The 144,179-nt window shown below is 37.8% G+C and overlaps 3 protein-coding genes across 3 annotated transcripts; 2 read left to right on the top strand and 1 right to left on the bottom strand.

Annotated features, from left to right (window-relative positions):
* The first annotated feature begins 17,664 nt into the window (after positions 1 to 17,664).
* LOC125156760 (glyceraldehyde-3-phosphate dehydrogenase-like) lies at positions 17,665 to 18,684 on the top strand. Its single transcript, XM_047842987.1, is given in 3 exon segments — positions 17,665 to 17,715; positions 17,717 to 18,233; positions 18,236 to 18,684. Coding segments are annotated over 3 exon segments (999 nt in total). The 5' UTR covers positions 17,665 to 17,679; the 3' UTR covers positions 18,682 to 18,684.
* Positions 18,685 to 23,890: 5,206 nt separating this feature from the next.
* On the bottom strand, positions 23,891 to 29,930 carry UTP23 (UTP23 small subunit processome component). The gene is made up of 3 exons (XM_047842917.1): positions 29,659 to 29,930; positions 25,719 to 25,893; positions 23,891 to 24,809 (listed from the first exon to the last, which is right to left on the bottom strand). Exons 1-3 carry the CDS (start codon positions 29,844 to 29,846, stop codon positions 24,429 to 24,431), a joined length of 744 nt encoding a protein of 247 aa, XP_047698873.1. The 5' UTR covers positions 29,847 to 29,930; the 3' UTR covers positions 23,891 to 24,428.
* A 10,968-nt stretch (positions 29,931 to 40,898) lies between these two features.
* On the top strand, positions 40,899 to 133,867 carry EIF3H (eukaryotic translation initiation factor 3 subunit H). The gene is made up of 8 exons (XM_047842511.1): positions 40,899 to 41,061; positions 63,542 to 63,698; positions 118,854 to 119,021; positions 120,579 to 120,678; positions 121,901 to 122,050; positions 129,967 to 130,087; positions 132,105 to 132,237; positions 133,648 to 133,867. The coding sequence occupies exons 1-8, from the start codon at positions 40,930 to 40,932 to the stop codon at positions 133,743 to 133,745; spliced, it is 1,059 nt and encodes a 352-aa protein (XP_047698467.1). The 5' UTR covers positions 40,899 to 40,929; the 3' UTR covers positions 133,746 to 133,867.
* The last annotated feature ends 10,312 nt before the right edge of the window (positions 133,868 to 144,179 follow it).

The raw sequence follows: 144,179 nt of genomic DNA, 5'->3' as shown, positions 1-144,179 counted from the left end.
ACCTGATAACACCTCTCCTCTCTGTAAGAAATATATTCACACGCCCTCACTGTGACCCAGCCCCAGAAGTGGCACGTGACAAAGGACTGGCCGGCATTCTCAACTCCAGATCTTTTCCCCATAAGCCTAAAAACAGTGGGCCATTTTTCTGGCCTTGTCTAAAGATCCTGCCTGAGAATAAAGCCAATAAGCGTATGTGAGGCACGATGCAAAGGAGTGGAAGGAGTTACAGAAGTAAGCTGGAACCAGCTGATAATAGAGCTTTTAAGTCAGGTTTTCAAAAAACTGAACCTTATTTATGGTTCCACATCTTCTGAAGAACCTCACTCTGAAAGAGATACTACATAGTTCTCAAAACTGTCCCTCTCCAGGGGTACCTGGGTGGCTCAGTTCGTTAACCACCCAACTCTTGGTTTCAGCTCAAATCATGATCTCACAGTTTGGAAGTTTGAGCTCCATATCGGGCTCCACACTGACAGCACAGAGCCTGCTTGGGATTCATTCTGTCGCTCAAAATAAATAAACTTTAAAAAGAAAAAAATAACCTGTCCCCCTCCTAACCTATTTCCATGGCTACTGCCTCTCATTTCAGGCCACCATGATCTCTCACCCAGACAACCACAAATCTCCTAAATGGGTTACCCATCTCCATAATAGGCCAACTTATAAGATATCAGAAAGCTTATTGTATGTAAGTTCGGCTTAAACTCACCTATCATGAATAGTTGAGATAAAAGGCTTATGTAGTTCCCTATTAAAGTTATCAGTAATTAGTAACCACCCTATCTCACTTCTGTGACCTCCCCTGCTTACTAAATAGATAACTTAGGATGCAAAATGCTCCCCCACCCCCTCTACCAAGATCTGGCCTAGGCAAGGCCAACGTGTAAAAAGCCATGTACTCACTGCCCTACAGCATCTCAGGTGTCTAACTATGATTGGTCTTTTTAAACCCTCTTAGGACAAAGACCTTTAAAATTTATAGGTTCCTGCCAAAACTAATGTCTGTGTATCACAATATATTTGGCTACCATGAAATGCTGTAGATTGTAATTGGTTAACCAAATAATGATGTGTTCTGACTTGCTAAAATCCATACAAGCCCACTGCTGCCTTTGTTAGGGACCATGCTCTGCACTTTTCTCCTTAAGATCAGGAGATCAGGTTTGGCCCGGCCGTGAATAAAATCTTGCCTCGCTTCTATTCGGCGTCTGGTGGTTTTTTTCGATATCACCCTGTTTCAATCTCCAGGGTCCACCCCCTACCCTTACATGTCCTCCCACACTCCTCAGAGTTAGCAAAGCAATTGATTCAAAATTCAAATGTTATCGCATTACTTTCCACAGTGGTTCTGCATTGCCTACAGGGTCAAATGGAGGTCAAGACCTACAAAGACTCACAGAGCAGACTCCTGCCTACCTGCTCAAACATACCAGCCTCCTCCATAACCACCCTCCATTTGTTCTCTAAACCCCAGCTCTACACAACATTCTACTCTGAAGCCTTCTGTGCTTCAGTGCCCTGCACAACTACTCCAGCTGCATTTCCTGTCTCAGTGTTAGAACTACCTCTTCTATGAAGCCCTGCAACTTCCAAGACACCCTAAGATGGAACTTAGCATGTCTGTCCACCTGTCACACTTTATTGCCTTATTGGTCAAGGTGTCTTCCCGTAGCATTAGACCCAAGCCTTTTGAAGAGTTGCTGCTCCCTGAGACTACTTTTCCCTCTTGACCTTCAGCCCATTTCACTGCTAATCTTCCATCCTCCCCCCACCCCCCAGGAATTTCTCTTCACTCTGGTCTCCTCAGCCCTCCTTCAGGAAAATCTTTGGGTCTAATATTTAGCAAGCCTAGGTGGTAATGAGAGCAAAAGAATGCATCTTGAATCTGTGAGGGAGCGGTTGTTAATCTTTTCTTCTACCAGAACAGAACAATTACTGTGACAGAATTTCCCCATATCATTTCCGTGGCTCTAGGATATGTCATTTGCTTTACAAAAACACTTCCTTTCAGCCCTTCAATACCCAGCAGAATATAACTGAAGTAAGTGTCATCAAACGATGCTGAGAGGCATTTTCCCAAATAGATTTATCTGTTTCATGTTGGGCCGTTGCAGATGTTGAAATTAAGTGAAAGTGTAAAAGTAATTAATTCTTTGCAGCTAGGTTTAATTCCATGCTATAAATGAGTCTTTGATTGTAGTAACAACCAACCGCACTATTTTCTTAGTCAAAAAAGAGTTTCCAACATCGGTTTACATCAGAATCCCCTTTTCCTTCTGAGTTTTATCAGAATTATATTTTTTGTTGTGAAAGAAATGGTTTTTGGTCAGGGTTATGGAGATGTAATTTATACACAGTAAAATTCATCAAACTGAGGTGTATGAAAGTAAGCAATGAATACAATTCTGCAACAACCACATAAGATAATCTTTCCATCACCCCAAAAGGTTTTATTTTAAATTTATTTTTTGGGAGAGTGCAAGCAGGGGAGGGGCAGAGAGCATAAGACAGAGGATAAGATGGGAATGGAAACTGGTGCAGCCGCTCTGGAAAACAGTGTGGAGGTTCCTCAAAAACTTAAAAATAGACCTACCCTATGACCCAGCAATAGCACTGCTAGGAATTTACCCAAGGGATACAGGGGTGCTGATGCATAGGGGCACTTGTACCCCAATGTTTATAGCAGCACTTTCAACAATAGCCAAATTATGGAAAGAGCCTAAATGTCCATCAACTGATGAATGGATGAAGAAATTGTGGTTTATATACACAATGGAATACTACGTGGCAATGAGAAAGAATGAAATATGGCCTTATGTAGCAACGTGGATGGAACTGGAGAGTTATGCTAAGTGAAATAAGTCACACAAAGAAAGACAGATACCATATGTTTTCACTTTTATGTGGATCCTGAGAAACTTAACAGAAGACCACGGGGGAGGGGAAGGGGGAAAAAAAAAGTTAGGGAGGGAGACAAACCATAAGAGACTCTTAAAAACTGAGAACAAACTGAGGGTTTGTGGGGTTGGGAGGGAGGGGAGGGTGGGTGAGGGGTACTGAGGAGGGCACCTGTTGGGATGAGCACTGGGTGTTATATGGAAGCCAATATGGAAGACAATAAATTTCATATTAAAAAAAAAAAAAAAAGAGGATATGAAGTAGGCTCTGCGCTGACAGGCTGACAGCAGTGAACCCGATGCAGGTATGTTGGGCTCAAACTTCGAACTGAGAGATCATGACCTGAGCAGAAGTGAGATGTTCCACTGACTGAGGCACCCAGGTGCCTCCACCCCACAATGTTTCCTGTACCCCTTTGTCATTTATCTCCCCTCACTCCCAGCCCCAATGATCAGCCAGTGATTGGTTCCTGTCCCTATAATTTTGCTTATTCCAAAATGTCATGTAAATGAAATCATAAAGTTTGTAGCCTTTTTATTCTGGATTCTTTCACCTAGAACAATTATTATTTTGATATTTATTCCTGTCACTACCTGTTTCAGGAACTGATTTCTTTTTGTCGCTGAATAATATTCCATCCTGTGGATGTAACAGAAGGTTCATCCGTTCACCTGTAGATACTTTGTTTCCAGTTTTTAGTGCTAGGAATAAAGCTGCTATAAATATTTGCATATAAGATAGTGTGACAATATATATATATTTATATTCAGTAAATACTTAAGTGAATGTTTAACTTTACCAGCAACTGCCCAACTGTTTTCCAAACTAGCTGTACCATTTTGCTTTCCCACCAGCAAGGTATGAGAGCTCCTGTTACAGAGCTCCACATCCTTGCCAGTTTGGTTTTTTGGTTTAATGATTTTAATAGGTGTGTTGTGGTACCTCACTGTGGTTTTGAACTTTATTAGTTTTAATCCTTTGATTGGAATACTACTGAAGCCAGTAAGTCTAGAGATCTAGAGAGAAAATACTGCTATTAGTACAAGAAGTGGTTCCCAGTTGTAATTATGGGACCTGAAGAAAGCACTTGAAATGCTAAACAAATTTGAACCACTGATCATATTTCTTATTTTGTTACTGAGAAGGACTATGCTCTTCTCCCATAGGAAAATTACCAACCATTGTTTTATAGCATGTCAACATTTGTAAATAAAAGCAACAAATACTTATTGGAACCATATTTTATACAAAGCTATATGTGTAAGTCATTACTTGTTTGGTCCCCAATATCCATTCTTCTCTGTTTTCTTAGTTAGACCTGGGTATGGGGCTAACTGGAATCAAGATTACATTTTCACTTTCCCTTACAACCAACTGTGGGCACATGTTGTGAAAGGGTCACGTGGCAACTTCTAGGAACCTCCCTTAAATATAGTTGGCATGAAGCCATTGTTCTCTTCCTACTTTGTTCCTTCCTCCTGACAGCGAAAGCTAAAGAAACCACCTTGACAGTGAGGCCATGCACAGAGAAGCAAGAAGATGAAGCAGCCTGAGTTCCTGAGAATTTTGTAGATCACACCAGCCCTGGACCATCTACCTCGGGACTCTTATAGGAGATAAATAAATTTGTATCTTGTTGTGGTAGATTGAAAATGTGTCCCCAGTTCTTCACTTCATTATCCATATCCTTTTCATCATCGTGGGCTGAGTGTACTGTGCACCCTCTGACTTTGGGCTCAGCCAGTGTAACCACTTCATAGGTAGAATAGTGTGCTGGTTCTGAGCCTGACCCTATGAGTCTCAGCATTTCTGCTTGCCATTTTGTGCACCTTCCTTTACCAAAAGAATAGTCCTGGTTAGCCTGCCCCTCTCCCTCCAATCCCTGGAGGAAGGAGACCATCCTAGGCAACCCACAGACCTTCATTGAGAAGCAGAGTTGCCTCAACTACCACAACTGGAGAAGTATCCAGTCAAGCTCAGCCTAGACCCACAAAACCATAGCCACTAATTGTAAACGATTATTGACTTAAACTGGTGAGTTTTGGCATGGTTATTTAGGAATACCTAATTGATACACTTGTTCAAGCTGTTGTCATTTTGCCTTGTTATTTAGAAACTAACCAAATCCTAATTATCTTATATTCCTTTGTGCCTGACTTAAAGTCCAAGCCCTCCAAGAGTATAAAATCAACATGGGAAAATAGGAACCAATAAAAATAGAACTACCCTTACGACCCAGCAATTGCACTACTAAGTATTTATCCAAGGGATATAGGTATGCTGTTTCGAAGGGACATATGCACCCCAATATTTATAGCAGCACTATCAATAACAGCCAAAGTATGGAAAGAGCCCAAATGTCCACCGATGGATGAATGGATAAAGATGTGGTGTATATATATATATATATATATATATATATATATATATACATACACACACACACACATACACACACACACACACACACACACACACACACACACAATGGAGTATTACTCGGCAATCAAAAAGAATGAAATCTTGCCATTTTCAGCCATGTGGATGGAACTGGAGGGTATTATGCTAAGTGAAATTAATCAGAGAAAAACAAATATATGACTTCACTCATATGAGGACTTTAAGAGACAAAATATGAACACAAGGGAAGGGAAACAAAAACAATATAAAAACAGGGAGGGAACAAAACATAAGAGACTCTTAAATATGGAGAATAAACAGAGGGTTACTGGAGGGGTTGTGGGAGGGAGGATGAGCTAAATGGGTAAGGGGCACTTACGAATCTACTCCTGAAATCATTGTTGCACTATAAGCTAACTAATTTGGATGTAAATTAAAATAAGTAATAAATTAAAAAATAAATAAAAATAAAATGAAGTATCAAGAAGAAAATAGGAACCAAGTTAACTTAATGAGGAAAGTTGTAAAGGCTGCTGTAACAAATGGATATATCCATATAAAAAATTAAAAAAAGAAATTTGACCCTGTACTTCATACACAAAAATTAATTTGAGATGGATCATAGACCTAAACATAAAACCCAATGTTAAAATAAGTTTCTAGACCAAAGATGGAGCCACTCCTGCCCAGGGTGCCACACCCAGCAACATGAAGCTCAGATAACTTCCATGTCCCTATAAACCTTCTGCTTGACCCCATAACACCGTACATCCCGTCAACCAGTCACCAGACACCAAGCCAACTCTGGACTCTACTTCTTTCCTTGATCCTTCTCACCCCAAACACGGTTGACTGAGGCCCCAGCCAATCAGATATTTTTCTCTTCCTTGTTCTTTACTCTTTACCCTGTACAAGTCTTCTGTCTTCCGCCCCATTTTGCACTTCTCCAGAAGGAGACTGTCTGCTTCACGAAGTGTTGAAGTTTGTATCACCCAAACGGTTTTCTTTAATCATCTTTTAACACCAGAAACATGAAGGTCATATTTCCTACTCTAATTATACTGAGTGCTCACAACACGCTGCTTTGAAAAGAGGAATTTATAGAATTCACTAAATACTTACATGCCAGGTGCTGAGAAACATTTTGGCGTGCATGATTTTATTTAATTCTCAAACATACTGTGGCCCCCTATCCCTCCACATTTGTAGGGGATAGCTACTTTTCTTTACCTAACATCCTTTCCCCTTATTTTGCTAATGGCGCCTGAGTTTCCTCGGAGGACCAACTTCTCTCTTACACTTACTCTGTGGTTTCTCCAGTACTGGCCTCAGAATCTGGTTCTTCTAGCAAACATTTGAAATCCTGATGATGGTCCCAGTTCCTGGAACCACCATCTCTAGGACTACTCTATTATTCTGCTTTTATCTAGATGGGTGGTTCCTAAATTTTAACATGCATAAGAATCACCTGGGGAGCTTATTGAAACAGAAGTTTCTGGACCCCACACCCAGAGATTTTTGATTGGTAGTTCTGGGGCAGGGTTTAGGATTTGCATTTCTAACGAGCTCCCAGCTGATGCTAATGCAGCCGGTCAGAGGAGCTGAGAGCTTGCTAAAAATGCAAATTCTGGGCCCTACCCCAGACCCACTGAATCAGACTCTCTAAGGAAAGACCCAGAAATCTAAGTTTTAATAACATCTCCAAATGATTCTTGTGCAAACCAGTTTGAGATGCACTGTTCCATTAGTGCTCTTGAACCCTGGCTACATGGTAGAATCACTTGGGAAACTTTTAAAATATTCAGAAGCTCAGGCATCTCTCTTAGTCAGTCTCATTTGATTTTTGGAAACATCTCATTAGAGACAAGTTTGCAGCAAAGGGATGAGAAAAGCAGTTCTGAATCATAATGTTTTCCTTAGGAAGGAAAATAGGGCCCGTGTCTGTGCCTGCAGAAGTTGGGTGGGTGGAGAATGGGGGTAAGGGAACAAACACTTATTTTCTTAGATCATTAAGCAGCCTTCCAACATACAAGTTCTAATGGCTGCGTAGTATTCCATTATGACCTATGCACTTTCTATTGAACATACACTAAGTACCAGACACTGATTTATTTACAGTCTGTATCAACTCTGTTTTACCCACAAGAAATCTGAGGTGGAGAGAAGCTGCATTGATTGTTTGGACCTGGAACTGCCTGACTCCCATACCAGAGGTTCTCAATCTGGTTCCTCATGTGAGGCACACTGAAATTACACAAATGTGTAATTTCCCAGGTGGTGGACACGTGGAGGTTGGGGGAGGGTGTGATACTCAGAGCCTGGAAGCTCCTGCATGTTCCCCATACCTTGCCCTATGCACCTCTTCCATCTGACTGTTCCTGGGTACGCCCTTGTGTAATAAACCAGTAACCTGATATGTATGTATGTATGTATGTATGCATGTATGAATGAATGAATGAATGAATGAATAAATAAATAAATAAATAAATAAATATCTGGATTCTACACCACACTAAAGGTATCTAAATCTCTTGGGGGAGGGGGTTTGGGGGTTGAGCATCTATTTGGGTTTCTTTTTTTACCCCAAATGACTCTGATGCACAGTAAGGATGAAGCATTCTGCTTCTCGTGTTGATGGTATCTATACCTATTTCTGACCACCTTTTCCCTTTTTCGCTTTAGCAGTGTCATTCTCTCCTCCTCGTCTATCACTTCACCAAAGTCTTTAAGGAAAGATTCAGATGGTCTAGAGTGTGTTCAGCCAGAATGTGGTAGGGACCAGATACATGATGATGGTCTGTGACATTCAGAGAGGCTCAAGTCCTTTCTCATTGCAGTGAGAAGTAGTGGGGGTGGTAAGGGCCGTCCTCCCAGGGGGTCAGAAGAGCGTGGGTATCAGTGCAAAGCATAAAGACACCATTGAAAGGACACTGAATCAGACAGTAATTTTGAGTGTGGTCTGATGATGGCCCCCTTACAATCAGTTGGTTTTGGTCAACAGAGACAGAAAGGAAAGACAGTGTACCTCTGCCCCCTGTGCATTAGCAATGCTCTCTGGGAAACAGAACTGTAGGATTGATGAGGGACCCAGCCAGTAGCCTTGCACTGTAACCACACTTGTTCTAAAAAAAAAAACAAAAAAACGGGGCGCCTGGGTGGCGCAGTAGGTTAAGCGTCCGACTTCAGCCAGGTCACGATCTCGCAGTCCGGGAGTTCGAGCCCCGCGTCAGGCTCTGGGCTGATGGCTCGGAGCCTGGAGCCTGTTTCCGATTCTGTGTCTCCCTCTCTCTCTGCCCCTCCCCCGTTCATGCTCTCTCTCTCTCTCTGTCCCAAAAATAAATAAAAATGTTAAAAAAAAAATGTGTTTTATGTGCAAGAGAGTGTATACATGTGCACATGCAAGCAGTCTCAGTGCTCCCCATACACACACATTAGATTACCTCAATCAGAATTATTCATAAAGCAATGAAGAGAAAAGTAGTAAATAATGTTTAGAGGCAGATAAACTTAACAATATTTCAGTGTACATATTTTCCAACCAACATATTTCTAAACATTTCTTCCTTTTCTATTTCTTCCTTTTATTATTTATTATTTCTAAACATTTTCTTCCTTTTCACCAAAATGGACATTTGTTTTTCTTTTTTCCCTAACTGATGGCTATTTCCAAATTCCAAAGTGCTCAAGGAACAAAGTTCTGAGCAATGTGTGTCCTGTATTTGCAAGCTAAGTTAGATGGCCTTTATTTTGTCATACAGAAGCGAAATGGTGATACTGACAGTCATGTGTTAGGAAGCCTGGAGACCCTGGATACAGGTATAATAAACGAGTTCATTTCATCCAGTTCAATTTCATTCATTCATTTATTCACTCACCCATTCAACGTTTACTAAGTACCTAGGTGCCAGAAATTACGTCAAGCCCTACTAGAAAACAAGGGTAGAATAACAAAAAAGCTTTTGAGGGGTGCCTGGGTGGCTTAGTCAGTTAAGTGTCTGTCTCTTGATTTCAGCTCAGGTCATGATCTGAGGTCATGATCTCTGCTGGATGCAGAGCCTGCTTGAGATTCTCTCACCCTCTCTCTCGACCCCTCACCCACTTGCACACGTGCATTCTCTCTCTAAAAAATAAATAGATAGATAAATAAAAATTAATTAATTAGTTAGTTTTAAAAAAGGCTTTGGTGTTTAACCAAAGAAAGGCCTAGTAACAGATCTGAGTGTTTTAAGAAGTGGTGATGACACAGAAAAACCCAGAAGCTGTCAGCATCACGTCATGCTACCCACCTGACCCGCTCTCCGGGCTCACCACCATTTAAGAAACCACAAATGTGGACACTACATGCTAACAATAAACATGGGTCTTCTAAACTCCCCTGCCATTGCTTGACAGTTTCTTTTCATGCCTCTGCTCTTTCTGAATATGGAAAACTCTGTACATGCCACTATATCTGTCATAACATCACATTGCTAAATGACATCCTGCTCGTGTTGCTCACCATGTGAAAGTGTCACGTGTGGAAATCCAGTTTTGGAGATCAAAATATTTCATCACATAGGGATTTTCATTTTCACATCAAGTTGCACAAAACATCATTGTAAGATAGTTGTGCAAAGTAATGAGCATTTGGAAGACGTACCTTTTCAGCATTTGCTACCTGGAGAAAGGTTTAGATAATTTGTAACATTTTGGCAGCTGAAGGAACAGATGGCATCTTTCTGACCACATCAGGGAGAGGACAGTGAGCATTAGCCAGCTGGCAGAGAGCCAACTGAGATTAATTCATAGGAGAATCAGAAATGAAGCATTAGCACCCAAACAGCTTGTCAATAATTTTTTTCCTTGAAAGAAAATAGAAACATTCATACATTATCTTTTTTTCTTTAGCTGCCACTAAAAACATCTAAGGTGCAGGGGTATATTCTGTTCAATTCATTCAGGCACATGACTAATTCATGAATAACTAGGTAATATATACTTATGGTATATACTTTTTTCTTTTTTTGAGAAAGAGAGAGAGAACAGGCATGAGTAGGGGAGGGGCAGAAAGAGAGGGGAACAGAGGATCTGAAGCAGGCTCTGCACTGACAGCAGCGAGCCCAATGGGGGATTCAAACTCATGAACCAGCCTAAGTCAGGAGCTCAACCGACTAAGCCAGCCATGTGCCCCCCCCATGGTGTATAATTTATTTGCTTTTATTTTATTTTTATTTATTTTGAGAGAGACATAGAGAACAAGCAGGGGAGGGACAGAGAGATGGAGAGAGAAAATCCCAACTAGGCTCCATGCTGCCAGCACAGAGGCTGATCCAGGGCTCGAACCCAGGAACTGCTAGAACATGACCTGAGCATAAATCAAGAGTCAGATGCTTGACTGTGTGAGCCACCCAGGCACCCCTCTATGGTATATACTTTTAAAAACATCTTTCTTGAGATATAATTCACATAGCACAATTCACCCATTTAAAGTATACAGGGGCTCCTGGATGGCTCAGTCAGTCTCTAGTTTTTGGTATTATGAATAATGCCACTATGAGTTTTTCTATGTAAGTTTTTGCATGGACATAGGTCTTCATTTCTCTTGGGTAATGCTTAGGAGTGGAATTGCTAGATACATGGTAGTTCTGTGTTTAACTGCCAGATGGTTTTTCAAAGCAGATGCACTATTTTACATTCCCACCAGCAATGAATGCAGGTTCCAATTTCTCCACATCTTTTTTTTTTTTTTAATTTTTAATGTTTATTTATTTATTTTGAGAGGGAGAGAGCGTAAGCAGGGCAGGGGCAGAGACAGAGGGAGTGAGAATCCCAAGCAGGCTCTGTGCTGTCAGTGCAGAGCCTCAGGTGGGGCTCGATCCCATTAACTGTGAGATCATGACCTGAGCCAAAATCAAGAATCCGACACTTAAGCGACTGAGCCATCCAGGTGCCCCTCTCCACATCTTTGACAACACTTCTTATTTTTCTGTTTGCTTATAACCAGCGTGGTAGCTGTGAAATGGCATCTCACTTGCATTTGTCTTTTTACCTTTCTAATGATTTTATTAAGAAGGTTTTTTTGAAGGCAGAGAAAGGTTGTGAGACAGTATTTTATCACCTTTAAAGTCTATCTTAATATTTAGATATGATTATTTTTTGCCTGATCCTTCCTACCTCTCTTTGTAATAGTACCTATATTTTTCTTTGGGGAACCATCCTTTATCTAATCCCAGTCTATATAATTTGAATAGAGCTGACCTCTTCTCCCTACTTCCTGAATGGGCATGTGAATCAGGCTGGCTAATTAGATCAGGGTCTGTTAGATCAGGGTCCAGTCAGGAAAGAGGAAGCACACCAATTATGTGAATAGAGAAAATTTAATCTAAACAGGTATGAATAGGGGCACCTGGGTGGCTCAGTCGGTTGAGCGTCCGACTTCAGCTCAGGTCATGATCTCTCAGTCTGTGAGTTCGACCCCGCATCCGGCTTGGTGCTGACAGCTCAGAGCCTAGAGCCTGCTTCGGATTCTGTGTCTCCCTCTCTCTCTGCCCCTCCCCTGCTCATGCTCTGTCTGTCAAAAATAAATAAACATGAAAAAAAAACTGGGAAAAAAGTTTAAAAAATAAAATAAAAAGTATACAGGTATGAATAGGTATCAAGTAGTTAACCAGGTAGTTAACCAGGTAACTAGCTAAAAAGAGAACTCTAAGGATTCTGGGGGTAGCAACTGCATGAAGCAGCTTCTGTTTTTAGGGCAAGGGGAGAAAGGGAAGAGGTTAGACTTATTAAAACTTAGAAGCTTGGAGAAGGAGTCCTGTGAAGCTGAAACCTCTGAGGAGGTAGGCTTTAATCTATTGGCACTGACGTCTCTCAGCCCATAGGAGGGGCCCCACAGGGCTGCTTCCCAGACAGACCTCAGAAGAATGGGCTCCAGCCAGCTAGTGCTGATGTCTGGATCTCTGGCTGAGGGAGAGGGGTGGAGGTAATACAGCTCTTTCTGTAAGCGTTGCACATTGGATTTAGGGATCATTGGTAAGAAAGAAACAGCTGCTGCTAGAGCAGTGACACTTGTAAGAACCTCAAGGAATCTACGGTAAACTCACAGGAAGAAGCATGTTCTTTTTTCTTCCACATTCCTTTCAGGTCCTGCCTGTGGCACCCCGCATTGGCAGAATCTAAGAGAAAGCAGGTGCCCCCAGAGAACTGTGGTTTGCAGAGCTCTGGCTCCATCATCGGAGAGCGTAGAAAAGTGGGCTTGGAGCTGGATGATAAACCCCTTTGGCTATTCAGCATCCATATGCCCCCTTCTGTACACATTTCAACTTTCATGTAACAAACAGCTCCCTGTTTCACCTAATGTGATGCAATGATCCTTCATACAAATGAAGATGTTTGCACCTTCTTTACAAAATGAGAAGATACAAAGTCCTAATGGTCACTGTAGCTATCTCTGAGCTATACTGCTCACCCCTCCATTTCTGTCTCTGTCCCACCTGAAATCCTGTTACCTAAAGGTTAAACAGTAAAGTTAACATCAAATAAACAAACAAAGGGGTATCTGGGTGGCACAGTCGGTTAAACATCTGACTCTTGATCTCAGCTCAGGTCATGATCTCACAGTTCATGAGTTCAAGCCCCGCCCTGGGCTCTGTGCTGATGTTGCAGACCCTGCTTGGGATTCTGTCTCTCTTTCTCTCTGACCCTCCCCCGCTTGTGCTCTCTCTCTCACTCTCTCAAAATAAATAAAATAAACTTTAAAAAAAATTTAAAAGAGAAACAAAACCACTCATATAAACTAGGGAAAGGAAGAGAGAAAATAGTGTGCATGTTTAAGTATATGGTACTATCATATATAATGTATATGCATACATAATGTATAAGCACCTATATTTATATTACTTATATTACATTAATATATTACTAACATGCTTATGTGTAATACACACAGATATAGATGTGTACGCATATAACAAGCAAGGAAGAAACTAATCATTGCCATTAGAGACATAATTTATGTAACTGGTCACAAGGCCATCGTTGATATTTTAAACTTCCTTCTTCCACTTGTATTAGTTATCTTTTGCTGCATAACAAATTACTCCAAAACTTAGTGACTTACAACAACAACAAACGTTTATCTCACATAGGTTCAGTGGGCCAGGAATTCAGGAGTGGCTTAACTGAGTGGTTCTGCCCTCTGTGAAATCACAGTCAAGGTGTTAGCTAGACTGCTGTCATCAGAAGGCTTGAGGAGGGCTAGAGGACCTACTTCTAAGATGGCTCGCTCACACTGCTAATAAAATGATGCTGGCTGATTTCAGGAGACATCCTCTCCTCTCCACATGGAATTCTTGGTAGGGCTACTCAAAAAGCCTCGCAGCATGGGAACTGGCTTCCCCCCAGAGCAAATAATCCAAGAAAACAATATGGAAGCCATCATGTTTTTATGACGTAGCTTCAGAAGTCAAACACCATCACTTCCATAATAGTAATATCCTATGTTTACACATGTCAGCTCTGTCCAGTGTGGGAGAGGACATACAGCTTATGAATTCCAGGAAGTGAACATCTTTGGGCACTATCTTAGAGGCTGGCTACTGCAACCACCTGTTCCATATTTCCTTTGACCTCAGTCAGAATCTCAATTTGTTTCTTCATTGGTGAGGTAACAAAACCTTCATTCTTGAAGGTCTGTGAATACACAGATCTGCCTCCCTTTGCTTGTAGTAGTTTCTATTAACATTGACTACTGGACATAGAAACACTAAGAGGCATCTTAGAGACTTTCCTAGATTGCAGAAATAGTCCTTCCCACTCTCATTCTATAACAGCAATCCAGTTTGTTCTTGGAAACTAGGATCAATCATTCCATCAGTAGAGTAACTCCTTTCATTGCCTGTTGGTTCAGAAACATAAGAAAGAAATCCCCAGTTGACCTGGTGTCAGTATTATCTTCCAAAGCAATGGAATTATTGTTGTGTCCTTGGTAGAGGTATTCCTCCTTTGGACACAGGACCTCCTAGCCAGCAGAGCTTAAAGTTGTGGGGAGAAGGAAGCAAAAATTCTCTGAGTTGTTTATGAGACAGTGGAGGAGCTACTTCTACTGTTCCTTAATTCTTGTACCCATGTATTCTAGTTATGGGAGAGGCAACCATACATTGGTCTCTGATTCAAAGCTTATATTACATCTTATAAGAGAATATCTATTCTTTACAAGTGTTGTCTCCAAATTGGCACTGTAAATAATTATGTTTACTTTTTTTAACGTTTTTATTTATTTTTGAGAGACAGAGAGAGACAGATTGTGAGTAAAGGAGGAGCAGAGAGAGAGGGAGACACAGAATCCAAAGCAGGCTCCAGGCTTTGAGCTGTCAGCACAAAGCCCGACGCAAGGCTCAAACTCACCAACTATGAGATCATGACCTGAGCTGAAGTTGGATGGTTAACTGACTGAGCCACCCAAGTGCCCCTAAATAATTATGTTTATATAGCAAGATCATTTAATACCACAAATTCCTTGACCAGAAGCACTGTCAGTGGAATACCAAGATGGCAACTAAAGCATTTTGTTAGGCAGTGCTGGCAGAAGCATTATGGGAAAGAGAAGGAAATCCATATACAGAATAGGCTTGGCTTCACTAAGGATGCATTTCTATTCCTGTCATGATGGAAAGGACACAGTGTAATCAACCTACCACCAAGTAGCTCATTGGTTCCTTCCCTCTACTCCCCCAGGGATAGGGCCATACTAAGGACTCAGTATTGGTCTCTGGCATGTTAGGTACTCAACAGTAATGGTAGCTAGGTCAGCTATGTTGTTGAAGCCCATGTATAGTGTCCATTGCTGCCACCATCACTGCTTTGTTCATGAGTCCAACGAATAAGCACTCAATTGGCAGGGGAAGAGGCTGACATTTATAGAAAGTGCACCTTTGTCCACCTGATTACTGAGAGCGTCCTATACAGTAAATACCTATTGATGGACATTCAATTGACACACAAATATCTTTATACTCTGTGATCATTCTGAAAAGTCTATTCACAGACCTCTTCCCCAGACATCTTTCCCACAACTCTTCCAATCTGATTCTTGCCAAACCCTTAACTATCTAGCTAAGCCATTATTACCTACCTATAAATCAGTGCAGTTCTATGGTTCTGACCATTTCGGAATCCAAAGTGGACAACTAGATGTATTGTTCAAAGTTCTGCCAATAGGGGAATTTCCCTTCATTGCCATCTTTCTGGGCCGTCGGTGAATGGGGCTTTAATATTGCACTTATGCACTTTTGGTTTGGGGCAGCATATAGTGTGAAAACATCTATAAACCAGGCTCGGGTTTTTTTCCTTTTCAGTCAACTGATCATAACAAAATTCCTTGAGGCCATGAGTTGGGGGAAAGAATGCAATACAGCACAGTTTAGTTTCAGAGGAGTGTGAGAGACTCAGTCATGCGCCTTACTTGTACATGATGGACCTGCTTAAGTCTGATCTCTTATGCACCATTTCCACTTCACGGACATGCCCAACCTCATGGTTTAATGGGCAGATGACATCCAGTTAATTACAGGAAGTTCAGGTTGCCTGGTCATTTGATGTCCTATGGCTAGTTCTTTATCAGGACCCAGAAATAGGCTTATGGCTCTCTGTCAAAGGATAATCATTATCTGCAAAAGAGGATATGCATTTTCTTCAAAACCTCAGAAGTATGTGCCATGATTCTTCTATGGTACTTGCCAGAGATTCCACACGGCCACAGACACAAGTATCATTGGATCTGGTGGCCCAACCAGAAAAACAGCTTGCAGTGCAGCCTAGATTTGCTACAGAGCTTTATTTTGCTCTAGTTTCCATTCAAACTCTCAGTGCTATGGGTTACTTAGTAATTGGGTCAAAGTAACATATTAAAATGTGGCATGCTTTGCCTCCAATACTCAAAATAGCCTACCAAGCTTTTGTGCCCTGCACCACCCCCACCATATACTGTTTTGTTTGTTTGTTTGTTTGTTGAGTGATACATGGTTGTGGTGTGGCAATGTGTCGCTAAGAGGTTATTTTGACATGCTAAAGATCACTGGACTCTCAGAAACTTTACTGAGGTGGCAGATCCCTGAATTTTCATAGGGTCTATCTTCCCACCCCCTGGTTCATAAAGCTTCACAAAGATATTTGTAATACTTGCTACATCCTGTTCATCAAATTCAATTTGCATAATTCCATCAATGTCATGGGTCAGTGTGATATTTTACGCAATGTCAAGATGATCAAGATCTCTGCAGACTATATTATGGCTAAGAGCAGGTAAGCTGACGTAGCATGAAGCAAGATGGTGAAGTCGTGCTGTGGACCCTGTCAGGGAAAAACAAACTGCTTTTGGTGGTCCTAGAAAATCACTAAAAATGGTGTGTGGGGGGGTGCATTTTCCATATTACGTTTAAGGAGCTGTGTGGATTTGTTCCAGCAAAGGAAATACATCTGGAAGGGCTGCTTCAAATGAGTCACCTTCTGATCAACATTAAAATAATGTAGTCATGCTTTAAAGTCCATCTGCCTTCTGCACAGACCAAATAGATGAGTTAAATTGAGATGTAATAGGAACCAACACTTCTGCATCAATCAAATGTTTAATGATGATTGTAGTCTCTGTAATCCAACACGTCCTATTCTTTTGGTTTACCATCCTGGTAGAGAGGAGGAATTCCAATAGCTTCCCCTTGACTCTTCATAACCTAATGACCCTTAGTCCACAAGTAGGGAGCTAATATGGTTGCCTAATATGTTTTTAACAATAATACATTCTGGAACTGGGGGAAAAACATAGGGAGGCACATGGGCCTACTGAGCCCACTGTGATTCAAACTGAGCCTATAACTCAACTTATCACCTGACCACCATAAATCTCCACTTTGAATGTCAGACCAGCAACATATGGGTCCTTAGCAGTTAGCATCAGTTGAGAACCAGTATCTAATAATCCCCCAAAAGTCTGGGTGTTTCTATTTCCCAATGCACATTCACTGTAGAAAATGGCCACAGGGAAACTTACAGCAATGCTTTGGGGACCTTCCCCAAGAGAACCCAGCCTCCCCTTAAATTGAAGGGCTCTGGGCCTCTGAACTGGTTTAGGTCTGGAAACTGGATGAGAGCCTATGGCTATCCTTTCTGATAGACTTGACTTCATTTTCACATATGTGACAAATATGTATTAACACAGCCTACTCTTAGTATACTCTTTTTTCCCCCTATACATTGTCATAAATATTATAAAGGAAAACCAATGATCTAGTAAGTTCTCACAAAAAATGCAATCGTAAAAAGTACTTCACGGCTCTCTGCTCCTCCCCATTCGACAGACAGCCGCATCTTCTGGTGCAGTGCCAGCCGCGTCCCCAAGACACGATGGTGAAGTTTGGAGTCAACGGATTTGGCCATATTGGGGCACCTGGTCACCAGGGCTGCTTTTAACTCTGGCAAAGTGGGCATTGTCACCATCAATGACCCCTTCATTGACCTCAACTACATGGTCTACATGTTCCAGTATGATTCCACCCAAAGCAAATTCCATGGCACAGTCAAGGCTGAGAATGGGAAACGTGTCATCCATGGAAAGCCCATCACCATCTTCCAGGAGCGAGATCCCGCCAACATCAAATGGGGTGATGCTGGTGCTGAGTATGTTGTGGAGTCCACTGGGGTCTTGGCCTCCATGGAGAAGGCTGGGGCTCACTTGAGGGGTGGGGCCAAGAGGGTCATCATCTCTGCCCCTTCTGCTGATGCCCCCATGTTTGTGATGGGCGTGAACCATGAGCAGTATGACAACTCCCTCAAGATTGTCAGCAATGCCTCCTGCGCCACCACCTGCCTGGCCCTTCTGGCCAAGGTCATCCATGAACACTTTGGCATAGTGGAGGGACTCATGACCACAGTCCAGGTCATCACCGCCACCCAGAAGACATGGATGGCCCCTCTGGGAAGCTGTGGCGTGATGGCCGAGGGGCTGCCCAGAACATCATTCCTGTTTCTACTGGTGCTGCCAAGGCTGTGGGCAAGGTCATCCCTGAGCTGAATGGGAAGCTCATTGGCATGGCCTTCTGTGTCCCCACCCCCAATGTGTCCATCGTGGATCTGACCTGCTTCCTGGAGAAAGCTGCCAAATACGAAGACATCAAGAAGGTGGTGAAGCAGGCATCAGAGGGCCCCCTCAAGGGCATCCTGGGCTATGCTGAGGACCAGGTCATCTCCTGCGACTTTAACAGTGACACCCACTCTTCCACCTTTGACGCTGGGGCTGACATTGTGCTCAGTGACCACTTTGTCAAGCTCATTTCCTGGTATGACAATGAATTTGGCTACAGCAACCAGGTGGTGGATCTTATGGTCCACATGGCCTCCAAGGAGTAAAAGCCCCCAGCAAGAGGAAGAAGAAGAGAGAGGCCCTCAGCTGCTGGGGATTCCTTGCCCCAGTTCAGTACCCAACACACTTGAGAATCTCCTGACCTCCAGTTTCCATCCCAGACCCCCTGAAGAGGGGAGGGCCTTGAGGAGCCCTACCTTATCATGTACCATCAATAAAGTATACTGTATCCAAAAAAAAAAAAAAAAAGTACTTCACAACTTCTTACTCAACACGTCTCTGGAGGCAAGGGAAACAAAAGCAAAAATGAACTACTGGGACCTCATCAAAATAAAAATCTTCTGTACAGAGAAGGAAACAATCAGCAAAACTAAAAGGCAACTGACGAATGGGAGAAAATATTTGCAAATGACATATCAGATAAAGGGTTAGTATCCAAAATCTATAAAGAACTTATCAAAGTCAACACCCAAAAAACAAATAATCCAGTGAAGACATGGGCAAAAGACATGAATAGACACTTCTCCAAAGAAGACATCCAGATGGCCAACTGACACATGATAAAATACCCAACATCATTCATCATCAGGGAAATACAGATCAAAACCACAATGAGATACCACCTCACACCTGTCAGAATGGCTAACATTAATAACTCAGGCAACAACAGATGTTGGCGAGGATGCAGAGAAAGAGGATCTCTTTGGCATTGTTGGTGGGAATGCAAGCTGGTGCAGCCACTCTGGAAAACAGTATGGAGGTTCCTCAAAAAAATTAAAAATAGAACTACCCTACGATCCAGCAATTGCACTACTAGGCATTTATCCACGGGATACAGGTGTGTTGTTTCAAAGGGACACATGCACCCCAATGTTTATAGCAGCACTATCAACAATAGCCAAAGTATGGAAAGAGCCCAAATGTCCATCAATGGATGAATGGATAAAAAAGATGTGGTGTATATATATACAATGGAGTATTACTCAGCAATCAAAAAGAATGAAATCTTGCCATTTGCAACTATGTGGATGGAACTGGAGGGTATTATGCTAAGTGAAATTAGTCAGAGAAAGACAAAAATCATATGACTTCCCTCATATGAGGACTTTAAGAGACAAAAAATATGAACACAAGGGAAGGGAAACAAAAATAATATAAAAACAGGGAGTAGGACAAAACAGAAGAGACTCACAAATATGGAGAACAAACTGAGGGTTACTGGAGGGGTTGTGGGAGGGGGGATGGGCTAAATGGGTAAGGGGCTCTAAGGAATCTACTCCTGAAATCATTGTTGCACTATATGCTAATTTGGATGTAAATTTAAAAAAAAGTAAAATTAAAAAAAAAGTACTTCAAATGGATTCATATTCAATATTATTGATAAACCTTATGTCTTGAAATATTAGCTAATGAAGCCCTTTAATGGCAAAGATTTTACAATACTTTATCTTCACCATCCTTTACATTTTGGGTTTTTTTCCTGTGTATATTTTATAATGTACAGTAATAAATATACATGGTTTATAAACATACATTTATAGGTAGACACAAAATTCTTTTACTGACAAGGATATATGATTAAATGTTCAGAGGCCACCAATCTAGGTCCATATGAGAAATCAGTTCCTAAGCTCATTCCAGACACCCAATCCTTTGCCTTTATTCCTACTTAGTTCTGGATCTGAAATTATATAGAGTTACACCAAATTACTGTACTTTCTCATTTACATCTAAACTAAGAATTCTTAAGAAAAGTTACAGCACAATGACATATTTTTATAACATTTTAAACAATACAAACTATTCATTCTCTCCATTCATGAAAATCTATTAATTAAACCTGTCAAATCACAGCCAACTTGCCTTACTAAAGGCAAAGACATAAAATACAATATCTTAACTCTATGCATAAATAGAAAACAGGAAATCTTTTTACTTTTGAAACTTGGCTGTTCTTTAATGACTTCTAGCTTCAATTTACATACTTGTGGGGAATGAGAAATGGCTGTGGGGCTTCGAAAATGTAGGTAATACAGAATCCTGCCCAAACTCACCTACAAATACTTCTTTTTGAAGTGTTCATAAAAAACAGCAATTTTCTGAAACACTGTTGTTGAGTCTGGCAAACTTCAGAGTTCAAAAGCACATATACTCTACCCTTATCCCCAACAAAGCTAGCAGCTACCCTCTAAAGCAGGGGTTCTCAACATTTTCTTTTCCCCAAACTGCAAAACGGATTACAATCACATGTGTATACATGGTGCCATGCCCTCTTCCCTAAGTTATTATGGAAAAAATAAAGCAAGTAGTGTTAAGGATATCTGGGGTGGTGTTATGAGGGCACTGCTCACAAAAGAATTGTAGTAAAAAATAGGAGATCCTTTCGTTAAGATATTTCTTAAGGTAATATGACTAATATGAAAGTTTTAAAATACTGAATACTATTTTGTAGTACATTGTATTTTTAATATGTTAATTGAAAAAATTACTATTTTATAAAAATAAGTTGACTTTTCTAGCTCTCCAGTTCAGACATCTTATCAGGTGACTAGATAGCACTGGTAAGTAAGTATTTTGGGTTCCTGGACCCAATTTCAATGTGTATTGGCAGAGGTAGTTTTTACACATAGAATAAGCAGTGCTCTGACACCAACAATTCAACTCAACTCTGACATTATTTACCTGGAGATAGATAGCATCAGATCCCACGGGTTAAGGGGTCAGTCCTTCAAGACTGTCACCTCCTCTCCCCTCACAACACACTTCAGACCCATACAGGCTGTTACCTGCTCTTCTGACGTCTGGCTATAAATCTTAAATTCCCATGACACTCTTCTCCATTCAATTAATTTGCTAGAGTGACTCACGGAACCCAGAGAAACATTTTACTTACTGCAAGTTCATTATAAAAGGCTATGAACTCAGAAGCAGCCAGATGGAAGAGATGTATAGGGAAAAGTATGGGGAAAGGGCAGGATCTTGCAAGCCCTCTCCAGGTGGGTCACTCTCCCCAATCTCCACCTGTTTATTAACCCGGAAGCTCTCCAAACCCTGTCCTTGTGGGGTTTTATAGAGGCTTTATTACATGGGCACGATTGATTGAATCAGTGGGCATTCTCCTCTCTCTCCCTTCCCCAAAGGTTGGGGGTGGGGTGGAGACTTAAAGTTCCAACCCTCCCATCACAGGATTGGCTCCAAAGGTAACCAGATGCCATCCTTAGATGTTTTCCAAAACCATCTCATTAACATAAAAGACACCTTTAAGCTCTCATTACTTAGGAAGTTCCAACGGTTTTGGGGAGCTGTGAGTCCAGAACCATGAATAAAAAAACAAATATATATGTACTTACTAATAACAATATCACATTAAGCTTTGTTAAAAAGAGAAATACCTAATAGTTATGCATTTTAGCATATTGAAAATATCATTTCACCTGCTTTATCACTTTGTCTACATTTGACCCAGTAATCCTATCATTGTTGACGAATTTTTTTCTTCTTCACAGGAACTATACAGCTATATTCACTTTTTCCCAGTATCTTTGCCTTCTTTTTAAAAAATGTTCCTGTTAAGAAAAAACAGAAACATGAAAGGACAACCCAAGCACTAAGCTGGCTTGCCTACCCCCGTGTGTTGTTCCTACTGTAGTTAAGGCTAGAACTTCACTGTTGAACCAGAAAAGCATCTCTGAATTCAACTGAGAATAGTACTTCTGTAGAAAAATTTAAATGGTCTCAAATTTAAGAGCAGTTATTTTAGTCATTAACAAGAATTTATTCATGATGTACTTCATACCTGATCATGACACTCTAATGATACAGATTAAGAACTGCTACTCAGAGGTGTCACAGGCAGCACAAAGTCAGGGGCTAATGGGCAGATCCCACCTTTTCCATATTATACTTCAAGATCTCAGCACAGAAACACTGTAATTTTGGTCTGATGGATGATTAAAACACTTGAGAAAAGGGCTGAAAAAGATGACTTGGTTATTCAATTCCTAATAGAATCGGCCCTTAAAACATTTTATAAACAAAATATAAAATGTATTTACTACATAATCTGTTATTTTAAATTCTGGTGACCCTTTAGACACCTTTTAAAAAAATTTTTTTAATGTTTACTTTTGAGAGAGAGACAGAGTGTGAGTGGGGGAGGAACAGAGGGAGAGGGAGACACAGAATCTGAAGCAGCCTCCAGGCTCTGAGCTGTCAGCACAGAGCCCGATGCGGGGCTCGAACTCACAAAATGTAAGATCATGACCTGAGCTAAAGTCGGATGCTTAGCGACTGAGCCACCCAGGTGCCCCTAGACACATTTTAAAGAAGATATTCATAGTCCATCTTAAAGAGAGTGTTATTTTGGACTTTTTACTCTTGAATTTAATATTTGCTTTAAAAGAAAATCACCCTCCCTGCTGGACAAATGAAACTCAAATCTGTTTGCTTCCCCTAGGGCCTTATAAACAATTAAGAGACTCCAGGGGAATTAAGTGAAATGATCTTCAATCAAGAATTATCTTACTAGGGTGCCTGGCCGGCTCAGTTGGAAGAGCACACAACTCTTAATCTTGGGGTCATCAGTTTGAGCCCCCACGTTAGCTTAAAAAAATTTAAAGAGAGAATTATATTGCTAGATTAATGCAACAAATATGAGGGTAAACACCTGTGGAGCCTCACAAAATGTACTTCCTACACACTCCATGCTTCACTACAGCAAAAAAGAAAACTGAGAGGAAAACAAAGAATCTAAGAAACAAATAACAAAGTAAATTTCTGGATAAAGGCAAGAAATGTCTGGATGACAGCTGAGAAACATACTTTGAAAACTTTTCCACATTGGAGGACAGAGGGCTGTAGAATTATCTACAGGGGTGAGGAATTACCTGGTATTATATAGAAAATTGTAAGTTCTGGGGCACCTGGGTTAAACATCCAACCTTGGCTCAGGTCATGATGTCACAGTTCATGGGTTCGAGCAACGTGTCATGCTCTGTGCTGACAGCTCAGAGCCTGGAATCTGCTTCAGATTCTGTGTCTCCCTCTCTCTCTGCCCCTCTCCCACTCATGCGCACATGCTCTCTCTCTCTCAAAAATAAATAAACATTAAAAAAAGAAGAAAATTCTAAGTTCCTTTAACACAGTTATTAGAGAATGTGGCAAGACCCAGTCAGATGCTAAAAGAAAATGAGGACATTATAAACTTTGGAATAACATCGTGTAAGAAATAAATTCAATCATAGCATGCTACTTGGGTAAGTGGTGAACAAAGTTTATAGTCATAATAAAAAATACTTTGAGATGTATAAAGATTGAAATATTAATATGTTAGAAAAATGAAGGAGTAATACAAGTAAGCAAAATTTCCACTTTCTAGTAGAAAGTCAAATAATGGATGGACCAAAAGACAGCACCATATTCATACTATTTGAGAATATAAATTCTACAACCACTACATGAATGAGGAATGTTCCACTGTAAATGTGAAAAAGGACGCCCACTTTGTCACAAGCCTTTTGTACGATTTGACTTTTTTACATGATTTGCATATCCTGGGGGTACGGGGCCAATGGTGAGATAGAAAAAAGACAACATTTTTACATTGAAGAACAATCTCCAAAATGCCTAAACCCATCCACTCTGAGTTGTTGTTTTTCCGAATAATTTTAGGCAAAGGCCTATGAGTCAATATTTATTTACAAAAATAATAGTCTTTTATTGTAAGTACTTCCACAGTTTTAAAAAGAAATTTATTTTTCACATTTAAATGTCTTTAAAAGTATTCAAAGGATTATCATTCTGCATTCTGCTTTTCAGAAAGTACTTTTGAGGCAGATCTATTCCGGATTCTTTTTCTTTTTCTCTTCTTTTCAGAGGCAGATGATTTTGTATCCTGTGCTCTTTTCTTTTTCTTCAAACAGCTAAGAGGATTGGGGCCACTTACTTTCTTGTGTTTTTTCTTTCTCCTCTGTTCAGGGTTTTTCACTAAACCCTTTTCTTCTTTGAGTTGCTTGATACTTTGTTTCTCGTGCACTGAGACAAGCTGACCTGACTCTACTGCTTTAACAAAAGCAATTGTTTTGGGAGAAGGTTTGTCCAAGACAATAGTGTTCTGAATAATAAACATGAGAGGGACTCCCGGCTTTTTCTTCACTTTCATAGACAAATTCTGATCCTATTAAAAAGAAAAATAGCACTATTCAGTTCAAATATGTCAATTAAATAAGATGCCTTAAGTGGAAAAAATAGAAGAGATCACAAGTTTTACTTTTCAAATTGGTATGTCTCACTAATAGAGTAAATTTTATGATTAAAAAAAAGGAAGATAAACAAGAAATCTGAGCACAAAGAGATAAGTGGCAACAATGTGACACTGGATCTATCAAGATTCTACCACCAGGAATTACAAACTGTCACAAAGGTAAGAATGTTAGGCAATGACCCACTTTCTACTCTAAGACATGCTTCAAAAAGGGTGAAGAATGTTCAGAGGTTGAAGGGATAGAAATAAAATAAGAATTCATGGACTCAGATTCTAGATTCAGCTCTGCATCTAATTTAATGATTTTATAATTCTAAAAGAATACGTAACCAAATCTGTATGTATGTGAACTTCTTCGTTAGTATCAACCCTGAAAGTCTCTCCTTCCCCTCCTGGTCTTTAAAAGCCAGAAACAGTTCTATACTGGTCGTACAATTTCAAATAATATAAGACACAACTTTTTGAGAACTAGTATAAAATACAGGAACATGCAAAAACACTGATGAACACAGAATGTAAAATATTTGTTCCACTTCTCTTCAAGAATGCTGACACATATCATCACATCTTTTTGTCAATAACTATTAAAAAAATACTTCAGTAATTAAGAAAAATCAATATGCTTAAGGTTCTCTCCTCAAATTCTCTAATGGCATGACAACTGCTTTTATTGACTGCAAATCAACTTAAAAGCCTGTATTTTAAAAAGTTGAAACATTCTATCAAACCACTTCCATCTAATTTTTTCTGATTATAAGCAGCTCCATATGAAATAGAAACAGAAATGATTAAAATTGAGTCTAATTTTAAAAGCAGTATCACCTGTGTTGCCACAAAATAATGATGAGGATTTCCCTCTTCAACCATGGAGAGCAGACATTCTGATCCACTCACTGGATTCTTGAAATGGGGACAATTTCGGACTTGGCATTTTTGTGCAATCAGTTTTGCCCCATATAAGTCTTTTCCCAATGTTTCTAACTCTTTTAACACACACCTGAAAAAAAAATGTTATTAGCAGCTCACAATTACAACATACATTTCAGTGTTCACATAAGTATAGAAAAAGTCAAGTTTTTACGAAATTTAAACTATACCATCACGATCTGAATGTGTTATGTGTTGGCCCCAAACATATGGTAGCCGTATCACTCTTTAAAAACCTGGAAAATATTTGGGGCACTTGGGTGGCTCAGTTGGTTAAGTGTCTGACTCTTGATTTTGGCTCAGGTCATGATCTCACAGTATATCCGGGGTGTGGGCGTAGGGGTGGGGTGACAGCGCGCGGGGCCTGCTTGGGATTCTCTCTCTCTCTATATACCTCTCTCCCCACTCTTTCTCAAAATAAATCAACATTTAAAAAATAAATAAAAACCTGGAAAACACAAACACCAAGTTGAAGGAAAAACAGTTAAATCTACTGAGCACTTATTATGTGTCAGGCAGCATGCTAATTGCTCTTTACATAAATTCTTGCTTCAATCTCAAAACAGCCCTATCAGTCACCTAATTTGAAAGTTATCCTTATTTTGGAGTACCTCACTCTGAGAGATTCCAAGTAACATGCTCAAACACAGCTCATAAGTGGTAGAGTCGAAATGTGAATCCAAGTAGTTGACAACACATACCTTGCCCCAACCTTAGTGCTAGATGCTTCTACTTCAAGTACAAATTGGTACACCTTTAAACGATTCTCAGTACAGAGAAGTAAAAATTTAAGTCATCGGTTTAATAACAATCACAACTTCCTTTTTCTCTCTGCGTTTTCATATTAATATAAGCCAATGTTTTTTAAAATGTCAGCTATAAACTACCCATATCAAAATGACACAGTGATAACAAATTCTATTAATTTCTACTCCTTTTCACATCCCCAAATCTGCACCTCTTGAGGAGTCAAATGTCAGCATTTTAATAAGCTCTCCAGGCACTTCTTCTATCACACTAAAGAAAAAATAAAATAGAAAATTATGAGAACTACTTAGTCAAAGATTTCTGAAACTCCAGGCAGCCCTTGCCAGACTCTACCTTGCCTCACTCCCTTTATCATCCATTTAGTTTTGTTTAAGACAAGAGATTTTGCTTTCTATTCATCAGTTTTGAACTTTTTGGAGTTTCAGGCCCAAACTCCCATGTATTTACTGGATATTTCCTACGGATGTACACCATCTCTTCAAATTCATGTCTAAAATCATGAAGATTTAGATCACGAAGCTCCTGGGTGTAAGTCAGAAATCCTAACTGACCTTTTCTTCCTCACCCATAACCCTACCCCATCGGCTGTTGGTATCTGTCTCAGGAATGCCTCTTTGTAGAGCCCTTGGGCTCCAGCCTTTTTCTCTGAAGTTTAGGCTCCCATTATTTCTTGATTGGACAACCACAAAACAAGTCCGCCGGTCTTCACCCTCTTGCTTCTCCAACTCAGCCCTCACACTGTTACAATCAGCTTCTCTAAAAGACAGTTATTAGGTCTGATAGCATTTATCTCTTCATGATGCACACCAAGAACCGACACAATACTATGCTTTAAAATAAGCATAGTAGGGGCGCCTGGGTGGCTCAGTCGGTTAAGCGGCCGACTTCGGCTCAGGTCATGATCTCGCGGTCCGTGAGTTCGGGCCCCGCGTCAGGCTCTATGCTGACCGCTCAGAGCCTGGAGCCTGTTTCGGATTCTGTGCCTCCCTCTCTCTCTGACGCTCCCCCGTTCATGCTCTCCGTCTCAAAAATAAATAAACGTTAAAAAAAAATTAAAAAAAATAAAATAAGCATAGTATATATGTATATATATATTATATATAATATATATCATATATTATATATAGTATATTTTATATAGTATATAATATATACTATCATCTATAGTATATACTATATAATATATACTATCATACTATATATATATGATATACATATATATAAAATAAGGTGGGAAGGTGGATAAGGGCACAAGATTGGCCATTTCAAGAATTCCCAGAGCTGGGTGACACAATTATACTAGTCTACTGTTGTGTATGAATAAAATATTCTGGAAGTTAAAATAAATTCTTTAGGGAAAAAATGCTACAGAACATAATTCCATGTAGTACTTGCCAGACTTTTTTGTTACAGCACCATGTTAAAAATGTTGGTATTTCTATGGCACAGGGATTAAGAGAGGTGGTATGTAGCCAGGAGGGATGAACTCAGGGGCACAAGCTAAGGACTTGTGTGGCAGTGCTGAAGGCTAGGGGTAACAAATTGTGGGGTACCTACAACCATTGTGAGGCACTACTTGACTATGGAAAGCAGTTCATGGAGCGGTATTATGTGCGAAAAGCAAGCCAGTAATATTGTATTCCCAGTAGAGCCCATTCCTTTGTGTGCATGTGCAGGTCTAAAGAACTGGATGGATGGTACAGCACGTTAACAGTGGTCACGGGGTGGTATTACGGGTCATTTACATTTTCTTTTTTTACTTTGTTTTAAAATATAATTTATTGCCAAGTTGGTTCCCACACAACACCCAGTGCTCATCCCAACCAGTACCCTCCCCCATGCCCATCTCCCACTCTTTTTTTTACTTTTTTAAAGTAAATAATCTACAAGGGGAACAACAAAACCCCTAAGTGTTTTTTTTTTTAATTTTTTTAACATTTTATTTATTTTTGAGACAGAGAGAGACAGAGCATGAACGGGGGAGGGGCAGAGAGAGAGGGAGACACAGAATCGGAAGCAGGCTCCAGGCTCTGAGCCATCAGCCCAGAGCCTGACGCGGGGCTCGAACTCCCGGACCGCGAGATCGTGACCTGGCGGAAGTCGGACGCTTAACCGACTGAGCCACCCAGGCGCCCCAAAACCCTTAAGTTTCTTAATAGTTCCTGTCGTAGGTTTGATTTCCCTTCTTCCCAGCGTCATTTCCAATTACACCCTGTGCTCTCATCTCTTTTTCGGGCATTTACAACTCCATTTCTTCATTTAGGTGGTCTTTATCTCTTGTCCGTCACCCAAACTAGTCCTTCCCCTCAGAACTGAAAGGTGTCTGGGCTCAAAAGTGACCTCCTCTATGAAACCTTCCATGATTCCATCTCCCCACCCCCACCCCCGGGAGGTTCCCAGGCTGAGGAAGTCACAACACACACGAGTCAAAACGCGCCCGGAAGGTTGGCCGTTTGTCCTGTTCACGAAGTTATCCTCAGTGGCTACAGCCGGGCCTGGCATGGGGCTGGTACTTAATAAAGACAGTTCAATAAATAAATGACCATGGGCAAGGCTCTTAGCCTCGAGCTGTGAATTATCTTTCTGGGATTCGGAGATGTTAGCTCGCAGGGCAGCTGTGACGCTTGAAAATTTTTCATTTCCACTAGAAACAGCTATGCGAATAAGAGCAACCACTTGAAGCGGGTAGATTGTGGATACCAGCAAGTGCTCTCCACACGTCTGATCCTTAAAGCAACCTTATTAGTTCACGGTCTTTTCCTTACAGATGAGAAATCCCAGGCTCACAGAGATTAACTTGCCGGAAGCCACAAAGCTGGCAGGACTGGGACCAAGACTCGAAGCCAGATCGCACTACATAAAGCACGGGTCTCATTCGCCGGGCCAACCACACCAAGATTCGCAGTGCACTGTAGTTTCTACCTACGTGGTAGACACTCGCCTGACTTCCTCAGTGCCTCCACTTCACTGTCAACTCCTCGTGGGTGGAGTGTTTTGCACGTCGTGGCCTCGTCTCTACCACACCCGCAGGATCCCCAGGCCTCCTCCCCGGACCCGCCGGGCCCACCTGGTGGTGCACAGCTGCGTCTCCCCCATGAGGTAGCGGGGCAACTGCTCCCGCAGCTGGATCCGGCCGCGCAGCGCCGCCTGACAGAAGGTACCGTCCAGCAGGATCTGGTACGGCTCGCGGACTCCGAAGTTATTGCGGAAGAAGCCGAGATGCTTCTTGGCGTGTTTCTGCCTCGTGATCTTCATGCCTGGCTTACCGGGACCGAGACCAGGGCACCAGAAGCCGGTAGAAAACGCTTACCCTACTGCCCGCGCCTCCCGGAAACAATGCACCCTTTGCCCCCGGAAGTAAACGCCCCCACTTCCTGGGCACGCCCACTGGTTGCGCCACGCTCAGACGAGCGCGCGCTTCGCTCCTGGTGCCCGCGCTTTAAGATGCGCGCCCTCCTGGCAATGCGTAAGCTTACTGCGTTATCGTGCGTGCAGTCAGCCTTTCAGAGATAGGCAGTGTGATGATAATCAACGATAATGTTGAAGCTTACTATGCTGCAGGCAGTATTCTAAGTAATTTACCATATATTATGCCCTTTAATGTTGATAATTTTCAAGTGGGGAAAGGAAAGGGATTGGAGTATACTGGACAACTATGGCAGGTTTGTACTAGTTGCCCTCCCTCAAAGAAGTTAGGCACGTTTGCTAAGGGCACGTGGTTCTATAGTGTTAGAACTGTCACTGGAAGCCAGGACTGAAGTTAAAAGCCGCCTGTAGTTCAAATGATCTTGCTACCCACCAGTACCCATCTCCGCCCCCCCCCCCAACAAGGAACTACTGTCACTGAGAGCCAACTTATGAAAGAAGATAGCCTAACCCTTCGTTAATCAAGAGTTAATCAGAAAATTTTGTTCCCTAGCAGCTAATCGCCAAGCATCCACTTCAATTCAGAACAAGCTAATCAGAGAATGGGGAGAATAGAATTTTGCATTTTTGTCCCAGGTCCTCGAATCTGTCCCAGATCTAGTTCTGGCTAACTACTGAGAGAAAGAAACAACACAGAAAATTGATGTACAAAGTGATGGAGATGTATTATTTGCAATGGGGTTTTTATTTGAAGATATAGGTTTATGGAATTGGAACTAAGAATTTCTATAATGTGTGCCCTGTCCTGATTCCCAGCACATCACTTAGATGGCTGCTTTTATTTCACTGAAAATTAATTTAGGAATTGGAAGCTATAAAATGTTATTATGGGATTGGATGCATGGTTCTTAAGTATAATTGCTCACTGCTTTCCAGGTTGATTCCTCTTTATCTCTGTATGCCAACTCCTTACCCCAGCTATACTCCCACCACAGAAATTATACCACCCCAGCCTTGCAAAAACAATTAAAATATTTTTTAAAAATAGATTGACAGATTTATCTACCACCACCATTCCATTGGATCATATTTCACTTATGATAATTAATAAAGGGAAACCTCACTATAATGGAGATGGGAGCTGGGTAGAGGGAGCTCTCACACCCCACTACTCTTATTCAATAACAGACCCCACAAAGAAGAGACAGACCTTGTAGATGGATACCACTTTACTACCCCAGCAGTAGGAAAGAAGACTTTTCTTTTTTTTTTAATATTTTTTTTTCAAGTTTATTTATTTTTGGGGGGACAGAGAGAGACAGAGCATGAACGGGGGAGGGGCAGAGAGAGAGGGAGACACAGAATCAGAAACAGGCTCCAGGCTCTGAGCCATCAGCCCAGAGCCCGACGCGGGGCTCGAACTCACGGACCGCGAGATTGTGACCTGGCTGAAGTCGGACGCTTAACCGACTGCGCCACCCAGGCGCCCCAAGAAAGAAGACTTTTCTTATCCAATCCCACCAACAGCCCAGCCAATGAGATACAGTCACAACTTAGCCAATGAGAAGCCACTATACTTCAGGTTTTCAGTTTACTCCAGTGGACGTTTTGTTTATATAAGCCTTCCCAACCTCTAGATTACATCTATAAAAGAGCAGTACCTCTTCTTTGTTCCCCAGACTTGCCTATGGTTTTGGTGTATCTCACTTGTCTGGTACTGTAATTGTTTGCTATTGCTGAATAAAACCATGCTTTTTTCTTGGTGAAATAATGGGCTTAAAGTAACTGGTTTGATTTTTAAGGTTCACTAATGAGAAAAATGTGGTGCAGGACTAGGGCTTTGAGTCCGAGTTGTTTTTTGTGTTTTTTTTATTTTTTCAATTTTTTTTAACTTACTAAACTATAGCATAATTATTTTTCAAACTCTATGTGTATGACAGTGCCTTTTGCATATTGGATCCTTATTTCACAAACATGAAGACGGTTTACAATGGTGATTGGCAAGTTTAAAACAGAGTTTTCTACTATAGCAGTGTTTCTCAAAACATAATCCTGGGATATGCAGAAAAAGCTCTTAGGATGCTTGTTTAAAATGCCCATTTCTGATTCTGAACAAGTATTGAAGGATAGGGATACTATTCAAAAAGGAATTGCCTTTAATTACAATCTTCCCAAGTCATTATTATGCATATTGATGTTCCTGAAGGTTGGTTTGCAGTAGAGCATCACTGTTCATCCAATAGGACATTTTCAGTAGGTAGTTCACCGAACACTTTCTGGTCTGAGGGTCAATGACCTAATATTAGAACATCAATATTTGGGCACAACCTAGGCACAAGACAAATATTGCCGTTATTTGTTGAACTAGTAAAGATTCTTAAATTATCTTATATCATCTTAAATTATTCTTATAATATCTTTGCTAAAAATTTTAATAGCCATTGAAAATAATTTTGACCTTATGGTGCTGGAACAATAACGTCTCAGCATTGCTGGCTGCTAGCTCTTTTCTTAGGTCACTTTACTGGACATTTTCCATGCCAAATAGCCATTCAGCTCAGGTAGGGAATTAATTTATTTTTCTTTATTTATTTCATGCTCTTCATATTCTTTATTATGTCTGGATCAAATATAATTTATAGTGCGATTTGTTGTACATGATTTTGAAGATTTTTCTTCATGAAATTTTGATGAAGCCAAGTTGACAGAATGATTTATTTTTGCAAGGTGTGACTAATTCCCAAACAAGACTTTTTCATGAAAGATTCATGGCCTAAATGGAATTAAATAGGTAAACATTAAATACAATTCATAAAGGTTATTTTGTTTAATTTCATAAATGTTAGTATTCCAGATAATTCACAGAGATTTCTATTGTGAAATTATTCTGCCTTACAATCATATTTAAATATTTATAAACATTTGTTAACACCCACTAGTTCAAAAAGAATACAATATTCTAACATTATGTAGCTAACATATGCTCTAAATAGGTAATTTCCCTAAATAAATCATTTAAAACAACTTAGGTAAACTGGTTTGTATTGAGGGCCTACTAAGTCCTTCAGTAGGATCCCCTGTGATAGACTCCATCCTGGACTTGCTTACTGTGAATTTTCATACATGGCAGGCAGGCAGTGTTTTGAAGGTTGGATCCAGAGGCCTCTCCTCCTTTTAAAACATTTTTTATGTTTTTCAAAGTACAAAAATGCCTTTTATAACAAGTGCAACAATGGAACAACACAAAGATATTCATCCCTTCTCTCCTTGCTCAGATAACGCACTAACAACCTGCTGTCCTTCAGCCATTTCCCATATTCATATACTTTATACATCATTTGCATACATACATGGAGAGATTTTTGCTACTTATGTTATTCAAAAATGGCATCATATTTTGTCACTTCTATACATTTTGCTTTTCTCACCCAACAATCCTTGTGGAAATTCTTCCTGCCTCTACACCCCAAGTCAATTGGCATAGTTCTCATTCATTATTTTTAATGGCTGACTGACATTCCCCACAAAATCATCACATATAACATGATGTGGCACAGACTGTGAATCGTCACTCAATATCTCTTCTCTCTCTCTCTCTCTTTTTTTTTAGTAATAGAAATTTGATTTTATTCTGGACATTAATGTGCCCATGGAAAAGAATCTATTTCCTAGCCTTCTGTGTAGCTAAGTATAGCCATATGGTTAAGTTCTAGCCAAGGCTACATAAGTATAAATGTTACAAAGATCTTCTGGGAAGGCTGTTTAAAAGACACCAACTTGGCTCAGCAATTGGCACTTTTGTTTTTTTCCACTTTCTTCCTTCCTACTCTCTGGAATTTGGATGTGATGAATGGAACACTAGACACCTATTTTAGTCCATGAGGTAACCTGGAGGATGGAGGCTATGTGCTAAGCTGGAAAGCAGATAAAGGAAGGAATCTGTGTCATTTCCAAATCTAGACTTTCTATGTCTGGACTTGTTTTACATGAGAAGAAAAACAAACTTTTACCTTGGTTTAAAAAATATTATTTTAAGTTTTTTCCCCACTTTTGAGACTTTATTTATTTTAAAGCAGCAGTAGGATTACAACAAAATTAAAAAGAAGATACAGAGATTCCCCATATACCTCCAGCCTCTACACATACACAGCCTCCCTCATTACCAACACCACTCACCAGAATGTTTTTGTTGTTGTTGTTGTTTGGTTGGTTGGTTGGTTTTTTTACCTGAGGGTGAACCTACAATGGCACATTCAGTTTATTTTATATGCAGCCGAACCCACTCCTAACTGATAAAGTTAAAACTACTTGCCAGAATTTTCTTTTGACAGATGTCTTTGATGAAACTTTGATGTTGCTTAGTGTTTGCCAATACAATTACCCTTTCTTTGAACAGGTTCAAAATCTCAGTTTCATATTTTCTGTAAAAGGTAGACTTTTTCCAAAGTAAAATAAATTAAATCCTTTTTACTTGCTATAAAAGCTATCTTGACATTTGTTTCTTTTGAAAGTATAAACAATTTGATTTGAACTGGATATGTCAGTGGGATGAATCTCCTGTTGAATAAAGTTAGTTAAATATGAAGAACCCCAACTGCTTGGGCAAGAAATACCAAGGAAATGTTAATGTCAACGTACTTGTCAATGAAAGCAAGCAAGCAGGATTTCTGTCTGTTGGCCCAGCTAGTACCAGTGAGCTCTCCCTCCAGGGTAAATGACAATAAAGAAACTGTCTCTTAGGAAAAAGTTTCAAGGGATTTCTGTTTGTCAAGGATATTTTTAAACCAGACAGTAATCAGGAAGTATCCACCATTTGTTATCAGATGGCCATAAAATTAGACTAGCAAATTTGCTTGCTATAATAAATAGTCTCTTTGAATGAAATCATACAGAGAACACATATTGCCATGTGAATTAAAGTGAAAGGAATTTTCAACTTTTTACCGTTAACAGATCTGAATAGTGCTCTACATTGGGATGTTACTATAAAATGTTTAATGATTGTAATGAAAGTGGTAAAACCAAAAACTGGTAGAGAGGAGGAAAAGTTAAAAAGTGGCAGCAGTGTGCAAACTATTTTACTTTGATGCATAACAAACTGCCATTTGAAATTTAATTAAATCATAACTGAAAGTGGTAGAGAAGTTTGTACCGTACAGGGTCTTTCATTTTAACTTATCAAAGCATTTTAGATTAATGAATCCTTGTAAAATTACTCTAGGTAAACAAATATTATTACTGTTACTTAAAGGAGTTTAAAGATCAAAAATTACGTCAGATTATGGCATTAAAAGGATTTTCTAAAAACACGATTTATTTACATTAAACCAAATGCTGAAGACAACCATTTTGCTCATGCTTTGGTATATATTTTTATGCAGCAGGAGGACTTCACAGCAGAAACTGAACTACTGGTGGCAAGAAATTAAACAAACTTTCAATAATGCAGTAGAATATTATTTCAAAGTCTCATATTTATAATTAAATCACATCAATACAAGGTATTAATTACATGATGTTATACAAAGTAAAAGTCACTGTTAGAATCCGTGCAAATGTTTTCAATACTAGATCACTTTGTTTTAATATTAGTTGGTAATTCATAAATCAAAATACTGAGATGAGAAAGTCAAATGTTGTTTCTAAAATTATTATTCTAGCAAACATACAGAAAATGCCCACATGCTGGGTCTTATGTATAAATGAATATTATTTTCTTTTTAGTGGCTCCCTCTTTACCCTTTCTATTGTTCCTTTCATAGTACTGAACAAATCACTTAGCTCTTCAAACAATAGGCTCACAGTTTCATTCCACATGTACACAGAAGGAAGCATATGATTTAAATTGATTCCAATAAGACTAAAGAGAAAGACCTTTTTTGGGGGGCGCCTGGTTGCCTCAGTCAGTCGAGTGTCCAACTTTGGCTCAGGTCATGATCTCAGGGTTGGTGAGTTTGAGCCCCGCGTCAGGCTCTGTGCTAATAGCTCAGAGCGTAGAGCCTGTTTTGGATTCTGTGTCTCCCTCTCTCTCTGCTCCTCCCCTGCTCGTGCTCTGTCTCTCTCTCCCAAAAATATAAACATTAAAAAGAGAGAGAGAGAGAGAGAGAGAGAGAGAGAGAGAGAGAGAGAATTTTCTACCCCCTTGGTTGGGGAGAGGTTTTCTTTTTCTGGCAATAAACATTAAAAAAAATGAAGTGCATTGTGTCCATTGCTACTGGCAGCAGTTTTGAGTTTATAGGTAGCCAGTCTGTGGACAGAACTAAAACATGTCAGAAGCCAGAGTCAAGAGAATCATAATGACATGGAACTGGAGACTCTATGCTACTTTATTTGGAATATGTACTCCCAACCTAGACATTTAGTTACATGATAGAGTACATTTCCTTCTTGTTTAAAATAATTAAATTGTTTTTTGGTGTGTACTTGTTTTTTGTTACTTGCAGCCCCAAGTGACCTAACTGATGTTTATTTGTTAAATCCAGGCCCCCCAAAAATGTATTTTAAAAGAAAAATGACACGGGCACCTGACTGGCTCAGTTGGTAGAGCATGTGACTCTTGGTCTCAGAGTTGTGAATTTGAGCCCCATGTTGGGTGTAGAGCTTACTTTAAAAAATAAATAAATAAAAGGAAAAATGATAGCATTACCTGTATAATACCTTGCTTTAAAGAAACTTAAGATGTTCTGCATATGTTCTTATTTTATCCTGGACAACATCATGAAGAGGCTGGGATGTGGAAGTAACTGTTGCTATTAGCTGCTTTCAACATCTCCCAAAGGCATCTTTTCCACTCTAGTTAAATATTAAGCAAAGTGTTTTGTGTTTTAAGCCCGATGATTTTCTCTGGCCTAATGAATATTTGTGGACTTCTAAACAGTATACTAGCTTAATCCAGAACTTTAGTTTTTCCCTATTTATTTATAATATTTATATGTTGTTTTTTATATAATATATAATATAAATATATTTTTATATTATATTATATACTTTATATAATATATAATACAAATATATTATAATATTTATATTATAATATAAATATTGTAATATTTATATGTTGTTTTTTCTGGCTTTGCTTACATCTAATTTTTGTATTGTAGACCTGGCTTGTTAATTATAATGGCACCATATAGTCTCTTGTGGAGGGGTAGAAACTTCCCTTTCCTCCCATTTCTGTAGAATAGGGAGTTTCTGATCCCTTCCTCATGAGTGTCGTTGGAGGGTAGGCCCCTCTGTTTCTCTCCATTCTGTTACTTGTGACTCCTGAAAGAAGGAAGGGCTAATGTGATATTTTTGGAGATCTCATAACCATCACATAACCACATCTTCTTCCCAAGGGAAAAAAAGATCTCTGTGCTTCTTTCCTAGAAAATAATGTATACAGAAGAGGTAAGAACATACATTCTTTACAGAATTCTTGGCTGAAAGCTTTGCCTGAAATTTTCCTTGCTTCTTTGTTTCTAATGGACACTAGAAGAGGACAACCCCTGAGCTGTGCATCATGAATATACAGTTACTTCTGAGAGGGGCAGTAAATAGAAAGATCAGATTACTTTCTACCCTCTTCCTTCACACCAAAGCTAGAACAAAAGCTAGGTTGGTCCTATAGAGGTTATCTGTGAGCCCCGAGCAGGCGCAGACACAGAGCCCGCTCTCTGCCTATCTACTCCGTGACCAAGGGCACTGCTCAGCTCAGAACCCAAGACTTGTCAGATGATCAAAGGAAGCTTCTTTCCATAGAGGTCTGGAAGCAGGCACCAACTGAATAGGAATATATTTACATTTTAAAAAATGTTTTGGCTCCTCTGTATACCAAATAGGAATAAAGTGTCATTTAAAAAAATCCTTTGACTCATCTTTGGTGTCTTGACTGTCATTTCACACATTGAAAGGGATTTAAGAAAGCCTTTGCCAAGTGAGGGAAAGCAGCTCCAACACTGGCTGGTTCTGAGGCACGGACTGGTCACAGTCTGACATTCACTGGGCTGTGTTTTCCTAGTGGGTAGAGTTACTATGCCACAAAGGCAGAACCAGTCAGACTGTTTATTTTTTCATTTTTTCATTCAGGTATGACAGGCTATTCTTTGCTTCCTGTCCCTAGGTGGTAGTCACCCATGGGCACAGTCCACAGCTTGCTTTGGAAGGCCCTCACCATCCTCTCTCTTTTTGCTTCTGACTAAATTTGAAATATTTCCAGCAAATATAGAAGTATGCTAAAAACTTTAGTTCCTTTGACAGAAAGAATGAAGAAAGTATTGCTAGGGATACAGGGTAAATTTATTTTCTCTGGTAAATGAATAGCCACAATAACTTAATACTCACAATATCAAACTGCTTTTGGCAGGGTGTGGGCAGAAACACAACTTAATGATTGCGACCAACCTTCTTTGGGTGATCAGTACAGAATATCCTGTGTTCTGCTGCAATCTGTTATTTAATATTTTCTGCAGGCTTTAGGTTTATTTTGCTCTTATTTTTCTAGTATCTTGAGGAGGGAGCTTTCGTTATCGATTTGAGATATTTCCTCTTTCAGAATGTATGCATTTAGCTATAAACTTTTCTCTGAGCACTGAGGTAGCTGTGTCTCACAGATTTTGACATTCAGTTCAATGTGTGTGTGTTTTTAAAGTTCCCTCAAGACTTCCTCTTTGATCCATGGGCTATTAGAAGCGTGTTGTTTAGTTTCCAAGTACTGTATTTGGAAAATTTTCTGTTACCTTTTTGTTTTGACTTCTAGTTTGAATCCATTGTGGTTGGAAAACATACTCTGTGTGATTTCAATTCTTTTAAATTTTTCAAGTTTTGTTCATGGTTCAGGATATGGTTTATATGTTCCATGGGCATTTGGAAAGAACAAAATGAATGTGTATTCTGTTGCTGGGTGGAATGTTTTATAAATGTTGATTAGATCCTGTTGATGGTATTGCTGAGTTCCTTTATATTCTAGCTAGTTTTCTCTCTAGTTTTTCCATCAGATGTCTCCAAGTATGAGTGTGTATTTGTCTATTTGTCCTTTGAATTCTAGGAATTTTTTTCTTTATGTAACCTCAGCTTTGTTGCTAGGGAATACACAATTAGAATTGCTATGTGTTATTGGTGATTGGCCATTTTATCATTATATGTCTCCTTCTGTCTCTGGTTATTTTCTTTGCTCCAAATTCTCCTTTATTTGATTTTAATATAGTCACTCCTGTTTTCTTTTGCTTAATGTTTGAGTGATATATTTTTTCCATCATTTTACTTTCAATATGCCTGTATCATTATATTTGAAATAAGTTTCTTTTAGACAGTCTATAGTTGGGTAGACTGTGGTGGGTTTGTACTATATCAACTTAGCTAAGCTGGAATCATTGTTTTTAGAATTCCCTTTTCTGTATAGTTCTGAGCTAGGGTTGGCTGCAGGGGTGTGAGGGAAACAGAGAAGTCAGAGATGACTCCAAGGCTTTTGGTCTAATCAACTGGAAAAATCGAGCTGTCGTCAAATCAGATGGGGAAGACCAAGGAGGGGAGGCAGTGTTTGGAGCTGTGGGAAGGTTAAGTTGCAGGTGTATGTTGAACATATAGTGGAGGTGTTGCATAGGCAGATGTGCATGCTGGTGTTGACTTCAGTCGAGAGATCTAGGGGAAAAAAAATTTGGGAATCATCAGTTCTGCATAGACATCTATGGAATGAGTAAACATTTGAAAAATAAGCAATGGGCAAAGTTTGAAGCATAGAAAGAATGTCTTAAATTCCTTATATAAAATGATTTTTGACAGCTGTCAAGTATTGTTTTAAAGACTTGAGTTCTATATTTCAGAGAACTATGTTATAGGTCAACATGATTAAAAAAAATTTTTTTTAATGTTTTTATTTATTTTTGAGACAGGGAGAGACAGAGCATTAACAGGGGAGGGTCAGAGAGAGGGAGACACAGAATCTGAAACAGGCTCCAGGCTCTGAGCTGTCAGCACAGAGCCCGATGCGGGGCTGGAACTCACAGACCGGGAGATCATTACCTGAACTGAAGTCGGCTGCATAACTGACTAAGTCACCCAGGCGCCCCTAGGTCAACATGATTTTTAAGGAGTATGTTCTACATACATCATCCTGGAACACTGTACATAAAAATAACTTATTTGTACATTACTCATGTAAATCCTGTATGATTTACATAGCAGCAAAGGGCTATCAGTTCTGATAATTCTGATCAAAGTTCCCATGTTTTAATTAATTTCTGCATAATCTAAGTGGTTAGAAACTATTATCTAAAATTACATAAGACAAATAGCAATACCAGCTTGCCACTAATTAACAGAATGACGTTGGACAAATCATGTCACAGCTTCCAAGCACGTGTGATGGGACTTAGTACAGCTCTTCATAGTTTACAAGATCGGCAGTGGGGATTAATAAAAATGAAAAGTGAGGGGCGCCTGGGTGGCTCAGTCAGTTAGGCGTCCGACTTCAGCTCAGGTAATGATCTCGCGGTCTGTGAGTTCCAGCCCCGCATCGGGCTCTGTGCTGACAGCTCAGAGCCTGGAGCCTGCTTCAGATTCTGTGTCTCCCTCGCTCTCTGCCCCTCACCTGCTCATGCTCTCTCTCTGTCTCAAAAATAAATAAAAACATTAAAAAAAAAAAGAAAAATTATTAGGCGAGATGCTACATAAAATGTGAAATAAAATGCTGTTATGATCAACTTACTTGACTAATGGACACTGACTAAACATAAGGTGTAAAATATTCTAAAAAGTCTACTGTCTTACAGCATTCAAAGAGAAAAAAAAAGCCTCAAACACATAGCGCACATGCGCAGAGGATTACTTCGGCGAAGGAGGTGAGGCTGGAAAAGGAAAAGGGAGGCGGAGCCCCACTCCAGTTTTTCCTCTCAGCTCCGCCCCTCGAGCCCCGGACTGTGCATGACGTCAGGTAAAGCTCGTACTTCCGCTTCCGGTCACTCACGTTTCTCTTTTTTCCTGTCTGTCTGGAAAGATGGCGTCCCGCAAGGAAGGCACCGGCTCCGCCGCCGCTTCTTCCAGCTCCACCACCGGCCCGGCGGGGAAAGGCAAAAGCAAAGGCGGGTCCGGAGATTCGGCCGTGAAACAAGTGCAGATAGATGGCTTGGTGAGTGGGGTTCCGTTTCCCCAGGCCCACGTGGGCAGCTCAGTTCTTAGTCGAGTCCTGCCCGACGTGCTGCTTGGCAGCCTCGCCACTGGGCCTGGTGAGACTGGGACAAGGTTTTCCCCTTGGACCTTTCTCTTTCGTCTTTACTTTTTGTTGGGAGGCGCGACAGCTTTCTCTGCCATCCATCGGGGGAGTTGAGGTCTGAGATAGGGAATAGAAACTAGGGGTGAGTGTGACAGATCTTTGAGGTCTTGTTTTGAGATGCTTGGATTTGGAGAAGGACTCTTCGGGGAGACAGATAGGTGAAGGAGGTGTCCAGAAGGATCTAGGAATCTAGGGCTTTTGGAAGATAAAGGAAACTCCATTGCTTCCCTGCTGGGACCTGACATCTGTAACTTGCTAAGCGGAGATTTACTTTGTAGACACTTCTGAGTTTGTGGCTCAGCGTTTACCTGAAACCATGCAGTGGGAATGAACGTCTTTTGTGTTGGTGTCTCCTTTCTTCATCTGTGAATGTTGGAGTTCCTCAGGATTTGGGTTTAGGCATCATTCTATCAGGTCTATGCCTGAGATAGTGTAACAAAGTAGGTAATAGCACACTGCTGGAGCCAGACTGCTTGGGTTTGAGTCTTACCTCCAAAATTAGCTGAATAATATTGGCCAAGTTAACCTCTTTATACTTATTTTCCTCATTTTAGTTGTTTTGAGGATTAAAATTGGCCGGAAAATGTGTCAATAACTAGAACAGTCTCTGGGACATTGTAAGTTACCATTTCATCGTAGTTGCTTAATTATTATTACCTGTGTTACAAAAAGTTACAGTAGTAGACACTCCTTAAGTTCCTTTCTTGTGGCTTTAAATATTACTTGTATTCTGATTTATAATTTTTGCCAGACTTGGTTTTTGAATGCCACGCTTGAATACCTTACTGCCTGCTTGACATCGCTATTTGGCTATTTTATAGGCATCTCAAATTTAACTTGTCCAAAATAAGATTATTGCTATCTCCCGTTCCTTACCCTCTCCCCCTCCTTGGTCTTACCTCAGTCTCTCCCATATTAGTAAATGGGATTACCATCTACCCATTTGAACAAATCTGAAAACTTCGGCATTAACCTATATTTGTTCTCCCCCCAACCGCCAGCATTCAGTCTCAGCACATCCTGTTGGTTCCATCTCCAAAATATATCAAATTCATTTGCTTCTCATCTATATGCCATCAACCACATTCACCTGCAATAAAATACAGACTTCTTACCACATCCTTCAAGGTCCTGCTATTCTTGTGTCTTTCTCCAAGCTCCCCTCATTCTTTTTTCTAGGCTGCATTCACAGTGACATTTTAGTTCATTGTTTTCTCTTCCTGAAATACTTCAAGTATTTCTTCCTACTTGGTGGCTTCTTTTGTTCCTTTAGGTTGTTGACTTAAATGCCTCATTTTAAGAAAGGTCTTGCCTACCAACCCTGTCAAATGTAGTTCCCTCCGCATCATCCTCCATCACACCACTCTGTTTCATAGCATTTTCCACTGCCTGTAACTGTCTTGTTTGCTTTCTTGTCTCCCCCACAGAAATGTAAGCTACTGAGGGCAGGCTAGGGACTGTGTTTATGTGATATATTCTCAATACAGAACCTTTTAACCAACATAGACAGGATGAATGAATGAATACAATATTTCATTTTATTCTTATACTATTCCTAGTTCATGTTGTGATACCTTTTACAGATGATTTTAGCGGTATCTTGAGTTGTTCTCCTAGTCCTCTTCAGTCCATCTTTCGTACTTTCATTAAAACATTCACTTAATGTGAAAGTTTAGATCTTGTTAGCTTCCTTCCTGAAATGTTTTCAGTGATGTTGCCCTTGCTTTGTGTTCAGGTTAATTTTCCAAGCCTCTTAGTAAGTGTACATTCCAGCCACACAGGACTATGATTGACCTCATGTTTAATCACATTTGTTCTTGGCATTTTGTTAATGGACAAGACCAATTTTTCTTCTTGTATTGAACCCTTCCTTCCCTTCCTTTGCTCCTGTTTCATCAAATCTTCTGTATCTTTAATATTACCTTCCCCTTAACATGTAAATGTTGTCAGGACTCTCCTGTATTAAAATGCTCAGTTCTCTTTTTCATTTAACAGTCTGCGCTCCATTCTTAGTCCCCACTTTTTTCCCTCTTGAAGTCAATGGTTAAAGAATTGTCTATAGTTGTATTTTTCCATTTTTGCTTCAACTCACTGTTGTTAGAATCTCTACTACTACTAATTCCCTGATTCAGTTTTCAGAAAAATCATTGATAGCATTAGCAGAGAACTATAAAAAATATCAAAATATATCATACGTGAAAAATAGTGCTTATAATACACAATTTAAATAATCACAAAATAAACATCCAGTTACCTGCCATTCAATGTGAGAAATAGGACATTACGAAAATCCTTGAAGCCTATTCCCTTATTTCATCCTTTCCTCCCATCCCTTCTTTGCATCCTGTAATCACTATTGTGAACTTTGTTTCAGTGATTGTGTTTTCTTTACAGCTTCACCATAGAGTATTCCTGAATAATCTGTTTAGTTTTGCCTGTGTATATTAATAAAATTAATAAAATATGAATTAAATCATAGTACATGTTCTCCCATGTCCTGAGTCATGTATATGTATATCTCACATTGTTTTTGAGATTAGTCCATTCTAGACTAAGTGACAGTAATTCATTTCCATTACTATAGAACATCTCATTGTATGAATGTGATGTAATTGTCCTCATCTGACTGATAATGGACAGTTATAGATGGCTTATTTTCCTTGTGTGAAATGATATCTCTCAAGAATCTTTTAATCATCCGTTCCATTAGACTTGTCAATTTGACTTTTACTGTACCCTGCACAGAGTTGGTGCTAAGTGAATCCTCCGGGAGTGGAAGAGTGGATTTTTATTGCAGTCAGGTGATCTCATTGTTCCTAGAAAAGATCAAACTAATTGTTCCTGTTGAACTTTTCCTGTAAAAGCTACCTTGTTCCCCCAGACCAGTTTGAATCTTTCCATGGGCCAGCAAGACCAGTGGAATTGGGCTTACCTGGTACCTTGTTAGAAATGCAGAAATACAGTATTTCAGAATCTCAGGGCCCCTTCTTGATCTACTGTATGGGATCTTAATGTTTGAAAAGTAGTGTTCTGGTTCACATTGATCTCTTCCTTTATCTGAACTTTTTATGACAGTTTGTATCTCTCATCCTGGTACGTGAGCATAGACTGTTAATTGATAGTTTATTGTTTATTTTTCCTTTCTCACTGAGATGATCATTTGAAGGTAAAATTGTAAAATACTTGTACTTTTCATAGTTCTGGTGCTTAAAAGTGATTACCACTGAAATTTACTTCCTTTCAAATTTTGTTTTTCTGTTTTATGCAAAAAGTTACCTTATTTAAAGTTGTTGGCTACCTCATTTCTCTTTTATTGGAAGTAAGGTAGAGGATGTTACTAGTAAATGAAAAAGTAAGAGTTCTGTATCCTTTGTCATTCAGGTGTCAGCTCAGATATTTCCTCACAGGTACTTTCTGACTACTCTAAAGAGGCTACATCAGTTCATTGACCCTTTTATCTGACTTTTAGGCCCTTGTTACTGTTGAAAGTCTCTTATTTATTTGTTGCTTGTTTGTCTTCTCACACTAAAAAAATACACTAAAATAATACACTAAAATACCAGCTTCTGGAGAGCAGGACCAATGTCAGGCTTATTCACTGCAATATTTACAAGTGTCTAGAACAGTGACCGACCCATAGAAAGCACTCAGATATTGTGAGTGGATTAATACAGTTCTGTGGTACAAGAAATTTTCTTGAAAATGAATCATGAGGAAACTGGGTCAGTAAATACTTTGTAGAGATTAATGGTGTGTTGGTGAGAAACACGGGAGTGAGACCAGTGAACTTTATAAACTTGCCCATATTTCTTCCTCTTTTTAAGCATCAGTGTCTTGCCTGTAAGAAAAATCTCTAATGTTTTTTGAGCACCTGCTATTTACAAGACCCTGTGAAGGAAGGTTTGGTGAGACTATGTCTGATTCTCACAACAGCTTTAAGGGTTGATGTTATCTGCCTTACTTACCTGGTGGTGATTCAGATCTAATGAGAAAATGTTGGAAGTGGTATGTGAACTGAAATGAATAATTCAAATTTGTAAAGGGCTTGTACTGTGCTATGACATGTATGTCTGTACGTTGTGTGTGTGTGTGTGTGGGAGACTACATGAAGTTATAAAGACTAGATAACAGTTTGTTAAACTATGAAATGGAAGCTCTTGTCTAAAGTCCATGGCTCAGGTAAAACACAGTTTGGCCCCCCAAAAATTGTGTGGCTCTTGGCTTCTTCTTTCAGTTTTCTGACTTCAGTAAAGAATAAATAAGTTGCTTTTTATGTATATTTCAGCCAGATAACTTGAAAGTCTTTCAAGCACCAAAACGTTTACATTTTAGACATTTTAATTATAAATCTTTTTGCAGTGTATTACGTAAATTTCTGCCTCTTTAGTCAGAATAGTGAATGTGGCTTGTATCACTTAGCCATGTTTTGATGACTTAGTAGTATCATTAAAAACATAATTTATTGCCCCATACTGGACAGTAGTCCTCCAGAATCCCTATGGGTATTCACATGTGTTTATTTCTGTGATGTCCTCTGTTTTTGAATTTTAGGTGCCTTGAGTAATTTATCTTTCTAATTGGCAGCATTTTTTTTTTTTTTTTTGGTTTTGTTTTTGTTGTTAAACTTGTATGGCTTTTACCCTTTTTATTTCCAGCTTCTCATTTGCTACGATGGAAAACCAGATAAGCAGTCTTGTTAGCATTATTTAAAAAAAATTTTTTTTTTTAACGTTTATTCATTTTTGAGAGACAGAGAGAGACAGAGCATGAGCGCGAAAGAGGCAGAGAAAGGGAGACACAGAATCTGAAGCAGGCTCCAGGCTCTGAGCTGTCAGCACAGAGCCCGATGCGGGGCTCGAACTCACAAACTGTGAGATCCTGACTTGAGCTGAAGTTAGACGCTCAACCGACTGAGCCACCCAGGCGCCCCAGCATTATTTTTAAAGTGAGACCAAACACACACTCTGAATGAGATTAAATTAAGTCTGACATTAAATGCAGTCTGACATTTTGACCACTTAGTTGTATTTTTACTTTGGCAAGTAAGGTGTTCCTAATCGAAAGCAATAGCTTTTTATAGTAGATAAAAAATTTGACATACATTATTATATTTTAGGAACTCCAGGAGCTGATAGAACCAGGATTAGCTGGATTATACATATGATTTAGTCACTCATAGAAACTGAGTGGCTTTTCAAGAGCATACAGTGAATTTATTCTAGATCTTGGACCCATATCACAATTGGCATCTTTGATGCATTTTGCTTTCCATTATTACAACTACTTCATACGTTGTAAGGACTCAGTAGATGTTTGCTCTTATGTGCCAGGTACTATTTAAAGTACTTTATATTACAGCATTAAAGCCCTGTAACAACTCTGATTTGGGAACCATTATTATCCCTGTTTTACAAATGAGGAAGCTCATATATATATAGATTATGTGACTTGATGAATGTCAGGATAAGGGGAAATAGAAATACAGTGTTCACAATATAATGAATTTAGTGTTCCTGCTCAAGCATCAGGAAGTGTATTTTCTAAAACTTGGGTCTCTTACAGACTTAAAACTTTAAAATGCACAAGAAAGCTAATATATTGGAATCTTTAGATTTAATAATCTGTCTTATATATATATATATATACATTTTTAATGTTTACTTTTGAGAGAAAGAGAGACAGAGCATGAGCAGGGGAGGGGCAGAGAGAGAGGGAGACACACGATCTAAAGCAGGCTCCAGGCTCTGAGCTGTCAGCACAGAGCCCGACATGGGGCTCGAACCGACAAACCATGAGATCATGACCTGAGCCGAAGTCCAAACGCTTAACCGGCTGAGCCACCCAGGCACCCCAATAATCTGTCATATTTGAGGAGATAATTTGTAGCTAAAAGAAGTCAACTTAGTAAATATTCTTGTTTGGAAAAAGGCAGTCTTTAGCCAACCAGTCACACAGACTTAAGATATTGGGGGATCAACACTGAAGAAAACAGGAGGAATGTTAAAGAGAATTGAGAGGAGTGTTGGTAGGTATTCCTAAGTAAGGTAGTTTACTTTCCTTAGGGTAGGCAGATCTAAGTCTGACTTCTCAGGACGCTTTTAAGATTTAGATAATCTTGCAGACATCCTGGACTTTTGTTCCTTTCCCTTCAGGTCCCAGGGCTTATTGAAATCCATTGTCTTTTTGAAAAAACTTTCTGACCATGATTTCTTAGCTTATGGCGTATACATTAGTGATAACAAGCTGTATTAATGTTGTTTCTTGTAGCTGCCTTGGGATAGTTTAAGGAGCCCAGCTTACATGGTATTTCTCATGGAGGCGATCCATGAGATCGCCTGATTTAATAAATGAGCATCTCTGGGCCTTAATTTCTTTAATATGAGGATAACACATGGCCTTCTTACTGTAATAAATAGCAGCTTAATATATATAATTTCCTATTGATGTTTAATTATTGCTAGTGACAGTTTTTGTAGTTGGTATTGATTTAAATAGTTGGTATTAGTTACAGTGGGATTCCAAACTCCATGTGTTACCAAGTAATGGAAGATAACAAAAGATTTTAACTTCAGTTGTAGCATATCTGGCCCAGATGAGATGGCATATGTTAACTCTTCAAATGCCTGTTTTGACATTAAAAGGCTGTGGGTGCACAATATTTACTGGTTTCTCATCTTTTGTTTTCTTGTCACCTTTGGCTCCAGCTAGCCCCTATATAATTATAAATTCTGATCTTCAGCTTAATATCCGAGATTTCAAGAGCTTTGCTGAGCAACACCAGGTATTTTAAGTCTCGGCAACATTTTTCTGGGCTTTTAGCTCAGTCCTAGTCTTCATACTGGGGAGACAAGCCTCTACAAAGCATTAGGCTTTGGTGAGGGTCTTTGCCACTCTTATTTTGTGGTCAGGTATTCTCACCTGTACTTTACCAAGTCTACCTTAGTTTCTTAAGATGAAAGCTTCTGACTTCAGCACTTAACATGAAAACTTGGTGGTATTTGCTTTTCTCTTGGACATTAGTTCATAAATGTTTTTTGTAAAATATCATTTAAATTATGGTACTTGGATATTATTTCCTTGGGCAAGATATAAGAAAATATACTTAAAGAGAAAATAGCCCTAATTGTTCCCATAAAGGACTGTTATACTGTAAAATGGTTATATCCCGTAAAGCTTAGATTTAATAGGAAAAGTACAGTGTAATGTACATCTCCATCTATATGGTGACAAACTGTATTTGTTTCAATAAAACTGAAAGGGCTGAAATGGAGACTGGCTTATGCCAGAGTAGTACCCTGTGTTTTTGTTAACATTGGTACCAAGCCCAAAAATAGAAGAGAAAAAATTGATTCAGTAAAATAGTGGTAATTCAGTATTAACTTAGTCAAAATATAAAACTTTTACTGTTTGAGTCTGAATAGCCACTGTATTTTGGCATAAAATTTTATTTTTTACCCCAAATAGTACCTAAACATCACAGGTGTTCATTGTGTCCTGATGATAAATAAGAAATTTTTTTTCTCAGTACCTTCTATACTTCTATCCTTGTCCCCAACTAGCTTCATTTGATGTAAGTAGAAAATGTTTGTTTATCTATGGGACAGTAGTAATGTGCTAAACTATGATTATTTTAACCAAAAACTGTATATATTCATTGTAAGGGAAGTTTGGAGAAATTACACACAAAGAAAACCCAGAAAGAAAATTACTCAGTTTATAAGCTCATAATATGAGTATAGGTAGCACTGTTAGGATTTTGGGGTTTACTTTTCTAGTGTTTTTCCTGTGCTTTAATAAATACCTGGAGCTGAAGTTAATGGCTTGAAGGTTATGCATGATTTTAAAGCATGTTGCCAAATTATTCCAGAATAGTTGTATAGTACAGTTTCTTTTCCCATGTACAGAGTATTGGAGTGCTGCTTCTTGGCACTATTACTAATGGAAAGTTAAGAGTTTTACAGATCTTAGTCTTTATTTTTAAAATTAAGTGTGCAAATTAAGTGTGCATGTTAGTATGCTAACATACTTGTTACTATGATTCAAGTCAATAAAATACTTCCTCTTGTCTGTTAGTGCCATCACCATCTGCCCAAGTCACCCAGGCTTCTGGTATCATCTTTGATTGCTCTGTAGGCTTTCCCTTGGATTCTCTTAAGATCACTCACTTACATAGTGAGTCTGTAACTGTGTTGTCTGCACTATTCATTTCTCACTTTCCTTTCTGAATCACTGCAAAACTCTCATGTGACAGGTCTTACAGAATCTATTTTGTACTTGGCCATCACACACAATGGTGCTGAGTAGGTAAAGGATAGTAATGCAAAAACCCTTTGGAAAATCCCCATTACAAAATAAAATCCAGGTTGATAGCCTGACTTGACTATTAAAAATTTTTTTTTTTTCAACGTTTATTTATTTTTGGGACAGAGAGAGACAGAGCATGAACGGGGGAGGGGCAGAGAGAGAGGGAGACACAGAATCAGAAACAGGCTCCAGGCTCTGAGCCATCAGCCCAGAGCCTGACGCGGGGCTCGAACTCACGGACCGCGAGATTGTGACCTGGCTGAAGTCGGACGCTTAACCGACTGCGCCACCCAGGCGCCCCATGACTTGACTATTAAGATCTTCTTTACCTTTTGTTGTTAGCCTCCAAATGAGGGCTTGTAGTACTGTTTTCAAATTTGGTTTAAGAGTAGCCTTTAAAACAGTTAAAACCAAAATCTTTTCTTTTTGGATAGAAGAAAACCCCTGTTTTATATTTTGTGTAGAAATGCATAATCTTCAGTTCAGTTCTGAGAGACCTCTTGAGAAAGAAGGTGAATAATCACCTTCTCCTGGTATCACTGTGGTGTATTTTTTATACTGGGAAACTGAAGTCCTTTTAATATATTAAGCCTATTTAATTAAACAGCCATTTGGGTGCATATGGTATACAACTTAAAAGACAAAAAGAGTATGTAGTAAAAGAAGCTCTCACTTTTCATTCCTGTCTTCAACCACCCTCTTCGCAGAGGCAGTCACAGTTAATCTTTTTAGTGTTTCCTTCTCAACTTATTTTAGCCAGCACTGCCTCCTGTTAAGGAAGCAGAAATAAATAGTAACCCAGGTGCCCCTAGATCACTTAAAGCCCTTCTAATTAAACTGTGGTTCCTGCTCCCCAGGATAACAAACGTAAATGTGTTAGGAAGTAGAGAACAGTTTTGAAATTTTTTGGTTTGTTTTGTGTGTGAGAGGACATAAATTTATTCCAGCTTAGCTTTTTTATCACTCATTTTACTTTGGAAAAACTCCTTTCCAGCTACACGTGGGAAAATTTGCAGATTGGTTATGTATATTGAGTTGGTAAAGTATAAACTTAATGTTAAAAATAAAACCTCATCATTTAACATTTAATTGCGATTATACTTTTGTATGTTTGATTACATCATTGTCCTCTTCTCATGAGTAATTTTTGTGAGGAGAGCAGTGTTACTCTGCTAAAATTCTTGAGACTGCTTTGCCCTTCTCCCCCTTTTCCCAAGTTATTAGATGATTTAACTTCAAAACTGTGGACCATCGATGAACATTAGATCCAAGAGAATAATAATGAAGTATGCTCTTTCAACTGAAATATTATAGAGGTGATATTGATTAAGTGTTTTGGAGCATTGCAACTAATCCCATATGTATCAGGAGCAAAAAAAAATTTTTTTTTTTTGCTATTGAAGTTACTTACATTTCTTTCACATCAAAACTGAACAGCAGTGATTTAAATCCTATTTATTATTTGACTCAGCCAGTTATGAAATGGAACCCCTATCCCACTTGAGCCATAAAATGTGTTAAATTTAAGACTAATGCTGCTTTCTGCTTTTTGAATTTACATTTTGGCAGTAACTACCTTCTTTATTCAGTGTTAGAAAAAAATGATCTAGGCTTAACCAAATAAGAAAACTGCCAAGTTCACAGGTCAGTCAGTGAAAGAAGCCAGAATTAAATGAAAGTCTAGTTATTGACTTTACAGAATATGCTAAGGGGAGATTCTGTGGCATTACAGTTTCTTTGAGACTAAAATTCTTCTATGGTACTGGCTGTTCTTTGACAGTGATTGATGTGAGAAATTCAGGCTGTGGACCTTACCTCCCAGAATCTACAAAACTGGAATAAAGCCAGCCTAGGAACCCCTGACCTCTTCTCCAAATGGCCAGCAACTGGTGCAGTTGGGCCTTGCCTTTTTATTTCAGACCTAAGAAACTCTTATGGAGGGGATCTAGTCCTTACTTTTTTAGCAGGATAGTGATTTTTTTTTAATTGAAAAAAAATTTTTTTTTAATGTTTATTATTTATTTTTTGAGAGTGAGAGAGAAAGTGTGCATGGGGGGAGGGGCAGAGAGGGTGAGACACTGAATCCAAAGCAAGTTCCAGGCTCTGAGCTGTCAGCACAGAGCCCATGCGGTGCTCGAACCCACAAGCGGTAAGGTCATGGCCGGAGCCCAAGTTTGTTGCTTAACTGACTGAGCCACCCAGGCGCCCCATGGATAATGATGTTTTTAAGGGAACCTCTGTATATACATAAACACATGCATGCACCACTGTTTCTTTTTTTAAATTTTTTTTAAGTGTTTTTATTTATTTTTGAGACAGAGAGAGACAGAGCTTGAGCAGAGAAGGGGCAGAGAGAGAGGGGGACACAGAATCTGAAGCAGGCTCCAGGCTCTGAGCTGTCAGCACAGAGCCCGACTCGGGGCTCGAACTCACACACTGCGAGAACAAGACCTGAGCCGAAGTCGGACGCTCAACCAGCTGAGCCACCCAGGCGCCCCAACATTCACCGCTGTTTCAAAGAAGTCAATTTACTCTTACCTTCGCCTTTTTAAAGCAGATTTCAAAAAATCGTTTGAAACCTTGTGGTATATACAGATAGCTCTAGATCAAGATGACTGATAAGTCAACAAAATTGGAACTTTGTTGTCAGGTAGTTGATTTTTAATGAGCTATATTTACATCTTACTAGACTGAAAGAAGATCTCAGGAATAAACTGAACAGTCTGGGGAAACCAGTGTCAGTGCCATGAAGATACCTTGCATGTTCTAGTCACTAAATATTTGTTGGATAGGTGGATGGATGAGTGAATGGGTTAGGTGAAATGTTTATTATAGTAGTTGAAGCAGTAGCTAACGATTGAAAGTGGGCTCCTGCTGCTGAAATAGATTTGTTTTTACCCCTGTTAGAAATATATTGTTCAGAGTGGAATCAGAACTGAGAGAATAGTGGTTTGACGCCATCTAAGGGGTATGCCTGTTCTCTCCTATAGAAGCAGCATGGAGTGGTAGAGAAACTATGGGTTTGATAGCCACACAGTTTGGAGTTCCCATCTGTTGGAATACTTTCATATTTTGAGAGACTTCATATCAGTGACATAAATTAAGAAGCGTTTGGTTATAAAGTCTGAATTTCCAGCTTCTGGAGTTAGGAGGAAATGGTCTATCTGCCTAATGTTACCTCCTCTGTAAACCCAGTGCTACCTAAAGTAAGGGTATGGTTTGTGAACTGTTTGTGGTTTGTGTGAGATAAGCACAGGATTGGGATTGTTTCGAAACTTGTATCGCAGCATGATGTTGCTGTGATAGCCAGAGTATGATCCTTGGGCTTGTATTTTCTGTGTCTTTCTTTAAAATGTCACTTTCCTTACAAGTTTTATTTTTTTACTACAGTATTGGTCTGTGAGGGACTGGAGGAAAATGAGTTCTTCACCACCGATTGCCTGAGAAGCCCTGTTACAAATGATTGCATACCTGTTATATTTAGCTAATAGCATCTTCCTATAACCAGAGTCTAATGTATTTAATAGTACTGTAGCTAAAATACTACTGTGATTATTAAATACCACTAGCTGTTTAAAAAGATGAACTAGTGGATTTAGTGTTTTCTTATTCTAGGTACACATAATAGAGTTTGCAGCCTGTGAACATTCCTTATGAACTTAACTTTATAAAGGAAGGTTAAACATGATGGTATAGTTCTAACAATTTAAAACTCCTTATGTCCCTAATTCTAACTGAACTTTAAACAGATCCTTTTGATGTCTACTCCAGGGACAGTGGGAAACATGCTGCTTTTCTTGGTGAAGCTTTATTGCTGTTTGCTCAAAGTTTGAATTGATAGTTTGTTGATTTGTAATTGGTTTACATTAGGCTTCTCTTAAACAGATCTGCTTGTTGAAAACCAGTCTGTATATCCAGAAGTTACTTCTTTCACCTTGATGGTGTGTGTATATGCATATTGTCCAGTCATTTGTGTATGTGAGTACAATGGCATCTGTGAATAGAGTTGAAGTGTAACCATATCAGTAAGAGATTAGAATTTATTTATTTTTTATTTTTTTTTTAAATTTTTATTTATTTATTTTTCAACGTTTATTTATTTTTGGGACAGAGAGAGACAGAGCATGAACGGGGGAGGGGCAGAGAGAGAGAGGGAGACACAGAATCGGAAACAGGCTCCAGGCTCTGAGCCATCAGCCCAGAGCCTGACGCGGGGCTCGAACTCACGGACCGCGAGATCGTGACCTGGCTGAAATCGGACGCTTAACCGACTGCACCACCCAGGCGCCCCAAGAGATTAGAATTTAAAGTCAGCAGGTGCTCAGGCTTTATAGTGTGTATTTTTTCATCTTCTCCTTTCAAAGCCACTTATTCAGCCCAACCCCTCTCCCTTTTTTAACCTACCTAAAAAAAATACTTAAATCAAGATGTGTCCATATTGTGTCAACTCAGTAGCACTGTCAAAAAGAAATTAGGTTTCTTTGGTGAGACTTCATGTAGTAAATTGCAGTGATTGCTGGATTTTAAAGTCTTTTCTGTTAACTTTTTCTTTATTTGATGTTTTTTGAATTGAAAACAAATGCATGCTTATTATAAGTAAGTAAGCAGTAACAAATTCATAAGAAAAGATACGTCCTTCCACACCATTCTTGTTGATGCAAACATAAAAGCATAACTGCATGTATATAATACCTTTTTAATTAATTTTGAAAACTCTAACTCTTTGTGTGTCATGGGCATCTTTGGGAGTATGATGAATGCCACAGACCTTCCTTCCAGGAAAATGCCTTAAATATGTAGAAAATATCTCTTAAATACCTAATTAATCTCATTAAATTTCAAAATATTTTAAAATAGTGGGAAAATTTTAAATATTATACTTTTTTGGCTTCTAAAACAGTACAGTTTAATTCTTAAACTTTTTTTTTTTTTTTTAAACTTTTTTTTTTTTTTTTTTTCAACGTTTATTTTTGGGACAGAGAGAGACAGAGCATGAACAGGGGAGGGGCAGAGAGAGAGGGAGACACAGAATCGGAAACAGGCTCCAGGCTCTGAGCCATCAGCCCAGAGCCCGACGCGGGGCTCGAACTCACGGACCGCGAGATCGTGACCTGGCTGAAGTCGGACGCTTAACCGACTGCGCCACCCAGGCGCCCCAAGTACAGTTTAATTCTTGATTGCCTGGGCTTATTGTAAACATGAGTTATTATAAACTTGAGTTTATATATAGTTATATAAAACTTATCTTATACATAATGCAGGGATATAGCAGTGGTTTTTAACCTAGCTCCTTATAAGCATTTCAGGGGATCTTTGAACTCTAAATTGAGAAAAAATTAGTAGTGGCTCATGTGAATTGTTTCTTCATCAGACTTTTACAAATGTGTACAGGTTTCTAAAGTTAAGGTATTATTTATGCAGAATAAAATCCACTTATTTTAGGTGTATAGTGTGATGAACTTTTGTAGCTGTAAACAACTACATAGTCCCCGCCACATCAAGGTGTGAAATAGTTGCTTCACCCTAAAGAGTGTGCCCTTCGGCAGTCAGTATCCTTCCCTTCACCTTGGCCTCAGGCGATTAACTATCTAGGGGTTTTGTTTTGCCTTTTCCAGAATTCCATAAAAATGAATCTTACAGTACATAGCATTTTGTTTGACTTCTTTCATTTCATATAATGTTTTTGAGATTCCTCTCTATTGTACTGATCTTTTGCTCTTTTGTTTTGCTGAGTAGTAGTACATAGAATGGATATATTGGAATTTGTTTATCTAAGTTTGGTGGGCTTTTGGGTTGCTTTCAGTTTTTAGCGTTTATGAGTAATGCTGTTATGAACAGTTGTGGACATATCTTTGTGTGGATGTGTTTTCATTTCTCTTGAATTCCTAGGAATAGGAATTTGGGTCATGTAGCAAGTAGTAAGTTTATATTTAACTATAAGATAACTGCAGTTACTGTTTTCTACCTTCCCACCAGTACTTTTTCATGGAGCTGTAACTGTTTGGAAAGGTCTTGGTTTCCACTTTCCTGACTTGGAAGTTCAGGACACCATCTTACGATCCAGGACAGAGATTGGATTGCAATTCAGCTCCTAGCTCTTGGGTATTAGACCTAGGTCTGATGCACCTTTGGGCACTCCTGTGTTAACTCACAGGTTAATGCTCTGGTTGTTGATTTCTTTGTCTCACTTGGTTGGTTATTTAAACTTTTTTTAGAAATATAGCATATTTAACATTTCTCCATATCTTTCATGTACTCAAATTGGCATATTCAGGTTCTTCAAATTGGCATATTGCAAGGCCTAACAGTTCCAGATATAGTTCTTAAGTAGTTTACTTTTTGACCCTGAACTTTCTTAGAGTTGCTACCTTTGACAGAGGAATTTTGTGTGGTAGCTTCATAGACATAATTTTACCAGGTAAAGATCACCTCTGACACTGGTATTAGAAATATTGCTGATTAAAGTCTTGGTAATATTTCTTGAAAGGATTTTGTTAATATATTGTTTTGTAATTAACAAAAATTAATTGAAATTGCTCATCTTGAATTATGTAATGGTATCTTAAGACATAGCTGTTTGGGTTTATTATTTATATGCCAGTGCTTTTGGTAAAAACACGCAAGCGTACTACTACAGTGCTAGTGTTCATCCATCTCTAGGCCTTTTTGTTCTGCTGAAGTATGACTTGTGTGCTTCATGAAAAGTAAATATTAGCATTTCTGTTTAAACTATTATTTAAAATCCATAGCTCGCAAATATTGGCTTCACCCAAGCTCACTTGCTTGTTCTTCAGTTTTCTCTGCTCAGGTGTCATCTCAGAGAGGCCTGTCCTGGACCATGCTCTTTAAGGTTACCTACCTTTTACTCTCCTTTTTATTTTCTTCAGAGTGCAATTCACAATCTGTAATCACATTCACCTTAATGGTTGTTCTGGTTCTTAAAGTGGGGGAAGCCCCTACACTTTTATATAGAGGGCCTCTGAAGTCTAAACTATTTTCATAGTAATATTTAAACATTATTTGTCATTTTTACTCTCACTCTTGAATGAGTGTTTAATGGAAGTTTCTGGATGCTACATGATGTGTGATATTAAAAGATTGAATGCGGAAGCAGATATGAGAATCTTGTTGTCTTTTATTAAACTAGACATTAATAGGATTCACAAGAAATGTGAAACAATGTTGTTCTCCTATCCTGATTAAAATTTCTTTTTGAAAATGTGAATGTTACACAGAAATGTGAAACTGTCATTTTTTATATCCCGATTGCTTTTATTTTGGAAAAGTTATTTTTCTAACAAATGTATTTTGTGATAGCATGTAATACATTTGTTATTGTTGTTTTTATTTATTATTATTTTCTAAAAATTTTTTAATGTTTATTTATTTCTGAGACAGAGACAGAGCATGAGTGGGGAAGGGGCAGAGAGAGGGAGACACAGAATCCGGAGCAGGCTACAGGCTCTGAGCTGTCAGCACAGCCTGATGTGGGGCTCGGAACTCATGAGCTGTGAGATCATGACTTGAGCCGAAGTTGGTCGCTCAACTGACTGAGCCACCCAGGCGCCCCTGTTATTGTTTTTAAGTGAATAAATCATTTTGAACATTTTTCATTTTGAATTTCTAATATGTAAATATCAATGTAAAAATTCTTTCAGGTCCTCAGTAATTTCTAAGAGTGTTAAAAGGAACTTTAGGATTAAAAACTTTTGAGATTTGCTATTCCAAAATATAAACCCTATCAAAGTAAATACTTTTTTATGTGTTTGATTTTAGTTTCATTTTCCCAGTTGGCCTGTCAGAGGTAACTGGCCTGTAGAAGTCATTCAGCACATACCTAGGTGAATGGATAAATGAGTGAATGAAAGAAGCCCAAAATAACAATTCTGGTGATTCTGTGCACAGCTTCCAAATCTGTCTGCAGTAACTGGTCTTTGCAGATATCATATTTGATAGAAAATTACTCTAATTCATCAGACAGCATAATCTTTATTTTGGTCAGATTTAAATTGTTCCCTGGTATGGAATTGAGTTTGGTAAGATTTTGATGGGTCTTAGAGATTGTGCTAAATGTTTCTTTTCAGGGAGGATGGAAGATTTTATCCATCATACTTATTACTCAGATTTTAGGTTTGTGGACTTCTGGTATAATTAATTTATTTGCATATTTTAGATTGTTCATATTTTATCCTATAATATTGAGAATACTTTGTTGTGTATAACATTTTGGGCAGAGTTAGGTTTTTATTTTTTTAGAAAGCTAGACACTTTAAAAATTAGTATTGTGTTCATTAGAGATGATGAAGTAGTTTACTTTGCTCTTTCAAATTATCTTCACTGAATAATAAACAATAGTAGAAAAAATGTTTCCTCTAGGGTAATTTCAGCAGACGAGACATCTGTTTACTATCTTGCAAGTTGAGATTCCTTTCTAAGATCCACCCAGCTTGAGAATGTGCAAACCTCAGAAAGCTGGGAGACCCATTCTAGGGAGAGTTGTCATATTCAGAGACCAGTACTTACTTCGCAGGGCAAATCAAGTAGGTTATTAAACACTTAGACCCAGAGTATGGCAAAGTTTGGGGGTGTAGAAGAATTTGGTAATTCTACTGGCCAATATGTTTCCATCCTTTAGGCTTAATTTGTAGGAAAATTTTTATTTACCCATGAATTTATAGGATAAACAAACCTGGTCAACAATAGCCCATAAACAGGGTTTTTGTTTTTCGTTTTTTTTTTTTTTTTAAGTTCGTTTATTTATTTTGAGAGAGATGGAGACGGTATGAGTGAGGGAGGGGCAGAGAGAGAGGGAGAGAGAATCCCAAGCAGGCTCCGCTGCAGGCGACAGAGCCCTGTGTGGGGCCCGAACCCACAAACCTCCAGATCATGACCTGAGCTGAAACCTAGAGTCAGACTCTTAACCAACTGAGCCACCCAGGCGTCCCAGTTCATATGCAGTTTTAAGTATGGGGCATAGGTCTTAGAGAACACTTGATACTTCTCGCATGGATTGTTGGCATTACCTTCCTTCCTTCTCATCTCTGTGCTGTAGAGATTCTTCCAAGTAGGGCTTGAGTTCCTCTTATTGGGAGGATATTTCTCCTTTTTATATTTGTATTTGTAATTTATATATTTATATAATTTATGATTTATATGTATAAATATATATGTATTTATAAAATATATTTATATTTTATATTTATATTTCTGCTTTTATAAATAAAATGTTCACTTTTGGGTCTGTGTTTCTCAGTATTCTCACTGTTTATCAACACAGGGAGTCTTAAAACAGGAAAGGAAACTTTGTTTTAATCAGTTGTGTGCATTTCAGTCATCTGAGGAACTAAAAAGAGGAAGCCTGGCCCATACTTCCACATTAAGAGTTAGAATGAAGTAGGATGTTAGAATCACCTGGAGAATCTAAAACAAAACCATAAAGAAACAAAATCCCCACAAATCAATATATGAATCTCAGCCCAGATCAATTAACTCAGAGGTTGGATTCAGGCATCAGCTTTTTGTGTCTGTGGTGGTGTTTTGTTTTGTTTTGTTTTGTTTTGTTTTGTTTTGTGTTTAATACTGACGGCTCTAACATGTAGCCAGGGTGAAGACTTCTCTTCATTTATTTAAAAAAAAAACCTCACGGGCCATTTTGGTAAGCTAAGAACAAGTGATAATAGAGCTCTTGAGTATGTGGGGTCATTTGTGAACACTTACTAAACAAAATATAGGAGTATGTTTTTGTTTTGGAGAATATTAAGCTTTCATGTATCTGTTTTTAAAAGTAAGAGGAAGCATGACAAACAGGGTTAATTAAAAATATACCAGCACTGTTTTAGGGACAGAGGCATATGGTTTGGTTGGAGTGCAAGGAAGTGAAAGGGGGATGAGCTTGACTGAAACAGGACTTTTGTGGTAGAACATTCCCATCTTGTGGCTTGTGAGAATAGTGCTGCTAAAGATTAGAAGCTGTATTGCATTCTAGCAACTAATGGCGGTTTCCTGTTGATGCTACTTCTAGTGATCAGGGCACAAAACATTTGACCTCTAACACCATTCTCTTAGAGTCTTTTTGCTGCCTGACCCTGTAACCTTACACTGAACTTTTCTACTTCTTGCACAAAACTCTGCTTCTGCAACCTAGTTACAGGGGCTTCCTCAAGAGCTGCTGCCCCTGCATTCTGTCTGTTTCAGCCTCGTTACTACAAAGTTACTCACTTATTATGAAGTAATTAAAAGTACCTTGAAATTCGAAATCCTATCTCCCGTCCCTGATTTAATAATTTTGTGTCAGAATATCTGTTTCCTCATCTGTCAAATAAATGAAGAAATATTACTGACTTCATAGAGTACTTTTAGGGATTGAGTCATTGCATGTAAGACACTGACTGGAGTGTTTGATAGAAGTGATTGATAAATGTTCAGCATTCAGTCCTTCAGCAGATCTTTTTGAGTTATCTTTTATGTGCCAGTACCTGTTTGGATGTTGAAGATGGGCGAATAAAACGTCTCTTCATTTTTATGAGAATATTTAAGAGGGGAGACCATGAGCAGAACATGGATTTTTGTGTTGTAAATACCAAAAATCTTTGCAACATTTTTATTTAAACAGTAAATTCTTGTTATTTCTGTAGAATATCAAAAACTTGTATGTTAATTTGTTACTTCTGATCAGGAATTTCCTTTTGACATCTCCTCTCAAGTTTGAATTGCAAGTCCATTACATTATTCTTTGAACTAAAGAATTGAGATTTTAGCATGTTATATAGGAAATAAGAGCATAAAATGTCAAAGTGAAAAATGAGTTAGCTTAGTTTTGATAAAAATGTTTTTTTTTTAAATTTTTGAATGCTCTCTTTTATGAGATTATATTACAATGGCAAGATGACAGATACTAGAGTTGGAAATTACTTTAGTGATCACCAAGCCTTTCCTTAAGTCTTTTTATTTTGGATAACCTTAAATGTTAGAGAGAGTTCACCCTTAAAATTTAAGTCTTGTTTCCTGATACTGTCATCTGTGGCCCTTATTTTGCCTTTCAAAATTAAGACACATCCTCTAGTGCCTCACTGTTTAGAAAGTGCTCTTTGTGATTGTCCCTGCTGTGGAGAGAGATTTGAATTTATTGAAGTAGTTCTCATCACAGGGTTTTAAGCTTTCTCTCTTACAATACCCCTTCCTGTGTACACTTACTTATGTTGATCATCTTTAGCAGGTAGTTAAACCATGTGCTTCTCCTTTCTCTCAGTTGGAAACTATTACTGTAAATTTTCTCTCTGATCATATAGAGAAGTGAATAGAATAGGTCAGTGATGCTGAAAAGAGATGGTAGTTTCTCTTAGTTGGAGCACTGTGCTTCTGTTGATGCTGTATGAAATTGCATTGACTCTTTGGCCAGGCATATCAAGCTGCTGTGCTGTTTGGTTACATTGCCCTCCTACCCCCCATCCCTTTATAGTTCATTATTATTAGCGTTAAGTCAGTGTTACAGTATAAGTTATTTTTGAACTGTGATAACTCATTTTCAATTATAATAATAATTTTTTCACATCCCAGTTTTATTTGTAAAAGGAAATAAAGTTGTTTTGGCTTGGCTTCTTTGTGAAACTGCTGGGTACTTGTCAGCAACACTCCTTTTTGCACACACGAGCACCAGCTGTTTAGGAATCAGCTCTGGAGTTTGTCCAAACATCTACATTAAGCTTCGCAGTCTTGTAGCATCTCTCATTTACTTTGATTTCAACAGTGATTCAGCGATCTCATTAATAGGATTAAGTATCTACAACCTAGGCAACCTAGACAAGTTGGTAGGTGTGTTTATAATAACTTTTTATTAGTTCTCTTTATCCCTTCTTGGTCATCTGTGTTTCTTTTTTAAGTGTGACAATAATTGTAGCCAAGAGGTAAGTTGAATAGGAGTTAAATAGTTCTCCTTTTTTTTTTTTTGATTTTTAATGTTTATTTTTGAGAGAGAGAGAGCACGCACATGAGCAGGGGAGGGGCAGAGAGAGACACACACACACATAGAATCAGCTTCAGGCTCTGAGCTGTCAGTACAGCTGGGGCTCGACCCTAGGAACCATGAGATCATGACCTGAGCCGAAGTCAGATGCTTAACCAGCTGAGCCACCCAGGAGCCCCATAGTTCTGCTTTTTTTTTTTTTTTTGACAAAAATCAATAATATTGATCATTTATTACATGTCAGACCCTGTGTGAAGTATTTACTATACATTATCTCATTCCTAATGGTGTCAGTATTGCTTTGGACAGCTCCATGTTGCAAATTAGAAATCAAAGACTTAGGAAGAATAAATAGCTTTTGCAACGTGACAGCCAGTAAGTGTTGGAGCTGGAACTCCTACCCATACCTGCATGACTCTCAAAGCTCATTTTGTGCCTTTTAAGTAGAGAGGTCTTTTCTAAAGGAATGTGTAAAATTGTGCACTTTCTTCATTTCATACTCTTGAAGGTCTTAATCAGTTGAGGTTCTTCCACATTAAATTCTTTTCCCTCCTAGGGCGCCTGGGTGTCTCATTCGGTTGAGCATCTGACTTCGGCTCAGGTCATGATCTCACGGTTTGTGAGTTCGAGCCACACGTTGGGCTCTGTGCTGACAGCTCAGAGCCTGGAGCCTGCTTCGGATTCTGTGTCTCCCTCTCTCTGTGCCCCTCCTCCACTTGTGCTCTGTCTCTATCTCTCAAAAATGAATAAATGTAAAAAAAAAAAAATAATAATAATAAAAAAAAACCTCTTCTCCCTCCTGCTTGCGATCCTTAAGAGGTCTGGATCTTGTTGATATAGTACCTTTATGGGGTCTGTTCATCACAAAGTCTATGACTAACCCATTGTTTTAATTACTGAATTATTGCTATGAACATAAGTCTCCTTGTGATTAAAGTTAAAATACACAGCTTTGGAGTTTGACTTGGTTTAAATCTTGGCTCTTCCACTTCCTGGATGTGTGACCTTTAGCTATTTCTATTTTTGTATTCTTATTGGTAAAGTGATTATAGTCCTTTCTCCTAACATAATTGTGGGAATTACTTTCTAGGAGTTATTATTAATGATTACTGATACTGTGAACCTTTAAATTAATTGCCTGTCTAACCTTGCATTGTTACCTCTTTATCTTTATGGAAATGTTAAAGGAGAGAGTAATGCAGGAGCCAGTATTCTATTAGAGGTTATTTGGTATATCCTTCTGGTTGAGGAAAATTAGGTAGTGCTGGAGTCTGGGTTCTCTTTGATTTTTCTGTTACCAAACAGATCCTTCTTGGATACATGTTCCCATTGTTGCTTCCCTTGACTTAATGAGATGTTTTGTTCAGGAACCATCTTGAGAATTTAAGAAATTGTCAAGGGAATGGCCTGCTTTCAGGTTTTCAGGTAATTGAGGACTTTATCTCTATGTTATTGATGGTTTTATCATCTGTGTCAGGAAATTATCCTCCTGTTAACAAAAGTTAATAGGATCACTTCCTCTATAATGACCTTGAATTGAGGTGATACTGTTTGAAGCTGCTCCTGGATCCCAGACCTTTCGGAGCCATGACCTGAAGTCAAAAATGGACATTTTGGACATGTCTTCAGACTCCAGGAGTTTCAGGTGTATGTATGTTTAGATTATGTGAACTTATTATTTGTGTCAGAGTAAGAATTGATTTGTAAGAAAATTGGTTCTATTATATAATTCTGTGTTTTTTGCAAACCTACTTGTATGGTTCATTTTTTTCCCCTTGAAATAAAGGAAATAAAAACTGTAAGGATGATTTTTGAAAAAAGTTTTTTAATGTTTTTTAATTTTTGAGACAGAGAGAGACAGAGCATGAACAGGGGAGGGGCAGAGAGAGGGAGACACAGAGTCTGAAGCAGGCTCCAGGCTCTGAGCTAGCAGCACCGAGCCCAATGCGGGGTTAGAACTCACGGACCGTGAGATCATGACCTGAGCCGAAGTCGGATGCTTAACCGACTAAGCCACCCAGGCACTCCTGTAAGGATGATTTTTCAGCTCACTTCTGTATTTTCTTTTAGGTGGTATTAAAAATAATCAAACATTATCAAGAAGAAGGACAAGGAACTGAAGTGGTTCAGGGAGTGCTTTTGGGCTTGGTTGTAGAAGATCGTCTTGAAATTACCAACTGCTTTCCTTTCCCTCAACACACAGAAGATGATGCTGACTTTGATGAAGGTAAGAGTACTCATTTCAAAAATCTTTGCAGTGCACACAAATGATTTTTAACACATTTCTCACCATAACCTTTCATTATCTCTTACTGGGAGTCTATCAGGCCAGTCTAGTTCACTTGATTTCAGAGTTTCTTGAAAAAATTAGGCAAATTTGGGGCACCTGGGTGGCTCAGTAGGTTAAGCATTCAACTTCTGCTCAGGTCATGATCTCATGGTTCGAGCCCCAAATTGGTCTCTGTGCTGACAGCTCGGAGCCTGGAGCCTGCTTCGGATTCTGTGTCTCCCTCTCCCCGTCCCCCACTCATGCTTTTTCTCACTCAAAAATAAATAAACATTAACAGATTATGCAAATTCTTTGAAATGAGGATTTATATCAAAAGATTCATTAGTTTGGCCTTATTTGTAATTTGAGATTCCGATTTTAGTAATTTGGGTAGAAACTGTGTTGTTGTTAAACTTTCCCATTATGAAATCAGCTTGCAAATAACTTACATCGTGAAGGGCAAGGATCATCATTATGTGTCCAGTATCCATTTTCTTCTGTAGTATTTTGATTTAATGTTTGAGAAGATGAACTTAGCTATCTATTTCAGAAAGAAGCATTTCAGGAGGTTTTTGGGTTTTTTTTGGTGCTACAGGTATAATAGCTTTGTTAGCAAAAGCCAGTAGTAGATAAAACTTACACCAAAGGCCAAGGTCAATAACCTGAAAGATTAAAAAAAAATCCAGTTGAAAGTAATTTCTCACTTGTCTCAACACTCAGGGATCATTTTCTACATAATTTTTTTTATTATGATAAGAACAAGTAGTAAAATTTACCATTTTGAGTATATAGAGTGTTAACTATGCGCAGGTGTCATGGAACAGATCTGTAGAACTTTTTCATCTTGGAAAAACTAAAACTCTATATTCGTGGACCAATTGCTCTTTCCCCCTTTGCCAGCCTCTGGCAACCATCCTTCTGCTTTCTGTTTCTGAGAGTTTGACTTCTTTATATCTCATATAAGTGAAATTAGCAGTATTTGGCTTTTGGCTTTTTTGAGACTGATTTATCTCACATAACTTAATGTTCTCCAGGTTCGTGCATGTTATAGCATATGACAGGATATCATTTTTTAAGGCTGAGTAATATTCTATTGTATGTAATACCACTTTTTCTTTATCCATTCAACTGTTGATAAATAGATTGTTTCTGCGTCTTGACTTTTTTGAATAATGCTCAGCTATCTCTTCAGGGTCTTGTTTTCAGTTCTCTTGGATATATTCCCAGAAGTGGGATTTGGTGGATCATATATTAATTCTATATTTAATTTTTTGAGGAACTTCCATACTGCCTTTTAAGTGGTGACACCAGTTTACATTCTCCACCAATAGTTTGCAGGGGTTGCAACGTCTTCACATTCTCACCAACATTTGTTATTTTCTGGTTATTTATTTTTTTGATGGTGATAGCAACTGTACTAACAGATGTGAGGTGATATTGTGGTTTTGATTTTCATTTCCCTTATAGCGATGTTGAGTATCTTTTATATGCTTATTGTCTGTATGTATTCTTTGAAGAAATGTCTATTAAGATATGTTGTCCATTTTTAAGGATTGTTGTTCAGTTGAAGAAGTTCTTTGTATATTCTGGATATTAACCCCTTATCATATGTATGATTTGCAGACATTTTCTTCCATTCCATAGGTTACTTTTTACTTTTTCACTCTATTGATTTGTTTCCTTTGCTGAAGCTTTTTAGTTTGATGTAATCCATATTGTCTGTTTTTGCTTTTGTTGCTGGTACTTTTGGTATAACATCCAAGAGATTATTGTCAAGACCAGTGTTAGGAAGCTCCTTCCTTATAATGTCTTCTAGGAATTTTATGCTAGTACCATTCTGCTTTGATTACTGTTGCTTTGTAATATGTTTTGAAATCAAGATGTGTGAGGCATCCAGCTTTGTTTTTCTTTCTCAAGATTTTGGCTATTTAAGGTCCTTTGAAATTTCATATGAATTTAGTATTTTTTTTTTCCTATTTCCATAAAAATACCATTGGGATTTTGGTAGGGATTACATTGAATCTGTAGGTCAGTTTGAGTAGTACATTTTAACAATATTAAATCTTCCTAGCTATGAATAAATGCCTTTCCATTTATTTGTATTGTCTTAACTTTCTTCCAACTGTTTTATAGTTATCAGTGTACAAGTTATTCCCAATTGTTTTTATTCATTTTGATGCTGTTGTGAAATTTTTAAACAATTTCCTTTTTGTCATTTTTTTCTATGTAACTTTAAACTGATGACTTTTCACTTGGATAAAATGTTATGTAACATTTCACATATTCATGGTACCTTGAAGATATTAATAGACACCAAATATAACCTTGCTAAGGTTAGTACCTTGATATTGCAATTTGGTCAACAAAAATCCTTTTTTTCATTAAAGTAATACCTTTAGAAACCAACCAAGGCTATTTTATTCTAGGCACTTGAGTATTTGTGCAGTATGTGTCTTTTTTTTTTTTTTTAAAGCTGACTGAGCTTTCCGTGCTTCGTCTGAACTACTAAAAAATACTGGATTACGGCTGGAGATTCTCTGCAGTAGTAGATATCTCAGTTCCTCTCTTTACCAGCATATCTGGAGGGTGCTTAATTACATTGCAGTCATAACTTTTTATTTTTTTATTTTTAATTATGTTTATTTATTTAGAGAGAGAGAGAGAGAGAGAGAGAGAGAGAATGCACGTGCATGCAAGCTCCAGGGAGGGGCAGAGAGAGAGGAGGGAGAGAATCCCAAGCAGACTCTGAGTTGTCATTATGGAGCCCGATTTGGGGCTTGAACCCATGAACCATGAGATCATGGCCTGAATTAAGATCAAGAGTTGGATGTTTAACTGAGTCACCCAGGCTCTCCTACAGTAATAACTCTTTTAGAGCTGGAAGACCAGGGGAGAAGACAAAAGGATTGTTAACATAGTTTTTTTTGGTTTGCAAGTGAGGAGTCCGAGAGGTTCACTTGAAGTGACATACTCAAGTTACTGTGTTAGTGGCACAATTGGGAATAGAATCCATTCCTGCAGAGTTTATATTGTCACATAGTTTTCTCAGGTAATTTATTTTGTCTTATAAAATTCTCAGTTTTATGTGCAAGGAATAATTAGTGCAATTATGGTAGATGGAACAAAGCAAAATATATTATTAATTTTAGATCTTGATCATTGGATGCTGACTTCTCTTATGGGCTTTCAGGTAATTGACCAATATGCTATTTCATTAACATGTACTTTAAGAAGCTCATTAAAAGTTATGTTAACAACCTGGAGATAAGAAATTTCAATTTAGCGTCAAATAATAAAAAATTTGTTGGGAATTGTGTGCTGTGTACTGTATGTACATTGCCTGTAATTAGTTGTTACTCTGCACGTTTGAAGGTTTTATCAGTCTCATTTTCTAAATTAGGAAACTGATGCTCAGTAAGACAAAGAACTTGTCCAAAATCATTTAACTGGGAATTTATAGAATAGGGATTGAAATCTTTGGCTGTCTGGTTCCAAGTCTCATGATTTTCCTGCTATATGTTGTTGCTTTTGGACACTTAGTGAAGTGGAAGCCAGTGATTAAAAGGGTGTAGAGTGGGGAGCATCATTACTTTATGTCTGAAATCTGCTTTTTGGATAAAACAATTAAATTTGTTTTTCTTGATTTATCTTTAGAAGCTGGTAGGATTTGCCATTTTTCTTATATGTATGAAAAATCTTAAGATAATACTTTATATTTCTGCCTAGCCTTGTATAGGCAGTCTTGAATTTTAGGTTCTCTCACATAATTCATTTAATTATCTGAATAGGCATTAGTATGTAGTCACCATTAGATTTTTATCATACCTAGATACAAGCTAAGTGTTTTCATTATATGGATGTGTCTTGGAATAGAATTGTCCTGAGTATTGATTATTTTAAATCTTTAAATCTTTCTAAACATCCATTGTTTTCCTTCTGTTGTTGTTATTTTTTGCCTACTGAAACTAATATCTAGGGAAAGATCTTTTCTTCTGCGCTTCACCCTTTGGAAGTAAAGTACTCACAAAATATTTCATAATTTTAATGGTTGCATATTTTGAGTTGCTTAGGTGTTTGTTTGTTTCTGTGTTTTTATTTGGTGCCTTATGTAAAGTGGAGAGTTTTAATCTGTGGTCTAATGTGAAATGTTTTAAATTAGGGGCTGGCAAGCTACAATCTGTGGGCCTGCTTTTGCATGTAAAGTTTTATTGGAACACTGCCATGCCCATTCATTTATGTATTTTCTTCTGTGGCTGTGTTCCTGCTACAGTGGCATAGTTGGGTAGTTGTGACAGAGACCATATGGGCACCAAACCTGAATTTTTTTTTAAACTGTTTGGCCCCTTAAGAAAGTCTGACCACTTCCTTCATACACACACACACACACACACACACACACACACACACACACGAATATATATTCATTCATATACGTGTGTATATATGTACATATACACACACATGTGCATCATATATGAATATATAGTCGCATATATTCATACATATGTATATGTATACATAAAAAACACATACATATACACACATACTTTGTTATTTTTTTCTGTCATAAGGTTAAAGAATAAGGTAGTAAATAGTACTCTCTTTCCATCATAAATAGATGACTTTTTTTTGTTGCTTATTCCTTCTAGATACTGCTCTTAACATTGACTCTTAAGTCTAGAATGTATTATGAGCACTGTAATAAAAATGTTGATGGGGTGCCTGGGTGGCTCAGTTGGTTAGGTGGCTGACTTCAGCTCAGGTCATGATCTCATGGTTCATGGGTTCAAGCCCCGTGTCGGGCTCTGTGCTGACAGCTCGGAGCCTGGAGCCTGCTTTGGAATCTGTGACTCCCCACCTCTCTCTGTCCCCTTCCCAGCTCATGCTCTGTCTCTCAAAAAATAAATAAACGTTAAAAGAATTAAACAAACAAACAAACGTTGATATTACTAGGTATTTGTTTGTGCATCTGGAAAGTATCAGAAAATGTAGTGTTTCCTTTATTTTAACGCAGAGTACTCCCCCCACCATACCGAGCTCTTGGTGTTTAGGGGAACTGTGTATAGATACTGGGAAGAAAGACATTCAGTTCACGGTTGTAGACTTGTGAATCAGGTACAGGTTTCCGCGAACGTGGAGTGTTTCTGTGAAACCTTTGTCACAAAACGAAGAAGCGGTTACCATTAATTTATATGGAAAAAATTTTGAGCATTCCCAGACCCCAAAAATAACCTCTCTTAGGCTTTTCTGATACCTGTATCAGAAAAGGCTTTTCTGATCTGTATCCTTGCTAATGGATACACAGAATAAATGAAGATGAAGCACAGATGCTCACACAGTTCTAAGCCATGGCGACTTGGTGCTTGGGGAGGATTGGCGGGGCTACTCTCACTGCTTGCCTTGTATGCTGCCTCTAACAGTTCACTGCGAAACAAATACTGAAAGTTGTTTTCACTTTTCGCCATTTTTTGTAAAAGCGGAAATTCTCTTTGGATTTCTTTCATTCAGTCTTTTGTAAAGGTGAAGTGGTGTACTGTCTGGAACTGTGAACTTCCAAAAGCAGGGTATGCCGGTGTTACGGAAAGGTAATGAATGGTATGAGGCCAGAAAACTTGGGTGGGAACCTCAGTTCTGTAGAGATCTGTGTGACGCTGAGTGACTTTAGTTCTGAACTAGTTTTTTCCTGACTGTGTACTATCTTTTAGCACATATTAATTGCTCACTTATTGAGTACTAGAAACATAGCTGAAGGATAATTTCTTTATGAGATTATGAGATTAATGCCACCTTGGATTATGTTACAGTAGCATGATTCAAAACCAAGAAAACTTGTGGCATGAAGTTTTTCTTTTTTGTTTCTTTCCATGAATTCACCTTTTTTTTTCACATGTGATAACTTTTCCTTTAAGTGGCTTAAATCTTGATATACTTCTATATTACAGGATTAACTTTCTAGTTAAAAGTGAGGTAACTCACTCTCACCAGAGAACATAAGCTTTTTAAAAATTGAGTGGAAAGGCTCATATTAAAATTCCCATTAGGGGGCACTATTATCAAGCTTAGGAGAACTGGAGACTAATTTGTTTTCTTAGACATGCAACCCGAGGCTTGCTAAAAGGGAAAAATATTTTCATCTGATAAGATTCAGATACTGTTTTATACAACCGAATTCCTTAAATATGTTATAAAGTGCACTGAATTAAACACAGATCCAATAACTCACTGTCTTGTTTTTCAGCCGACTAAATCAGTTTAATATTGCAGGTGATATAAGAAGCTTACTTTTTTTCTGCTTCAGAGCCAAATCCATAATTTTCATATTTGGAGTGGACAACTTTTTTATTTTGCTCTCTTTAAGTCCAAAGGATGATCCTTGGACTTCAAATAAGTTTCTTTCAAAAGCGAAGCATGAAGACTGTTGTACTACTAAAATGCAGTTCGGGGAATGAAATGATGCCTAATTTACTCAGATAGTATGAACATGTGCAGCCTGCATAATTTCTGAAGTAATTCCACACATTGACGTGATATTATATACACACAGATAGCTTATGGCTTTTTTGTTCATTTTCAGGTACTTGAAAATTATTTTTTATTACTCATGTTTGGTGTTAGAGCAAGAAATATTGCTTTAGACTGTTACACATAATTATTTTGTTATCATTAGCCTCCAAAAGAAAAGCAGTGGTGTAGAGTTTTAAACAGACTTTTCAAAGGCTAAATAGGAATTGGCAAAAATGTAATTACAGTAAAATGCATTGGGAATAATTTTTCACTGCATAGGTAATATTTTTGTACCACTGGGTTCAGAGAGAGTAGGTTTTGTCTAACTACATTATTTGCAACACTTTCCACATAACTAAACCATAGTTTGCATTGGAGAAAATCTCTGTTTAATCACTTGCTTCCTGAACTCTCACCTTCCTTCTCTTTCTTCTTAGTTTGCCTGCAGCCCACACCCAGGGCAAAACTGCTTGAAACGTCCTCCATAATTACTATTTTGGCTTTGTATTGCTTTTGAGTTCAGGGAAGAGTTGAGTCAGGGTAGAAAAAAACTTTCATCTTTTTTTTTTTTTTTTAAATAAGATGGGACATTGTGTGACAAGACTGATATTTATTATTTTGTATTATCTTCTGTCTGTGTGAATAATCAGTGATCATTGTGATCTGTTCGACAGATTCATTTTTTAAGAAACCCTATTTCTTTTACTGCATTTTTCCTAAGGAGCTTTCCTTGGTGCAGATCTGGGAAATATATACAGACAGTTTTGGAGGGTGTTTTGAAACTTATTGGAGAAGTAGGAGCATGTTTACTTCGTGACCTCAAATCATTAAGAGGTATCATAAAATGTTTCAAATATCTCAGGAAAAAAATTAGTTCTTAGTAATTCATTTCAGCATTTATTGAGCAAATTACATTGAATGGTTGGTGGAAAAGATCCAAAGATAGGAAATCCTGGTTACTGCTTTGAAAGATTTTAAGTGGGAGAGAAATATGTAAAGAATTGTGAAACAGAATTGATGAGTCTAGAGTGAGGAACGACAAAAAGTGATGGGAACACTCAGATATGAGTTACTAATTCCTTTTGGGGGATGACTTAACAGGAGAGGTGAAGCTTGATTTTGTAGATGGGTGTTGCTTGTATTTTAAGTAATTTTTAAGGAAGTTAATGTCTTGTGAATTTGTTCTAATTATTGACATTTCTGGGCCCTCATAAATAACACAAGCATCTCTAGAAATAAAGAACAAATTATTTAGTAGGTATTCAGCTTGGCATCTTTATTGTTCAGTGACAGTTATGTTGCTTGACAATATTTTTCAAATTTTGTTGCTGATTCTATATCCAGGTATAGAAGCTGTTTTTGACATCTAGACTCTTCTGATACATAAAGGATGCCTGATGATAATTTCGTGCCATGTTTATAGAAATCTGGGACCCATGCTGCACTTAGCTCTATTTAAAATAGTAAATGTTTAAATGTGCTATTTAATGAATTTTAAATATTTAATAAAAACATTTCATGTATGTTTCATTTTAAATGAAACTAGGTATAGGTAGGTAACTAGAGAGAATCTATACACTGAATTATGATATAATTCTCCTGGGTACTCATCTCTTTGTTGTTATTCATGGTAGTATTTTGAAAATGTTAAACCATTCACATTTAATGGCTTATCACTGAATCTTCAGGGCAATGAACTTTAGGTTATTGCTTGCTTAAATTATTTTGATTGCTCAGAAAGCCTATGGTTTGTGATTTGAAACTAACTTGAGAATCTTACTTTATAGGTTTAGTCTTTGGTTTACTGAAGTGATTAGAATATGAGCCATACAATCCAGATATGAAGCCTCAATTCCAGTGTTTTTATGCCCTTTTTGTTCTTTTCGTTTGGATATTTCAAGATATTAAATATAAGAGGATAAAGTCTAGCTTCATTTTAAAAGTTTGACGAAATTTTGTTCATTTGTTTAATGTTTCAAAATTTAGGTTTTTTTCCCTTTTAAATGAGTTGAGGAACTCTTACGTATGGAAGGATATATACTATTGAAAATGTGGTCAAGGTAAAAGATTTTTCTGCTTAAAGAAATTAAAGTGCTTTACACTATACCCTCCCTTGGTCCCTAAAGTGTAAGTGCTATGGTTTGGAAAGGAGCCAAGTAAAACGTGTTCAAATTTTGTGCAGACTTAAAGTAATACTTTAAGATTTGAAAATTACAGGTGGATACAGTACTTAAATAGTATTTAAAATTCCTAAGTTTCCCAAGTCTAAAAGTGTAATCCTTAAATTACTATTCCCAGTGGTTTACATTTTAATTAAATAAGAATTGTCTTACTTTTGAACCCAGCAACTTTAGGTATAGATATTTGAATTTATTACTGAACTTTAAGGTAGTAACCATTAAAAATGAACTGTTTGGGCACTAATTAAAATGTCAAAAATCTACAGTTACAGTGTGTAACCAAAGATCCTTGCTCTTTCTATTTTTCCAAAAATTATCCTAAGCAACACAGTTCAGGCTTGCTTCCTATCTTGCCCAGAAGTGCTAACTAGCTTCCGGCCCCAATTAAATATATTATGCCTGATTTGCAAGTTTTATAGAATGATAGATTAATTATAATTAGATTTGATGTTTTGGTGCTAATGCTGAGTTTTCCAAACTGCCCTTTATATTAGAAGAGTGGTATCGTCATCATGCCGTGCTCTGTTTTACGTTTATCTGTGTAGGTGAAATTTTCATAATTTTCATACACCTTGAAACTTTTACTCTTCATGACTTATGTTATTACCACTTTCAGAGTGGTGTTTTCCTACCTTTATTCCCACCTTGAGGGTTATTTGCTGCTGCTTTTTTTTTTTTTAAAGTAGTAATTTTCACTGAATGCATTTTAGATGCTTTCTGATATATTTGAAAACAAAGATAATCTTTATTTTGGCGTAAGTAACCATAATAGTATAAGTTTATAATGCAACCCTACATTTCCCCACTACCCTCACTCCCAGACACATTCACCCTTTGTTTTCTCTAATGTCGAACCTACAGACATTTTATTATACCGTATAGACAACCTTTCTTCCCTGCTTGATTGGTGAGAAGATCACAAAATTATTCCAGTGGTCTTTGCAGAAATATATCTGTCAAATGCCTGTTTTGTAGAATTGGACAGTGCTGACCTCAAAGAGGAAGTTTTTGATGGCAGGACCCCTCCACTAGCAGCAGTGGCTGTGGGAGTCCGGCAGCACAGAGGCGTAGGTGGGGCTCTTTGGGCTTGCAGCAGCCTGCCTAGGAGAACCCAGCAGGCAGCAGCAGCCGTGTCCGCAAGCCCCTGGGGCTTCCAGGCTCCTCTGCTCTCACTTTACCTTCTCCTTTATATGTCTTTATCCCTTTGTTATTCATTCATCAAATCAGTATTGCGTTGGGAACTATGTGCCAGGCATGTCCGCTGGCTGTTGTGTACTTCTGCTAAGCATGTTTTCTGAAGTGATCATTGTTTAAAGAATTTAACTGTTCTAAGCGGTATGTTTGACTTGAAGCATGGGAAGATTTGTTAGCACGTTGTTTTAGGGAATTGGATTATTCGTATAAAGTCTAGATTATGTTACTATTCGGGTGAAAGTGTCCAGAAGATATTTTTGTGTAGTTGGAGAATGACTTGGGTTTACAAGTATGTATCTGCAAATCTGTACATCTCCAAGTTTGCAACTCAGAGATTCTGTTGCTTTGTTACAGTAATTTTGTTCCTAAAAGTGTATAAGTCATCATGTATTTTTTACTTTCATAGTGGAAATATATATATATATATTTTAAATCTCAGTAGTGACTCCCAAGATTTTAGATGAAAGTTTTTCTGTCAATAATTTTAATCTATAAATAAATGTATGTGGTTTTAAAAGTCTGTTACCGAGACTCTTTTGGTAATGTGAGTTACTTCTCCTTAGTTTTAAAATTTCTTCTTCTCCCATCACTCCCATCACCACTCCTGTCCTGAAAATATAGTAAGTTAAGACAAAACACTAAAAAAATTTAGTACTAGAAGAGAGTGAAAGGTTTTATGAAGAGAATTAACCATTTTCTGTGATGATCACAGGAGGAATGGGATGGTGTGGACATAATGTGAAATATTAAGATCGCTGTAAGCCGTATCTGGGTTGTTTCTGTGCTCCTTTAGGAGATATTTGACATAACTAACAGTGAGACTATGTTGTTTTGTCAGAATCCAGGCTTGAATTTCTTTCACATTGTCTGTTTGTCCTGTTGGGAGCCTGGTAAAAAATAAGTAGCCAGTTTCACATATGTGGAAATGATGTGTGCACACATAAATACCATTATAGTCTTAGTTGAGAGAATTCCTAAAATCATTTATAGACAGATCTTGCAAACTTTTCCGAAGGAGATAAAAGGAAGGACATTCAGACTGAGTTCTGGCTAAAGTTTTGGTAAAGTTGTGGCTTACTACTAATTGCAGTCATGGGTCTCTCTAGCCTCAGTTTTCCCATTTGCAGACTGGATCACAACAGGAACTTTTGTAATTCTTTTAACAGATGAGAAACTGAGACTCAGACCCAACTCTAAAATTAGTGGCAAATTCAGAACTAGAAACCCCAAAATGAAATGTGTAATCCGCTGCAATTTGGGAGTGTTGTCAGTAATCTGAGTATTTTGTCAAAATCACTATGAATGAATGATATAGGTGCCTGCAATTGTGACTTGTAAGCATGATGTATTTACTTAAAAGTTTACTTCTTGGTGTTATCAGTTAATGTTAACACTACTGGAATCAAGTGATTGTTGAATTTAACACTAAATATCAGAGTTTCCCAAGTTTGTGTTCGTATACTCAGTATTAAATAAAAATAAAGGGCAATTCTAATCTTCAGGTCAACAGAAAGTTAATGGTGGTTTGATATATCCACTCAGCTCGGACACTGGAAACCCATTTAAATACTGAAAGTACAACTTCTAATATTTTGTTACATGGAATGAAGAAAGTAAGTATAGATTAATCTGGGTAGATTAAGGGACGCAAATGTGTTCTTATGAAATGCCACTGAATGCACTTACAAACAATAGGTTGAATAGATAGTTTAATTTGACTTAGGAAATCAGTGTTGACTGACACAGGAAAACTTTCTAGAATACATTGCTTCTTTGCAGATGACTTAAACAGACAGGAGTGATAAAGACTGTCATGTGAATTTCCTTCTTTACTGAGTACACAGCATTGTTAAGTGGTATATTGTGCGATGTTTCCAATCTGCTGTAACTGCCATCTGCACAAGTGGAATGAAAGACAAGAGAACATGGAAAGGAAATGGATCAGTTAGTTGTAAGGAATCTGTGTGGACGCTGGGTGCCACTCATGAAACACTGAGCAGTTAGTGGTTTTCCTTTGTAACCAGTGCAACTAGCTGTCTGTAAACTGGAGTTGTGCACCACGTGCAGCTCTCACAGTTCACCTTTTGGATGTCCTGGTGTGCACCTGTGGTTGAGAGCAACTAGGAAATCCAGGGACTGTAACTGTGCTCATGCTACCCTTTTCTTATTCTTTATCTTTGGATGTAATCTTTTTGCTGCTTTGGTGTTTGGTACCACTGTTGAGGTAGATGTAATAATCCTAGAATGTTTACTGTACCTAAATGGAATTTTTTTAGAAACAAATTATGCTATAAGACATGTTTCCTGAGAAACATTTAAGTACTTTTGAAAAAAGTAAGACCTATAGATAAGAAAACAGCTTCAAAATCTTACAAGTTATAAGCAACAGAGAACCATGTGAATGATGGAGAGGTTTTGTATGGGTGAGAGGAACTGACTGGTAGAATCTAACCTGTGTGCCTATGTAAGTGGATAAATCTCTTATTTGAATCTGAGGTTTATAACTTGTAAACAGTTCTTTTTATGTCTGTATGGTTACCTTTTTGATGTAAACATGTGAGCTCTTATAGTTAGTTATGAGTCATCTGGTACCTACTTAGGAATTAACATATACTTATATAGATGACTAATAATACAAAGCCACCGTGGTTTCTGTGGTTCTGTGGAACCAACCATGGTTCCAGTTCTAAAACATTTAAAATGAGACTGCTGTCTCTTTTTAAATTTTTTTGGACAAAGAGTTGTCTTATCAGAAAACGGCAGTAACTTAAGCAGATCCATAACTGGGGGGGATTAATAACAGAAAGTTTTTGTTGACACCAGGAAGTAGATTAAATAGTGCAATTGTGGTAATGAGTACCATATATGATAAGCCTGAGCCACCTGGGTTTTATTAGGCTGCTTGATACTTTGATCACAATATTATTTCAAGGCTTGTCTATTTAAATTGCTAAGGTTTCTTGTCATCTTTGTGATTTAGACCATAATTTCTTTCACTGTGAAGAGATTTTTTTTTTTTTTTTTTTTAAAGAAAGACTACTCAAGCCAAAATTGTAGGGAAGTGCAAGTTCACCAGCTAAGCAAGCTATAGAATGAGAAAACCTGTTAAACATAAGATTAAAAGCTTAAAAGTATAGCAGTTGAATATCAGGTTCATCTGACCTTGCTTTTCTTTAGCTTTTTGCTTGGATCATAATTACACTTTTGTTTGTCATATATGGTAGTGGAGTATTATAAGGACATTTGGCATAATTCAATTAATTATTGTTTGGTATAAATATGTGCATTTAAAATACATGTTTCATGCTTTGAGAATGTGGTACTGCTATCGGTTTTCCTTAGATGATAGTAAGTGGTTTTGATGAACATCTTTGAGAATTTATGGAAAGATTTTAACTACTTCACCCAAATGAATGAATTATATAATAATCACAGAATTTAATTTGTTTGATAAATTATCTTGTTTTGTCTTTGAACTTGAAATTTTAAACTTTATAGTCTGATACAGATGAAAGAAATTTTTCGTCATCACAATCAACAGACTTTCCATCTACTAATTTTCTTTACCATAGAAATAGTCTTTTATAGGTATTTAGTGGTATCTTTCTTTTGTATTTAAGCAAATATTTTGGCTTGGGAAAATAAATACTCATTTTGACTAGTAAAGGGAAAGGACAGGGATGATACAGTAATTTAAGATATTGTTGTTCTTAGCTTCATATAGAATAATAATTAATAAGTACCATTTTGGAAATTTACATTTAAAATGCTTTATATGTGTATTCATTAATTTTCACTGTTTGCTTTTTGAATACTGTTAACTGTTGTAATTTGGCTTGAAGTTTCCATGTCCCAGTGTAACTTTTAAGCCTGGCTAAGGGCACTTAAGAATATAATGGTCTTCTTTTAATATATCTGATTTGCCTTTGGCAGTGAAAGGAGTATATGGAAGTGGCAATTAACAGCCTTTTTCTTTTCCTTGATAAGACAAAGGAGCAAAGTATTAAAAATAGGAAAAAGATGTGAACGTAGGAAGAGTTGCTTACCAGGAGTTTGTAACATTCTTATTTTTGGAAAATAAGGGAGGTACTTGTAAGTTTTAAGGATATGTGACTCATTGATTTGGGAAAGGTGAACTCATCTAAGAAGCAGAGAGGCAGGAAGAGGCATGTGATAACAGGCTTAGAAAAATGAGAAGGTCTGTCAATTAGAGCAAAAACTTATTTCAGGGCAATAGTATGAAATAATAGATAGGGTCAGATTATGAAAGACTGAATGCTTGAAAAAGAAGCATAGACATGAAGCAGCTGTTACTCATTCTTGGTTCCCCAGCAGAGGTATGATAGTATAAAATCAATATTTTATGGCTTGAGGCAGGAAAAACAGATGGATAATGAGGGTTTGAATGAAATATGGGCAGTAGCAGTAAGAATGGAAAAGTGAATACTAAAGAGATGGAAGAAATGGCAAATGATTGAGATCAAGAGTATACACACATTTTGAGGATTTGACTTCAGGTACCAAATAACTTTAATATCTGACATATTCTAGAACTAAATTTCTTATCGTCATCCCTTTCCTTCTTGCATAGTTTGTAAAAAGCACTAGTTCTGTGATAATGGTACGTTTGACAGAGCAGATGGGTATAGTAAATGTAAGCCGTTGTTAGCCAGCAGGGGGATTTCTGCTCTTATTATAATTATTATTGCTATATTTAACATTACTAAAATATTAAATAAGATTTTTCAATTGAGAGAGTTGTTTGGTCCATTTTGAAAGTACATACATTGTTTGGAGTAGTCAGTGTGAGATAAATGTGAAATGATATTTTTAGTTCTGTCTTAATGTAACCTTAACCAACATGAGTTTGCTCTTTAGTGAGTCACAGGTAAAAACTGCACCAGGTGGAGTTGTCGCACAAAGGAAACTTTATTTGCGTCAAATAAGGAGATCACGGGGAGTAACTTTCAAAGTCATGACTCCCTGAGCAAGGGTGAATGGGTTCGTTTTATTTAGGATTAGGATGAATATTTAGATAGAGAATCCTTGCCATCATATGTAGAGATGGGCATGAGGCTGCGCCTGCGCCATAAGGAAACGTGCCTATACGTATATTGTGTGTTATGTAGGAAAGGCTTATGCTCCTCCTCAGGCAGAGATTTTAGTAGTAGATGAGGTAAAGGTAGTTGTCTGTCATTCTAGAAGTCACTTCATGGTCCATCTCTGCAGGTGTGAATTAGGGTTTTACCCTCAAACTGGTCTGGGTGGTCTGGGCCAACTGGTGGGAGGTCGTTTTAGGGCGGTCACTATCACTTGAGGTGTGGGTTTGGTTTCCATTTGTCTGAATTAAGAAATTAGCTGGAAAGAAAAGCTTAAGGAAAAATGTGGGACAAAGGTCACTTTGTTAAAGCAGGTGGGCCGTAAAGGTCAGGTCTAGGAGTCTAGCTGGTGACATTGAGAGGATTGATCTTTTTTATTATAAAGATCCAGTGGACAACTAAGATCTACTAAGATCAACTAAAAATAGAAATAAAGTAAATCTACTTCACTCTTTAAACAGAACAGTTCATTCATGGGATGGGATTCCTTAGACAGTTGCGCTCTGACTTAATGATAGCTTTGTAACTTGTTGGGTTCATTCATTTAATAGATATTTACTGGGTGCTAGCTATCTCAGGAGCTTTGCCAGATATTGAGGAATAAAAAAAATGAACTAGTGGAGGAGAAAGACATTAGACAGTCTAATTACAAATAATTACAAGTTGTGCTAAGTACCATGGAAGGAATAAACAGATGCTTTAATGGGTGGTGTCCCACCTTAAACGGGCCTCTGCAAAGAGTCTCTGATATGGAGGTAAATTCAACTGAAGGATAAAGTATATTCAGTTGAGGTGAAGGATAAGAAGGAGCTAGCCGGGTGAAGAGCCTGGAGTAGAGGAAAGCCAAGTGCAAAGGCCACACCTGAGGTGGGAGTGAGCTTAGCATTGTCCAGCAACTCTCCAAAAGCTAGTGTGCCTGAATAAATCCTGCTAAATGAGAAGCAAGGGGCTATGTCATTGAGAGCCTTTTAGGAGTTTGGGTTTTATTAATTAAGCAGCAAGAGGCTATTGAATTGAAGATTCTTAAGTATATGCAGTAATCTAGTTGAATTGATGATTATCATATTCTTTGTAATTCTGTGACCTAATCAAGACTTTCAGTACTGCGTTTGAAATATTTGTGGAAACATAGCTTTGTGACTGGATTCATTAGTGATAGTGTTTATTCCAAGAAAGTTTATCCATGGCTACTAGATAACCTTCACAAACATAAAATACAAAGTTAGTCTGCAGTCTTTATGTTTTATTAAAATTTGCATTTTGGAATAGTTTTCGATATACTAGAAAGTTTCAAAGATAGTGCAAAGAGCTCCTCTGTAGCCCTCAACCAGGCTTCCCTAAGGTTATCATCTTACATTACTGTGGCACATTAATCTAATTAAGAAACCAAGATACGTAAGATACATTACTGTTAACTAAACTCCAGATTTTATCCAGATTTCGCCAGTTTTTTCCCTTTAGTCATGTCCTGTTAGTACCCTCTGGTCTGTGACCATTTCTCAATCTTTCTTTGTTTTTCATGATCTGGGTAGCTTTGAGGCATACCCTGCAAGTGTTCTGTAGAACGTCCCTCAGTTTGAGTTTGTTGTGTATGTTTTTATGGCTAGACCAGAGTTACAGGTTTTGAGGGAAAACCCCACAGCGATTAAGTGCCCTTCTCATTACATTCTGTTAGAGGGGAGAAGGATACCCACCCGACACCACTGGTGATGCTAACTTTGATCTCGTGGTAAGGTGGTATTTGACATCTTTTTTGAATTATACTGTCTTGGAAATCTGTATAACTTAAGGAATAATCAAAACACAAATGTTTTGGTTGAAAAATCAGAGTTTCAAAAAAAAAAAAAAGAAAAATCAGAGTTTCTCTCTTGGAAGAAATAGCTTGAATAATTTTCCTCCTTATAGTATATTGCTAATAGTTTAATATTTAAACAACATGGGTGAATGTTATGTGTTATGTGCCTTACTATGTAATTTTTCACAGGGACCAGATGAAAATTTTGCTTGTATACTATACCATCTTGGACATACCGTTGGGTATCTAACTTCGTACAGGTGGGTTAGGATCTTTCTCTGACTGAATCTGAATTAGATGTTGGAGAACATTCCTTGTATCTTATCAGTACTTCCATATCAGGAATAGTTGATAGCAGCAATTAACAGTTCCCATTTCTCATGCTACAGAGTGTTATTGGCGTAGTTTGTTTCCACTGTACGCTGCCTTTTATATAAACGAACTCTCCGGAGGTTTGCATTGGGGTAAATATACCTAGACGCTGTCCTAGAGTATACTACCAATGTGAGAGGTACACACTGGCATACAATATGAGAAAGTAAGAGATGAAGAAAAAAATGCTTGAAATAGTTTGCTTAAAAATAGCCTTAAATAGCTTCATGTTTCTTTCTTGGATATTTAAAACATTTCAACTTTTTAAATTCTTAAAAGTTAAAAAAATAGGAAAGGATATATTGAAGTTTTAGGGACATCCTTTGGTTTCCTTTTATGCAGTTCTTAAACTTTTATTTGGTCTCTCTTCATATTTGTTGATTAACCTTACTCGTCAATGTATGGAATAAGACAGCAACTGTACATCCAAATTTTATTTGTTAGTAAAGCAGAAATTTTTTATTAGCTATCAGTAAGAACATAACAGTAAGGAACTTTCTTTTCCCTCTTTTTAACCGGGAAAGTAACAGGCTTGAAAGGTGGTGGTGGGGAGGCGGTAATCTTTGAATGTTGTCATCGTCGTCATCATTACCGTTATTGTACATGTCAGCCACATTGTAATTCCTCACATTTATCTTTTTTTTTTTTAATTTTTTTTTTTTAACGTTTTATTTATTTTTGAGACAGGGAGAGACAGAGCATGAACAGGGGAGGGTCAGAGAGAGGGAGACACAGAATCCGAAACAGGCTCCAGGCTCTGAGCGGTCAGCACAGAGCCCGACGCGGGGCTCAAACTCACGGACCACGAGATCATGACCTGAGCCGAAGTCGGCCGCTTAACCGACTGAGCCACCCAGGCGCCCCTGTCACACTATATCTTAATTATCTTTTCAGTTACTATTATTTTTACCGATCTGGCTGCTCATCGATGTATTGTTTCCCTTGAAGGTAGAACAATGGCATGTGGTAAATAGTAAAATCTTTGTTGGATGGCTAGAACTGAAACAGGGAGTTTGTGAATTGCTTACAAAGCTGAAGTAGTTAAGCTTGATCATGTAAGTAGTGAGCGGAGCAGTTTAACAGTATTTGAATGATGTGATAAAAAAAATTCGTTCTCATTTCCTTTATTTTAATTTTGTTTGTGATTAGGGAATGTATTCTTCCCTAATTTTAACGTATTTAGAAAAAGGTATTTTTTCTTCTTAGCTTTGAAGGAATACTGATTAGAGTAAAGCAATTTAACAAAATAAATTTAGACCAGAAGTCTTATTTTATGATTAAAGGTACCAGTTGAATGTTTTCACCATACCCTATGTTTAGAAGGGTGGACTTAACTTGGGAAAGCATATAATTCTAAGTAAATTAGCAGTGATAGAAAAATCCCTTCCCATTTCTCAAAAAAGGTGTTTAGAAGTACCAATGTTATGTTTAACCTAGCTTTTGCATTCAAAATGGACTCTGAACCCTAAACATGATAAATTTAACTTCCATATTGGATGGCAGTTTTACTTATGGATGCCTTTCTAGGTTCCTTTCACACTGTCTAAATCTTTGTGTGTTTTTTTTTCCTTCTGGTTTTAAAAAGAATGTTGGTCGATCCACTAGAAACCAGAACAGTAAGCCATGCTTGCATTTGACCATTGGCGTTTTTGCTAAATGGTAGCTAAAGAATGAAGAGGATTCTTTAAGAGTAACTTGAAAGCGTTAGGAGATTGACAGTTGGCTTTAATCTTTTGTTTCTGCTGCTGTTGCCACTACCCCACCGGGATGAGTGTTCTCTTTTCTCTAGGAAGTTAAGCAGTTCTTGCTCCAGGGCCAGATTATCAATGGCTGTTTAAGATTGTTAAAATCTGAGCCTTCTTGGCTCAGTTGGATGAGCATTAAGTGAGGACTCTTGATTTGGGCTCAGGTCAAGATTCCAGGGTCTGGGATGGAGCCCCACCTCGGACTCCACGCTGAGCATATGGAGCCTGTTTAAGATCCTCTTCCCTGCTTGGCACATGTGTGCAGTCTCTTTTTCTAAAATTAAAAAAAAAAATTCTTCTACTTCATTATTGCCATTAGAAAAAAAATCTACATGTCATTTGCAATTGACTCAAGGTCCTTACCTTTAAAAGAGAATGAATAATCAGCACCTGTGTGTTCATTTAAATTAGCAATTTTTGTGAAAAATAAGGAAAAAGTTTGTGGAATTTAGAGGCATCAAATATCCAGTGTTACTGATGACAAAAGTTGGGAAATAGAACTGTGAAGTGGGTGGAAATGTAAATCGGTGTCATCAAATCATTATGATTTTTGTAATCCATAAAATGATACAGTTGGATGATTTAAGAATGGGGGACCTATAACTCATTTATATAACATATAAATGTGTGTATGTAAAATTTATATCTAAATTCTTAATAGCCACATACCTCTGTTACTGATAACAAAAATGTCTTCTATCACTCAGTGCAAAAAATCTTAAAACAATGAAATTTAGGGGAAAACAGCATTACAGAGGTAGGAATTAACATGAGAGATTAGGATTTCTCAAAATTGGGGAGGGGGAAGAGGTAGGTGGTGGGGAGCCTTTTGGAAATAGAGGCTGTTGCATGACCAAAGGCACTAAGTGATTCAGGATAGGTACAAGTTAGTGCTTCAGTTTCTTCATTCGTAAAACGAAGACAGTCGATACCTATTAGTTGTGATCATTTTGCTCAACACTTTGGCCTTTATAACATTGAGAGTGGGCAACTATGAAGGCTTTTGAGTATTATGACAATGTTCATATCTGTTTTAAGAAAAAATATTAGAGTACAGGAAGATCAGTCAGAGTATTGGTAATGAGAATGAAGAGAAGGGATAGATATGAGAAATTTGATGTCTTCTGAGTTAAAAGGGGTAGTTTGTATTAGTGACTAATAGCTAACTTGATTTACAGGCTAGGCTTATGAGGATCTGGAATATTGTGGCTTAAACTTATTTTGAATGAAATGTGTATAGTTTAGTTCTTTGAATAATCAGCCTTGTCAAGTTTATTTTATATCAGAGTGATCAGTTTATTAAAGCTGTGGTAAAAATAGCTGCTATTATAGTTATTTGGTGTGTGAAATCATAGCTGCCTAGGTAGACATGATAGTGGCCCTCTGGTGGAGAGGTCAAGAAATAGGCTCTCCTGTTAAACAGACTGCATTTGAATCTGATCAGATCGAGTGTGATACCGTTTGCCATTCATGGTTGTTCTGGGGATTAAGTGAGAATGTGTGAGGGGCACCTGGCTGGCTCAGTCAGAAGAACATATGACTCTTGATCTCAGGGTTCGTGAGTTGGAGCCCGACATGGGATGTGGAGATTACTTAAATAACAAAATTAAAAAAAAAAAAAAAAAGGATGCATGTAAAACATTAAGGTGCGGTACTTGGTTCCTGGTAAACAGTCAATGAGCAGTAGATATTGCTGTTACTTTTCACAATTGTGGGTACATTCGGGGCATGATTTTGGGTTCACTGTATGAAATACGTAGTATTTGTCTTCCACCATAATTTAATTTAATCAGTTGAGATTCTGCTTATCAAATTTCAAGATCAAACCTTATTGAGTAGACTAATTTGCATTGTATAACATATAATACAAAGTAACCAGGGCAAGTTGAAATTTAGATTTTTAAACAGTATGATATTTAATAGGAACAAATAAAGGCTTAGACCCTAAGGGAAGAAACATAACTATTACTAATTCAGTGGGAGGAGGACAGGCTTCCCTAGAGGTTTCTGGTAAAGGGGGGTAAAAAAGTTTGTAACATAATGCAATGTGTACCTTTGTAGTGGCTTTACACCTTTTGTAGTGGCTTTTTAATAGGGACAATGGCTTGAGTACAGATGGGGAAGGTTGTGCCAGTTTAATTCACAGGCTCACTGGTGGAGTGAACTCCACTTTGTTCCCAGTGTGTGGGAAGATATTTATTGGTAGTAGAACAAAAGAGAACGGGGAGCAAATCTGTCAGCATTGGGGATGGCTGGTGAAGGCAACAAGTCTTCAGTATCGTGTATATTTGCAAAGAGGCCTGCATTTTAAAAAAATAAACTTTTCTAAAAATCTCTCCTTTCTTTTAAAAAAGTTTAATCTAGGCCACCCTGAGCCACCCTGAGACATATTTTTAAAGGAATAGTTTGGAAGGCTCTTTTTGGTGGTATGCCACCATTTGTATTGAAAATATATGAATTTAGTATCCTTATGAGTAATAGGCTTGTATAAACATAGACTGCCCCTTTAAGGATATATACACTGGAAAGAAGGTGAAGTTCGAATGAGGGGCATAGGAGCATGAGGAGGACCTAACTTTTCACTTTGTACGTACTGAATTTTGAAAGATAGGCATGTGTTATTTAGGGGAAAACTACAGAATTAATATAGTGGGCAAATAATTTTACGTTGACTTATTCTGATGTTGATGCTTGCATGCTGTTTCCTTGGTAAGTTATTGCCTAGTGTCTATCTTAAGTGTAGATGACTTTGCATTTGCTGGTTGAACCTGTTTATTTTTTGAATCTGTGTCTTGGGAGGAGGTTTAATAGATAAAACAAATTTATGTAAAAAATAAATAATTCTTCCATCATGAGTTCAAGGTGATTTAGTGAATTCTCATAGCAGGCTGCCAAGTTTAGTATTCAGCATCCACTTATCAATGCTGCAATGTGATTCTCTGCTCATTATCATGTTGTGGATGATACCATTTTAAAAGCATTACAACTTTGTTTCTTTCTAGAAAAATGGCTCTAAAATAGTCACCCCTTACTCTTTAGGGAGCCTGTTCTATTAAGCCATCACTTATAATTATGAACAGTTACTGAAGTTTGCTGATATAAATGATGTTAATGTATTTACATTTAGTTTTCCACAAACTAAACATTCACTATATTTTTAGATATACTTTACCTCTATTTGGTTATGTACCATAACCAAATTTGTTATTTTGACTTCCCAATAAATTCTTGCATCATTATTACTGATGCCAAAAACTTACCTAGCTTTCAGGATACATAACATTTTGGTTTAATTGCATGCTTTTCTGGGCATGAACTTTGAATATTTAATGATTTGGGCCTTAAGGAATCTTCTTTACAAAGTTGGTTACATTGGCATATACATTAATTTCACTTTTTTCCCAAGTAGAAAGAGGGAAGAAGGAATTACGGTGTTGATGTAAGGATAACGTTAATTTAAGCTTTATACCAGATAGAAGAATTTGGTATTTATTAAGAAGAGATGGTAGAAACCAGTGGAAGACTTGCTACTCTCTCAGTGTCTCTTAAATTTGATATTGAACTATTTTATTTTAATACTTTACCTCAATAAATTTATTAAATACATTATTATAAACAGTATTTCTAAGTAAATGTCCATCACAATATAAAATGAAAATGCAGTGAGAGTGTCAGGAAAAAGGTTTCTTTTCTGAAGAACAGATTGTATTTTTTCCTGAGTGCTCCTTAATTGTGTTTAATTCTTACTGTTGTACTGAAACATTCTGTAAATGTTTTGCCTAAGTTGGAGTTAGGCTAAATGTTAAAACAATATTTTTTTTGGTCAAAGGTAATAAGCTAGGTGGTCTTTTGTATGAATCATTAAATTGGTCTTTACTGATGGTTTAAAAAATATATATATGTGTGTGTGTGTGTGTGTGTGTGTGTGTGTGTGTGTGTGTATGTGGTCTTAAAATATATATTTGTACTTTTGTAAATTTCATGGTATTTTAAAATGTACTGAGAATTTGCTGATAAGGAATCTCGGGTAAGTCTTTATGAAGTGAATGATTCGTTTCCCTCAGTTTCTTAGTTTATTTCATGTTATTGAAATCAGTTGAACTTTCATTAGATTTTTTTTAACTTTTATTAGATTTAAGGAGCCTTTCAGAGTGCTTGCAAAATTGTGTGTAAATGTTTCTATTCTTCTCATTGTAGTCTGTTAGATATAGTTTACTCCAGTAGGTAAAACACATGGTGCTAGAGTGGGATCCCAGGGAGGATTCATAGGAGGTTGTTAGTCTAGAAAGCAAGATCTTATCCACCAGTGTAAAACAGTGAGCACTGGGAAGAGGAAATTCATATTCGTGATTTCACTAGTTATGAATAAACTTCTCATCCAAGAGGAATATTATAGAAATTATTGTTTGTTCTTATATCAGATGAAATAGACTTTAATACTGTAATAAAAGAAGGACACTAAATAATCACAAAGGGAACATTCCAACCAGAAGATAACAGTTGTAACAAAGGAATAAATCCAAATCAGCCAGGAGGAAGTCATACTTCAACTCTTTGCAGATGGCATGATACTCTATATGGAAAACCCAAAAGATTCCACCAAAAAACTGCTAGACTGGTCCATGAATTCAGCAAAGTCACAGGGTGTAAAATCAATGCAAAGAAATCGGTTGCGTTCCTATTCACTAGTAATGAAGCAACAGAAAGAGAAATCAAGGAATCGATCCCATTTACAATTACACCAAAACCCATAAAATACTTAGGAATAAACATAACGAAAGAGGTGAAAAATGTATACACTGAAAACTATAGAAAGCTTATGAAAGAAACTGAAGAAGACACAAAGAAATGGAAAAATATTCCGTGCTCCTGGATTGGAAGAACAAACACTGTTAAAATGTCAATATTACCCAAAGCAATCTACATATTCAGTGCAACATCTATCAAAATAAAACCAGCATTCTTCACAGAGCTATAACAATCCCAAAATTTGCATGGAACCAGAAAAGACCCCGAACAGCCAAAGCAATCTTGAAAAAGAAAACCAAAGCTGGAGGCATCACACTCCCGGACTTGAAGACATATTACAAAGTTGTAATCATCAAGACAGTTATGGTATGGGCACAAAAACAGACACTCAGATCAATGGAACAGAATAGAGAACCCAGAAATGGACCCACAAATGTATGGTCAACTAATCTTTGACAAAGCAGGAAAGAATATCCAATGGAATAGAGTCCTTCAGCAAATGGTGCTGGGGAAACTGGACAGCGACATACGGAAAAATGAACCGGGGCCACTTTCTTACATCAAGCACAAAAATAAACTCAAAATGGATGAAAGACTTAAACAGAAGACAGGACGCTATCAAAATCCTCGAGGAGAAAGCAGGCAAAAATCTCTTTGATCTTGGCCGCAGCAACTTCTTACTCAACATGTCTCCAGAGGCAAGGGAAACAAAAGCAAAAATGAACTATTGGGTCATCATCAAAATAAAAAGGTTCTGCACAGTGAAGGAAACAATCAGCAAAACTAAAAGGCAACCAACGAAATGGGAGAAGATATTCGCAAATGATATATAGGATAAAGGGTTAGTATCCAAAATCTATAAAGAACTTATCAAACTCAACACCCAAAAAACAAATAATTCAGTGAAGAAATGGGCAAAAGACATGAATAGACACTTCTCCAAAGAAGACATCCAGATGGTGAACAGACACACGAAAAAATGCTTAACATCACTCATCATCAGGGAAATACAAATCAAAACCACAATGAGATACCACTTCACACCTGTCAGAATGGCTAACATGAATAACTCAGGCAACAACAGATGTGGGCGAGGATGGGGAGAAAGAGGATCTCTTTTGCATTGTTGGTGGGAATGCAAGCTGGTGCAGCCACTCTGGAAAACAGTATGGAGGTTCCTCCAAAAATTAAAAATAGAACTACTCTACGACCCAGCAATTGCACTACTGGGTATTTATCCAAGGGATATAGGTGTGCTGTTTCGAAGGGGCACATGCACCCCAATGTTTATAGCAACACTGTCAACAAAGCCAAAGTCTGGAAAGAGCCCAGTTTTCTGTTGATGGATGAATGGATAAAGAAGATGTGATATATATGTATATATACACACACAGTGTGTATATACATACATACACACACTATACATACATACACACACAGTGGAGTATTATTTGGCAATCAAAAAGAATGAAATCTTGCCATTTGCAACTATGTGGATGGAACTGTGCTAAGCGAAATTAGTCAGCGAAAGACAAATATCATATGACTTCACTCATATGAGGAATTTAAGATGCAAAACAGATGAACAAAAGGGAAAGGAAGCAAAAAATAATATAAAACAGGGAAGAGGACAAAACATAAAAGACTCTTAAATATAGAGAACAAACAGGGTTATTGGAGAGGTTTGGGAGGGGGGATAGTCTAAATGGGTAAGGGGCATTAAGGAATCTACTCCTGAAATCATTGTTGCACCATATGCTAACTTGGATGTAAATTAAACAATAAATAATAACAATAAAAAGAATATAATAGTTATAAATAATTATGCACCCAACATGGGAGCACACAGGTACAAAAAAGCAGTTAGTAACAAACATGAAATAACTGACAGTAATACAATGCTGGTAGGGGGCTTTAAGACCTCACTTACATCCATGGGTAGAACATCCAATCAGAAAATCAGGAAACAGTGGCTTTGAATGACACATGGAGCAGATGATCTAGCAGAGCATTCCCTCCTAAAACAGTAGAATACTCCCTCTTTTCAAGTGCACATGGAACATTCTCCAGAATAGACCACTTATTAGGCCACAGAATTAGTCTCAACATTTGACTGGAACACTATGAAACTAGAAATCAACCACAAGAAAAAATCTGGAAGATCACAAATATATGGAGTTAAATAACATGCTATTAAACATTGAATGGGTCAACCAAGAAATCAGAGTGGCTATCAAATATATGGAGACAAACGAAAATGAAAAACAATGGTCCAAAATCTGTGGGATGCAGCAAAAGTGGTTCTAAGAGGGAAGTTCATACAATACAGGCCTACCTCGAAAAGCAAGAAAAATCTCAAATAAAGAATCTAACCTTACACCTAAAGGAGCTAGAAAGAGAAGAACAAACAAAACCCCAAACCGGGAGAAGGAAGGAAATGATAAAGATTCAAGCAGAAATAAATTAAATAGAAACTTTAAAAATATAGATCCATGAAACCAGGAGATGTTACTTGGGAAAGATCAACAAAATTGATAAACTTTTAGCCAGACTCAAAAAAAAAAAAAAAAAAAAAGAAGAAAGAAAAAAGAAAAAAAAAATCAGGGTGCCTGGGTGGCTCAGTCAGTTAAGCATCTTTCTTTGGCTCATGTCATGATCTCTCGTTTTGTGAGTTCGAGCCCCGTGTTGGGCTCTGTGCTGACAGTTTAGAGCCTGGAGCCTGCTTCGAATTCTGTGTTTCTTCCTCTCTCTGCCCCTCCCATGCTCATGCTCTGTCTCTCTGTTTTTTAATAATAAACATAAAAAAAAAAAGAAAAAAAAAGAGACTCAAACCAAACTAGAAAGAATAGAAATAACAACACCAAAGAAATACAAAGGTTTATAGAAAATATTATGAAAATTTTACATGGCAGCAAATTGGATAACCAAGAAGAAATGGATAAATTCCTGGAAACCTATAACCTCCCAAAACTGAAGGAGGAAGAAATAGAAAATTTGAATGGATCAGTTGCCATCAATGAACTTGAATCAATAATCAAAAAACCCCAACAGAAGTCCAGGACCAGACAGCTTCTTAGGTAAATTCTAAAGATTTGAAGAAGAGTTAATACCTATTATTCTCAAACAATTCCAGAAAATAGAAGAGGAAAGAAACCTTCCAAATTTATTCTGTGAGGCCAGTATTACCTTGATACCAGAATCTGATAATCTGACACTACACAAATAATAATACACAAATGATACTACACAAATGATAATCTGACAGAATCTGACACTACACAAAAAGGAGAACTACAGGTTCATCTCTCTGATGAACATATATGCAAAAATCCTCAATAAAATGTTAGCAATCTGAATCCAACAATACATTAAAAACATTATTCACCATGATCAAGTGGGATTTCTTCCTGGGATGCAAGGTGGTTCAATATTTGCAAATCAGTGAATGTTACACATCACATCAACAGGAGAAAGGATAAAAAAGACCATATGATCATTTTAAGAGATGCAGAAAAAGCATTTGACAGAAGTACAACATCCACTCGTGATAAAAACCCTCAACAAAGTAGGTTTAGAGGGAACATCCTTCAATATAAAAAGGCCAACATAGGAAAAACGCATAGCTGACATCATACTCAATGGGGAAAAGCTCAGGAACAAGACAAAGATCACTCTTCTTCAGTAAGTTTGCAGGCTACAAAATCAATACACAGAAATCCATTGCCTTTCTATACACTAATAATGAAACATCAGAAAGAAATTAGGAAAACCATCCCATTAACAATTGCACCAAAAATAATAAAATACGGAGGAGTAAACTGCACCAAGGAGGTGAAAAGACCTGTATTCTGAAAAGTATAAAACATTGATGAAGGAAATTGAAGATACAAATAAATGGAAAGATGCTCATGGATTGGAAGAATTAATGTTGTTAAAATGTCTATACTGCCCCTATCAAAGCAGTCTACAGATTTAATGCAATCCCTATCAAAATACCAGTAGCGTTTTTCACAGAACTAGAACAATCTTAATTAAACTTTGTGTCGACCCACGAAAGACCCCAAATAGCCAAAGCAGTCTTGTAAAAAAAGAACAAAAGTGGATGTGTTATAATCACAGATTTGAAGTTATACTACAAAACTGCAGAAGTCAAAACAGTATGATACTGGTACAAAAATAGACACATAGATCTATGGAATGGAATAGAGAGCCCAGAAATAAACCCACAGATATATGGCCAATTAATCTTCAACAAAGCAGAAAACAATATGCAATCTGGAAAAAACAGTTTCTTCAACAAAAGGTGTTGGGAAAACTGGACTACATGCAAAAGAATGAAACTGGACCACTTTATTACACCATACACAAAAATACACTCAAAATGGATTAGGGACCTAAATATGAGACTTGGAATCGTCAAAATCCTGGAAGAGAGCACAGGCAGTAGTAATTTCTCTGACATTGGCCATAGCGGCATTTTTTCTAGATATGTCTCTTAAGGCAAGGGAAACAAGCAAAAATCAACTATTGACTACATCAAAATAAAAAACTTTAATACAGTGAAGGAAACTTTCAGTAAAACTAAAAGCCTACAGAATGGGAGAAGATATTTGCAAATGACATATCTGATAAAGGGTTAGCATCCCAAATATATAAAGAACTTAAACAACTTGACACCCAAAAAAGCAAATAATTCAATTGAAAAATGGGCAGAAGACATGAGCAGACATTTCTCCAAAGAAAACATCCAGATGCTCAACAGACACATGAAAAGATGCTCAGCATCAGTAATCATCAGATAAATGCAAATCAAAACCACACTGAGCTATTACCTAACACCTTTCAGAATGGCTAAAATTAAAAAACAAAAGAAACAAGGGTTGATGAGGACATGGAGGAAAAGGAACCCTTCCTTGAGCACTGTTGGTGGGAATGCAAGCTGGTACAGCCACTGTGGGAAACAGTATGGAGATTCCTCAAAAAGTTAAAAATAGTACTACCCTGTAATCCAGTAATTGCACTACTGGGTATGTACCCACAAAATACAAAAATTAATTCAAAGAGATACATCCCTATATTTATCGCAGCATTATTTACAATAGACAAATTCTGAAAGCCCAGTGTCCATCAATAATAGATGAATAAATAAAGAAGGGGTGTTTTATATACATACATATGTGTGTGTGTGTGTGTGTGTGTGTGTGTGTGTGTGTGTGTATGTATGTGTATGTATACGTTACTGAGCCATATAGATGAATGAACTCTTGCCATTTGCAACAACATGGATGGATCTAGAGAGTATAATGTTAAATAAAATAGGGCAGTCAGAGTAAGACAAATACCACAAGCTTTTACTCATGGAATTTAAGAAAAACAACTGAAGAAAAAAGATTAAAAAAAAAAAGATAGAAACCAAAAAACAGACTCTTAATTATAGAGAAAAGACTGTTGGTTACCAGAGAGAGGGGAGGTGGATGAGGGATGGGTGAAATAGGTGGAGATTAAGAGTATACTTGCTTAATGAGCAGAGTAATGTATAAAATTATTGAATCACTGTATTGTGCACCTGAAGCTAATATAACACTGTATGTTAACTGTACTGGATTTAAAATAAAAGAAAAAAATGTACTGTGCCTAATCTATTGAACTGTAAATTTCAAAATAGAAACTGTATACACCTCCCCAGTTTTAAGATGGGTATTTCTTTTGTAATCTTTTGATTTACTACGTTTTATGTTTCGGAGAGCCTGGGTGGCTCAGTTGGTTGAGCATCTGACTTTGCCACAGGTTGTGATCTCATGTTTTGTGAGGTTTGTGAGTTGAGCCCCACATCAGGCTTGCTGCTGTCAGCCCAGAGCCTGCTTCAGATCCTCTGTCCCCCTCTGTCCCCCTCTGTCTCTCCCTCTTCCCTGCTTGCACTCTCTAAAAAAAAATCAACGTTAAAAAATTAAAAAAAAAAAAAAGTTTTAGGTAGGGCTTCCTAGTAGTAGTGTTTTGAGGGAAAATTTAAACAGTTGAAGAATATAATGTGGTAGTCAGGAAATGAAAGTTTAGTACAAGTAGAGCAACCAAAAGAAAGTAATGTAAGGGAGAACATACACTTGGAGTATCCTCAGGTGTTTTAAACACACCTTCCCCCTACTGAAAACTAGGTTGGCAGAGAATGGGGAGTGAGTCAGAACTGAAAGGTGACATTTGGTCTTGAACTGGAGTCCATATTAGTGGCATTTCATTAAATGTATAGTATATATGTATAGCATGGATAAAAATGTGCAGATGGGTTGTTATTTAAAAATGGAAAATGAAAGTTCTTATATTTCCTGAATTAGTTTAACCAAACGTTTGAACTCATCAGGAGTGTCCCATCAAACTTCTTAATGTAGTAAACTGTGTTTGCATCAGGGCTATTTTTCTTTGATCTAACAATGCTGGGAAATGGGCTGCCTGGATGGCTCAGTCAGTTAAGCATTGATTCTTTATTTTGGCTCAGGTCATGATCTCTTGGTTCGTGAGATTGAGCCCTGCATCAGGGTCTGTACTTGACAGCACGGAGCCTGCTTGGGATTCTCTCTTTCTTCCTCCCTCTCTGACCCTTCCCCACTTGTGCTCTTGCTCACAGGCTTTCCTTCTTTCTCTCTCTCAAAATAAATAAGTAAACTTAAAAAAAAAAAAAAGAATGCTGGGAAACAAAAAGTTTACCTGAATAATATGCATTGGGGTTGAATATATTCTCAGAGACACAACACTAATTTTGATGAAACCCGCTATGGACTTAGCCGTGATACATATTCATATTGTTCTCACATTTATTTGCTTCTCAGAGCCTTTAATGTGTTGAGAATAATGGATTTTGCATTCACTTGCTTCATGTAACAAATATACTTAAAACATTTTCTACCTGTGTTTTCACATTCTTTAAGATGAATGCAGAGAGCAGAACTAATCTTTGAGTATTTGCTTATCTAATTATATTAGACAGTTTTCTTCTATACATTGAAAATTTGAAGAAAAGTAGGTAATGATTAAATCCCAATGTAAATCAGTCTAGATAATGGTAGTTAGGATGAGAGTAATGTTTCAGCAGTCTGGAAGAGTTAATAAATCTAGTACTTCCTTTCCTCGGCTTATTAAATGTCTGCTACACAACCTTCAATAAGTTACTTCAGCTTAGAACTTCTTTTCAAAATTCTTGTGCGCACCCCCCCCCCCCATATTTCCAACAAGTGCTATTATTGGTGAGGTTGAGGGATGAAGGAAGAGAGGAGCTGTTTTCTTTTTGATTGTTTAATTCAGAAATTTATAGTAATTTAAAAATATAATTAGGGTTATTCCATCATCTGCATTATTACCTCTAAACAGATGAGGCTAGAAAAATTGTTTTTGGCTATATTAATGGATTTTACTCATTTTTGAAAACAACTTTTTTGGAGTATGATTCCTGTACCATACCATTCACCTATTTAAAGTGTACAATTCATTGTTTTTTTAGTATATCCACAGATGTGTGCAGCCATCACAACAGTTTTAGAACATTTTCATCACCTCACAAAGAAACCTTGTACCATTAGCTGTCACCTCCCTATCCCCAACCTTTCATCTCTAGCCTTAAGCAAACATTCATTTACTTTCTGTTTCTATATATGTCCCTGTTTTGTACATTTCATATGAATGGAATCATATTTTGTGTGGTCTTTTGTGATTGACTTCTTTCACTTAGCATGTTTTCAGGGTTCATCCCCATTGTATCATGTATTAGTACTTCAGTCTTTTTTTTTTTTTTTTTTTGTATACATATTTTTAAATTGTAAAATGTACCTATGACAGAACTTGTCATTTAAACCATTTTTAAATTTTTTAATGTTTCTTTTTGAGAGAGAGACACACACACAGTGCGAGTGAGGGAGGAGCAGAGAGAGAGGGAGACACAGAATCTGAAGCAGCCTCCAGGCTCTCAGCTGTCAGCACAGAGCCTGATGCTGCGCTCAAACCCACGAGCTGTGAGATAGTGACCTGAGCTGGAGTCTGATGCTTAACCCACTGAACCATCCAGGTGCCCCTGGGTGGCCTGTACACTTAAACAATTTTTAAATGTACAATTAAGTGACATTAATTATAGTCATTATATTGTATGGCCATTACCACTATTTATAAAACTTTGTCATCACTCCAGACAGAAACTCTACCTACTAAACAATAACTTCTCATTCCTTTTCCCTGCAGCCCCTGATAACCTTTAATCTACTTTCTGTCTATATGAATTTGACTTTTCTGGCCACCTTCTATAAGTAGAATCATACAGTATTTGTCCATTTGTGCCTGGCTTTCAGCATCTTCAGCATTTTTTCATGTTCATATTGTAGCCTGTATCAGAACTTCATTCTTTGTTATGGCTGAGTAATATTCCACATTTGTTTAATTATTAGTGGATGCACATTGGGCTGTTATGCTGCTATAAAAATTTGTATACAAGTTTCTGTGTGGACATTATGTAGTAATTTCTGTTGGGTATATACTTAGGAGGGAACTGCTGGGTTGTATGGTAACCATGTATAATCAATTGAGGAAGTATCAGACTTTTCTAAAGTGACTGGACCATTTACACATTATTATTTTTAAATCAAGGTATTCATTAATTTTGAGCTATTTGCCTCATTAAAATAATATTACTTCCCATATCCTATTTAACAGCATGTTTATTGGATAATATATTTACAGAAGGACATAAAACAAATGTGGTTTGATGAATGATTATAAAGCCATCATTCACATAACCACGACTTTGGTCAAGAAATAGAACATGGATTGCACACCAGATCTCCTTTAGTGTTATGGCCTGATTACATCTTCCTTGTGTTTTCCCCTAAGTAACTAGTATTCTGACTAATAGTTTTGCCAACTATGTTTATATGCATTATGCATTCAGTTTTGTTTGATTTTGAACTTTATAAATGTAATGACAGTGTGCATTTTCTTTGTCTTCTTATACTCAGCATTATGTTTGTGAGGTTCATCCTCTGCAGTTTATTCATTTTCCACTGCTGTCTTTTATTGTATGTTGTCGGAGCTAGTACTTGAGCATATTCAGAAGTATCTCACTACTATGTCTAATATGTTTGTGGTGAGTTTGACAGTAGTTGCTTGTTATAAAGTTTTTGGAACTTCCCCCCATTATTCAAATGTTTCTTTAGTTTTTCCCAGTGATATGAATATCATAGAGATAAAAGTGAGGGAAATAGGGAGTTACATTGGACTGGCTAAATATGGTATTTATCTTTATTTTTTATTGCTCTGCACGGACAGTAACATTTTGTTGTGTTGCATTTAAGCTGTGGTCAGGATGTGTCTCTTGGCCTTTTGAAGTACTTTATTTTTAACTATCCTTAACTTGTAAGAATATGTGGGTAGTAGTTAGACCTGATTCACTGTAGATTAGCGTCTTGGGCAGTGTAGGTTTTGTATTTGAATGAATGATTGCTTTTGTGACCAAATTTCTATTATAACTTTAAAAGGAATCATGAAATACATAAATAACTTAGTGACCCTCATTGTTAGAAGTTTTTATAAATTTAGGTGGTTTTCAATAGATTTGAAAGTTATTCCAGAAATGAAAGCAGCCATGGGAAAAACAGTTTGGAAATGATGTAGTTTTAAAACCCTATAAAAGTACTCTAGATTAAACAAATGTCTCCTGGCCCTCCTAACGTGAAAAAAAATAAATAAATAAGAGCCAAGTAGAAAACACTTCATAAAGCCTGTTAAATGGCTGTATTAATTTTTCTTGAATTCCTCTATTTGTCTTTAGATGATATAATAACAAAATAATGTAATTATAAATTGTAGCAGTTGTGTATTTGAAAACTTGCTGATTGCACTGTTGATTTGTGGATTTTATGATACCAGTTAGTGATTTGTGTCTCTTGCTAGAGCGCCAAGGTTAGGGCAGGCAGGATGTAGATTTGTAGTTCTTTTATTGTATGTAAACGTTGTTGATTCTTACTAATTAAAATTGTTTTGGGATAATTCTTTAATACAGTATACAACCTAAAATGCTTTTTGGAATTGATATTTTGTCAATGGCACACTTACTTTTTGCATGAGCCCCCCTTAAAGGTAACATGTGAAGTTGTTGAATGTATTCCATTTTTCATGTTAACTGCTCAGTCTGTCCACATACCTAACTTCAGGCCTTCCTTATCATGTCTGGCCTGAATTATTGCAGTAGCCTCATAATAGATTTCTTTGTCCAAGGCTTTTCTTTTCCTTTTTAGTCCATCTTCCACTCCAAAATGATGTTTTAAAACAGAAGTCCGAGAGTGTGTCACTATCCCCTGCCGCCTGCCCCCGCCCTTTAAAACCCTTCTCTGGCACCTTCTTGCCTGCACGGCAATAAAGTCCCAAGTCTCTCCCTGGCCTGTGGCCCTTTGAGATTCGTCTCAGGCCTATGTTTCTGCCTTATTTTCTGTTCTTCTCTGCACATTAGATGCTATGAGATTGTTTATAGAGTTCCCCCCAAATTCTGTATTTTTCACACTTCTCTCCCTTTGCATAGTGGTTTTTTCAGGCCAGAATACTGCTTTCACTTTTTCTGCCTGTGAAGCTCTTGCCCATCCTTCAGAAACCAGCACAGGTTTTGAACCTCTGTAAAGCCTATTCTCATGCCCATCTTCCCATAGTCTCTTGTGCATTAATTCTGCACCCTGTGTTTCTATTGAATTTGTCACGGGGTGTCATTGATGTGGCTTTCTTACCTACTGTGAACTGCTTGAAGGCAAGGCCTGTGTCTCAGCTCAAGGCTGGCTGTCAGCTTTTACCATAATGCCTAGAAATAGAGATGGGTGCTCAGAAAATACTGGTGGAAATCATCTGGAATTGGAGTTGGAACTCACTCTAATGATTTTGATTATCTTTTTCACATTCTCCTGTTTTTAATGTAGCACGGGTGATTTGAGCCCATTTGGTCACTCATCTTTTATTTTCTAGGATATGTAGATTATTCTTTCTGATTAGTAGGTAGCCAAGATGTGCACAGAACCACCACACCATAAACAAAATTCACTCCACAGGGCTTATCATTGACTTTGAACTTGGTGTAAAATCACTTCCTGATGTCGTGATAAATGTTTTATATTTTAAGTAATGTGGTATTAATCCAGAATATGGAACCCAAAATAAGTTTCATAAGTCACACTTGTAAACTATCCCCTAAGGCTTTTGTGATTAGTTCTTTAGTCCAGTAGTTAAGCGTCAGAAATGGATGTTAAGTATTCATTCCCTTCATTGATGACTTCCTGTGTTTAATAGTAGGATTAGTCTGTAATTGTATTCTCTTTTCTATTGTCGGTAAAGTTTATTATATTAAAATGCTGGGTAAAATGCAGTGTCTCTTTCATGGGTACTAATGGAAGTAGCTGATAGTGTGAGGTGATGGAAACATTTTATTTCTAAACACTTTTCAGTTTGCAGTTGATTTCTATTACTCTAGGGGACTGATCCTTCACAGCTGTTAGAAAATGTAAGTGGGTTCCTCTCCTGCTGTGCAGATCTTTCCTTGTTTGGGAACCTTTGATGGCACAGTAGGGGCTTTTAAAAGCGTCACAAATGTAAGACAATTTATACTGTAGTAAGCATAGAATTTTGTTGTTGCTTTTTATGGCAGAAAATTGAATGTTAAAAGTAAATGGAGGAGAAAGCTGCTGAGCATGGTGTGCTTGTGAAAGCAGCCTTTTTTGAGTTAATAATGTCATCTCTTCTGATTATCTGGACTTTTTAGTTTTCCTTTCCTGTTTCTTCTACTCCAGATTCTCTTATTGGTGAATTGAAAATAAACGCAGGATAGATTGATGAATCACAGACAAGAATTAGCACACATCTGTCTTGATTAATGCCTAGGTTAATGTACTGGGGGAGGATGTAATCAGCATTCACACAGTAGAAGGAGTGTATTGAATAGGTATGTGTTTTGAACTGAAGTGTGTACTTATTACAGAAATATTTCTCCACGTACTCTGCAAGGTCTGGTTGTTAGCACATTGCTGAGAAAAAGAAAGCACTGTGGCTAAAGAAGGTGCTTCTTTATTTAGTACCTTTTTATTCTCATTTATGCCTTTACTACTTAACATGGAGATTAGAGCTATCACATCGGAATACTAACCTTAGCAACAGATGTGATCCTGAAGCACGTTATACATTTTACCAGATGTTCCATTTCTCTTTAGGGCAAACTTCTGGTTAGTTTCTTGTATCAAAAACACTGTAAGGAATCAGAATTTAAAGTTTATTTTAGACATACTCCGGTTGTTTATAAATAAGAGAAACAAAAGGCACAGTCTTTTATAACCTGAAAGACTGGGTGATTTGCATAACATCAAGTAAGTTGTGCTGGAGCTACATTTTGTAACTATTTTTCTAGTTGATATTGCGTCTGCTTTCTTTATGGAAAAGTTTGGGAAATATGTATATTTCAAGAAGTACCTCTTGTGAAACAAATAGTAAATTAGTATTCTTTGTTGATTGTGCTGCATGTATTTATGATTTGCATATTCCTTCAAAAGAACATTTGAAGCAGATAGGAGTTCTTGCTAATTTGACAATTTAAACAATTTATAATTGAACAAATTGTGGATATTCTTAATCATAACATCTGCAGGATGTTGATTTATAAACACTGTAAAATGCTGTGTTGTTTTCATGCTATGCATACTTCCTGTAGTGTATGCTTACAGTTCAAAAGAATTATTTTCTTATCTATTTCCTTCAATCTTTGAATTTTAGCACTAGTCATAATTTTGAGTCTAGAAAAGATTTTGTGATATTCCACATTTCTGTGTTTTTCCTTCCCATCAATAATGGTCTAGCAGTTTTATGTAACATTAAGGAGTGCTGTTTTATAAAAATAGCAGTAGCATCTAAGGAGAAACGTATCATCTTGTTTGGAAAGATAGGAATAAAATAGCCGCAGAGTAATTTTAAAATGCGTATTAATTGAGAAAAGGGAAGAACCATACTGTCTTTTCTTTTGGAAATTTTGCTTTATTTGTGTTCATTGTACATCTTCACTTTAGGGGGAAATTCAGCAAGAATAGTTTTAAAGTAGATGTATTATTTCAGAAGATACACACTCTGTTCTTTCACTTGGAATCAAATATTTTGGAAAAAGCCCTCATGGCTGCAAGACTTCCATCTGGTGAGAACTTGATCCTTTCCTCCCAGTTTTATCTTGGCTCTCTCCAGTGGTTGTAGCATAAGAGCTTCTCTTTGAGATTAAAGCAGAACAAAGGTAGGCTTTTGTTAATAATCAAATGAAAGTTTATAGATTTGTGATTAGTTCTTTGTCCAGATAGGAAGTTATTAGAGACCAGTCATACTTTACATGTTTAAACTCTATTTTACAGTTGTACTTACACTAGTGGACAATTGCTTATACTTTCCTTGTCTATAAAATGGGAATAATAACAGTATCCGCATCATAGAACTGTTGGGAGGATTATCACAAATATATGTGAAGTATGTAAGCTACCAAAAAATACGGGCTATTACTAGTCATCTTGTGGCTTAAAAAAAATAAATACAGATAGCTAAAATTAGAAACAGTCCAGCATATGTAACCTGCATGGTTATATAAATCACTCAGTGCAGGTATGATCTTACCATTTATAAAACAGCAACTTCACTATAGCCAGAGATTATGTTTCTGCTTTTGTCCAATTTTTGGTATTGTTTTCTTATAGCCTTTTCTGTGAATATTGATGTCAGTCATTTTCTAATTAAAAAATTGTATGATTTAAATAAACATTTTTAGATTATGTCTTCCATTCCTGTCCATACACACCATTGCCAAATTGAGAAAATTAAGTAGAAATTGTTATGGGCTAACAAATTTTATATGTTGTTTGTGTCCTCTAAATTTTATTTGTTGAAGCCCTAACCCCCAATCTGATGGTATTTGGAGATACGAGCTTTGGGAGGTAACTAGAGTCAAATGAAATCCTGAGGCTAGGATCACAGTCTGATATGATTCAAGCCCTTACAAGAAGAGATACTGGAGAACTTGTGCACTCATTCTCTCCACCATGTGAGGACACAGGGAGAAGTAGGGCAAGCCAGGAAGAAGGCTCTTACCGGGAACTGAAAGAGCCGACACTTTGATCCTTGGACTTCTCAGCCTCCAGATCTGTGAGAAAATAAATTTCTATTGTTTAAGCCGTCTGGTGTGTGGTATTTTGTTATGGCTGCCCAAGCAAAATAATATATAAAGAAGTGAAGCTCAAAATTGGAGTAAACAGGTATGAAGTAGGGTAATCTCTCATACTAAGGAGATAGAAAGGGCATTGGGACAATGAAAGGGCATTCTGTTTACTGTTTGGGGTATGGCTCTATCTGCTTTTATTTCTGATAGAGCAGATGTCTACTGATGTTTTTGTTTTATGATGCCATCTGTAAAAGTTATTGTTTGGTAGATGGTAGGTACTGTGAGATCTTTTGACCTTAAATATTCATGCAAGTTTAATTTCTCTGGACAAGCATTTAATGTACTAGTCATAATTCAGTGTCATATGATTATCGTCTGAACAGGTCTCTTTGGAAAAGTTCATGCATCACACCTATAGCAAACAACATATCATATCATTTCATTTTTGTAGATCCTTGATCAGGTTGTTGAATAGAAGTAATAGGCAATTGGAAGGTTAAGATTTTCTTCCCAAGAAATCAAATATCTCCTGCTCAAGTGGCTTCATACCGCTCTGCAAATCATTAGTAGATTCCATTTTAATTTTGTAGGAAGGTCAATTTATTAGGTACAAACACTTAGAATATTTTTTACCTTTTACATATTGTGAGTAATTTAAGCAGAGTATGCACCTTCTACTTTCTTGAAATGTGACCTGCGATATGTTTTGTGAGGGCATTTGATGTGTGCTGCCTCTGGAGACAAGAATTTTTTTTTTTTTTTAATTTTTTTTAATGTTTATTTTTGAGAGAGAGAGAGACAGAGACAGAGCATGAGTAGGGGAGGAACAGAGAGAGAGGGAGACACAGAATCTCAAGCAGGCTCCAGGCTCTGAGCTGTTAGCACGGAGCTTGATGTGGGGCTTGAACCCACAAACTGTGAGATCATGACCTGAGCTGAAGTCCGATGCTTAACTGACTGAACCACCCAGGTGTCCCAACAGGAATTCATCTTTTTAAGGAGTTTTTGTTGTCTGGTTTTGAGAAGTCCTCGGAGAAAGTGTCTCAAACATTGCCTAATCTATATAAAAGTAAAGCAGGAGAGAGATGCTTGGAAAGAAAGACATGGTGGTATTGAAATCAAATAAAGTGGCTATTTGCTAATTACCGTTAACTAACTTTTTACAGCTTCAAATGAGACACTGTTCACTTAAATTATGCTTTTGACCTCTGTGTTTCAACCTGATTGCTAAACTTCCTTTTCCCAGTGAAATATGCTTGAGAAACACTCTTCTCATCTTTCCAGTACTTTCTTACTCAACAACCTTTGACTGATTTTAATTTTGCATTTTGCTGAGAGCTTAGTGTAGCTTGATCCCTTCAGTGTAATGGACAATTCTGTAGTAAATGGACCTTACTTTATGCTCTTTGATCTGAATATAGCCTTTGACGTTATGAATTTCTGTTTTCTGGATCCTCTGCTGCAGTTCCATAGGAACATCTGGTTTACCTCTTGAAATGCTTCTGTTACTGAACTCCTCAAATTCTTGTATCTCTTTTGCTTTTTCTCTCCCTATCTTATCTGTATCTTTAAACTTAACTATCACTTTTGTGAGCATGTGAATTTTGTTATGAATTGAAGAACAGAATGTACTCTGTTTGAACTTTTAGCTCTTGCTAATGTCTTTCTTTTTTAAATTTTTTTTGAATTATAAAATTTATGGAATAATTTTTTAGAGAATTTGGAAAACAGGAAAAGGTATTCTTCTTGTATCTCTAATAGTGATTGTTAATGATTTGGTATATTTCCTTCAACTTAGAATGTTTTTTAAAATTTAAAGAGCTTAAAAATTTTAATTTTAGCGTTTTTACCTTTTGTGTCTGTTTTATATTATAGCACATATAGTGATCTTGAATGATCTTCATTGTTGTTAAAGCTGTACTGTGAAAACTCTTAAAGGCATGAAGGTATCACAGTTAAATCTTCCTTTCACCAGAAATATTAAGTAGTTTCTAATTTTTGATGGCCACTTAATAGCGTAACTTTTTGTTTTTCAAAATTTGAATTATCTTACCACTGATTTCTAGCAGAGGAATCAGTTACAGGGCGTAAATATTTTTATGGCATATTGAAAAGAATGTGAGTTTGTTACCTGGGAAAGGCAGCTTTGAGTCCTGGTGGTTACCTTTTTTTATGAACAAGTTACTCCTGGGACAAATGGAAACACTAATACCTACCTTAATATGAAATATGGGGGGTATCTGATTTAATGATTGAAATTTAATAGGTGCTCAGTAAGTAATTAGGAATTACTGCGCGACAACTATTATTACTGTGACTGCCTGAAAGTAGGTTTTATTGACTTCTTTTTTTTTTTTTAAACATTTATTTATTTTTGAGACAGAGACAGAGCATGAACGGGGGAGGGGCAGAGAGAGAGGGAGACACAGAATCGGAAGCAGGCTCCAGGCTCTGAGCCATCAGCCCAGAGCCCGACGCGGGGCTCGAACTCACGGACCGCAAGATCGTGACCTGGTTGAAGTCGGACGCTTAACCGACTGCGCCACCCAGGCGCCCCACTTTCTTACTCTTTTTAAAGCACAACCAAGCAGATGCCACACTATTAAGGGAACCTTGTAAGACAGCTGCAAAGGTAATGGTAAACACTGTGTTTGGGGAGAATGCAGGGTAGCTATGTTGTTTCTTTTACAAAATGACTGTTAAATAATACTGCCTAATATCGATTAGGCATTTACTGTTAAATGTGCATGCTACTATATATTCAGCTTCACAGTTGATTGCAGTTGATGTGCAAAGAAGCATTCCTTCGTAGCCTGTATACTGTTCTTATATAAAAGAGAAGTGGTAGGTAATTTTCTTCTTCATTATGGAAAACCCATGGTTAAACAGGAGAGAGTTTTTATTTAACAGTTATTTTGTGAACTGTAATATAGACAGGAAAAAGTGTGTTAGGATCAGTACTAGTAGAGTATAGTTGTGTTTTCAGCAGGAAAAGGGTGTTGCTACCACAGTGCCCACCCACACACTTCTTTATTTACAGGAAGATGCTTCATTGGTTTTAGAATTTTTCTTCCATGCCCTCCTTTTTGGTACCTGAACATCTGAAAGTGGGTTGCAGTTTTTGACTCCATGGTGTCTTATTATTACAATTGCCAGCCCTCTTTCCTTCTTTTTTTATACTCAGAATTTTAGACTTCATGAAATAATGTTACTTCCTTTCTAATTTTAATTTGGTACAGAGGAAAATAGTAAAAATGATAAAATTAAAATTTCAATCTGAGTGTTTACCTTCAGAATATGCTGAATGAAAAAATCTCACCATGCTTTTCTAGTACTGCCTATGAGGAGAAAGATGTCTGCATGAATCTTTGACATTAGAGAAGAGATTACATTTTTATGCCTTCTTTATGACACAGTCAATGCCGATGAAAGCTATTGCCATTCCTTCAAATAATTTGCTAAAGTGGCATGTTTTAGCTAAACATATAGTGTTCCAAGTAGCTTTACAGTGTTAGTTGTGAGTAAAATCACAATTTTTAACATTGAGCTTGTGATAGTGGGATGAGTAAAGTGTTCCCACTTTACTAAGCCTTGATAATTGTAATTTGTTTGAGGAAGAAGTTGATGAGATTGCTGTGCATATTTTAAAAACTGAGTCTAAATATGGCAGTAGGTTATAAATAGCTGCAGAGCTTAGTAACATCAAGGGTTAGAATCTAGTTCCCAGAATTTCCCTAGTTGAAGTAGTAATTTTTAGGTGTAATGTGTTCCTCGGACAGAGGTTTATATATGTATGAATAAGTGCAGGCCTAGATGCAGGATCATCTGACAGTAACAAAATGCTTGTTGCTTTACCTTCCTGCATAGGGTCTGCATAGGGAGCTTCTAATTTAGTAGAACTAGAACGGGAAAAGCAGCCCCTTAGAACACAGCCTATGACCCACGTCACCCTCCATCTGTATATTGTGTGTTAAAGCCCTGGAGATCATGTACATCATCTGTGTCATAGATACGTAGCAGTTTTATTATGGTTTTAATTTTAATTTTATTAAACTTTTATTTGTATAATTAAAAGTAGGGTAACAGCTTTTTTAAAACTTGAAATGGGTGGTGTCCGTGAGTGCCAGATGTCTGTTAAATGATCTGCAGATGATACAGATTTGAGAGACACACTTCATTGTCTGAAGTAAAATAAGGTTTGGGGGAGAAAGTCTCATGACTTTTCAAACCTCCTCCTTTTTCGGGGTTAGTCTGAGGCCTTTTTTTCTGTGTGGGGAACCCACATAGACTCATTAGTCTAGAACTCTTGTCCCTTCTTGAGCTGTGATCCTTGTTACTGCCCTTACTCTCTGACCACACTTGTTGTTAGGTTTCTAGTCCATAATTTTTAGTGAAACTGACGTTTTCATTTATCTCTGTAGAATATTCATACCTACAAGCACAATAGAGATTAATGATTCCAATTTCAAAACTTAGCAAAGAAACATGTAAAATTTTATTCGTGGAAGATTTTTATCTGGTCCTCACTAAAACTCTTTATTATAATTACCATGTTATAAGCATTAAACCAAATCATTTTTTCATTTGAGATAAAGTCTAGATGATTTTAAAACTCTATTTTTAAGGGCAGTTTGGTTGTTTGGATGCTTTCCTCTGCTTTATATTATTATATTTAATGGCAGAGCCAAAATAGCAATTCAGGTCTCCTGTTTTCTCAGCCAGTGACTATTCTTTTGCACTGCATTCTTTGGCAAGGTAGGAAGCCAGGTCTTTGACTCCCAAACTTGATTTCCTGGTTGTTATTAACAGAGATAGTTTGTTCATTTAAAAAATGCAGAGAACTGTATAGGATTGTCCAGATTCTTCCTTTAGGGATCATTTCAGCATTTGTGTATGCCCAGGAACGCTGACTGTCATCCTGTGTGTCTTACCCGCTCTTCTCCACTAGAATGTCAGCTGCAAGAACCTCTTTCTGTCTTCCTCTCCCAGTGCTGGACAGCACCTAAAAGTCTGGCATATTATAGATTGGAATAAATTGTGTGACTATGTGAAACAATGAATGCATGAAATCACGGTTTAAGATTTTTCTCCCCCAAAATATGAGGAGGAAGCATCTGTAAGCCATTTGTAATGCCTTTATCTAACGGAGTATTGTAGTCTTCTCTGTGAGGTGGGGGGAAATACATACATCCTTTGGGGATAAAGGAGAGTTTGTTGTTGTTGTTGTTAAGGTGATGCTACCTGGTTTGAAAATGCTTTCAAACATTGCAAATACTCTGATTAAACTCAGCTTTTAAAGCAGATACTGTTTGGTTTGCTTTTGGCACAATTTCAAAAGCCTTGGCATAAGCTGCTGGCTCAGTATCTATGGACATTGCTGTGAGGGACAACCTTTTTTTTTTTTTTTTTTTTTTTTAATGGGGTGGGAGAAATAATCTGAAATAAGTTCAGGGAAAGTAAAACAAAGATAGCCCTTCCCTAGATAGTTATTTATGCTTCCCTAGATATTTATTTATATATAGTTAGGCAGTTTATTTCTATCAGTGTAGCCCACAGAGGTTAATTCTATTTCAGACGTCTGGCAGGATCCTTCCTGCCAATGGCAGAAGAGAATTATTTGGTCTGCTTTGTAGCCTTCTAGTATCTTTCTGTAGTAATTTTCTTGCCTTTCAATGACTTTTTACTCCCCCCTACACATGGTATTTCATCTTTCTAATCCAAGAGGCTGTCCATAGGAACACATCTTTAGGAGCTTCAGATTACATAGTGACAGCTGATTAGACATGTCTCAGTAATGGCTTCTAGAGATCTCTGTAAAAACTGTAAAAGATAACAGGGTTACTGAGTTGCTTGAGGATGGTGTTACTCTGTGTCTTTAGAGCTGTGTACCTCCAAGGTGCATTTGTAACATAGCAGAATACGACTTGTGCTAAGTGTATTTTTATATTTTTGGTAAAGACCAGCCTTTCCCCAAAATGTGTATTCTTCTCAAATAGAGAAGGGATCTCTCTCTATTAGAATCACAACTCCCTCCTTGCCTTTACAACAGTCTTAGCTTACAATCCCCATTCATTATCACCTTGTGGATAAGGGCATATGTTTTCTCCTACCCGCTTTGGGGATTACTAGTCTTGAATACAGAGTAGTTTAGGTGAAGCCTCCATCCAGCTTTCCTCATGACCGACTTCCTGGTCTTGGTAGGATAGGGTAAGAGTGACATTCTGTTGTGTATCTTAGTGAAAGCTGGGCTTTCCTCGCTGGTCCTTGGGCCTGTCATTCTTGCTCTTCCTGATAGTATTGTTACCTTTAGTGATCTCAGCGCTGTCCTGCTACTCTTTGGCTATCCCTGAAGTGAATTGATTATTGCTTCACACCTTGTCTCTCCTCCTCTCCCCGTCCCGTCTCCCCATATACATACAGAGGAATGAATCCCTAAATGGGACCACATTGGCTTGTTCTCTACTGCGTCTCAGTACTTGTTACTCTCTTTTCCCTCTTGATCCCCTTTGAGAATTTGGTGAAGGCTTTAGACTGTCTCTGCCCAAAAGTGCAGATGCATGTGGTTTTGGGATAAGGAGATTTTAAGAGGAAAGGTAACATGGCCTTGTTAAAAACAAGCCACAGGTTTTCTAAACCTCAGATTTATTGTGGCTGCTATAAGGATTTCTGCTTGATGATTTTCTCAGCATAGAACTCTGTATTCCTTATCCTATAAAAATAAGTTTGGACAAAGCAGAGCAAGTAGGGTAAGAGGCGGGGGACAAAAAAGGGGGTGAATGGACAGTATGGTTATAAGTACTTCTGTTTCTCTGTTTTAAGTAATATGTAGGAAATTATTTTCCCTTCCTAACCTTTCCTTTAAGTCTGGTCATTTGCCATTCTTGCCAGCTGTCCTGTCTTTAGTTTATAGTTCTTCTTAAAAGATCGTGTCCCTTTGACTTTCTTCTTACAGCATCTTTAATACTATTTTCTCATCTAAATTGTCCTGATGTTTGAAGGTAAAGGAAACTGTCTTTGGACAGATGAGGCTGCTAGAGTGGATCCAGTAGGGGCATGTTGTAAAGCTGTTCGCTGTATCTGATTGAATTCAGCTATTTTCCTTTGGGGTGGCAGTTTTCCCAGTAACCTTTATCTAGTCTCCGTATAAGCTGGCATTACTGCTCACTCCTCCCCATCCCGACCCTCATCCTCAGTGTTGTTTTTAAAGTCACCCGTTGGGAGGGGACAGGGAGTTGATTTCCTTTCTTTGGAAGAGTTATAAATGGAATCAGGAGAAAGAAACTTCTGTAGTACAATGCAATTATAGTGTTACATGCATAGTAATAATAGGACACCCAAGATTACCTTTTCTTGAAATCTAATTTCTGTAGCTTGTCTCTTTCTTTATTGAATCTGTTCTTTATTGTACTGAATATAATTAGCTTATATAGTATGTAAGAAGTATTTTTTTTAATTTTGTCATCCTTTTTCATGCTAGATTGGTTTTTGATCATATTCATATTTGGACATAAGAATTTGGTTTCATGAAATGGATGTTACAGATTCATAGACTTTCTTTTTTGTAGTCATACAACCTCTAATCCCCTTCTCTGTTCTGATTCCCCCCTACTCCCATATGGAGATGGGCACGGAGAGTTTATACAACACTTGGTGACCAAGTTAATCAAATCCAGTTTTCCAAAAACTTGGACATTGATCGAGATAAATGCCATACGTGACTTCTGGATTCTAAATTGCATTTCTGAAGAACAGGTGATGGTAAAGACCTATTGAGTTTTTCTTGAGATTATTTAGTACACAGAGCTCTTGCTGTAAATGAGTTCATTTAATCCTCTTTTAACTACTTTCTGAAGTAGGTAGTGTTTTTCTTCTCATTTTATAACAGAGGAGACCTAGGCCAAAATAATTTTGCTGTAGATTACACAACTAATAACGTGATGAAGATGGTATCTTGGCTTGGGCTGCCGTAACAAAACACAGTAGACTGGGTGGTTTAAACAACAGGAATTTAGTTCTCACAGTTTTGGAGACTAGAAGTCCAAGATTAAGGTGCCAGCAGGGTTGGCACTTTTCACTGTGTCTTTACATGGCCCAAAGTACTCAGTACTGCCTGTGGATGGAGAGAGAGAAAGAGTGAGAGTGCGCGTGAGCACATAGAAGCAGGCTCTGCGATATCTCTTCTTATGTGGTGTCTAAAGGGCACTAATCTCATCATGAAGACCCTACTCTCATGGCCTCAACTGAATCTAATTACTTTCCAAAGGCCTCATCTCTAAATACCGTAACATTTGGGGTTAGGGCTTTACCATAAGAATTGGGGTGGGTCATAATCAGTCTATAGCAGATGGTATTCAGACCAGATTGGCTACTTCAGATTCTGATAGCCTGGTACCCTGTTCTGTTCCCTGCTCCCAGGAGTGCTGGTATCTAGGTTATTTGGTGACCATGGCAAATGCCAGCAAGTTAGTATCAGTAGAACATTCTATTGATATGTATGTACACACTTCTTTAAGATTATATTTATTGCACAATTCTTTTGCCAAAAATCATGGAAAACAAGGGCAAGCATAGGTAAGAAAACAAGTCATACACAGTATCACTCCCTGGAGAACTATTGCCATTACCATTTTAGCATATTTCTTTCTAGTCTTTCTCCTTACAAAGAGGGAGCAACCCAGGTTGTTTACATATTGGCATTTATATGGTTTATAGTTTTATATATCTGCTTTTTTTAGTAGCATCTCATGAGCATTTTCCCATGCCATTTAGAGATTTTTTAGAAGCATTCTAAATGCCTTGGGGAAAATAAATTTGAGACCAGTTCAGAACGTAGATAGATGACTGTGAGTTGAGTGTGGAAGATGACTCAAAGTGCCCCATATAGGGAGGAAACATGCAAGTAGTAGGGTTTGAGGGCGGGATGGATAAAGCCAGTGTATCCCTTTATAGTGTGTAGAATCTACGGGCCTTTCCCCTGAAAATGCTCAGTAAGCACAGAGCCATGTGGATGGAAGGTAAATTTTTTAAATTGCCATCATCATATGGTTGGAAGTGGAAATCACTATTTTCCAGCTGGGGAAATTAAAGCTCAGAGAGATGAATGTATTAACTACCACCAACTTGTTGGGCAGCCATATTGAAGAGGCCACTTTTTAGAAGATGGTGTCACTATAACTTGTTGAGGCTCCCAGCACAGGTGGTTCTCAGCAAATGGTTTCAGAAAGAACAGTTTTGTTTGTACACTGCAAATAGTACCTCCCCAAATTTGTTCTCTATTTTGAATATTTACTGCTTACTGCTAATGCATCTCATTGTAATTTTTGAACAACTGGAGTTTGAATTGATAGGGGATGAAATTTTTAATTCATTCTGGCAACCCTTCTTTTTTTTGATAACTTGTACAGACTATTTTGTGTGTTATAAAAAACACTCATGAGGCCATTCTTTCTTTGTTTTACCTTAAAAATGTAGATTTATAGGATGTGATTATTCTATTATGGAAATGTCTCCTGTTTCTCAAAAAATTACATAGGAATTTTGCTTTGAAACCTTACATGAAAACTTTATATTAGGGTTAAGTACTAGAGAAAGTCTTAACCTACTGTGAGATCTGATGTTTTTCTCCCTTTGGATAATATAAATAACCATGTTTGCCTTGTTGCTTTGATTGTCAGGATTCTCAGAGCCAAATTTGTGTATTTTAATAAAAATATCTATGGCTTGCTTTATTTTGTTCAGGTCTCTGCCTCACCTGCAATTTCTTCTTTCTATATTCTAATTTATACTTTGCCTAGTCCCGATTTACTGATGATTTTTTGTGTTTTAAAGCAGGCCACTTCCTGTCCTTTGTGATCCATAGTAAGATATATATATAATTTCCTAATAATTGTGACCTTTCTAGTACATTAACAGCAATCATGTTTTTGAAATATTCCATTTTTTTTCCCTGAATACGTTGAGGACTTAACTTTGGGCTGGCATTAAAGTAGTGCCTGATGTATTGCTGTAAATATGGCAGAGGTGTTCCCTGTCCTTATGAAAAAGCCTGTAACCTAGAATGAAATACATAATTTTGTAAATCTCCTTTGATCTTCTAACATATCATGCTCTTAATTGTAGAAGAGGTAGCATTGGCCAATAGGCTGTTCTTCAGGAGAGAATTCTTCATAGTGATGGATGAGAAGGTCTATAGCCTTTGGTCCTGTCGAGGTGAATTCACTTTGTATAAATAGATCTTAGATGACATACAGTGAACTTGTGCTCTCTATTACCTGCTTACCTGCATGTGTTTTCATGACCAAGGGCATGCATATATATATTTCCATGCATACGTGTATGTGTATATATGCATGTATATGTATATATGTGTGTGTGTGTATATATATATGTATATATATAAATTCTCATAACCTCAAAGAAATAGGATCTCTTGGCTGTGTTTCATGATTTGGTTAGGAGGGTAACTATATGAAATTGTTACAGGATGTACATGTTATTTTCTGTAAAGAGTCCAGTTTATTTCATAAAAGACTTTTTGAGACATATTAAAACCTCAAAAAACCTGATTTCCCCTAATTTTCAAAGCTCTTACTAGTTTTAAAAGAGTCACCCCCCCCCCCCCCACCACCACTTCCCTTATCTTCAGGTTGGCATTTAGAAGGAATTATTGGTCAGAATTCATAAATGCTCTAAAGAAGAAATTAAACCACCCAAGGCAAATGAACTATTTAAAAAACATTTCTGTAAGATTATAAAGAAAGGCAGTATTTTTCTTATTTCTTTTAAAAATAAAACAGATTAGTTTTTAAGTAGAGTAGAATATATATCAGGCACTTAATGTGAAAAACGAACTGTTACCAAAATCCTTAAGCATTCACAGGGGTGGCCTTAATAACAGATGTTTTAACTGAAAAAAAAAAAAAAAAAAGAATTAATATATGATACAGACTTGGGTGAAGAGAATATGGAAGTTTTAAGACACATGTACCCCATAGTTCTCTCCACCCAAAGTTGACTCTTATTTAAGTCTTTTTTCAAATGCACATTCTGTTTGCTTAAATCTGCATCTGCTACTGGCTTCGAACACTTCCTGCAACGTATGTGCAGCTTGGCAGAAAGTCTGATATGCAGAGGAAAGCACAGAGTAGTTGGTCTTATTAAATACTGAGGTAAATACCTTCAGAGTTCATAGCTTGTCGGTGCTTACTGGTGTCCCATGGTGCTGCTGGGAAAGAGGCTTATAATTATTTTCTTAAAAGTCCTACTTAGGTTAGCCCTCATGCTAAAACAGATAGGAAGTTTTGATGTGTTCCACTTCCCTGTCATGTTTGTTGAAATCATTGAGCTCTGCTGTACAGAGTTGTGGGCTTTTGTTTGCTTGCTTGCTTTAAAGCCATTTGTATCTCTTGATTGAGCTTAGTAGTTTTCTTTGCTGCCAAGAGCATGTGCTGCATCTGGTCTGTGTCCCCCTACTTGTGCTGTGTGAGTCATCTTTGATCCAAGCCACCTCTTAGTTACAAAGTAGCATTGGCATAAGTTTCAAATAGTGACATAGAATGCAGTGTTTTTAGGAGTTTGATTACGTATTTGTGATAACTACAGGCTTTGACATTTAAAAACCTTTGAAGGTAGTTTTATCACTTAACATCTTACTGGTATTGCTAAATTATTGGTTGATTTAGTGGTCAGACATGTATGAACTGTGTTTTCTTGAAACCTAGAAATTGAGTATTTCTGTTGTGTTTTGTGTGTTGTGCTTTATTGGCTCAGAAATAATTTACACTTTATGAATAAGAAGAGATGAAATTCTGTAAGTGGGTGGTTGCCTGGGCTTTGGAGTCACAGAGTCTGAAGTCAGATTGAGTCCTGCCACTTTATAGTTTTTCTAAGAGGATTTCAGTAATGGTGATTAGCTCATTAGAGTTCCTGTGAGGAATATGGTCAGAGAACATATGTGGACCACTTAGTGGGAAGTCTGACATAATAAGTGCTCACTAAGTGCTAGTTTCTCTCCTGGGGTTTAGCTCTGCCCTTACCCTCCAGCCTATATATATGGATATTTTTAATATAATTCTATGACAATATATTTTAAAATAATTTGGATTCATTCGATATAGTATTAAGTCACTAAATGAGACAGTACGTCCATTAAGTTGTCTTTAATTTCTAAAGTTTAAATTAGGTTATTTTGTCTTTTCAAAGTTAATAAGACATCTATAAAACACTTTTTTTCCCCTTAATCTGACAGACATTAAACTATGCTACCTACAGATTTAACTTTCTGCTTTCAGTCATCCCAACAAGCCAACTGTGGTAGTTCTTTGTTCTTGTTTTTCACCGAGAAGTTATCTTTTAATAGGGTTCACTTCAAATAATAAAATAAAAAAGATGATTTTAAAGACAAGGGTAAGGAATTGAAGGGGAAAGAATGCTGGCTACTTATTCTACTGAACTAAAAAGCTTCTAATCCATTCATTGTCCTTCTCAGTGATCTTCAGGAGAACTCATATCTCAAGCTTGTTTGTTGTTTGCCGGCATAACTCCAGATATAGCATTTAAATATAAAACAACATATTATTTTCAGTGTTTTCAAACTTGGAGATAAAAACAAGAGAAAGCCTAACAAATGTGGTGGATTTTTGAAAGGAATAGTTATTGGGCAGCCTGCCTCAGTTAAGATAGTTTTAGCTCTAGGCAATTTAAAATTGACTGTTTTGCAAAGAGGATATCTGGAAAAAGTGAATATGAATATCCTGGTGCCAGACTTTGAACAGTTATTCAGTATTGTAAACCAGGCTCTCCTTTGCTTGGGAGAGGCTTAACCAATTAAGACAATTGTAAAGATTGAAGAGACTATAAAACTTCAGCTCATTTTGATAATCCTTCCAAATTTTGTAGCACTACCTCAACTGCATTTTACGTATAGCTTTTGTATTAGTAATGGGAGTTGGCTTAATGGTAGCTATCAGTTTGTTTTTGAAATTCATTTGCTGTGCTCTGTATCTCCTCATTCTGTAAAGTGTTTGCTTTTTAAGCTAAGAATGCTTAAAAAGTTCTTTCTTAAACTTTTCACTATACAATTCTGAGCTTTCTGTTGGATATTACCGTGATTTAAAAATAGTCCCCCCCCCCCCAAAACAGTTTTCCTCTTTCTATTCATCTTTGGGAACTACCCGAGGAATATTTGGTTATATTAACTCAGAAGTGAGTATCATTGGATCAAATTGCTACTTGGGCTTCTTTCTGTTAAATAAGAGAATTTTAGAACAAAAGTGAGAGCGTGCCTAACCCTGGACCAATTCTACAAAGATGCCTTTAAATGCTGGTTTCTTATTTCATTGACCTGCATTAACTCTGCAGTAAGGAGTTTGTGGTATCAAGGAGCCTTATTTTTTTTCTTTTCCTTCTCTTTTTTTTCTTTTGTTTCTTTTGTTGTGATTCTCTTTGTTCTGAGGTGTGAGGCACTCCTTAAATAGGAGTGAACTTTATCTCTGCCTGGGCACATCTTGTATGCTTTCCTGTTAAAACTCCAGCCCAGTAAAGTGAGTCCAGCTGGGCACAAGAAGGCAGACATCCTTCTACCTCCCACTCACCCAGAGTCTGTGGGCTGGAACAAGGCATCATCACAGCCACTTCCCGAAAGCATGAGCTTCCTCCCCTTCCCTGTTACCTTTGTGTTGTAGCTACATTGGGTCTCTTGCGTGTGCCTTAAGCACCCACTTGTTATGACTCCCTAGAGAAACTAGCATAGCCACAAAAGCAACGATGGCATTCACCTGGAAGGTTAGCATCTGCCGGGACCATTCTTTATTTCCTGTGTAGAATTCCCTCGCACGTCACCTTTTCACGATTTTTTTCCTCGTGTCTTCCGTAGTCCAGAGGGGTGAAAGGTGTGAGCTGGTGTGGCAGCTCAGATCAGTTGAGTGGTGGTAGCTGCCAGGAGCATGGTTTTGAGACCATTTAAAGGACGGTCTGCTTGCATTTCTTATCCCTACTTAAGTTTACCAGGGTACTTCTGCAGGGTTTGGTTTTGTGCTTTTTGAAAATGTGGGTGGGAGGAAGAGGAAAGGAAACGCTGCGTGGGTGAAGGGAGATAAGAGTCACGCGTCTGTGTCAACATTAGAGGGAGGACACAGGTCTAAAAGTCTGCAGAGAAAGCAATTCACTTGGCTGGCTGTGAGTTTTTTCTTGTTCCTCAGCTTGTATATAATAGAAAAATGTCACTTAAACATTCTTTCTATTGAATCCAATGTACCTCTTTGTGTACTGCAGGCTCATGTGAGTAGTCCTGGTGAGGACTGGGCCTCAGTGTACCCAGCTTTACTTGGAAGCCCCAGCACCACCCCTGTGCTCATCTTTTCACGGATCCCTCGCAGTCCTTTTAGATCTTTCTTTCTGGGTGTGACGCCTCCAGGAGGACATTCTTTAAGTTGTGGTTTTTCATTTTTAAAGTTGGGGTAGTAAGTCCAAACCAAAATAGAGACTATCCAGAAATTTCACACAGAATAGGCCCAGAATATATTTTTTGTATAATAGTGAAATTCCGGTGCCTTGTAGATTTTGAACAGCAGTTTTATCAACTTACCTGTCTTGTTCATACCCCTTACATTTTAATATTTATTTGCCATATTTAGGTCATGTGGAAACGCTTATGACTTTAAAAATACGTTTTTATTAGGGGCGCCTGGGTGGCTCAGTTGATTAAGTATACAACTCTTGATTTTGGTCCAGGTCACGATGTCAGGGTTTGTGAGTTTGAGCCCCTCATTGGGATCCACGCTGATGGTGCAAAGTCAGCTTGTGATTCTCTCTCCCTTTCTGCCCCTTCAATGCGTGCACTCTTTCTCAGTCTCAAAATAAATAAATACTTGTAAAAAAAATGAGTTTTTATTAGAGCTTTGCAAAATCTTGTGTGTCATGATTTTCTAAGCTATAGAATGGCTAAGTGGAAGTGGTCTCCTCACCCACCAGCTCTCTCTCCCCCTGCCCCAAGTTCTACCAGCATGGAAGCTGTCTCTCCACTTTTCAGTTCTCAGAATTAAATACATTGGAGCAGTGTTAACTCTGTAGGGCTACAAGCCGCCTATTCCTGAGTCTCTTCCTAGCTAAAAGGAACACTTATTTTCATTTTTGTCCAAGGGGCTTAAAGTAGGTAAGATTCTGGATGAAGAAAGAATTTGGAGGCTTGCTACTGTTCATAGAGGTTTTTTTTTTGTTTTGTTTTTTTGTTTTGTTTTACCTCCTGCATCCTGAAAATACTATTATAAAAGCTATTGTATTCAGGCTATTTGGGGAGAGACTTAGTAAGATTACAGACTGCTTTTCAGAGAAATTCATTTTTAAGTATTAGTGCATGCTGGAGGCTATGCTTTAGTCTATAGAAAAATTATTACTTATAATTAACATATTCAGTGAACAATGTGGAGTCACAACATTTTCACTGTGATGAGCTCTTAGATCTTTCTGGAGATGGGAAAGTTAAGCGTCAGAAAAATGTCATTACCTGGATGGCAGGACTCCCCATGGGAAAAATCGAAGCACTGGTATGAGAACCTAGATCTCAAGATTCCAAGTCTTTTCTTTTTTTCTACTGTTGCCAATTGAATCTAATTTCTCCTTATATTATAGCTAAATTGTACATTGACCGATATTTTGGAAGTACTGACTTAAATAAATCATCCTATCCAGTCATGTGTTGACAATTGTCAATTGCTTGTTACTCTCTCCCCATCTTCTCCTTGTCCCTTTAAAATGAATGGTAAATTTAGTCTGGCTCCTGTTTTGTTTGTGATATTAGAACTTTTAACTGTGATTAAATCTCATTTGCCAAGTTAGTGATTTTAATTTAAAAGAGGGAATTTTAAAGCAGAGAGAGACCATAGCAGTGATTCTATGCCATATTTATGTGTTTGATATGAATCTGTTAAACTAGCTGGGAAGGAAGTCTGTTATGTGCCAGAGATACAAAAATTTAAGATAAAAGATAAATTGATACAAGATTGTCATATTTATCTCATACTTCTTCTTGAGGCCATCATATTGTATGTAAAAAGAACAACTAAAAAACATATAATTCTTGAATAATTACAAGTTGACAGCCGTATTTTATCATGAGAAATAGAACTTTCCTTGAAATTAAGCAGATTTGTAATTTCTTTGCCTAGTAACAAATGTTGAAAAGTAAGATTGTGCCCATCTGAGGAAGGTTCTTTTGTATTTTATGATCCTGAATCCTGTTTGCTTTATAAAACCATAGTGCTATAACCAAGGAAATGACAAACATATAACTTTACATTTGCTAAAACCTGATTAAGAGTTTTAAAAATGAAATGATTAGATTCTGAGTTAAGCAAATATATTTATTCCACATAGTTGTGCATTCATTATAATAGAAATAGCCTGGATGGTAGGTTGACTATAAAATTTTCTCCTGTATTACCTATTTGCTACTCATTTTTGGGCTATATTGCTTTTAAAGGTTTTAATCTTTTATTTATCATATTCTCAGTTTGCACCTATTTTTCTAATAATACTGCTTTAAGTTAATAATGCACATTATAGTTATTAATTTGAAGGGAGTAAAAGTCTTTCAACCTTTTCATTCTACACATGGTGATTAACTTATAACTCTAATGAAAAATTAGTATCTATTAGTTAACACAAAAGAACACACAAGAAAAGAGTTCTTTTTAAAATTTAGCATATGCAGTAGGGGGCACCAAATGAAGGCAAAAATGAATTCTTATATTTTAAATCAGCTACAGCTTGTATTCTGTTCATATTTAAATAATGTGGTAGTTAATTGTTTCCCCATTCATTTTCCTGATGATCTTAACTTCTCAGTTCTAAAATCTGTGTTGAAGAAGACATTGATAACTATTCTCACTTACTAATTCAAATGAAATTTCTTAAAACCAACCAGTATAGCAAATACACAAATTGTTTTCTTAAACATTGACTATTTTTAAGAGTTTTGAGAAGGGAGTGGAAACCACATTTAACAAATAATTTCATTTTTAGAACAAGGCATTATTATTGTGTTTTTAGTAACTTTTCTACAACATGTTATTTCATCAATGAAAAAAAGAAAGCTTCGGGGATTTGAAATGATTTGAAGCTTAAATTCATTTTCTTTATATGTGAACTGAATGAATTTTAAATCTGGAAACCTGTTCCCTGTAGCTTATAAGTTGTTGTGTAACAACTCATTTCCAAAAAGGCTTGTTTTTAATATTTGTGGCGTCATTAAATAGATTTTCTTTTACCCTCTCCTCTCTATATCGTCTAGTCCAATATCAGATGGAAATGATGCGCAGCCTTCGCCATGTCAACATCGATCATCTCCACGTGGGCTGGTATCAGTCCACATACTATGGCTCGTTCGTCACCCGAGCACTCCTGGATTCTCAGTTCAGTTACCAGCATGCCATTGAGGAATCTGTCGTTCTCATTTACGGTTAGTAGGAGTTTCCTTTATTATTCTTTTCTTCCCTTAATGTTATTACTACTATTTTTGCTTTCTGTCTTTTTGCCTCTAAGAGCAGCCTGGCAGGCCTTCTCAAGTAAATACCAACCCTGTTTCTGCAGCAGCCTCAGCAGCAGCTAAGTCTAGACAGGGTTTCCTTCTCTCTGTTTATTTTTCTTGCTATCAGAGCCCTGATGTGTACATTTTGGAATGCTGGAGTAGCTGCTTCATTTTTATTCCTCCGTCTCCCCTCCCTCATTTGAAGGGGCTGGTGGAACTCGACCAGATGTCTAACAAACCCCAATTGCTAGAGTGTCTGGCTCTGTACGTGACTGACCAATCCTAACACAGTGTGCCAAGTTTTTTTTTATACCTCTGACAGCAGCGTACAAAACCTGGACTGTTTCTTAGCACAAAGATTTTTTTCTTTTCGGCCTATTTAATGGTGTTTCCTCAAGCTCTCCAGACCAGATGTTCTGTGCTGTATCAGAACTGTAGGCAATTTAACAGCTTTATAGCCTTCCCCCTCCCCAAACACTCACAGTTTGCCATATCTGGCAGACTTGCATATAGTTTCCAGCTGAGAAGTAAATGTAACGTCCTGAGTATCTGTCAGAAAAAATACTAATGAATACGATCAATCTTATGAGCTGCCCCAAAATTGTTTCAGTATGTTAACAATTGGATTACAGTAAAGAACAAGTTGTTAAAGTGTACTTATATTGGCTGGAAACATTGCATCATCAGACCTTGATGAATTTTCCACTTGTTTCAATCTATTTTGGTTTTCATTTTATCACCTATTGCTAAAAGTTTCACTGTGTTAAGTTTCAGACAACATGAATGTTAACACAGGTTTTAGGCGAATATTGGCGTGCCGGAGCCGTTATCATGCAGCAAGTGCTAAGCTCCCTTACTCAGGGAGTATTTAAGCAGCTAGTTTTCGACAAAATTAGTTTCTCTGAAACTAAAAAGACACTTTTGTGATAGCACTTTTTTGTTGTTTTGTTTTTAGAATCTGTTTTACTAAACTTGGGCAGTGATTCTTAGAATGGATACATTTCGTTTGCAGGGTTATTCATTTAAATTAGTCAACCGAACTGCACAAGTGCATGCAGTGTATTTTCATATTTAATATTCATTAGTATTTTTCTTGTCGTACGGGATGAATGTAAGGTATAGAACATATGAGATGTTTTCATCAAGAATACTTGTTCAAGTATTCTTGAAAAGTTCAACTTTTCATCAAGAATACTTGTTGAAGCTGAGGAATAGATATGAGAATCGCTTCGTTTTGAATCCTTTATTTTTACTTCAGGGAGGAAGTTCCTCTCCCCCCCCAATTACAAGTAGGACGATAGGGTTCCTACATTTTCACTTAACTATTTGCTGGTTCCAATCTGCTTCATGATGCGTTCTGATCATTTATTTTGATCTTCATTTTGCAAAGATTGTATGATAAGTGACAATGTGCCTAGAACCAGTGTCATTCAAGCACTGGTAGTAACAAAATTTCTAGTAAATTTCTTTCTCTTTTCCTTATTTGAGATCCCATAAAAACTGCCCAAGGGTCCCTCTCGCTGAAAGCATACCGACTGACTCCTAAACTGATGGAAGTTTGTAAAGAGAAGGATTTTTCTCCTGAAGCGTAAGTGTTTGGGGGCCTGTGAGGCATATGGTAAAGCATTGGCTGTTTTTTCTTTTAAGGTTTTAGTTTGCCACTTTATTGAATCCATGGTGGTGGTGGCGTGGTAATGCTTCTGCCGTGTGGACGGTAGACGTCTTTTGCATGGCCGAGTGCCACTTGATCTCTCCCTTTCCATGTTTAAACTGTTCTGTGTGGAATGTCTTGTCTGTTCTCACTATGAGTGAATTCATTTGGAGTGGGAATTAATTAGCTACTGGATTTGAGGAAATAAATGATTAATAAAGGGAGGTTAGATGAGTGACCGGCGGCTGTCAGAGTATGAGCTCTGTGTCAGGAGGACTGTGAGATGTAGGTCTTACTTTGTGAACTCCTGTTTTGTGGGGCTGGGGGCTGGGGGTTGGGGGTGGGGAAGATACAAACAGTTTAAGGTATCCATAAGGAATGTGGGTTTTTGGAAATTTTATGGTTGATGGTATGAACAGAATTAATTAGTACAGCTGTTTTATGATCTTACATAATGGCATTGGAATATTTACATTAAAATTAAAAAAATTCAGAATTCTTTCATTTCCTATTAAATATGGGAATTTTTATTTCTTATTAAAGTTAGTAGCTTTAACTTCATTTAGCACAGGTAGTTTTTTTTTTGCTGGTTTCCTAATAGCTTCTAAAGAAATTAAGGCAAAAAATGTTAAAAGCTAACTCATAAACAATTCCTGGGAGTGGTGGTTATAACTAAATTATGAAAAATGGCATTTTTGCTGTGTTCTGAACCATTGTATATGGGATATCCTGTGAGTGTTCTGCTAGTGGTGAATTTAGTTGTTCAGTAGGCTTTTAAAATGAACTTTCCAGCAACTAGAGTATTTCCCTTTTCTAGGGAAATGTTTTAGATATAGATTATATAGCTTTACTTCCCATGGCATTTACATTTTAGTATCAATGAAATTTTGAAGATACTTGATTATGGAGAAAAAATAGTTTATTTTGCCATGAATCTTGTTTTCTGAGCTTTATAACTCAAACTTGGATCGTTTTCAGTGTTATTCAAATCATTCGACTTATGCTGGACTCTGTGAAACTCGTTTCTCTCCTTTTTTAAAAGAGTGCTAATGAAACAGAGATCCTGGAGAGGGCCTGTAATTAGGGAAAATGTATGAAATAGTCAATTTAACACTTACTTCTGACCACCAGATTAAAGTATTTTTAACATGCTTCACAGATTGAAAAAGGGAAATATCACCTTTGAGCACATGTTTGAAGAAGTGCCGATTGTAATTAAAAATTCACATCTGATCAACGTCCTAATGTGGGAGCTTGAGAAGAAGTCAGCTGTAGCAGATAAACATGAATTGCTCAGTCTTGCTAGCAGGTAAGTGGCCCTGTCTCATGAAAAGTCCCTTTTTATCACTTTCTGCAGAAGATTCACTCAGAATTTAATCCATGAATCAAGAAAAAAATTAAGACATAACAACATGTAGTATTTATCCAGCCCTGCTAAGATCCCAGGAAAAAGGCCAAACTGATCAAATGAAAGTGTTTGAATACTAATAATTCCTATTATAAGAATGCTTTGATGCCTTTGCTGTATCATTTTTACTTTGATATGGTAAATGCCCCTGGGAGAGGAGTTTGTTTGTCTGTTTGTTTCTTCTGGGGCTTAGCTTTATTTATTGTACACTGTCCTTAGAGGCTTATGGTATTATGTCTGGATATTTAATAATACTCAGGAGGAAAACAAAAATGCTTATTTGTTTTACTGGTGGCACTTGCCCTTGTTCAGATACAGACTGTATTAGTAGTGAATTTCCAGTGTGGATTTTCAACTAAGAATTTTCCAAACATGACCCTGGCTTTTGCTGTCCTAGACAGTGGTGACATCATCTCCTCCATTGTGACTCCTTTAGCTATCTAGTTGCTAGGTATTTATTGTGTTGGTAAAGTACTCACTGAGGTGTTCCAAACACATTATTTCCTTTATGGAATTAATGTTTCTTTTCCTATCATTTATTGCTCTTAACAGAAATATAAGCGGAATCATCTATGTAGCTCCTCTTAAGTGCCCTTTAAGCTTGATGTTGGTGATTGTTTTGTGGTGGGAGGGTGCTAGCAGCAGACCTGTAGAAATTAAATAGGCTGAGTTGGTACTCAATCAGTATGTATTTGTTGAATGACCACGAAGTGTGTTTTCTTAAGCACACAGTTTGGAACCGAAGCTCAGTTATTTGTCATATTTCTATAACCCTCAGTAGAAGCTTGCGCAAAAGAACATACAGACCTTGTACTTCTTTGTTATAAGATGAGTGGCATAAACCCGGGAGGACCAGAGAGCCCAGTATTCTCCATGCCCTGGAATGGATAGGACTGTGGTTGAACGGCCACTTCTATTGGATGAATCCATCATAGAGGCCACTAGAAAGCCTGTACAGAGGAAGGAGATGGAAACTGCATGGTAAACGGAGTGTACAACCAGCTTACAAGGCTAATTTGGCACTAAAGAGTTACTGTGGACTGCAAACATATATTCATAATAGTCCTTTAATTTGTCTCTCTTAGAAGGTCATACTTTTCTTTATTACTTTTACAAACACATTCAGCACACCTGTATTTAAAGCATTGCGCCAAGAACATTCTTTAGCATGCAAGGTTACAATTTGATACATTAAGTATATATGTAGTTACACAATAATTTTAAATTTATTATGTGAAAGCGTTTGCTCATATAATTTATGCCTTCACCCTTTCTCAAGCTTATTGAGCATACAAAACAAATATAGCCTTTTTGTGCTTTAACATTACCAGTGAGTTGGTCTGTAATGCCTGTTTATCCAGAACAGCATTTATAATAGCCAAGAAAATGCTCCCAGTTTGCCATAGCAACTAAGTTCTAGACAAATATTTTATTATAGTTTTATCTTCTATATTTTATGTGAAATAGAAAGAGAGGTCCTTTTCTTTAAATGTGAAATTATTTAAAAGGTAAATTTGTGTTCCTGTTGGAAGGGAAGAAAATGAAGCAACCCTGAGCAGTACCTGTACTAATGGACGGTTATATTCACCCAAACTGATAATACTGTTTTAACAGACTGAACTATAACCTTTGTACATCTCAAATTTTAATTTCTTTTTTTTTTTTTTTAATGTCTTTATTTTTGAGACAGAGAGAGACAGAGCATGAGCAGGGGAGGGGCAGACAGAGAAGGAGACTCAGAATCCAAAGCAGGCTCCAGGCTCCTAGCTATTAGCACAGAGCCTGATGCGGGGTTCGAAATCATGAACCACGAGATCATGACCTGAGCTGAAGTCGGACGCTTAACCGACTGAGCCACCCAGGCGCCCCTCAGATTTTAATTTCTAACATTAATAGCATGCTGATGATAATCAGGTCAGTCGCCATGAAATTTTTTCTAAGAAACCACATCAGAAATCATGCTCTAGCAGCTCCTCAAACATTTTGCGTGGTCTTGCTTTTCACAACCCATATGTGGATACCACTTCTTTGGTTTACCTGATAATTGGTTCTAGGCTGTGAATAAAGCATACTGCATTTCCTTTCATTTAAAACAATTCTAATTTTTAATTTTAATTTTATTGGATGGAAGTTCTGGTAATGGCTGCCTCATAACAGCCTTCATTAATTTTTAAAAATGTGTTACACAAGCCTTCAGCTTTTCACACTTGAAAAAGTAATTATGTTATTTCCTCTTTAAAAAAGTAAACGAAGGTGGGCATTATACATTAAGGATAAAGATAAATTGATACTACAGCCAGAGCAGACTACAGCATATCTCTGCATGTGTTGGTTCACATCTGTTTAAGTGAGCTGTTTTCAGTTCTTTGTTTACCTTGACAATAAAAGAAAAGGCTATATTATTGAATTTCCTAATAATACCTCCCTGGTTCAGTATTCTAGTTGAACTGGTACTGAAGAAATCCCTGTACAGTTGCTCTTGGTAATGGACCTGATTTCCTGTGAATGTTATCTGTGAAATAGTTAGATATTATTTTAATTCCTTTTGCCCTTCAAGACCTGTTGTGCAGACTTTTGAGTATTTCTTATTGGATATATTTCTGAAGAACATTGTAGTGATATAAATGATATGAAATGTTTAGAGGCCACAGATCCGTGCTTGTGTTCTTTCACGAATTACATATACTTAACAATACGTAACATTAGTGCTTTATATTAAAGACCTTTTGGGGTAGAGAGGGCGAGTCTATTCCAGTAGAATTGCTCGAATCAGTGTAGTCATTCTTCAAGATTTAAGGTGTGGGAACAAATAATAGATCTCTCTTCATATGGCAATAACTCTCCCTTATGGTTTTCTCCAGTGTCATTACCCTTCCCGCCATCACCCAGTTAATAGGGTTTGTGGTGATCTTTTCTCTTCTCTGAATTCCTTTTGCACTTAGCGTATAAATGACTTTTTTTTTTTTTTTAATTTTTTTTTTCAACGTTTATTTATTTTTGGGACAGAGAGAGACAGAGCATGAACGGGGGAGGGGCAGAGAGAGAGGGAGACACAGAATCGGAAACAGGCTCCAGGCTCCGAGCCATCAGCCCAGAGCCCGACACGGGGCTCGAACTCACGGACCGCGAGATTGTGACCTGGCTGAAGTTGGACACTTAACCGACTGAGCCACCCAGGCACCCCAGACTTTTTTTTTTTTTTTTTAAACAACTATTTGCATAGTTGATTGTAGCATTTCTTGTATTTGTTCTAGCTCTTTGGGCCTCAGTTCTTTCATTGGTGAAAATGGAAGGGTCAGTGCCCTCTTCCTGAGGGCTGTCCCATCCCTGTCCCTCCTGCCTTCTGGGGATCTGACTCCATTCTTCAGTTGCTCTGTGTGTTGTTTTCTGTTATTTATTTATTTATTGACTTGTTTTTCCCATAAAAAAAAATTGACAATGTTCAAGTCCTCAGAAAAATGGAAAGAGTTAAATCTGATGAACACACATAAACTTTTCACCTGGATTTACCAGTGGTATATCCTCCCACATTTGCACCTGCTCTCTTTTTATCTATGTACATAAATGCATGGCTTGTTGTTTGTTTTTTGTTTTTTTTGTTTTCCTGAACCATTTGGGAAGAATTGCTGGCAGGGCACCTGGGTGGCTCAGTCAGCTGAGCGTCGGACTTTGGCTCAGGCCATGATCTCACAGCTTGTGGGTTTGAGCCCCACATCAGGCTCTGTGCTCACAGCTCAGAGCCTGGAGTCTGCTTCAGATTCTGTGTCTCCCTCTCTCTCTCTCTCTGCCCCTCCCCTGCTTACACTCTCTCTCAAAAAAAAATAAACATTAAAAAATTTTTTTTAAATAAAGAATTGCTGGCATGACTTTTAACCTCTAAATATTTGAACATACATCTCCTAAAAAGGACATTTAAACTTGTTTAAGTCTCCATCATCTTTTTTTTTTTTTAATTAAAAAAAATTTTTTTTTTTTAACATTTATTCATTTTTGAAAGACAGAGTATGAGCGGGGCAGGGACAGACAGAGAGGGAGACACAGAATCTGAAGCAGGCTCTAGTCTCTGAGCTGTCAGCACAGAGCCCGACTCCGGGCTGGAACCCACAAACTGTGAGATCATGACCTGAGCCGAAGTTGGACGCTTAACTGACTGAGCCACCCAGGCACCCCTAAGTCTCCATTATCTTAAGAAACAGAATTACAAAAAGAATGCTTTTTGACATCATACCACTATTATCCATTTCCTTTCACCTGTTGCTTCATACTCACTTGTTTTTATAGTCATACTTAGTGTTCCATCTGTTCTTTGTTGTCAGAGCTCTCACTGAAATCACAGAGGACTTCATCACTGTATTACTGGAGATTGTGGACACTTAACTATTTTGTATGTTGATGTCCCCTTCCTGAAATACTTTCTTTGGAGCCTCTGAAACTACAACTGTTCTAGGTTACTTCTCATTCTCCACAGTGAGCCCTCTTTGCTCATCCCTAAATTTCAGTGTTCTTCAGGGTCTGTCTTCCCCTTTGTGCACTCCTGGGGTGATTTCATTTTATTTCTGCGTCTTTTGCTACCTTAGGCCAGGGCCTCATTATTTCTATTCCTGATTATTTTCGCAGTCTCTTAACTTCCTGCAAAACTTCCTATTCCTCTTTCATTGTAGTAATCTTGCTAAATGCAAATTGTACTCTCGTATTACTCCTTTGCTTAACTTTCTGGCTGGTTCCCCATTGGCCTTAGAATAGAATCCAAACGTACAGTCCTTGCTTCCAAGACTGTGCTGTGACCCTTGTCTGCCTCTTAGTTTCACTGCTCTCTTTTCCCAATCTTGCCCTCAGTGCAGTTCTTCAAAGGCATCATGCTTTTCATGCCAGAGTGTCTGAACATGTTGCCTGTGCCCAGTATCTTCAATGTCCCTTCCTGCCTTCCTTGTCTCCAACTCCTCTTCAAAAATTCAAAATTCAGTTGTCACATTATCTGGAAAGTCTCATCTCCTCCTGCCAGACTATCTTGTATGCTTCTGTTACATCCCTGTGTTGTGTTTATCTGTTTACATTCCTGTCTTCTCACTAGGATGGGTGGAGAGCAACAATGTCTTTTACAGTTCAATACACAGCATCTGACAGGGTGACTGGCAAAATATGTATGTACTCAATAGTGTGTATTGAAAGAGTACATTTAGATGACAGAGTATCGTTAAATTTTAATCTTGACTGTATTTGGAACACAGTGTGACTGTATAATCAGTGGATGTGGACTAAGTACTCGGAGGAAAAAATGAATTAATTACTCACCTTGACCATTGGCCTAGACATTTAATTAGAGGTGACTTAGAATCAAGCTGTTAAGTAATTAGAAAAAAACAGAAACAAATACTTATCTTGTTTCCAAAGAATAAGAAATATTTTAAAGTTAAAAATGATTCACGAAATTAAAATGGGCTAAGATAAATATGAAATAAAATTTAATTTGATAAAAACACTTTTGCAAAAAAGCGAAACATTTGAATGTTTTGAAAAAGCGTCATTAGGTCAACTGGGCTAAGGTTATGTAGGTAGTTCCAGACCTGGGATTAGAAGGTAAATTTATTTACACACACACACACACACACACACACACACACACACACCAGTTCTGTGTTCTTTCATTTAGGAAAGAGCCAAAACTTGGTAAAAAGAATTCAATATATCGTGGCTTTTGCTATATTCGCCATGTTGTACAAACATTTACTACTAATTCCAAATCATTTTCATCACCCCAAATAGTATCCATTAAGCAGTCATGTCACCCCTCCTTTTCCCATGCTCTGGCAGCCACTCATTATTTTCTGTCTCTATGGATTTCTTTATTCTGTACATTTCATGTAAATGGAACCATATAGCGAGAGGCCTTTTGTATCTAGGTTCTTTTACAAGGTATATTGTTTTTAAGGTTTATGCATGTATCTGGACTTCATTCATTTTATGGCTCAATAGTATTCCATTGTATGGACATACCACAACTTATCCATTCATGTTTTGATAGACATTTGGTTTTTTTCCCACCTTTTGGCTTTTATGAATAATACAACTATTTTTTTTTTTTTTTAAATTTTTTTTTTAACGTTTTATTTATTTTTGAGACAGAGAGAGACAGAGCATGAACGGGGGAGGGGCAGAGAGAGAGGGAGACACAGAATTGGAAGCAGGCTCCAGGCTCCGAGCCATCAGCCCAGAGCCGGACGCGGGGCTCGAACTCACGGACCGCGAGATCGTGACCTGAGCCGAAGTCGGCCGCCCAACCGACTGAGCCACCCAGGCGCCCCAATAATACAACTATTAACGTACATGCACAGTCTTCTGTGTGAGCCTATGTTTTTAGTTCTCTTGAATAAATATACCTATGAGTGGAATTGCTGGGTCATATGGTAACTTTTAACTCTTTGAGGAACCACCAAACTGTTTCCCATAGCAGCTGTACCACTTTACCTTCCCACCACAGTCTATGGGTGTTCCAGTTTCTCTACATCTTTGTCAACACACCACAATAGACTCTTTAATCTCCTGGTTTGTACCCTCCAGTCTGTTCTCTGCATAGCAGCCAGAGTGGTCATTTTAAGATTTAAGGCAAAATATATCACAAACATGAACAACTCAAGGGCATCATTTAATTGGTGTTGAGGGGTCTCATTCACTTTAACTGTCATTAGTGTTTTGTGGTGCAGCTGATGACTTCCCGTGTGGGCTTGTCTGACCTCTGTGTTCCAGCCACGGCTGAGACCTCCTCTTTTTGTTGGCCTCGTTCTTGTGCATCACAGGCATTCAGCACTGATGCTGTCTTCTCCAGGAAGACTTTTGTTTGGCTGATTCCTCCTGATCGTTTGCTTTCAGCCTGTCATCTCCTCAAAGGGATAGTGCAACCATAGTATCCAAAGTGTCTCTACCTTCCCTTCCCCGCTTCCCCACACCTAATCATTTGTAGGCTCAGTGAAGATAGAGACCGTGAATGTTTCATTCATCATTGTCTCTGTTTGCTAACACTGAAGTCGGAACATAATAGATGCTTAGTAAATACTTGTTTGAAATGAATGAGTGAATACTATTTGTTAACTAGTTATTTTTAGAGTACGTGTATGCAGTAGTAGGCTTTACCATGGTAGGAGTTAGTTACAGGCAGAAATAAATGAATATGGTGGTCATTTTACAAATCATGAGCATCATTTTCTAAGATTATTTTGGTAAATTAGCTGCAGTAGAAATTTCTGGAGAGGAAAAGAAGTGTGAGTGACTGTACTACACATTCTAGGGAGGGCAGGGGGAAAGGAGCCCTCTTTCTTTCCTCATGTAGCTTTACAGAATAAATGCTGTTCTTTTAGAACCTGCTGGGTAGAGAAATCATGTACCAGAAGTCTTAGTGTGTTTGGATGGTTCTTCCTTTCCATGCGTCCTGATTTAAATGCTCTGGAACACAGTTGGGAAGGGGGTGGTGCTAAGGGAAAAGGTGCAGGAGTGCTGAGCTTAGGTTAAACTTGGTTGTTCAGGAAATAAACATTATAGATATCCTGCTAGATATGTTTAACAGCTTCTACTCTGATACATGTATGCTCTGACAGTAAGAAACTGAGCTATTTCAGGTGCTCTGGTGGTTACAGTGTGAGTTCAATATGAAAAGTTTAATAACAAGCTGATTCACATTCTTTCCTGGACCCTTGTTATGTGTATGTGTGCTCTCATTCTTTTAGCAAATAGCAGCGCAGTTTAATATCTCAGAAGTGTTTAGAGCAGTGGCAGAGCTATAACTTTAAAGTATGACATGCCAGTATATTTACTTTACATTTCAGCAATCATTTGGGGAAGAATCTACAGTTGCTGATGGACAGAGTGGATGAAATGAGCCAAGATATAGTTAAATATAACACATACATGAGGAACACGAGTAAACAGCAGCAGCAGAAACATCAGGTTGGTGTTATGGAAAAATTCAACAGACATGGAATTCATTCCTAAGTATGGTGCTTTAAGAGTTATATTCAAAACTATTGAAATTATATTTGATAACGCATTGACTATTAGCTGCTAACTATATCATATTTAAAAGGGTTATTCTTTATATAGTATGTTCCTCACATATTATTTCTAAGTTGTACTTTAAAATACCTGTCTTAAATAATGCTGGTATTAAGCTCAGATTGTGATGACAGTGTTATGCAAATAAGAGATACATTTATTGAGAAAATCAGAGGCAGAAGAGATTCTGGAGTGTCACAGCTCATTTCTTTACTAACTATAATTGGTTTGGTAGTGGCTCATTGCAGCATAGTTAGCAATCTTCAGTTCATTTGAAAAACTGAGCAATTGTGATTAAGAGCAAGCAATTTTGATAGGAAATAATAGACCAACCGCTGTGAAATAGATAGTATAATACAGATAAAAACCCTAGAACTACCTGAATATTCTCACATGCACATACACACTGCTATGGCCATTTAGCCTTTTCTTTATTAGTGTTGCTTGAAGGCCACATGATTCTCACAGTTCCTGGAATATTGTTTTTAGGACTGTATTGTTCTGAGGAGTTCTTATAGCACTTGATTCATAGATAAGTTGATTCCAGAATGTTCATCTGTGAAAGTGTTTGTATGTGACTACGGTGTTTTTATTAAAATGCACTTGAAACTAGGTGTTGTTAACTGTATAATTCTCAGCACAAGTATAACTAAGGGGTTCTGAGAATATTACACTCAAACTTTTTTTTAACATCAGTTGTTCATATATAGTGAAATTTAAGTACTTTGTTTCTATTGTACTTAGAATTTTAAAAACACATAGAAATCTATAAAGTATATACCTTTTAAAAGAAAAGATGATGGGCAGTAAAAATGGCGATGGTGAAACACTTATAAAGGGTAGCAGGGGATGACGACAGCAGAAAAGACCTAGCATGATTCTGTCCTCCTGCTGCTGCTTCCTGTAGGTGAAGGTTGCAGCCTGGAATATCAAATTGTGAGACCGTTGATTCTGGAAACCAGTCTTACAGATATTTTTTACAATTCTAATATGTCTTAAAACTTTGTACTTGATGCTTATTTGTACCACCACCACCATTCATAACCCTTTTTAGATTTGTCTGACTTCTCTCAAATCCCCTAATGAGTATAGAAATCTTTGCAAAGGAAGGTACTCCCCCTTTTTAAGAATCCAACGACCTAAACTTTTTACTGGCCCACCTTGGTTTCTCATTACCTGACATTTTAAGGGCTACGTGTGGGATATTTTCCCTCTGCTGTTGTAAACAACCCACAAGTGTTACCTCTTGATTATAATTTGCTCTGTGAGTTTGTAGTTAAGCCATACCTTTAGATGTATCTTCACCTTCTCTTCAGAGAATCACAGGAATCTTCGTTTGGAAAGTTTCTGAAGTGTTATCTAAGCTAATATTCATTCTTAGCTATAGGGCTTAAAGCACAGCTGATCAGTAGAAGTGCTTACTACTGTAATAATAGCAGTGATGATGTTACAGTATTAACATCATTAGCATTATTGTTGTTTTGGTCAGTAGGGGTAAAGTTGAAAAAATTCCCCAATGTGATAGTTGATTCCTTTACTTACTACAGTTAAGATAAATGTTACTTGTAACGCCGTCATTTACCCTATTGTCATAAATGGTAAAATCACTCCCCTTCACTCACCAATTATGAACTTCTTTATCTTTTAAGCCCCCAGTTTCCTACATAACCAGTTTGCCTTTTGCGTATCATTATAGACTCTCAGAGCGACACTTGAGTTTCCAACAAAGGCATTTTCTTTATTGCCATGTTGATTAGCCTCTTAGAAGCAGGAGTTACCATGGGTTACCATTTTTAAAACTGAAGTTTGAATTCAGAGCAATGGAGTTTTGCTGATCGCGTAATTGACAATGGGTCTCTTTTTCTCCTCAGGTAGGGACAAATAACCAAATAATTTCTCCTCTGAATTTTAGTATCAGCAGCGTCGCCAGCAGGAGAACATGCAGCGCCAGAGTCGAGGGGAGCCCCCACTGCCTGAGGAGGATCTGTCCAAGCTCTTCAAGCCACCCCAGCCGCCAGCCAGGATGGATTCTTTGCTCATTGCAGGTACTGTCAGCTGGTGCAAAACGTGGCTACTCTTCTCTCTTCCTTAGGAAGCAGGAGACGAGGAAAGATCTATAAACAGAAAAATACATCATAAAAGCTAGTGTATTTAAAATGGTTGAATGATGAATTTGAATCTAGCACATATACTCTCTGAAACTTATGAACATGTCAGTCTTTGTTATTTCTAAGTTTCTTTCTGCACTTCACTCCTTGTTTAAGCATTTTTTGAGATGGCATTATAAACTTTCTAAAGTGGAAAGGTTTTATTTGAGTCATCTTTCATAGAAACCAAGAAAAAAATGTTTACCTTCTCATAATGCAGAAGATCATTTAACTCGAGCTGCTTACTTTTCATGTTCCAGTCCAGCACTGAGCCCATGTCTGTTTGTGGGTGTTTGAATTGAAAAGGATTTCCCTTAACTTTGACTGCTATTGTAGCAACATGAATGCAATTCTGGATGTACTTTGTGTGGATGTACTTACCATTTAACACTGCCTTTCAGTGGTTGGTGGAGTCTTGTGTCCTTTGCTAGGACTTGATTGTGCTCTTATTTAGCCATGATAACCTGATTTCTGTGTAAATGCTGTTAAATACTGTTTGATTTGATCAGCTAGTTGCCTGTGAGAGATGTATTTGAGTAAAAATCCTACTCAAAAGATGATCTTCCACAATTTATTAATTCTGTTGGTACATTTTCAGTGTGGGGGGAAATTCCAAATTCCTTAAGATTTTCTAGAATACATATAAGTTAAATTTGGGAAACTGGGACACGTTTTCCTTACTTAAGGTCCAATTCAAGCAGAGTTGTATTTATTATATTTTCAAAACACATTGCACAAATGTTGCATTAGATTAGATCATTAATTCTAAGACTTAAAGAGCAGTGATGTATTTCTTTCTTCACATGGACTCTCTGCTTCTGCTCTATCTTGGGTTAGAAGAGGAAGAAACCCTTAGTATTTCCAGAGCACAGACTGAAAACTACTGTACTTGTTCATATCTGGGTCAGGTAGGTCCATTTAGTTTGCAGTTTTGTGATTTGGTATCTGAATCTCTTTTGTGCCTGGCTAAGGAGAGCCAGTGCTGTTTTCTCACTTGTCTTAGTACAACGTGCGTCTGAACAACATAGTCAGTACCTTTTGATTGATAGCTAATATGTACTTAACTGCTGTTTTTCTTCATTCTCCGTGCAACCAGGAGTGGAAGATAGCCTATTTTCAAAAGAACTTACATTCTTCATTATAAGGATATGGACAAATGGAATTGATTCTTATAAACTCTTGATTCAGAACAAAACAAAACAAAACTCTGATGATCCTGCATTCTGATTTTCTTGCTTGACTAGTGTTTTAGGTCATTATAATTTATGGAACATTGTGACTCTCTTTCTCACTTTCCCAAATGCACAGGCCAGATTAACACTTACTGCCAGAACATCAAGGAGTTCACTGCCCAAAATTTAGGCAAACTCTTCATGGCCCAGGCTCTTCAGGAATACAACAACTGAGAAAAGGAAGTTTCCAGAAAAGAAGTTAACGTGGACTCTTGAGATCACATTGGGGCACTTCTTGGAAGAAATACACTTGCATATTGAAGTCTTTCCAGCTAATAATAAAATAATAAAACAACCTTGACTGCCTGCTCATTTGATTTTAGACATGTCTAGCCTTTTATTTTTGTTTTGCTTATGCTGTTTGTCTTCAAAAGATAAAACAGATTTGATCAGAAGCTTCATCAGGCTCAGACCTGCAGGCTCCGTCACCTTTTCTACCACCTCTGAGATGCCACATTTCAACATAGAGTCCAGTGCTGCTTGTCCCAACTCCTGACCCAGAGGCCCTGGCACACTGTGAGTTCTTGTGCTTCATTCTACCAAATTGGTGCCCCTGGAAGGCCAGGCCTTGTGTGCTTGCCCAGGCAGCCCTCATCCCCAAGCCTCAAACTGCTGGGCGTGCTTCTTACTGGTCTCTCGTTTCGTTTCCACAGGTGATGGTCTGCCAGTACCATTAATGCCAGGTCATTAATTGGCCACTAGAATTAAGGAAAAAAAAAATCACCAAAGGAACCGTATTTTGTGTGAAAAAGAAATTCATTCTGTGTATTTATTTTTTATTTAGGACTTCATGTTTATCTTTCCATACCATGAAATATAATTCTGCTGACATGGTGTTTTATAAGTGGGGAAAGAAGAATTGGAAGAACAGTACTCCATGGGGGGAGGGGAGCTTTTAATCTCAGATTTGAAAGATAATCAGAAATCCTGCTGTGTGTAACACCAACATCCGTGAGGGGTACAACTGGCGGAAGTGTGCCTGTGAGACTCTATTTAGTGATTTTCATCTTGAAGACATGGCGCATAGGAAGATGATCAGAGAGAACGGGTTAGGGATAAGGAGAGTTGAGAAGTCTTTTTTTTTTTTCCCTGGCAGCATTGTTCTGGAGGTACTGCTGAGGCTCTGGGAGCAGGCAGCTGGATGGAAACCTGACCTTTTTCCCTCTGGGGTATACTTAAACAAGTTGCTTAACCTCCATGTGCTTCACTTTCCTCATCCAAACAAGATGTGAAAAGGGGACAGGCATATTGCCCTGTGGGCGGGTGTGAATATTGAAGAAATTTACCGAAGATTCGGGTGAAGTGCACAGAATGTTCAGCGGTTGGTACGTAGTGGAGGCTCACTGTGATGACGGTTGTACTCTCAAGTTCTCTGTTTGGGATGTTGGGTTGTTAGCAGGCCCTTGCTTTTAAAAAGCTGTGGCCCTTGAACTTTCTAGAATTCAGGTACTTGCTCACATGAATTAATTTTTCTAGGATAAATTCCTAGAAGTGGACCTGCTGGTCAAAGATTATATAAAATTCTAAGGCTTTTTAACCGTACTGCCAAATTACCTTCAAGCAGTTTGCACTGCTACCCATGCTGCTGCCTGATTGGAGTCAACCCGTACTTGAGTGTGGTCATATTAGATAGAGGAGAGGTATTGATAAACAAAACTGGTCCTGGTCTCTGTCCTTGTGGATTGTGTACTCTGTTGGTTTATTTCCTTGCATTCGAGTTGCCTAGATTTGGAATTCTATTGTGAGTTAAACAAAGCACCCTTGAAGTATCAAAGAGCAAACTAAAAGGAAAGTCCTTTCAAACATAAACTTAATTACATGGTGTTTAAGATTACTGTAACAGGATTCAATTATATTCTTTAAAGGTGTGGTTATTTCTTACATTCCATATGATTATTTCGATACACATAACTGAGAGTAACACATAACTCAGAGTAACACACTTAATGGAAGATTTCAGTAGTTTTCGGGTTAGGAATTACTGTAGTGGGAAAAACTGTTTAGGGAAACATGTCAATGGAAATTAAATCTGCACAGTATGTAGTGTTAAGGAAGAGCTTCTGTTCGGCATTTGATTTGAGTGCTATATTCTGACATTTTTCAGGAACAAATACGTATGGTTCATCTTCTATAAATATTTGCAGTTTCTTCACGTTGAAATGTGAAAAGCTCATAAACTGAGTACCGGGTCTAATAAATCATTCACTTACCCAAGAACAAAAAGACAGAAAAAGCTAGCATGTTAATCTAATGGAAAATTAAATGTGACAAATCAAAAAAGTAAAATATACCTGAATTTGACCCCATAATCATTGATAATGCTTTGTAAGGTTCAAGTAGATGTAGGACTATTTTTAATTGAAAATACCTGAGAGAATGAGTCTTTAGCCTACCCCAGATACCTTGTTTTTTAAAATACCGAGGTAAACGAAAATAACCTTTTCCTCCATTTTTGGAAGCTTGGAAGTTTGGATGTGGTTATCTAATGTTAATTTAATTATTATTTTTTTTAATTTCAAATTTTAATGTTTTCTAAAATGTTTCTACGTTGTTCACACTGTGTTTTTGTAACACAGTCTTTGGAAAACCTAATTGAAACCTTTACTTTCAAACCATACTGGCATTGAATGCTGGAGTGGATGTTGGAGTGTTGTGAGAGAATTATTTGAATTTTAAACTCCATTTTATAGCAAACATTTTCTCATTCATATTAGATGTATACCATTTATTAATTTTTTCCCTTAATCTCATTGGGTGTCTTTTTCTATGATCTATCATAGAAATGGGGCAAGGGTGTTTAAAGAGAAAATACTAAACTGGGGTCAAGCCAGATGGTTGTAGGGCTTATTTTAGCAAATGACTCAAGCGCCCATCTGTAGAAAACATGATCAAGTCGTCAGTGCCTTGGACAGTGCTTTGGTCCTTCTCAACAGAGGATTCCTTCTGTTGTGACAGTGGTTAGTAGATAAGTAGGGGAAGAATGAAGATCCTGAGCCTCTTAAATTAATGTTTACAAAGATGAGAGAAAAGCAGTGGGTGGTTTCTGCGTCCCATAGTCTAAGACTGCGCAGTGGGAAAGTTAGAAGTGGCTTACTGTGTGGTGACTTCCAAATTAGAATCTGAACCTCTTTGCATGGATTGGAACAGGGATATTCCAGATTCTTGAGACAGGGAGGGAGAGACTGGGGAGCCAGAGCTACCAGGAAATTACAGTTTGCTGGAGCAGACAGCTGTGGCCTGATACCCGTTGACTTGAGCTTTCTTTTTACGTAGAAAAAAAAAAAAGCCTGGTTGGCCTTACAGTAGAATACATACATAATGGCTATACCAAAAGTTCAGTAGTGATTTTAGGGATAAAAATCCTGCAAGCAGAAATGGTTTCCAAGAGCCACCGCTACCAGTTTGGGGAGTTTGGGCCAATCCATAGGGGTTTGAGCTGTCCTAGACAATTCTTTGATTACCTGTATTCTTATTCTCAGAGGCTGTTAAGCCCTCGCATCTGCTGTCACATGATCAGTTTATTAGCGTCACAATTTGATTCAGTACGACTGATAATATCATTTGGATTTTCTTACAACTGTGGGTTAGGCAACCCATTTTCAATTCTTTGATTGAATTGATGGCAAGCAGTCTACTAAAGATAGGATGTAGCCTCAGAGTCTTACTAATTTAAATATCTCCTGGAACATTCGTGAATTGAGGGGATAGTAGATGGGGTACTGAATCCATCCTTACAGTAGGGCTTGCTGGAAGCCCTTTTCAGTAGGTTGCAGATACATACTTAGTTTTCTTTCTAAGTGTATCTTCTCCTTCAGGAAAAAAAAAAAAAAAAAAAAAAAAAACTATAAGAAAATTCTCATCCACTGGTGTTATACTATAAAAAAAGGTAAAAATGATGTTCTCTTCTTTTAATCCCCAAATTACTGTTTCTACATTTGGACAAAAGTGAAGGACTCTAGCACTTGTTCATCAGACTCGTAACAATACAGGGTGGCCTGTTTCTCCCTATTTAAAGTTTAGTTGATTGCAGTAGGAAAATATTGCTTCTGGCATTTGTGTCAACCGCAAGACATAAACTCAGGTGTCACTTCTATTTCCTTCAGTAATATTTTTTTTCATTGACCCCTTTCCAGGGCACAGCCATTTCTGGCACCTTCCATCTTCCTTTGTGAACATGGAGGCAAAGGATTTGTTTAACTTTTCAGCAGTGTTTACCGCTTCTGACGGTAAATGGTCCTTGCCTTTTCTTCTTGGACTGTAGTCTCTGTTGCCAGTGTTTTACTTTGTATGTATTGGAAACAGCTCTTATTTTGTCAGATCCCCCGAGTAATCTTTCCCCACCTTTGTTTATCTTGTCATTTGGCTTTCACTTGCTTAACTCATTCCTAGATTCAATCTGCCTGTGATTTGTTAGTTTTGATTCTTGCCCTTCTCCAGTTTGAGGTTTTTAAATTGCATTTTATTTTTTAAAATAGTCACAAAGATTTTAATTTTTCCTTGATCTGATCATGTATCTCTGAATGTTATAATCCTCCAATTAGGCAGGCAAGTGTCCCTGTAACCTCATCTCCTACATCACAATGGTGAGGGTCTATTTTTCTCTTTGATGCGTGCAGCTCCCATTATTGGTAATGAAAGGTCTTCATGTGCATTAAGGGGAAACTAGACCTCTAATGAGATACAGAGAGGAATTGCAGCTGATGATTTCCACTTCTAGCCCACTGTACTATAACAGAAATGCACTCTCAGGAGGCAATGGGCCAAAGAAATACAAAATGCATGTGCTGCCTACGTAGAATATCTAGTCTGGTCTTAATGGACGGGTGGTATTGTTTTGGTGTTTAGTCCATATTTGCCGAGGGGGACCTTTATTATGGAGGCAAAAGACTCAGATACTTGAAGAAAGTGAATAGACTAATTACAGTGCATTTGAAATAGCTTTTAAGGATGATCTCTTACATTAATATATTATTTTACAGTCCACAAAGTACTTGTATATTTTCTCATTTAGCATGGGAAAGGAGGACGCATTATGAAGCCAATGTGCTTGGTACTGAGAATCTGAAAATACTAAGGGACTGAGAAACATAATATAATTCCTGCCTAAAGATGATAAAACCAAACCGAAAAGGTGACTGACTAAAGCAGACCAGCTCCTAGGTGGCAAGTGCTTGGCACAACTTGCCTTCTCAACACAGCTCAAGGAAAGTAGTTCTCATTTCAACATGGGTTCCCCTCTGTGGTGAACCACTCCCCTGCCTCTCCTCACCACTTTCAGGGAACTGTTTCACCCTCTACTGTGGTAATTCACCACACCCCCTAAATTTATAGGCTCCCAGTGTCCATGTTTGTAATTGAACCCTTTCTGATTATGTACAAGACAATGAGAATCAGGGGTTCCAGTGTCCATTCAGGCTCATTTCTCGAGTAGAGCATATCTAACCTCTTGTAACCATTTGTGTTATAAGGCTGAGTAGCAGAGCAGAGTGTAGGGGAAGAAGCCGAGAGGAGCAAAAATGAAAGCATGCTTCCATGCCCATAACACTTGGGTTTTCTGTTTGCAGTCCCTTTCTGTCCCTGTTTGCATTCCTGCCCTTGGGTCTCAAAAAGCATATTTGAATCTTCTTACTAACACTGCCTTTTTGTTTCTTCAGCACCTTAGAGTTGGTTTCTGTTGCTTTCAACCTCAAAAATACCTAACCCAAGTCATGTATATGCCAAGCCTTGTTTGCTATTAGGCCTAACCGATTTGAGAAGACACAACCTTAAGAGGTAACAGGAGAATAAAAGTAACTTGGCAAATACATTAATAGAATTTTAGAGCAGGAGGGCACCTAGCCTGATGTCACGGCCACCACAAACCTCCCATCCAGAGATGTGGAAACAGGCTCCAAGAGCTTTCAGTATTGTTTCCAAAATAGCCTAGATTGTTGACTCCTTTTTAGTGTTATTCTATGTGTCAGTATTTTTTCTTTCTTGATTTGATATTTGTATGTGTTGCAAAACGATCACCACAGTAAGTCTAGTTAACAGAATCTTTTTCTTGTGATGAAGACTTTGAAGATCCACTCTTCAGCATCTTTGGAATATGCAATATAGTCTGAACGATAGCCCCCCCGCTGCACATTACATCCCCATGACTAATAACTGGAAGTTTATAACTTTAGGATTTCTTATACCCATTTTTGCTCACCCTGCAACCCCCGTCAGCATTTCTTAAAGAGCTCAAATGCCGCCCAGTATACACTGAATCTGGTAGGGAGATGCTCTCTGATGGCACCATGGAGTTGAGGTGTGTTTTCTACAACATTTGGAGCACAAAGGTTGCACATTCTCAAGAAGGAACAAGGAGTTAAGGGCTAATTAAAAACCTCTTGGATATCTGGGTCATCTTGACTGTTCCATCTGGGAAGTGGATGGAAGAGGTGAGTTTTTGCTTCTTTGCTGGAGATTGGTGGTGTCAGCAGGTGGTGGGGTATTCTAAATTTGGTCCGAGATGAAAACATTTCAGGCAAGTGAAACTAAGCTAGATTCTTTTGACAGTAAAGTTACTTCTTTAGAGATGCAGATGTCAGTTTTATTAAAGTACAAAGCAGCATTGCAAAAAAAAATAGTTGAGGGTGTGTGTGTGTGTATGTGTTTTTAACAGCTACTCTTAACAGAACACTTTGGAAAAGTATAACTCACCTTTGCCTCTGCCTTCTAAACTTGAGATAGAATGCTGTGTAGAGTCCATTCCCTCCCGCTCCCAAACTTAGAGAAGGAGGGAAGCAAGAGCAATTTGTTAGGAACAAAGACATTTGCATCTGTGATGTTCACATCATCCTGTTCATGCTTCTGTGAATTCACAAATGTACAGAAATTCAGAAATCATCTCTGGTAGGGGAGGAAGAAAGGAAAGGTGTTGATTTTGTTTTTTGACGAAGCCCTGATGTGGCAAATCTCAGATGACAATCTCTCATCTTGTTTCAACGGACTGTGGCAACCGTGGGGCGCTCTTCTGAAAGTGATTAGAGCTTGGCCATGCAAATCCTCCAAAGATTCTGAATAAATTCAGTGTTAGCAGTAAATCATTGCTCCCGATTTAAAGTGCACTTGGACAAAAAGATGATTTTCTCCTGATGTTTTCTAGTACTAGATGCTTGCCTCTCATTACCTTTCAGAAGAAAAGTCAACTGACCTACCAGCCAACCAGTAAGAGTGGCATTTTTCCTTAAAGAGAACTGAGTGCCACTTACCCTGTTGGTTTAGCACTTTTGAGTCTCTGTGTTGAACTCACAACTGGGTTTTAGCTCTGCAAATGGAGAATTGTGGGATGAAAGAATCATAAACTTAACACTTGGGAAAGGGTGTTCATTCAGCAGATAAATGTGCCAAATACTGTGTTCAATACTGGGAATGAAAGTGCAGTAAGCCCTGACCCTCAAGAGTCTTAACCCAAGGGCAGTGGTTCCCTGGGGTAGAATCACCCTGAGCTTGTTGGAAATGCAGATTCTCTGGCCTCGACCCAGACACACCGAATTAGGAGCTTCTTGGTTGGTGCCTCACAACCTGCGCTTTAACAGCCACCCTGGGTGATTCGGGTGCTTGCTGGTTTGTTCTGGAATAGTGGTTCCTGGATCTGGCTCTGTGTCATTAATGCCTGGAGAGTTTTTGAAAAGTTAGATCGTGAAATAAGGCCCGGGAATCTTTTGTTTTTCTGTTTTTGTTTTTTAAGTTGCCAGAGATGATTTTGGGAAGACATCACAATCAAGTGACCACTTTTATTAGAAATTAGGAGTAATAGGTCGTGGAGAAGGAAAGGAATTCCAACAGAGCCAAAAGAACCCAGGCTTGCCGAGGAGGAAGCAAAGGTTGGATGGAGCCACAGGTCCAGGGGCTTGTGTGCCATGCCGGGGCGGTGGGGGGGTGAGAGGGAGTCTCTGGCTCCCAGCAGTGCAGACCAGGTGTGCAGGGAGCCTGATACAATAGCGGGGCTTTGTTTACCCAACTGTGATTGCAGCAGCCACCTGCAAGCCGCGGTGTCATGTACTACAACAGAAAGGACAGCAAGAGTGAGCCACTTCACAGCGTTGCACCGAACAAAGCCTTAGTGACATGAAATCTGTGTTGAATCTCGGCAGCAGGATGGAGAGGAATTGTGACACTCTGCCTCCTACCTTCACCCTCAGCTTCCCCTAACTAGGGTCAAGGAGCCGGATTTTTTAAAAAGGAAAAAAAGAAAAGGTTCAAATATGTATTGTTACTATTTCTTCTTTAGCAAAAATGTAATTGTTAAACACAAGACCTGTAATTTATGGCGAAAAGTATATTGATGTTGGAATAAAATCACCACACTGTTCTCTGCCTTTGTATTCAATCGAAATCACATGCAATTCTGTTTGAACTGATATCTCCAAAGTAGGACCCATTTAATCTTTGGAGAAGTTTCTTGTGCATTGAGCACCATTGGTAGTGTTAGACCAGAGCATGCAAAGTGTTCGGCATTCAGAGAAGGGGTTTCTTGAGCACCTTTACAAAATTGGCAGGGAGAAGTGCGTTTTTAGCAAACTGCAAGATCTCAGCCTGAGATTCAGAGTAGAGGCTGCATGGACCACCTGGGGGAAGCCATATCCGCATACCTGGAGGCAATCGAAACAAATCATTGGAGACATTAAAAATAGAGTTCTCTTTCTTACTGCCAATATTCCCTTTCTTCCTCTCTACTTCAATTTTTTTTTGGTAGTGTTTTCTGAAATGCTTTTTTTTAAGAAGCATATAGAAATTTAGATTTAATTTGTTACAGCTTGCATTTAAAACTCTGGAAAAATGAGAAATAATTGGAAGATAACAGTAGCAGCTGCCTAACCAGTTGTTTCAAAATATGGCAATAAAATATTAAACTTGAGACTTGCTATTTTTGTGCATGGATGTCTGTCATTGGTTATGATAGATTTCTAACCTCCCTACCAAGTTAATATTTTAGGAGGGGCTAGAGGAGGATGCTTATGACAAGTTGTGGACTTAAATATTATTCCTGGAGAAAATTTGTAATAAATGAGGCCCTGACTGTAAACTTTACATATACTAGCAATTATTCTCTTTAAAAGGGGGAAGGGGGGCGGTGCGGGGAGGGAAAACAGCCAAGCACATTGCTTAATTGACCTGGACTTTAAAAAAAAAAAAAAAAAAGGCAGCCTCAGATTTTGGATACTACTATTGGAAAAGAGCCTGCGACTGATTCGGCACATAAATCCTAAGAACTTTGACTTAGAGGGAGAGTGAGCAGTTCTGATGGGAGACGCAGTTTATTTGCATTACAAATGGGAGGTATGGGATGCTTAACGTGTATTAAATGAACATCCAGTGCCATGTAAGGATGGAGTTTCATTATTCCTGTAAATGGAATTAGCCTGCAGCAGCAGCATGGACTATTCAGGTTATTTTAGCGAAAATGGAGTTTCATTTGCCCGTGGAGCAAGGTACAGCGAGTCTCAAATTGGGCATGCCCAGAGCAGTTGTGTGGCCGTTTGGAGGGGACAGGAGATGGTGGCAGTCAGGGAAACGGGGGACTGCAGTGCCTGTGAAGTGTTGCAACCTCTCAGGTGGGGATGGAGGGACTGGAGTGTTTCCCAAATGGGTCCCAAGGAAGACTAGTTTTGTGGGATATTTATAGGTGCTACTTGGGGTGGGGAAGAACCCCAAAAACTTTCCTGACCACATAACCTCGGGAAAAGTTTGCTTTAACAGCATTAGATTGGGTTCCTCAAGATTTGCACAACCTTTAATACCTAAAGCGAAGTATAAAGTTTTAAGCAGCAGTGGCTGCCCTACAGCTACAGCTGGGTAGCATCTGAGTACCTTCACTTAACTGTGTCGATATTTTCATATCTTTAAAATACAAGTTTCTAGGATTTGACCTACAATAAATGGCAATTTTATATGGTTCAGCCTAATTCCATTAGCACACCATGTGTGTATAATAATGTCCACCTTATATGATTGTGGGGAGAATTTAATAAGGTGACGTGTGTAAAATTTTATGCACTCAAAGTAGCAAGCTGGTGGTTGTGTAGACTATGTGACCCAAACAATGACCAACAAGCCCTTGTCTCTAGCAGTAGCTCCTGGACGGTTATGGGATTCCAGGGAGTGTGGCTAAAGAGCTGGGGTCAGCAAGCTTTTTTCTACAAAGAGCCACGTAGTAAATACTTACGGCTTTGTGGATCATAAGGTCTCTAGCAAGTATTCCGCTCTGCTGTTCCAGTGGAAAAACAGCCACAGACAGTATGTAAGTAAATGGGTGTGGCTTGTGTTCCACTAAAACTTTATTTATAAGACTCTGGCTGTATTTGGCCCATGGGCTGTAGTTTTCTGACTTACTTTAGACGAAGGAAAACAGTGAGTTGTAAAGATAAGACTGACTTGGGTATTTGGAGACCTAGATTTTGTTTCCAGATCTGCTACTGCCTGTGAAGTTGACTTTTTTGAGTCTTACCTGGTTTATCAAGTGGCTTTGTATTTTGTGCTCTGATAGAGTTATAAACTAAGAATAGCATGGAAGGAGATGCCATAAAGGCAGTTTGAAACTTACGCAACCATACAGCATTTTTCTAAGGCTATTATCTG

This window comes from Prionailurus viverrinus, chromosome F2 (assembly GCF_022837055.1).
Source record: "Prionailurus viverrinus isolate Anna chromosome F2, UM_Priviv_1.0, whole genome shotgun sequence".
Lineage (NCBI taxonomy): Eukaryota > Metazoa > Chordata > Mammalia > Carnivora > Felidae > Prionailurus > Prionailurus viverrinus.
This window is presented reverse-complemented; position numbering and strand designations above follow the sequence as displayed.

What these genes read in the sequence shown, in the direction of transcription:
- UTP23 (XM_047842917.1), bottom strand. Translation starts at nt 29,846, where the DNA reads ATGAAGATCACGAGGCAGAAACACGCCAAGAAGCATCTCGGCTTCTTC. An exon ending in ACGCAGCTGTGCACCACCAG is followed by an intron (nt 25,894 to 29,658) that starts GTGGGCCCGGCG and finishes TTTTTTTTTCAG; the next exon opens with GTGTGTGTTAAAAGAGTTAG. An exon ending in ATTATTTTGTGGCAACACAG is followed by an intron (nt 24,810 to 25,718) that starts GTGATACTGCTT and finishes TCTTTTTAATAG; the next exon opens with GATCAGAATTTGTCTATGAA.
- EIF3H (XM_047842511.1), top strand. Translation starts at nt 40,930, where the DNA reads ATGGCGTCCCGCAAGGAAGGCACCGGCTCCGCCGCCGCTTCTTCCAGC. An exon ending in TGATGCTGACTTTGATGAAG is followed by an intron (nt 63,699 to 118,853) that starts GTAAGAGTACTC and finishes TATATCGTCTAG; the next exon opens with TCCAATATCAGATGGAAATG. An exon ending in AGCAGCAGCAGAAACATCAG is followed by an intron (nt 130,088 to 132,104) that starts GTTGGTGTTATG and finishes TCTGAATTTTAG; the next exon opens with TATCAGCAGCGTCGCCAGCA.